Source organism: Ursus americanus, chromosome 2 (genome assembly GCF_024610735.1).
Source record: "Ursus americanus isolate L20-20 chromosome 2, mUrsAme1.1.p, whole genome shotgun sequence".
NCBI lineage: Eukaryota > Metazoa > Chordata > Mammalia > Carnivora > Ursidae > Ursus > Ursus americanus.
The window spans coordinates 51,551,668-51,673,563 of NC_142128.1; the positions used below are offsets into that span (position 1 = coordinate 51,551,668).

The 121,896-nt window shown below is 46.8% G+C and overlaps 2 protein-coding genes, 3 long non-coding RNA genes and 1 pseudogene across 15 annotated transcripts; 2 read left to right on the forward strand and 4 right to left on the reverse strand.

Moving 5' to 3' along the window:
* Positions 1–29,369: 29,369 nt before the first annotated feature.
* On the reverse strand, positions 29,370–29,474 carry LOC123800182 (U6atac minor spliceosomal RNA; annotated as a pseudogene).
* Positions 29,475–30,683: 1,209 nt separating this feature from the next.
* MTARC1 (mitochondrial amidoxime reducing component 1) lies at positions 30,684–69,015 on the reverse strand. Of its 4 annotated transcripts, none has more exons than XM_045809646.2 (8): positions 63,662–69,015; positions 60,085–60,258; positions 52,308–52,470; positions 51,142–51,282; positions 47,327–47,388; positions 47,166–47,237; positions 31,252–31,328; positions 30,684–31,123 (listed from the first exon to the last, which is right to left on the reverse strand). In XM_045809646.2, the coding sequence occupies exons 1-8, from the start codon at positions 63,946–63,948 to the stop codon at positions 31,062–31,064; spliced, it is 1,038 nt and encodes a 345-aa protein (XP_045665602.2). In that variant the 5' UTR covers positions 63,949–69,015; the 3' UTR covers positions 30,684–31,061. The 4 variants fall into 4 exon arrangements, with proteins under 4 accessions (XP_045665602.2, XP_045665601.2, XP_087712321.1 ...); XM_045809645.2 differs by having other exon boundaries at positions 30,684–31,176; XM_087856195.1 differs by lacking the exons at positions 30,684–31,123; positions 31,252–31,328 and adding an exon at positions 31,335–33,144.
* On the forward strand, positions 62,022–63,325 carry LOC148110631 (uncharacterized). Its single transcript, XR_015721874.1, has 2 exons — positions 62,022–62,246; positions 62,861–63,325. It is a non-coding gene; the product is annotated as an uncharacterized LOC148110631 (long non-coding RNA).
* A 138-nt stretch (positions 69,016–69,153) lies between the features above and the next one.
* On the reverse strand, positions 69,154–102,873 carry LOC123800122 (mitochondrial amidoxime reducing component 2). Of its 7 annotated transcripts, none has more exons than XR_015721869.1 (9): positions 102,443–102,868; positions 95,680–95,853; positions 90,386–90,548; positions 89,239–89,379; positions 77,834–77,895; positions 77,676–77,747; positions 75,922–76,052; positions 75,644–75,720; positions 69,154–70,001 (listed from the first exon to the last, which is right to left on the reverse strand). XR_015721869.1 is itself a non-coding variant. In XM_045809643.2 (8 exons), the coding sequence occupies exons 1-7, from the start codon at positions 102,727–102,729 to the stop codon at positions 75,926–75,928; spliced, it is 1,026 nt and encodes a 341-aa protein (XP_045665599.2). In that variant the 5' UTR covers positions 102,730–102,868; the 3' UTR covers positions 69,154–70,001; positions 75,922–75,925. The 7 variants fall into 7 exon arrangements, 2 of the variants coding, with proteins under 2 accessions (XP_045665599.2, XP_045665597.2); XR_015721868.1 differs by having other exon boundaries at positions 69,154–70,004; XR_015721872.1 differs by lacking the exon at positions 77,834–77,895 and having other exon boundaries at positions 69,154–70,004; positions 102,443–102,873.
* LOC148110632 (uncharacterized) lies at positions 96,673–98,450 on the forward strand. The gene is made up of 3 exons (XR_015721875.1): positions 96,673–96,935; positions 97,082–97,365; positions 98,144–98,450. It is a non-coding gene; the product is annotated as an uncharacterized LOC148110632 (long non-coding RNA).
* A 6,759-nt stretch (positions 102,874–109,632) lies between the features above and the next one.
* On the reverse strand, positions 109,633–119,170 carry LOC123800171 (uncharacterized). Of its 2 annotated transcripts, XR_015721876.1 has the most exons (4): positions 118,925–119,170; positions 117,729–117,822; positions 110,556–110,687; positions 109,633–109,883 (listed from the first exon to the last, which is right to left on the reverse strand). It is a non-coding gene; the product is annotated as an uncharacterized LOC123800171 (long non-coding RNA). The 2 variants fall into 2 exon arrangements; XR_006781850.2 differs by lacking the exon at positions 109,633–109,883 and having other exon boundaries at positions 109,890–110,687.
* Positions 119,171–121,896: the final 2,726 nt, after the last annotated feature.

Here is a 121,896-nt window from a genome sequence, read left to right on the forward strand (position 1 = left end):
GAGTGGATTTTAAGAGGCTTCTGCGGGGGCCCAGAAGCAGGCGTCCTGGACAGCAGGGAGGTTCTGCACACACGTGGCCTGGCCGGTGATCCCACTCTGCTGAGAGGTAAAAAGGTTTTAGCTACCCTCTTCTTTCCCTTGCCCTTCTTTCTCCTTCCCTGTAACACATACAATTTAGGCATTAAGGTCCCAGAGACTCTTCTGAAATTTCTTTTAAAAGTTTCCAAACCTATTGCCAACCTCCTTGGTTCAGAGGCTCCTTGTTTCAGGCCCAGAGCGATACTAGTGAGTACGAGGTCCCCACCCTCGGCTAAGCTCTGAACGACATTATCACAGTTGACTTGAAAACAACCCTAGAAAGGAGCTTTCCTTCGTGTTTCCATTTACTCAGAAAAGCAGAGTTTTAAACAGTAACTTGCCTGCAGTCACAGTTAGTAAGTGATTCACGCACATTCGAAACTGCTTTTTTGGCCACTAGGGCCCTGGCTCGTCCTTTTTCCAACGATCCCTTGCTCTTGTTCATTCTTTGAGAAGGAGCCAGAATTTTCTCTCCCAGGCACCATGGCCCCTTGAACAGTAGCACGCCGAGGTCAAGAGTCTGTCTTTTCCAGCCTTTTGCATCTGAGATCCTCCATCTTCATTGACTCAGCCTGATTCCCTCTACTTCATCAAGTCCCTTCTCTGCTTTGCTCCCTCCTGCCTGGCTCTCTGATTTCATTTCCCTTCATTCTCTACCACTCATGGCACATCCGCCTCCCTGGCCTTCTTCCTGTCCCTACAACATACTGAGCTCAGTGGCTTTGCACTCGCTGTTCCTTCTGCTTAGAACACTCTTCCCTGGGGCGCCTGGGTGGCTCAGTCGTTAAGCGTCTGCCTTCGGCTTAGGTCGTGATTCCAGGGTCCTGGGAACAAGCCCCCGCCGGACTCCCTGCTGGGAGCCTGCTTCTTCCTCTCCCACTTTTCCTGCTTGTGTTCCCTCTCTCACTGTGTCTCTCTCTGTCCAATAAATAAATAAAATCTCAAAAAAAAAAAAAAAGAACACTCTTCCCTGAGTCTTGTATGGCTATCTACTTTGGGTCACTCAGCATTCAACTCAAATGTTCTTTTTCAAAAGAGGCCATCCTTGAAACCCACTTGTTACACTCTGTAACACCACCCCATTTTACTTTCTTCGGAGGCTTTCTAGATACCTGGAACTATGGGATTCATCTTTCACACGTGTTTATTGTCTGTCTGTCCCCACCAGACTGGAAAGCCTCTGAGATGAAGCCTTTCTCTGCAGGCTCACCACTGTCTCTCCCATAAACTGCACCAGGCACAGAGTGAATGTTCACTCTTTGTTGGTTTGACGGAGAACCAGAATGCCTCTTAGTGTGTTGTTCCTTTTGTCGTCCCTGCTGAAATAGTTCTGTCCGGCCCAATGCACACCCAGCATTTCTTTCACCATTCAAAGCTCACGTGCGCTGTGAAGGACATCTGGGTGAGTTCCTCCTCGTGATATCTGTTCAGTGTTCCTTTTCTTTTTTAAAAGATTTTATTTATTTATTTGAGAGAGAGAGTGAAGGCAAGAAGAGGGGAGCAGAGGGAGAGAGACAAGCAGACTCTGCAGTAAGATGGACCCGGGGCTCCATCCCAGGACCCTGAGATCATGATCTGAGCCGAAATCAGGAGTTGGACGCCTAACCAACTGAGCCACCCAGGCGCCCCCCTCCCCAGTGTCCCTTTTCTGAAAATCTACAGAAACTCTCTCATTTCACATTTACTACTTTCCTCACGTCTCTGCTTTTCTGATGGCATTCCATATATGCCACTGTTTGTCTCGTGCCTTCCATTGCTGTGCGTGCTCTTTCTCCAACAATCCAGGATGAGTCATCTCAGGTAGTTTAAGAGGAAAAGATCAAGTGTAGTCATCAAAGCAGTTTGTCCACAGCTTTGAATCCAAACTCCAAGAAACACTGTCAGCCTCAGCCCTTTATTTGATAAATGAGAGTGACGTGGTATTAGTTGATCCTAATGGCCCTGCCCTGCCCCCAGTTCCTATTGAGTCTGTGACTCTCAGTCCTTGGTAGAGGATGTTTGGGACATGCCGAAGGCCCCAGTGTCACTGGTCCTGCATTGTAACCAAGGTCAATAGCAGGGAATTCCAAAATCGAAGGGATTAGGTTGAGTTAGTGAAACACTGGGGAGACAGCTGTCCTCCCCTAACCGGTTTTGTTATTTCACCAAGAAAAATTCAACAGTTAAATGAACTCTCAGTACTTCCTGGAGGAAATCTGTAAGTGTCGAGCCGAGAAGGAGGGCTAATTGGGTAAATGGTTATACCGAAACGAGTATCAACAGATACTCAGGCTCGATGTCAACAGAAGACTCAATTTATAGGACTTATCAGTGTACTTCTCAACTTGGTATGGTTATTTCTTAGGCCATAAATATCAACTACTGAAGTCAGACCTGGTTTTCTCCCTATATTAGCCCAGAACCTACTTGAGATTTGCCATGAATCTATGGTGTATCAGTTCTCTCTAAGGAGTAACAAATTACCACAAATTTAGTGGTTTGAAACAAAACATGTCTTATTAGCGTAAAGATGTTTCCCAAGGCCGCTATTTTAACCCTGTATTTGGTTTTGCGTACAATTGATATAGTCACATGGTTTGGGTTGTTTTTAATTCCCTTTATCAAAATTACCTTTGCTTGGTCCTCGCTCATTTCTTTCTGAGGAGATTTTTATGCTTTCCTTCTTATTGGCTATGAACTTTTATATATTGAAGACATATCATGACTTTGGGTCATAGTTCTTTCTTCTTAGCTTGTGGCTTGCCTTGACTTGTTTGGGCTCTGTCCCTAAACTTCCAGGAGAACTTGGGGCCTTGTGATATAGGCCCAGAGGTCCAAGTGCTGCGTCCTCCTTACAGCCATTGCTGGACCCCCTACACTTGGGGGACCGCCCCCTCCCCCCATGTCAGCCTGTCTCCAGTGACGTCTGATTTCCTGTGCTGCCACCAGGAGTCTGAGGTCACAACTTCTGTGTGCAGCAACAGCGGCCATGTCTACTTGCCCACCTAGCTTTCCTGGCAGCTGAGAGGGCTTACTTTCTGTTTCAGCTCCCCTCAGTTAACCCTCTCAAGGCTAAACACACCAAGAATATGAAAAAAGGGGGAGGGGGCAGTGATAACTTAACGTGTACCCAACCAAAAATCTACAGCCAATCCTTTTCTTTTTTTAAAGATTTCATTTATTCATTTGAGACCAAGAGATACAGAGAGAGAGCATGAGCAGGGGGAGGGACAGACGGAGAGGGAGAAGCAGACTCCCCGCTGAGCCAGGAGCCCGACATGGGGCTTGATCCCAGGACCCTGGGATCATGAACTGAGCCGAAGGCAGACACTTAACCATCTGAGCCACCCAGGTGCCCCCAACTAGGACTTTTAAATCTATGTCTAAAAAGAAGGCTGGAAAAGCACGAGGCTTCAGTGAAAATTGTGTGCTCTCAGCTGAGCCAGACAAGCCAGAGTTATGCAACTCTTTATTCAAGTCTTCTAAGAAAGAATTGTTTTCAAATGGCAAATGATTTTTTTTTATTTTTTTAAGATTTTATTTATTTATTTGACGGAGAGAGAGACAGCCAGCGAGAGAGGGAACACAAGCAGGCTCCCAGCAGAGGAACCTGATGCGGGGCTTGATCCCAGGATTCTAGGATCACGCCCTGAGCAAAAGGCAGACGCTCAATGACCGAGCCACCCAGGCACCCCGGCAAATGATTTTTAAACAGCTAATGCAAATTTGGAGTTCCAACGCAACACACTCCTCTATATCCCCTTTAATATTGAAGATACTAAAATAAAAAGTAGCTACTTTAAAGAAATTCAGTCCTTGAGCTCAGATTCCCTATGTCCCAAAGTGTTGAAAAGCATTCAGGTATAATCTTAGATTGTTAAAGATATTTTTGAGAGTGTGTGAGAATTGGGAGAGGTACCAAACCCAAGAGGCAAAAACTAGGCCAAACTGTAAAGGGTTTTTAAACCTCAGACTATTAAGTATGATATTATTCTCTAGAAATCCTGGACTGGAATATTAAGCAGATAATTTGAAGGATTTTTTGGAAAGCATATAGGATTCCTTTGAAGCAAATGGTCTTTTTAAAATTCTTTATTTAAATTCAATTTAGTTCATATATACTGTGTTATTAGTTCAGGGCTAGAATTTAGTGATTCAGCAGGTGCGTATAACACCCAATGTTCATTACATCAAGTGCCCTCCTTAATGCCTATCATCCATTTACCCCAGCCCCCCACCCACTGCCCGCCAGCAACCCTCAGCTTGTTTCCTATAATTGAGTCTCTTATGGTTTGCCTCCCTCTCTATTTTCATCTTATTTTATTTTTCCTTCCCTTCCACTATGTTCATCTGTTTTGTTTCTTAAATTCCACATATGAGTGAAATCATATGGTATTTGTCTTTCTCTAACAACTTATTTTGCTTATCATTATACCCTTTAGTTCCATCCACGTTGTTGCAAATGACAAGATTTGCAAACGGATTTTTAGTTTAAAGAGCAAACTAATGTGTCAAACTAATGACCTTTATCTTCCCTAAGTTGATAAATACTTAATTCAATTCATTCACAAATAGTTATTGAGTTGGATACTATGTATTAGGAACTCTCCTAGACAACTACATAACTTTAGCAGACAACCTAGCAGAACAAAATAGACATGTCCTTGCTTTCTATTTTTTTTAAGATTTTATTTATTTATTTATTTATTTATTTATTTATTTATTTATTTATCACAGAGAGAGCATAAGCTGGGGGAGAAGCAGGCTCCCTGCTGAGCAGGGAGCTGGATGTGGGGCTCCATCCCAGGACCCTGGGATCATGACCTGAGTCAAAGGCCGATGCTTAACCAACTGAGCCACCCAGGCATCCCATGTCCTTGCTTTCTAGAAGCACACATTGTAGAGGTGAAGTCTGCAAAAAGTGAATAAAAGTGACTATGTTAGTGGTGATAAATGCTGTGGAGAAAGATAAAGCAGGATAAAGGGATAATAAATAAGAGGAATAACACTGAAAAACTACATTTTGATATAAGCAGAACATTCAGCAGCAGCTGTGTAATATACTTTAGGACAAGACAGTGAATGTGAATTACTGATGTGATGCTAGTTGATTGAATTTCCCAACGCTGGCATACATAGATACAGACAGTTTGGTTGAGGAATACGCCTCGGACATGCAGTGCAAAAAAAGCTAAAAAGAACAATCAGACAAAACCAGTGGAAAACCAAGAAAGGGCCAAATGTTGGTAAAGCACCTCTGAAAACCCACCTTTTATTTTTTTTTAAAGATTTATTTTATTTATTTTAGAGAGAGAGAGTGCACAAGCAGGGGGAGAGGCAGAGGGAGTGAAAGAATCCTCAAGCAGACTCCCTGCTGAATGGGGAGCCCAACGGGGGGCTCGATCCCAGGACCTGAGATCATGACCTGAGCCAAAATCAGGAGTTGGACACTTCACTGACTGAACCACCCAGCTGCCCCAAAAGCCACCCCTTTATAATAACAAGAACATTGGCAAAAATGGTCAAAATCATTTTTTTTCAGAACTCTAGAAATTAACCAAAACCTCATAACAATTTGAGAAGTATTTATTTGAGAAAACTGACTGAGTCTTGGGTGGAGCTAGAGAGTATTATGCTAAGTGAAATAAGTCAGTCAGGAAAGACAAATACTATATGATATTACTCATATGTGGAATTTAAGAAACAAAACAAATGAGCAAAGGAAAGAAAAAGGAGAGAGAAAAACCAAGAAAACAGACTCTTAACTATAGAGAACAAACTGATGGTCACCAGAGGGGAAACAGGTGGGGGAAATGAGTGAAACAGGTGATGGAGACTAAGGAGTGCATTTGTCGTGATGAACACTGTGTGATGTATGGAATTGTTGAATCACTACATTTTATATCTGAAAGCAGTATAACACTGTACGTTAACTATACTGAAATTAAATTAAAATAAAATAAAATAACTTAAGATAAAATGGCTGAATCTTATTGACAACACTGAGCTTGATGGCACTTTGGCTTGCCCTATTCTGATTTCCCTCTCCTCAGTTATGGAGTAGCCATGAACACCGACAACTTCCTAATTATAGTACCATGAAAACCAGCACTTAGCAATCTTAGAGCAAGTGATTAACTTTGGAGCTCCTTAGAAGTCCCATCCCCAGAGAATTGTCACTATTTGACCTCTCTAGACGTTCACTAGAAACTTCCACTTACAGGGATAACCTTTATTTCACCTGATACAGAGTTTATTCAGTGTAAACAGCCTTTTCCTGGGAGCGTTTATCAAAACAATCAGCAACAATTGTTTAACATCACAGCTACCTGAGTCTGCCATAACAGTCAGGGCCAACGAGAACCCGACCAAAAAATGCTTTAAAAACTCTGGGCAGGGGCACCTGGGTGGCTCAGGGCATGATCCCAGGGTCCTGGGATCAAACCCCACATCAGGCTCGTCCTCTAGGAACCTGCTTCTTCCTCTCCCACTCCCTCTGCTTGTGTTCTCTCTCGCGCTGGCTGTCTCTCTCTCTGTCAAATAAAAATAAATAAATAAATAAATAAATAAATAAATAAATAAATAAATAAATAAATACTAAAAAACAAAAACAAAAAAACTCTGGGGAATGAGATGTTTACAGGGGGCTTTATAGAACTCTGACATATTCTTGAGAATTCGTAAGGTCATGCACCCACGCAAGGGCTGGCACATGCTCAGGAAAATCTGAGGCCCTAATCGCTCATCTCTGGCTGAACCCAAGGATGTGCAAACGCAGGAAATAAAGGCTAAGATATGATTGTGAATTGCCTGCCATGGCATTAGAGATGCACCCCCAATACGTACACAGAATCTCTTGACAAAGGCAGGAAGACTTACTGGTATGAGGCGTGTAAGGAAATCTCTGTCCAATCATTAGCTGACCACTAAGCTAGTCAAGCAGAAACTTCCATAAGGATACATGATGAAGAATAAAGACTTTACATAATTCATCAGGAAAGTCACTAAATACTAACAACTACCACAACAAACATAAAAAAACAACAAAGCTTGTGGAGGAGTGGAATCTGAAATCCAGAGCTGTGTCATGATAGTTTTTTAAATGTCAAGTTAAGGGGCGCCTGGGTGGCACAGCGGTTGGGCATCTGCCTTCGGCTCAGGGCGTGATCCCGGCGTTATGGGATCGAGCCCCACATCAGGCTCCTCCGCTAGGAGCCTGCTTCTTCCTCTCCCACTCCCCCTGCTTGTGTTCCCTCTCTCGCTGGCTGTCTCTATCTCTGTCAAATAAACAAATAAAATCTTTTAAAAAAATGTCAAGTTAAAAAAAATTACAAGACATGTGAAGGAAGAGAAAAGTATGTCTCATATTTGAGCAAAACAAGCCGTCAAGAGAAACTGTCTCAGAGAAGCGTCGTACTTTGGACTTACTAGACAAAGACTCAAAATTTGTTCAAAGAAATAAAGGAAAGCAAGTTTAAAGGACAGAAGGAAAATATGAGATGGGGTGTCACCAAATAAGGAATGTCAATAAAAAAATAGAAATTATTTTAAAGAGTTAAATGGAAATTCTGGAGTTGAAAAATAAAATAACTGACTTTTTTTTTTTTTTAATTCACTACAGAGTTTCATGGGGTCTCTGGGTAGCTCAGTTAGGTAAGCATCTGCTTTTGGCTCAGGTCATGGCGACAGGGTCCTGGAATCAAGCCCCACATCAGGCTCCCTGCTCAGTGGGGAGTCTGCTTCTCCCTCTCTCTCTGTGCATGCTCTCTCTTTCACTCTCTTTCTCTCAAATAAATAAATAAAATCTTAAAAAAAAAAGGACAGAAGCAAAATATGAGAATGGGATGTCACTAAATAAGGAATATCAATAAAAAAATAGAAATTATTTTAAAGAGTTGAATGGAGGGGTGCCTGCACAGCTCAGGTCATGATCTCAGGGTCCTGGGATCAAGCCCCACATCAGGTTCCCTGCTCAGCTTCTCCCTCCTCCCTCTGCTACTCCCCCTGCTTGTGCTCTCTCTCTCTCTCTCTCAAATAAACAAATAAAAACTTTAAAATAAAAAAGAGTTGAATGGAAATTCTGGAGTTGAAAAATAAAGGAACTGACTTTTTTTTTAATTCGCTACAGAGTTTCATAGGACACCTGAGTGGCTCAGTCGGTTAGGTATCCAACTCTTAATTTCAACTCAGGTCATGATCTCAGGGTTGTGGGATTGAGCCCCAACTTGGGCTTCTCGCTGAGCATGAAGCCTGCTTACAATTCTCTCTCCCTCTCCATCTGCCCCGCCCTGCTCACTTGCACTCACTCTCTCTCAAAAAAAAATAATAATAATTAAAATAAATAAATAATAAATAAATAAAATTCACTACAGAGTTTCAACAGTAGATTTGAGTTGCAAAATAAAGAAATAGTGAACTTCACAATAGGTCAATGAGGTTACCTGTCTGAGAAACAGAAACAAAAATGAATGAAGGAAAATGAACAGAAACTCAGAGACTTGTGAAACATCACCAACTGCACCAACATATGCATAATGAGAGTCTGAGAAGAGAAGAGGGAACAGCAGAAAATATATTTGAAGAGATAGTGTCTGGATACTTCCCAAATTTGCTTTAAAAAGACAGACATTTATCTACACACCCCCAAAAGCTCCACCAATTCCAAATAGGGTAAGTGGAAAGACATCTACACCCAGACCAATCATAATGAGACTGTTGAAAGACCAAAAAAACAAAAAAAAAGAAAAGAAAAGAAAAGAAAAGAAAAGAAAAGAAAAGAAAAGAAAAGAAGAAATCTGGAAAGCGGCAAGAGTGAAGCATTCAACACACATAAGGAACTCTCAGGATTAACAACTGATTTCTCAACAGAAATCATGGATACTTTCTTTAATTCGATATTAGACAGTGTCCATTTCAATATATTCACCAGAAGAAATCCCCCCAAAACACAATAGTTTCCTTTTTAGATGGTCAAATATGTATATGCACACTAATACTTTTCTATTTTATTATTTTCTTCTATTATATTTAACTTTGTGATTATTCCCAAGTGGAATACTTCATTTTTTAACCTTTTATCTCCTTAAAGATATACATATTAAAACTCTAAAACTTCCTCAGTATTGCTTTAGCCATAAAATTTTTTTTGGATAACTTTTCTTATCATTTATTCCTAAATAGTTTTGACTTCGTTTTAACCCCAAGAACTTGGAAAAACATTTAAAAATTTCCAAGTGGGAAAAAAATTTCCAAGTGGAAAGATTAATATGTGTGTGCGATGTTCATTTTTGTTCATTTTTATTGTTATTGCATTGCACACAACAAATGCAACCTGTATGATTCCATTTATTTGGGATGTGTTTTCTCTTCCCTGTGGCTCAACATATGATCTCATTTTTGTAATGTTTTGAAAAATAATCTGCGGTTGTCTCTGGTGAATGCCAAGTTTTACACATATCTATTAGGTACATACATGTTGTTCGAAAACTATTATTATATCATTACTTATTTTTGTGTATTTAATCTGACTTTTTGTGTATCTTCGTCAGTTTCTCCTTGCATTTCTATTGGTTTTATTTTATATTTTTTTGAAGTTGTTGTTAGACGTTGAGGTTAACAACTTCTTGGTGGACTGTACTTTTAATCAATATAAATCCACTTCCTTTTCCTTTTAAACTTTGGTCCTGCATTCCATTTCATCTCATAGAAATACTCCAATTTAAATTTAATTTTAAAATTTTATAGTGTAGGGGCATCTGGGTGGCTCGGTCAGTTAAGCATCAAACTCTTGATTTTGGCTCTGATCATGATCTCAGGGTTGTGAGATCGAGCCTCACGTCAATCTCCATGATGGATGAGGTGCTTGCTTAAGATTTTCTCTCTCTCTCTCTCCCCACCCCAGCTCATGCTCCCTCTAAAAAAAGTTTTAAAAAATTTTTAAAAATTGGTAGTCTTATATTCACATATTTCAAACTTGAAAAGAAATAAAAACTTATTCAGAGAAGTTGCATTTTCACTCTGGTTTTCCCCAGCCACAGAGTTTCCCTCCCCAGACACAAGTGTTATCAGTGTACTAAATATATATCCAAATTTGGGAAGGAGGAGAAAAGGCCAACTCGCAAGCTCACACTGCCATCTTGATTCAGTCTCTGCATATCATTCCAGTGTTGTGAATGCAGCCAGAGTATAATCTTGCATCAGCCTAGAATTGCAAATTCTCATATCAGATCCAAAGAAAATTCCTTGTGATCTCTCCACCTCAGGGCTTTCTGGGCACTCTTTCCTTATTCCAGGAGCTAGACTGTTTTTTAATTTGTTGATGGAAGGAGAGAGAGGAAGGGGTAGTGGGTGTGGAAATGGTGACATAGGTTTGAGCCTTGGCTTGATTCATGTTGAAGAAGTTTTCCCATTTTTCTTAAAATGCCCACACATGAGAGACTCTCTGACATTTGAGGACTATGGACTCAATAATTCTGATCAATCAACCACCAGTTTTGACAGATGCTTATGTCTTAAGGTAAATAACCATTATAGACACAAGCTAGTTCCTACCCTTGGAGAGCTTAAAATTTACGTGGAGCTAAAAATATTCATGAAATGAGTAATAACATGGAAAACATAAAACCAGCTCTATGCCTCAGGATTATCCTGTTGGTTTGAGAAAAGTGCTATTGGGATAGTTCACATAACTGATAGATAGATGATAGATGATAGATAGATGATAGATAGATAGATAGATAGATAGATAGATAGATAGATAGATGATAGATAGATGATAGATAATAGATAGATAGATGATAGATAGATAGATAGATAGATAGATAGATAGATAGATAGATGATAGATAGATAGATAGATAGATAGATGATAGATAGATAGATAGATAGATAGATGATAGATAGATGATAGATAATAGATAGATGATAGATAGATAGATAGATAGATAGATAGATAGATAGATGATAGATAGATAGATAGATAGATGATAGATAGATAGATAGATAGATAGATAGATAGATAGATAGATGATAGATGATAGATAGATAGATAGATAGATGATAGATAGATGATAGATAGATAGATAGATAGATAGATAGATAGATAGATAGATGATAGATAGATAGATGATAGATAGATGATAGATAGATAGATAGATAGATAGATAGATAGATAGATAGATGATAGATAGATAGATGATAGATGATAGATAGATGATAGATAGATAGATAGATAGATAGATAGATAGATAGATAGATAATAGATAGATAGATAGATAGATAGATAGATAGATAGATGATAGATAGATGATAGATAGATAGATAGATAGATAGATAGATAGATAGATAGATGATAGATAGATAGATAATAGATAGATAGATAGATAGATAGATAGATAGATAGATAGATGATAGATAGATAATAGATAGATAGATAGATGATAGATAGATGATAGATAGATAGATAGATAGATAGATAGATAGATAGATAGATAGATGATAGATAGATAATAGATAGATAGATAGATAGATGATAGATGATAGATAGATAGATAGATAGATAGATAGATAGATAGATAGATGATAGATAGATGATAGATAGATAGATAGATAGATAGATAGATAGATAGATGATAGAGAGACAGATAGATAGATAGATAGATAGATAGATAGATAGATGATAGATAGATGATAGATAGATAGATAGATAGATAGATAGATAGATAGATAGATAGGCAAACAGATAGAGATATAGTTAGTTACACATGGTTATAGGTACACTCTATTATAATATATATTATATAGTGTTATAGAACTCCTGTGTGTGTGTGTATTTCACAGAACTCCAATATATATCTTTAAATGGAGCATATTTCCTGTTGGGTTCTTGGCACATAGCATTTGAAAAACAGCTCTCCGATTTTTATGGGAATCACACCCAAAGCATGATTTATATTAGCCAACCACATACAGTTGCCGACACTCCGGACCACAGATGGAGAATGAACCCTTCTCGTTCATTTACCACTTTCTTAATTTCCCCCCATTCTTGATCTTGTTCTGTCTTTTCTTTCACTCTCTCCCACTCCTTTTCCTTTCCTTCCCCACTCTCCTTCTCCCACCAGGTCTGATGTATTCCCAGCAAGCACTCTGAACACACCCTGCTCTGTGGGCCTCCCTCCTGAGAAATTAGGTGGCTGGGTCGATGCCTCTGATGCCTATTTTTACACTCATGTTTGTCCGGAGTCTGACGTGGTTTGTCACAGCCTCTCCAAAGGCCCATTGTTCAGCACTTCAAGAAGAATGTTGTTATATTGACTGTTAGTGCGTCAGCCCGGCTCTCTCTAGAGGACCTTTTGGATGAAATTAGATAATTTCCATTAGGAGACCGTGCATTATTAGTCCCCGGTGCCAAACTGGAGAATGAGCCAAGATGACTATTTCTGGCCAGGCTCACCTCAGGAAGGAACCTTCTCGGCTTTAATGGGATTTTGCTATTGTTGGTGGCCTTCTGTTTGACACCAGGCCAGCCCAGGGTTGGAAATTGTTTAGAAAGCTGCATGAAATATAATAGAACCCCAGCCATTTGCTGAGGCACATTCCTGCACAGTGTTTATTTTGAAGAAGGGAAAAAAATATATTGTCCTTGGCAGACAACAATAAAAAAAAAAAAAAAGCTGTAACTTGAATCTCTGACCATATGCTTCTTGTTGCCAGTTGTGTTTAAAAACTCCCTGCTGGTATCAGAGAATTTCACACTGAAGTGATAAATCTCTTGTGATATTTATAAGCATCTTCATTACAGACCCAGAAAGATATTTAAAGTCACCAAGGCCTTCAAGTCTGAATTTGGAATGGGTAGGATGATGAGGACGAGATGGGGCCTGAAAGCCGGATTCTAGACTCACCCTGGTCCTAATCTGGGCACAGATGTCAAGTCCACAGAAGTTCCTCTGCCCTGCTGTTTCAGCAAGACCTTTCTCACCAACTGCAGGACCTGAGCCCTTGTGAGCTGGTTGTGTTCTGAGCAGACTTAATCCCTGAAGCCATGGAGGATGGGATAAACTCCTCTTCAGTCTTGAGGACATTGGAAGGATCTACCTTTGATCAGAATGGTGGGGGTTTTGTTGGGTTTTTGTCTTTGCTTTTGTTCAGTAAAAGCTGGCTCGCTATCAGAGTTGACTTTGGAGCACAAGTTGTCTCCATTTCGGCAGTACTATTGCATGAACTGTCTAAGGATATCAAAGCCTTGGACATTTTTAAATGAGATCGAAATCCCTAAATTGATTTCTTACATATTTGCTTAGTGCCACAGTCTTGGCCTTTTTTCATTGTCCGATCCTTTTACGCTGAGCGTGTATACGTGAAAATGGTAAACAGAACAAAACAAAATAAAACCAAAACAAAACAAACCAACCTTAAGGTGGGTCTCAATAGGCAACGTTTGAAAAGGCAATCCAGTTTCATTTATAAGAGTTCCTTGGTTGAAGAGCAGTTTCCCAAGAGTGTTTAAAGATAAAATCTTCAAGTCTAGAGGCTGATTCCATCAACTGACATTTAGATGTCCTCAGGCATGTTGCTTCCTTTCAATTATTTGGCCTTAGCCTTGGCCTTTTCCTCTTCAGCTCGTTCAATAAATAATATGTACAACTAAGTCTTGACTGTTGACAACAATGGGGGAGAAGGGAAGCAGAGATAATTAAAAGGTAATCACCAAAGCTAATCACCAAATCAATTTTAGACATAAATGTCACCGTTTTCCCACGAAATCTTTCATTGGAAATGCTGACCAATGACCAAAACTGAGTGACAGGTGGTAGGTGAGCCCTGCACGAGAGGAAATGGACACACAGAATTCCAAAGCACATGCAGCTTACCAACAGACTCTGCTCTGGCCCTGCCTACAAAATGGAACGGGGTCCTATTTTAACCTGAAGGAGGCCAACACCTCCACAGGCACCAGGAATGAGTTCCACGAGCCAGGCAGAATTCTAAGATGGCCCCCAAACTTCACTTCCTGCAAGTACATGTCCAATATAAGCCCCTCCCCTTGAGTGTGACAGAACCTGTATGGAGGGTGGGGTATCACTCTTGCAATTAGGGTAATTGTATTAGCAAAGATGAAGAGATTTTGCAAATGTAATTGAGATCTCAAATCAGTCAGTTTCGAGTTAATCAAGAGGGAAATTGTCTTAAATGGATATGACTTATCAAGAGAACGCCTTTTAAAAGGAAGCCTCCTCCTTCCTCAGAAGAGAGATATTCTCCTCCTGGCCTTGAAGAAGCAAAAAGCTATGCTGTGAACTGCCTGTGGAGAGGGCAGCATCTAGGAGCTGAGGAGTCCTACTACAACGAACTGAATTCTGCCAACGATCTAAATGAGCTTGAAAGAGGAGCGAGCCTCAGCTCCGGATGATAATGCAACAGGCCAATACTTTGATTGTAGCCTTGTGAGACCCTAAGCAGAGGACCCAGCTAACCGGTATCCCAACTCCTGACACACAGCAGCTGTGAGATAGAAATGGGTATTTCCTTAAGCCACTAATTTTGTGGTAATTTGTTACACAGCAATAGATGACTAATACAATCGCACTATCGATGACTTGACCAGTTTTTAAATGGTAGAAGCTCTACCTGAAATCTGCTATTGCTACAGTCCTACCAGTGGCAGTTCCTCCATAGAGATGCAGCTACAGTGGGCAGGAGACATGGATGGGCAGGATTTCAGGTCCATGCCTAGATCTTTCGATTGCCTTCAGCAGCACATGACTACCTTCCTGGAGTTCCTGAGGCCCTTAGGGACCATTGGCCAATTTTTTTTTCTCGAGCCAGCATGTGGCCAGTGGGGGGAAAGGGCATATTGTGAGACCACACTTGCCTGGGTTTAAATGCCCCATCTGGTATTTATTAGCCATATAACTTGGTCAAGGCATTTAATCTCATTGAGTCTCAGACTTATAACATGAAGACGATAATATAATTTCCAGGGTTATCATGAGCCATAAATGAATTATCTCTATGAAACACCTGGCCCAGAGACTGGACTCCCACATGTGCTAAATATGTTAATTTTCTCCAAGACTTAGCTCGAGCTTTGTGGACTGCCGGCTTTGATCCTGCCTCTGCTGCCTGCTGGTAAGTCAATTAACTTTCTGCTTCCAAATTATCAGATGCAAAATAAAAATAGCATTAGTACTTATTGTACATGGTTATTGCAAGGATTCAAGAAAATAATCCAAGGAAAGCTCTTATCACTTGCCCAGCACACAGTAAAGCTGGTTTGTGTTCTTGCTATCACTCTTCTACCGGTTCCCAAACTGGAATGCCCCATTTGCTACTCCATGATCTGACGAACCCTGACTGATGGCTAAGCTAGCACTTCTCATATTTGGCAACACATGAAAAATAATAAGTTATATGCATGTCTTTCTCTCCCATTCTACCTTTTGCTTTTTCGAGGACAGGAGCCATGACTAATTCATTTCTGCAATGCACACAAAGCTTTGGCCATAGCCTTCCACATAGCAGCTGATCAAGAAATAGTGATTTGATCGAATTTTCGATCAAATTGAACAGAGCCAGTATCAGATAGGAGCTAATTATGGAACGCAAGAAACAGTGGTGACCTTGTAGGCTCATCTGGTCCTTCCTTCTTGGTAGATTGGGTCAAGCCAAGATCAATGTGTCTCTAGTCTTGGTTGAAAGATCCCTACATAAGTAGGGATCCATACCATTCATTAATCAACCAATCGAGCATTTGTTCCTGGGACTATATACCGAGGAGATGCTGTGATGGTGCAAACCAAGAGGTGGGAGACAGATCCCGGCCCCCAGAAAGCTTCCTGATGTCACAGAGAGCACTTCCGCGTAGACCGGAAACTCTTTCCCTGTCTATGCCTCCCTCCCTGCTGACGCTTTGCTCACATCCTCTCCTCTGAACTCAGGAGAGACTCTCAGGACAGCTGCTCCCCATCCACAGCCACATGACCCTCACATATTTAAGGCCCATTACTGAGTCACTCCTCAACCCTTGCATCACTTAAGCTCTGCTTCCAAAGTGGGGATATTGATGACGACCTGCCTGGTAGGGCGACTCAGAGAAATAACTCATGAAAATGGCTGCGTGGTGCAACACAGAGGCCAGAGAACAAGGCCGAGCCGCTCTCCCCGCACTCCATTCATTTTCAAGGCAAAACAGTTCTGGATCAGAGCTATAAAAAGAATGCTGAAGATAAAGTGCGCCTCTCTCCCCACCTCGAGGTATTTGTTTTCAATGAGGACCCAGGCGCTTGCCCGCCTCCTTTCTGCCTTTATCACAGCACATTCCTCATCTGTTCTTTTATTCATGCTGGCTCATTCTCATTGTCTCCTGCTCAGAAACGTTTGATAAGGATCTGGCCGAGTGGCATTAGGAAAATCCGCTGGTCAACAAAGGAACCTGCCATTGTGCCCCAGGCACTTCAAAGCTCTCACAAGATCTTATTTTTATTATTTCTTCTTTTTTTTTTTCCCAAAAGTATGAACAATGTGTTTTACATCCCAGACCGTCTGTGGGAAAATGTAACTCTCATTAGTTGCATCCTGAGCCGCTATGACTGACAAAACGATATAGTAATTCATGCTAAGATTTGTCAAAAGGTTTTAAATTCTTTTTTCTTCTAGTGTAATGTACAATAACACTGATCAGACCTCTCTACGGGCATTGGTAGAAACCAAGGGCCGGAGGTCGCATGTACATTATTCCAGACTTCATGTTAGAACATCTTTGTTTAATTATTAATTCAGTGTGACTGAGGGTTATGTTTGGTGTGAGGAGAGTGGAAAGAGCCTAGATTCTCCTGGGAAGGGCCTGACGCATCCATCAGACTCTAGAGGAACAATAACGGGGGCCGATGACTGGTCTGGACACAGAGTGCGACGTTCAAGTGGATTTTAGACCCAACTTGGACCTCACAATTCTATAGATCACTCTTAACGTACATGGGGCTGGTTTTACAGATCAAAGTAATCAAAACAAAACTGACGACACACTGTAGACCCCAGGGATTAAGAGGAAATACTGCAGATGGCAAGGAAGCATACATTGAGAAGGAGTGATGAGGTTGGTTCTTGTGGTCCATTCACAGAAGCAGAATGACTAGTGCGCGCTCAGCCAAAAGTGGATAGTATTTCGCCGTAGATCTCGCTCTATTTCTCACGCCAGGCGATAGTATGTGCTAATAAGACCTAGTCATGTTGTTATACATATATACAGATTTTTAATTCTGACCGCCACACTGTATTCCATTATTTGTATCTACCTACCATCTTAGACTTACCTGTTCCCTTAAGAATGGACCGATGACTGCCTTTTGCTCTCCACTATTTTGGTTACTCATACTAAACAACTCTTTCTCCATTGGTTTTGTTGATAATTTCTAATTTTGATATAATTTCAAACTCACAGAAAAATTGAAAAAGGAGCGCAAGGCAGTCCAAGACAGTCTACCCAGATTGACCAGCTATTTACATTTTGCCCCATTTGCTTTATCTATTATCTCTATCTGTGTGGGGTTTTTGAAGCATTTAAGAGTAAGTTCGGAGATGTCATCAGGCCCCTTTATCCCTAAATATTTTAGTGACTTTTTCCTTAAGAGCAATAACATACTCTTAGGGATCACAGTTCTAGGGTCAAAATCAGGATATTAACATTGATATCATGCCGTTATCTAATTCAGAGTGCGTATTCACGTTTCATCAGTTGTCCCACTAATGGCATAGAGCTATCGAGCTTTCCCAATCCAGTACCCAATCCAGGGTGATGCATGTTGTGTCTCTTTAATCTCCTTTAAAAAAAAAAAAAAAGATTTATTTTATTTGGGGCGGGGGGAGAACGTGCATGTGAGTGTGGCGTGGAGGGGCAGAGGGAGAGGGAGAGAAAGTCCCAAGCAGAGTCCACACTATTCGAGGAGCTGGGAAGGCAAGGGGAGCTCAATCCCACTACCCTGAGATCACAGCCCTGAGATCACAACCCAAGCCAAAACCAAAAGCCAGTCACTTAACCGGCTGTGCAACCTAGGCAGCCCACCTTTTTTTTTTTTTTTAAAGTCACGTCTACACCCAATATGGGATCAAACTCAAAAACCACAACATCAAGAATTGCTCGCTCCACCGATGGAGCCAGCCAGGCGCCCCCTCTTTAATCTTTTTTTATTCGGAATATTTCTTCAGCCCTTTTCTCAACCTTCACATTTTTGAAGAGTGCAGACTCTTCAAAAGAAGAGTTACTTTGTAGAATGTTCTTCAATCTGGGCTTGTCTAAGGTTTCTTGATATAAGGTGGCGCCTGCCAGATTTCTCCACTGTAACAGTAGGATTTTTTCCTTCATAAATATTAAGTAATAGTTGGAAGATCCCTTAAGACCATGTAAATATTCTGTTCCTCTCTGAACTTTCACTCGTTAGTTTTAGCATCCATTGAGTGTTTTCTAATTCCATTGTTCCTTCCATTGTAAGAAAGAGCTCGCTCTTTATCCACGTGTATTTATTTGTTTGTTTGTATCAGTATGGGTTGGTGGATTCTCATTTTATTTAATGAGTTCAATCCTTTACTGTTACTCCTTATTTTGACTATAAAATTGTCACAGATTTGGTTAGTGACAACCACTTCAAAAATCAGTATCATTTTGACGTATCCCCATTATTGGGGCTTGAATGTTTCCTGACTTTCTGTCACAATAAAATGCTCTGGACTCATCTCAGTATTTCCTGTCCCAGCCCTGGAACCAGCCTTTCTTTCTGAGAGGCCCTATGTATATCTTTATGTATGAATGATATATGTCTAATACATACATTATTGTTCATTATATAACTGCCAATGATTTGTAATCTAATTATAGAAAACATACTCTGTAAGATTTCCATCGTTTGAAATGTATTCAGACTTTTCATACAGCCCAGCATGTAGTCTACCTTAGCAAATGCTCCGTATGCACTTACGAAGAATGCGTAATCAACAGATGTTGGTTATAATGTTCTATAAATGTCATTTACATCAAGGGGTGTTAATAATATTATTCAGATCTTCCATCTCCTTGAGGATGTTTTTGTATAGTTGTTCTATCAATTTTTGAGAGCGAGGTAAGAGTATCTTTAATTGTGATTGTGGGATTCTTTCTCCCTTTAGTTCAATCAATTCTTGCTCAGTGTACTTTGTAGGTCTGTTCTTACACAAATACATGTTTCTGGTCGTTAGGTTTTCCTGATGAATTCACCATTTTCTGATTATGAAATGCCTCTCTTATCTCTGACACTATGCCTTGCTTTGAAGTCTGTTGCACCTGATATTAATATAGTCATTCAAACTTTCATATGCCTACTGTTTACATTGTATATCACTACCTGTTCTTTTACTTTCAGTCTACCTGTGTTCTTATATTTAAGGTACCTTTCTTGTAGACAGAAGATAGTTCAGTCTTGGGGCACCTGGGTGGCACAGCGGTTAAGCATCTGCCTTCGGCTCAGAGCGTAATCCCAGCATTAAGGGATCGAGCCCCACATCAGGCTCTTCTGCTATGAGCCTGTTTCTTCCTTTCCCACTCCCCCTACTTGTGTTCCCTCTCTCACTGGCTGTCTCTATCTCTATTGAATAAATAAATAAAATCTTTAAAAAAAAAAAAGAAGATAGTTCAGTCTTGCTTTTTTATCCATTCCTATAAACCCTGCCTATGAAATTGATCCATTTACATTCAGTTTAATTATTGATGTCTTGGATCCAGGTCTACCATTTGCTCTTTGTTTTTTATTCCTCCCATTTGTTTTTTATTTCTCTGGGTTTTTTTTTTTTTCTGTCTTCTTTTTGGTTGATTGAAATTTTTTTAGCATTCCGTTCCTTTACTGCTCTTAAACGTTGCCCCCTTGCATTTGTTTTTTTGTTCAGTGGTTGTTTTTAGAGATCCTTAACTCCTCACTTAGAGTTAATATGAAAATATAAGTTAATATGAAATATAACGTGAAATATAAGAACAGCATAACTGTAGGTTCCATGTACCTATCCCCAGCCTTTGTGCTATTGTTATATACATATTACATCCTATATATTATAAACCCCCAAATACAATACTATAATTTTCGCTTTATACAGTCATATGTTTTCATGAAATTAAGAGGGAAAAAGAGTACTTTCATCTTAACCACTGAGTTCTTTATTTCAACTATTATTATTTTCACATTCAGTATTGCCAAATGGAAATATGGCTCATATTCATAAGTTCTTATTTCTTTTTTTTTTTAAGATTTTTTATTTATTTATTCGACAGAGATAGAGACAGCCAGCGAGAGAGGGAACACAAGCAGGGGGAGTGGGAGAGGAAGAAGCAGGCTCATAGCGGAGGAGCCTGACGTGGGGCTCGATCCCATAACGCCGGGATCACGCCCTGAGCCGAAGGCAGATGCTTAACCGCTGTGCCACCCAGCTTCATGTGTTCAATATTCTTCATTAGGGCTTTGAAGATATTCATTAAGTTTATTTTACATTCCTATTCTTCCCAGTTCATTAATTCTGCTTCCTCTGGTATATGTTGTTCAGTCCAGGGCCTTTCCCTAGAGGTCTCATTTTTTTTCTTCTGAATTTAAATCCATTGGGCACTCCTAAAGCCCTAGATTTCATGACTTCCAAGTGAGTTGGGAGAAGGAGAATCTCTCCAGGCACTTCAGAATGATGTTGCAATTTCACTATAATCACTACCTATGTAACCACCCTCAAGGAAATGCCTAGAACCTCTACCCCGGCACTTCTCTTTTTCAGAGATAATCTTTCTCTGTGGTAATCACCAAACCCAAAGCATCAGCAGGAATGTTTTGGTGAGGGAGTACTCAGAGGAGGATAGCTAGCCTCCACTTACCATCCTGGGCAAAATCGAGGATCATGTTCTTCTGCCTCTGGGATGCACAATTTTTTTGTTTTTCTATAAGGTCCATGTGGTGGATGTGATTCATCTAAGTAAATACGAAAGAGAGAAAAGAATCCAACTGGAAAGCACTTTCCTGTGACTTAGGTATCTCCAGGTAAACAGAACCAATAGGAGATAGATCCATTGATCAATTGATAGATTATAAGGAATTGGCTCATGCAATTATGGAAGCTAATATGTCCCAAGACCTATAGCCAACAAGATGGGGATCCAGGAGAGCCATATGTCAATCTAGCCCAAGTCTGAAGGCCTGAGAACCAGGAGAGCTAATGGTGGAAGTTTCAGTCCAAAGTGGACAGGCTTGAGACCTGCGGAGCTGTATTTCGGCTCAAGTCTGAGGGCCAAAAAAGACTAATGTCCCAGCTCAGCAGAAAGGCAGAAGGGGTGTGCTCTAATTCAGACTTTTTTGTTCTGTTCAGGTCTTTGTTTGATTGGGGCCCATTCAACTAGGGAGGGCAACCTGCTTTAATCAGTCTACAGATTCAGATATTAATCTCATCCAGACACCCTCACAGACACACTCAGAACAATGTTTGACCAAATGTCTGGACACCCCATGGCCCAGTCCAGTTGACCCCCAAAGGCAATCGTCATGCCCTGTCTGTGACACTTGGCCCCCTTCCCACTGTGCATTCCCGTCTCCCACCGTCACCACAATCCCTAGAGTTTTTCTCTTAGGTTCCAGAATCCAGCAACTCCCTCTCACTTCTCCACGGTTGGGCTCTGGGAGGAAGCCAGCACCTTGTGCTAGTTTACCATCTTCTGTGGAACAGGAAGCTCTCAAAGTGTTTAATTTCCACCTTATTTAGAAAACCCCTGATTGTGGGTCTGCTCTAAGGCATTTCTTTTAAAAAGGTGTGAAAGCCTCAAGAGCAACTTTCTTAACACTTTTCTGATGTTTAAGAAACTTGCTCTTAACCAAGTTTTGTTTGGCTGGGTTTCTGTGCTTTGTTTTTACCGAGTGCTGATCGTTGAAATTCAATATACTAGCCATGTAAGAAATAAGACAGGTCAGGGGCCAAAAGAAGTCAGCTATAGGAAGTGGAATTTCTGAATAAGGCAGTAAATGAGATTCGCTGACTGATAAATGTAATACATCTAGCGAGCTTTTAATCCCAGAGGAAGATGATTTTATAGACTCAACCTTATTGACAGTGCCAGATTTCCCTTTCCCCCAAGGAAGCATTTCCTGGCTCTTCATCCAAACCTCCCGTTGGTCCCCCATGCTCCTTTTCCCAGTGGATCTCTCCAAAGCCCCAATTAGAGAACACTTTGCTGCTGGGTGAATGGAGAGGTGCAGAGCTTTGGCCTAAAAAACCTGAAATCCAAATAAATATGCCAAGTATCAGAGTGCTGTTAAAACCTTGACCTGAACTCTGGTGTGGTCTGTATTTTATGCTGCATTTCAATACGCTTTTAACCAGTCTCTTAGTTCTTGAGGAAGAGGGGAGGACGTGAGATTTCCACTGCCCCATCCCTCCTTCTGTCCTTTGCAGAGCAAGGCTCTGGCCACTCTCATAGAGCGAGATCTCTTAGGTTTGCTCATATTTCTTTTTTTTTCTTTTGTTTTCTTCTTCTTTTTTTTTTTTTTTAGAGAGAGAGAGAGAGTGGGGGAGGGGCAGAGGGAGAGGGAGAATCTCCAGCAGTTTCCACGCCTAGCGCAGAGCCCAATGTGGGGCTTGATCTCTCAACCGTGAGATCATGACCTGAGCCAAAATAGAGTCAGGCACTTAGACCAACTGAGCCACCCCCCCCCCCCCGCTCATATTTCTTTATGTTTTCTGTCCACTAAGTTGCCAGACTCAGGTCAGAAAGAACTCTGGAAATCCTCTCATCACCTCTCATTTAACCCAGGGATGGGGGAGGTGGGAGGGTGGGGGGCATGGGAGGGGAGCAACCGAGGCCAGATGCAGTCAGTAGTATGCTCAAGACCTCACGGTCGCAGCGGTGGGCTGGAGGCCAGGCGACCTGACTCCTAACCAATGGTTTTCCCACTAATACTGATTGTTTTTTTTTTTAAGATTTTATTTATTTATTCGACAGAGATAGAGACAGCCAGTGAGAGAGGGAACACAAACAGGGGGAGTGGGAGAGGAAGAAGCAGGCTCATAGCAGAGGAGCCTGATGTGGGGCTCGATCCCATAACACCGGGATCACGCCCTGAGCCAAAGGCAGACGCTTAACCGCTGTGCCACCCAGGCACCCCAACCACTAATACTGATTGTTAAAATCTGCCCTTTAAAGCTCTCATCTGTTAAATGGTTAAGTTTCTCATCCTGAATGAATGAATGCCCTTGGCTTTCAGAGATTAAACTTTTATTCTTATTTGTTTCTATGGTTTTGCTTCCTCATTTTGGGGGGTGGGTACAGGGTAGAAATAAAGTGACCTGATTTAAAACAATTTGATTAACCTTTTTTTTTTTTTTTGGACAAAAGTGTTTCTTAAGCCGAGGTTGAGAGAGAGAGGTAGGGTACAAGGTACTTCCCTTGCTTTCATAGCCCTGAGTGACATAAAATCAGTGGGCTAGCTTCAGCCCAGCTCAAGTCCAAGGTCACACTAGCATTCCTAATTTCAGTGTGTTGCATTTCAGTTCCCTATGTTCCTACATACAACCAGCTCATGGTAGGTGGCAAATATTTATTACACGGATGAAGGCACAGATAAGTATTACAGGTTTTGTAAATAACGGGTAGAATAGGTAAGGACCCAATACTGTGTCCACACACACAGGTAGCAAACCAGCAGCCACAGGTTAAATCTGATCCATAGACTTTTGTCTTTGGCCTGTGTCATGATTTTTAGAAATTGAGCCACTTTTGACTTAAAAATACCAATTCTCTTGAAAGATCGGCAGAATATCTGGCAACGCTGCCCACTTATTCCAGAATGATGCCAACTGGTCAGAGCTAAGTGGAACTTAGATCCCCTTCAATTGAGCGTGAGACCAGAGGTGGTCATGTCCCCACCTGTTATAATGTATGGCCTTGTGCACCTCACCCAGACATCTTGTCTCATTTGTGTTCCAGACCGGGGTCCTGGAGGCATTTAATTCTTGGTCTGGACAGTCTCAGGGGTGGAGATCCATGTGGGGAACAGTAGGGGTAGCTGAGAAAACTAAGGATTTCCGGAGTTCCAAAGGCCTGTAGAAGTGTAGACAGACGGAGGTGGGGACAAGGCGAGCTGGAGAGAGGGCAGCTGGCCTGGACGAGAGGAAACCCTACTTACGTTGGCTCCACCAGGGTCATCTTGGAAGACGAGGAAGGCCTTGCCTCCAGTTTCCATCCTGAGAAAGGAGATCTTCAGTTGATGCTGGCTTTTCAATATGGGGCTTGGAGCTGCTGGATGAAGAGTGCCTCTCTGTTGAGGTTCCCCAAGAGAAACAAGGAATGTTAGGGTTCCGAGTCCTAGGATCCATCCCCGTATTTGAAGAAGCTGAGGTTGAGACCGGGGAAGTGGGTTGTCCAAAGTCACATGGCAAGGTCAAGAGCCAAGACTGAAACCAGCTTTTCTATTTCGCTTATTACCACACCAGAGAAATAAAGAAAGAGGGAAGGAGAGGGAAGAGGCACGTATGGGGGGACATGAAACAAGTGCTCTGCTTCTAGGATAATTGACTTTGAATTCAGATTTTTTTCTTTTCTTTTAAGAAAGAACTGTACTGGGGCGCCTGGGTGGCACAGCGGTTAAGCGTCTGCCTTCAGCTCAGGGCGTGATCCCGGCGTTATGGGATCGAGCCCCACATCAGGCTCCTCCGCTGTGAGCCTGCTTCTTCCTCTCCCACTCCCCCTGCTTGTGTTCCCTCTCTCGCTGGCTGTCTCTATCTCTGTCGAATAAATAAATAAAATCTTTAAAAAAAAGAAAAGAAAGAACTGTGCTTCTAGAATCTTACTTCAATGGCTGGTGGGAAAAAAAAGCCCTTCAAGTCCCCAAGGAATGTTAGAAAAAACTCCATTAAATTCTAGTCTTCAAATGTCTGAGTCATAATAACTATAATAAACTCTGGGAGTGTGTGTTTTCTTCGGGTTTCTCTTTTGGTCAGTTATGTAAGGGGCAGGGACGGGGCAGCAAAGAGGAATAGGCAAGTTTTACGCCTATAATATGAAAATGTACAAATTGGGATGGTTTTCGTAACTAAGCATAGCCTCTCTGTGTCTAGTCAAGGAACGACGTTTGCCGAGTTGCAGAGTGTTGAGATGAGAGGCTGGGAGGGGCCGGGGATCAGCAGACTATATATGGCATTGAGCCCCTTCTCATGGAGGAGTATGTACGTCTATAAGTTCTCTTTGCTGGGAAGGCTCTACCCACTTCTGACCCTCATCACCACTACACCCTTCACTAGGCTGAGGCCATTATTCTTCAGGGCTCAACTGAAACATTCCCTTGGCACCCCGCCCTTCCCCTTTGGAGTACTCATCACACTTGCAATTAATTATTTGTGTCATTAGTTGTGTAACGCCAGGCGCCCCTACTGCACGGTAAGCTCCATTAATGACTGTAGGTGCGTGTCTGTTTTGCTCATGATGAAGGGTGCCTCGCCCATACTAGGTGCTCCGTAATATTTAGTGAATAGCTTTAAGATCTCTTCCCTGCCTCTAGGACTTCACAGTCCTTATGGAGAACATTCAGAGGATAGCGAAGCAGTACATAGACTTTCAACATGGCGGCTCCTGGCCTCCTCTCCCTCTCAACCCAACCCTGGCACATCCTATCTCCAAACCGAGGAGTGTGCTTGAGGAGGCAGGCCTAGCAGAGGGGAGTCCATTGGCCTGGGCTTAAACAAGCAATGTAGGAAAACTTCTAAAAGTTCTACTGCACTTTACTGCAGTAGAAGTGAGTTCAGAGCAGGGATCCCCTCCCTGGAGTGGAGGTGAGGTGAGCAGGATAGAAATGGCCTGGAGGCGGACTGAGAAAACAGTGATTTGAGATGTGAGTCCAAAGTGCCATCCCAAGGCCAGTTCCACAGAATTACATGACTTGCTTTTCCATTGAACTGTTCCTCTCTTGGGTCACTAGACAGCATGGGCTCTTGGCGAGGGGTAGGGCTTAACTGATTTAATTGGAATCATGATTCTCCCTTAAAGATTCTGTGAAGTAAAAGTTAACCATTTGCAAACTGGAGTTCTTTGAGTTCTGGCCACAACTCACTCTCCACATGCCTCATAGCATGCTGCCCGACAGCCCCTGCCAGAGAGCCAACATTTAGGCACTCCGCAGTTTGCAAAGTGCTTTTCACATACGTGTTATCAGATCCTTACGGATTTGTGAGGTATTATCATCATCTGACGTATGCTGTGTCATCATCGTCATACCTATACTACGGATGTCCGAACACAGGTTGGCAAAGCCCTGGTCATACCGTCAGTGGAACCAGAGAGGTGGACAGGCATGGACAGGCTGCTCTCCCAGCCCCTTCCCCTTTCCCTTTTGCCCATCACGTGAGGTCCAAAGCTTTTCCAAGGGAACCAGGTGATGTTGATGTTGGAACCGGAGCATTGCTTTCCAGCAAGCGGGCAGACCTGGACCTTAGCGCTTTAGCGTGGGGCCAATCTGACCACTTCCGGTTGTGCTCCCACAGAAAAGAAATCTCTCCACAGGCCGTCAGCATTGTTATTAAGCTCTCTTGACCTGGCTACCTCATAGTGACCCCAGCATTTGGTCTTTCTGGTGTGGGGGAGTGCTGAGGGGGTCCGGCTGGCTGTGTAGCCGTGTGTCCTTTGCCCTTCATAGGTGAGGACCGGGGTCTGAGCTTGTGGTGGACACCCTGCTGGGGGGGGAGGGGCTCTGGGAAGCCCGTCCAGCCAATGGTGTTGAAGTTCACTGCAGTGGGGCGGGCACAGGGCAAGGAGGGAGGGGCCAGGCCTGGTTTTTCAAAATCAGTTGCCAGGCTGTCGTCCCCAGAAAAGGAGATCCAGGGGAGACCACAGTCCCCACAAAATAAAAGAGTCATAAGGGAGGAAGCAAATGAAGTTGCTTATCTCATTTATTTATTTTCCCTTCCCTGTGTCTGCATATGCTCCTCCAACCCATGTCCCCCGGCCTCTCCCGGCCGCTATCTGGCTAACGAGCTCCCCCATTAGCATTCCCAGCCCCTCTGGTCCCTGTCATCTCTTCTCCAGGCTTCGCTGAGGGTGGAATTTACCAGCACACAGGATTTCCGTAGGTGATAACTGCAGCCAGGGTCTGCTCACTCCAGAGCGGTCCCTCCTGTCCTTGCAAGCGACTCTTTACAGCAGGAGAAGAATTCTTTTTAAAAAGATTTTTTTATTTAAATTTAATTTAATTAACATATACTGTAGTATTCGTTTCAGGGGTAGAATTTAGTGATTCACCAGTTGCACGCAACACTCCGTGCTCATTACATCACGAGCCCTCCTGCATGCCCATCACCCAGTTACCCCAGCCCCCCCCACCCACCTCCCCTCCTGCAACCCTCAGGTTGTCTCCTCGAGTTAAGAGTCTCTTATGCTCTGTCTCCCTCTCTGTTTTCATTTTATTTTCTTTTTCCTTCCCTTCCCCTATGTTCATCTGTTTTGTTTCTTAAATTCCACAAATGAGTGAAATCATATGGCATTTGTCTTTCTCTGATTGACTTATTTCACTTAGCATCATACCCTCTAGTTCCATCCACGTCGTAGCAAATGGCCAGACTTCATTCCTTTGGACGGCCGAGTAAGCCGCGGAGACACTCCAGGCTCCCACAGGGCTGGGACTGTCCTTAGCGAACTCACCTCCACCAACAGCCGAGCCGGCCTCTCGGTAAGCAGCACGTCACTCTTGACACCCTCCTCCCTGGTCTCTGAGCGTGGGGGTGCCCCAGATGGAGAGACAAGAGATAAGGTACGAAAGCGAATTTTCTGAGGTGGGTCACACACGATCTGTCCCCAGACAGATCACTAATCTGGGGAAGGACCTCCCACGGCCCCTCGGCCCGGGCCTCCGTGACCTGCCGGGCCAGTCCGGGCCCCGTAAGGAAGGGGATACAGCGTCCTCTGGTAGGTGTGCTCACGGAACGTGTGCCCGCCCCTCCGCGTTCACTCATTCCAGAACTGCCAGCTTTCCACTCAAAAAAGCATGCACCTCACAGGATGGGTTGGGTTTTTTGGGTTTTTTAAACTTTTTATTGATGTGTAAAGAGCATTCAGAAAAGTACAGAAGTCACAAGCTCAACCGAGTTTCACCAAATGGATACACCAAGATCATCAGCCACCAGGTCGGTACCAGAGTATTGCCCGCAGCCCTTTCGGAGGCCCCAAACCAGCCCCCACCCCCCCCACCTCCTCCCGACCCCGAGCCCCCCAACTGAGCTGTCCTGACTTCCAACACCACCCATCAGTTTGCCTTGTGGGGTTTACTTTGAAGAAGCTGGATGCCAACGATGTGCAGAAAAGATGTTCTTTTTTCTTTTTTTTTTAAAAGATTTTATTTATTTATTTAACAGAGAGAGAGACAGCCAACAAGAGAGGGAACACAAGCAGGGGGAGTGGAGAGGAAGAAGCAGGCTCATAGCGGAGGAGCCTGATGTGGGGCTCGATCCCATAAGGCCGGGATCACGTCCTGAGCTGAAGGCAGACGCTTAATGACTGCACCACCCAGGCGCCCCAGATTTTATTTTTTCTTAATCAGCAGTATCTGGGAGGTGGAGGGGCTTGTCGAACCTGATGTGGGTGTCCTATTTTATTTCCAGCGCTCGAGATTCCTGACTCCTTAACACCACGTAAACGGGGAGGAATTTTAGGGAAAGAGCAATCTTCGTGAGCAACCTGGCGGCAGGCAGAAGGCCACGCGGGGAGGACGGTGGGATGAGAGAAGAGGAAGGCTTTAGAAGAGATGGGGGCCCGGGGAGAAAAGTGTTCCGACCTCTCCCGCCACACTTCCAACTTTTCTCTCTGTTTCTAGAGACACTGTTTTCAGCAAAGGCACACCCCCCTCCTCTTTACTTTAAACACGGAATGAAAACAGAAGTATAACGTGAGCTGCATATGCAATTTTTGAAAAGATTTATTTATTTATTTATTACTTGAGAAAGAGAGAGAGAGCATGAGCCAGGGGAGGGGCAGAGGGAGAGAGAGAGAGAGAATCTCAAGCAGACTCCATGCTGAGCATGGAAACCGATGACGGGCTCCATCTCACAACCCTGAGATCGTGACCTGAGCCAAAATCAAGAATGGGACCCTCAACTGACTGAGCCACCCGGGCCCCCCCGCAATTTTTTTATGGTGGTAAGAGACACATAACATAAAATTTGTCGTCAGTGACATGTCGCACATTCACAATATTCTGCCGCTGTCACCACTGTCTACCCAGAACAGTTTCATTCCCCCAAGGGGATACCTTGTACCCATCCAGCAGTCAGTCTCCTTCCTCGAAACAATGTTTAGATGCCACCAAGTAGGTGACAATGCTGTACAGGCCTGACAGCCTCTTCTGTCCTTGTCTGGGGAAAGCTAACCTTCTCTCCTTCAGACAGCATCCACGTAATGTAATTTTAAATTTTCTAGTAGCAGGGAGCCTGGCTGGCTCAGTCAGTAGAGCATTCAACTCTTGATCTTGGGGTTGTGAGTTCAAGCCCCATGTTGGGCATAAAGATGACGTAAAGAAACAAAAATTAATTAATTTATTAATTTTCTAGTAGCCACATTAAAAAGAAGCAGATGAAATTAATTCTAATAATTTACTTAACCCTGTTTATCCAAATTGTTATCATTTCAACACGTAATCATAAGAATGACTGCAGCCATACTTTACAACCTTTCATTTTTACTAAGTCTTTAAGATCTCGTAGGTGTTTCACACGTATCTGCATTTGGACCAGCCACATGTCAATAACCCCTAAATGGCTACCATTTCGGACAGTGCAGCTCTAAATAATTGTAGAACGCTATTAATACCCTAATTCATCTTTGTAAAAGGCAATTATTAAATACACAGTATTCTGAGGCTATAGTTTTATTTTTAATAGAAATGTATTATCCTAATGATAAAAAATAATATATTGGGAAACGATAGAAAGAAAAAGTGCCCGTAAGTGCCGACAAAAGAAAAACTGTAATCACTTTTTAACACTTCCTCTATTGCCCTCTTTGTGGCTCTTTGCTCGCGATTCTATACACCATCCAGAGGCATTATCACTCCTTTGAGGGGGAAAATGAAGCCAACCTGACCACTGTCCAGAGGCAAACGTGAAGCTTTCCCCAGGGCTGTGATTATCTGTCATTGCCCAGGGCTGGGGGTGACCCCCCAAGGACAGCGGCAGGCTAGTCACGTGACTGACAACCCTCCTGTTCTTCTGACCAAGCCAGAGGCCACAGAGGCTTAACCTAGAAACTTGGACTTGAATTTCAAAATTCCTCCCCACCTCCAGATTTGTATGGCTTTCTCTCTCCCACACACTTGAACCAAAGTTTGAAAATATGACCTGGGCAATGAGGAGGTTGGTGAACGAATTGTGTCTAAGAGCCCTTCCAACCCAAACATGCCAGGGTACTCGGACGCCATTCGTCATCCCCACTGGACAGGCACACACGGACACACACACACACATACACACACACACACACACACACACACACACACACACACACACGGCCTGGGTCACCAGTTCCACCCCAGAGAACAGTCTGCAAAGAAGTAAGAACACCTCTCCTCAACCTCGCTAACTCACTGGGAAAACACAGAGATCTAAACAGAAGCACTTTTATTTAACATCCATGCTCAGAAAGAAGAAAACCGAGCAGAAACCAGTCTCAGGATCCAAGAATGTAAAAACATTTTTTTTTAGATTCCCAGAAGCTTCATGCCACAATGCCCCAAGTTGGGAAAAAAATGTGCTATTTCATATGTTTATAACAACATCTGATTTAATATTATACAGTTTTGCTTAGTCACAAACCAGAACAAATACTTTCAGATTTATTGCATCCTTCTATTCAGAGACTTAAGTAATCATAGTTAATAATGCAGCCATTCCTCAGCCCGAGGAAAAGCTTTATAATTTGGGGGGACCAAAGATTCCCGAGCGGCAGGTTATTTTCAAGAAGGATTTAAGGTTTTAGAGCTCTCAAGGAAGCTTGAAATTCATCTTTTCCAGTTCACGTGGAAAGAGTTTCTTCTGAAGCTTGGCTGGGCAGCAGAAAGAGAGAAAAACCAGTAGGCTCGCAACAACTCCCTGAGCCCTAAGAGAATGTAGCGATTACTCCTCAGCATTCCTAATCCCTACCTTGCCTTTAAATATTTTTTTTAAACCATACCGTCGGCTCCCGTACGCTTCGCGCTGTTAACGTTGTATTTGGGACCTCCTTCTTGTTTGTTGATTCGTTGAAAGGCACTGATTCATTAAAACAAGAAGCAAATACTTTACAAAACATTCTTTCTCATTTATCCCCCCCCCCAACACACACACACGTGCACAATGCTTAAGCCCCAGGCATTGCCCCTTCCTGGAGAATTATTTCAGGATTAGTTAGTGACGTGGCCGTTAACTCAGTCGTTTGGAGGCTCAGGTGGTAGGTTTTGAGCCTTCAGAGCTCCGCGGTCTGTCAGGACCACTGCATCCAGCAGGGGGCACTGTGGTCCCCTGAGGGCTGCCGGGGCCTCTATGGGTTTGCATCAGTGTAACCCCATCATCCAAAACGTGTGCATCCATGGTTCACCATGATGTATTTCCAAGTTCCCTTTTTCAAAGAAAGCCAGGATTTGTCCCTCTTTACCCACCACGAAGGAGCATGCCTATATTATTTTTTTTTCTTTTTCTTTCTTTTATTCTTTTTTTTTATTATATTATGTTAGTCACCATACAGCAAGCATGTCCACGTTAAAACGGAGTGAGGATTGTGAGGACTTGGTCTACACAAAATCAGGGAAGGGTTTAGAGCAGTTGGGTTTTTATAAAAATGAGAATCCCTAACCCCACCTCAGTCCCCCATCGGCAGAGCTGGGTGCCGGATACAGGAATATCCACTCTACTCAAGGTTCCCACGTGAGTCACATACGCACTAGAGCTTACGGACACCGAGCTTAAAGGTCCCTTTGTGAAGTCATAAGCAGATGTTTCAAAACAAGACTGTAGGATTAAACCAGTTTCCAGTTGAAGATACTACCACTCTTTGAGATAACTCTTGCTAACGCATTCTTTAGGAGCACGTGACCCAAAGCCAGAAGCCTCGAGTTCTCATTCTAGCCCATCACCTACAACACAGGCACGTGAGTTAATCTCTTCAAACCTCACCGACGGGGCTTCGGCGATTAGGGGTAAGTGTGATTGTAGCACTGCAGCCTCGTACAAAAAGCTTTCCCATCCATCCGAGCTCACAGGATTGCCAGGTCAACCAGCGTGTGCGGGCAACCGTGCTTTGCAGACTGCATGACATGCGACCGACGTGAAGGCATAATGAGTATGTGGACGTGGTTTTCGATCAAAGAAAAATCCTCTTGTTTTAGATCAAAATAGCTATTTTATTACTGATGAAAGTTAGCTTGGAGGATGTGGTTTAGAAACATAGAAGCGATGGAATTTCTCATGCTGAATCCCAGTGCTGAATTTATCCACCCAGCCTTGGGCAGCACAACACGAAACTGCAGGCTTCTCCCAACAAGGGCAGGGTTTTTCTGCCAAGCTCGCCACTCGGCTCAAAGAGACCTGGGATCCTGCAGCTGGAGGATGAGCAGAGCCCAAGAAGAAAGGTGGAGGAGGAGGGGCAGAGCTCAGTTGCTGCCTCTAAATTTACCAGTCAGGTCTCCCCTGAGGAGAGGAGTGTGAGGAGGCAGAGAGGACCCTAGACTAATTAACATCTCTTCATGTGGGTACATTGGGATATGTGCCATCTTAATCCTGAAGCGGTCTATTGCAGGGAAATTACCATCTCTGCCCCCAAATTCCTCCATTTTTGTTGTTGTTGTTGTTCTTTGGACCCATTGTGTTTACCCGTTATGCCTGTAGTCAGCCAGAAGTGGGACAGTATCTTCGACACCCCTAACACCAGCCACAGTTCCATTAGGGATCTTCCTGGGCAGGAAGTGTGAATTTTTGCCCCAGAAGTTTCTGAGATGGGTCAGTACAGTACATTATGTTCTTCAAGGCCTTTCTGTAGTCAAGATAGAAAATGTAGATTCTCTTCTATTTTCCATCTCAGTCTGTCTCCAGCCTGATCGACCAACATAACCTATTAGAAATTAGGCAGCGAGACCCAATGACACCATAGAGGCGCCCCCACAATAAAAGGTCAACAGTGAGGTGTTCTACATTGGAACTTCACTCCTCTCAAAATATCAAGTTACCAGGGACTCCAAAGCTCAAAATCCCCTTGCAAGTTAAGGTCCAGGGGCACCTGGGTGGCTCAGTTGGTTAAGCGTCCAACTCTTGATTTCCGATCAGGTCATGATTTTGGGGTCATGAGATCGAGCCCCGCCTTGGGCTCTGTGCTCTGTGGAGAATCTGCTTGAGATTCTTTCTCCCCCTCTCCCTCTGCCCCCCTCGCTGCTTGCACTCTCTCTCTCTCTCTCTCTCTAAAATAAATAAAATCTTTAAAAACAAAACAAGTAAAGGTCCAAAGAAGTTAAAACAAGAAATTAAAGTCTAAAGTTAAATTATCTCACCCTTGATCAAGGTTAAGTTAAAAGCCATTACATTTCACTTTCTTATTCTCTTTAGTCTCAACAAGAGGAGTTGTTGGTGTTCTGGATGGGGGTAAGGTTATCTCTGGGGCTAGAGTCAGGCTGTTTCCAGAAAAGGGGCTTTGAAGTTTGGATTAAGTCAACTCCAAATCTCCGATGTGCCCCTCTTTTTTTTTCTTTTTTATTACTAGTTTTTAATTGTGGCAAAATACGCATCACTTAAAATTTACTCTCTTAGCCACTTTGAAGTGTACAGTTCAGTGGTAATTTATTTAAGATTTTATTTATTTGTCAGACAGGGGAGGGGGAGAGAGACAGCACAAGCAGGGGGAGCAGCAGGCAGAGGGAGAAGCAGGCTCCCCGCCAAGCCAGAAGCCCAACACGGGGCTCAATCCCAGGACCCTGGGGTCATCAGGGTTTAATTATGGCACCATGTTTGCCGTATTCAGGGGAGACAAACTCACCCTGTAAACGGTCTACTCTCTCAGAGAGTGGCATTTGGGACATTACTGCCTTAAACACATTTTCATGGTTCAAACGAAGAACACGATTAAAAAAGGATTCTAAACAAGGATTTATTTTCTGCCTGAGAAGCTTAAAATGTGGACACCAGCAACGGCCAACACTTCCGAGCTGCGGCGTAACGGAGAGGAAGGCAAAGCGTTCCACCCAGCCCGTGCCCGGCATATAGACGGAAAATGTCAGCCGTGCATCTGTGGAAAAGGGGCTCCTCCCACAGGAAGCAAGATGGTGGGGCAGGGGGCACTAACAAAATTAAAACTTCAAGGCACCACGTAAAACAGGAAAATGTGGTTGAGCAACACATTGCTAAGTCTTGAAATCTTTATTTTGTTTCTTTTCAGAAGCACTGTGAGCATGATGAAAAGAATACAGCTTTAAGAACTACGCTTCACCCCACCAGGCATTAACAGAGTCCAGAAACTATGTGAACAATCTTACTTGACATCCCCAAGACGTTTATATCTGTCCAACGAAAAACCAGAGGGGGAAACATGTTAATTTTCTCAGCCTTTTGATAGCACGTATACAAGATCTCTTAGCCCCACAAAAAGCTCCAAATATTCTCTAGAACTTCAACTGCCTTAAAATATAGACTTACATTTATCTTGGCCACATTAACGAGATCTGTTTGACCAATACATTTATATTTATGATGACTAAGGGCAGATTATGGTTGTTAAAATTTGTCCTTGGGACATGAAAACACTCCTCTGTCATTAATACATTTTGTAATATAAACTATGATGTCAGGTCAACGTAAAGGGTAAAAACGTTCCCAAAGTATGCACACATCATTTTTTAAAGCAATTGAGCCTAATGGAATAACAAAGGTCATCATAACAAACCATTACAGCCTTGGTCTTGGCAACTCTGGCCACAGAAGAATCTCCAAGAAACGATCATCATTCCTCCAATGTTATGGCATCCAGACGACAGGGATGGCTCGCAAATGAGTCATACAGGCTCAGATCCTCAGTAGCTATGTGAGCGCTGGACGATCAATTATTCATGTGTTTACAAAGAGCTTTCCCGGTTGATGTTAACCAGAGCTGCTTGCAAAGAGAGCTCTCCAGCTGTCCTCGGCCATCCCGGGCCTCCAACTAACAAGCGGCTTTAATTGCTGGGCAAGTCATCTGGAAGGTGCCCCTCCCCTAAACAGTGTAAACACCATCCCTTTGAAACTTTACTAGGTGTAAAAATATTAATCAGAAATAATTATGACAATACTTTATTTACAATAGTCCCAGCAAATCCCAAAGAGAGGGAGAGAAGTTAGCCTTGACTTATATCCCACAGGCCTCCACCAGGACTGGAGTCCGGACCACTGAAGGTATAGGTCAGGGATTGGTAGAGGGCCTAGAGCAGGAAATGAAGGGAAAGAATCAGGGGCCGTGGGCCTCAGTAGGGAAGTAGGAGGAAGCGCAGTCTAGAATGCTCTGTGAAGGTAAGGGAGCACGACTGAGGACCACCAAGAGTGAAAAGATTAGGTTGGTCAATAGCCAAACGTGAGTGAACTTGACCCACCCATCAAAATCAGCCTTGGAAGAAGTTAGATGAGAAGACACTTCTCAGCCCCTTTTGTTACTACAGCCTGTCCAGGAAGACTAATCATGTGATGAGGGCAACAACTCCTCTTTCGGAGCTAGGCCAAAGAGGATGCGACCAGATGGCCCCACCAGTCCCCTATCAGCTATGTTTTGAGGGAGAACAGGATCAGAGTCAAAGCTGTTGCCTGGGCCTCTTCCTTCAAGACAGTGCAGCCAAAGCAGACAAGGATACCTCAGGTACACTTCTATTATCTCAATTCCAAGTGCGTTTGTTGAATCCTTCAACCAGATTCTTCCCCTTGCTTGAAATTGGGCAACTTCAGACCCTGTCATAATTCACTCATCCATCTCTAAGAAGGTGGTAGAAGCAAACAATGTTCTTGCAGGTGTAAGATCATGGGATCCAGTGAGTATATATGTATGGCTGGGGCAGTAGGACCCCTGGGGTAGTTCTGCTTCAGGTAGAGAGAGGCAACTCTAGTTGCAAGTGGCGAGGGAAAGGGAAAGCTAACAGCTGGGAAGATAGGGCCCCGCCCTGGCGCATAAACGCCCCGGAGAACGGATGCGGCATTGTAAGGCCAAGACGAGAGTCTGTGCCACCCCTCAACCCCGATCCACCCTATCCGTCCGTGAATGCAGGTTTGGAAAACGAGTCCAAAGAAAAGGAATGCATCTCCCCAAGCTCCATAATGGGAAAGCTGGTCTAAGACGCTCTCTCTACACCTCCTTTAACCTTTCAAGCCTCAGTCCAGGGACGAGGGGGAAGACAGGAGGAAGCATCCAAGAGACGCCTCCTCATGTGGTTGGGGGCTCTTTTAACTTCCTCAGCCCTCTCATGAGTGCACCACTCTTGCTAATCGTGATTCCCTGCCCCTGGCTGGAGCTCCCTTGAGAGCTCTGGAGGTCAGCACAGGTTTCTCAGGCAGGGTCAGATAGGAGTTTGGAGGAGGGCAGCGTTCAACAGAATTCTTCGATGCAGGTCCCAAGCCTCCAATGAGTTGCTAGGCCTCTGAAGAAACCCTAAAGGGAGGCACGCAGGACTTCCCAGAGTGCAATTCTTTTTTAGAAGCAACCCTCAAGGCCAAGTCCCAGAATTTCATGGACCAAGAAAACCTGGGGAAGTGTCATGTTAGGACACAGCCCCAACGCCCTGGTTAGACCTACAGTCAAAGCCTGGTGTGAGAGCCGCCCCAGCGCCTTTGAGTGACTCTTGACCTTCTGCTCTCTGCCATCATGGACCGCTCCAATCTGTCACACTACCCGAGTTCTGGAGACACAGGCCAGGAGCTCTGGCTTGCCATCGCTGTTGGTGACAGCCTCATAGATAATTTCCCAAAGTGACAAGCCGGCCTGGCCTCCACCAAATGGGCAGCCCCCAACAAGCACACCTCCTCACCCTGCCCCCACAACCCTAAGGGCAGAAAGACAGGAGGAGGATCTCTCATTGCCAGACAACTGCCCGATTCCCACTAGGCCTACCCTGATTCTTTTCTGCCCTTGTGAGTCTAAGTCGCTGCTCTGTCTCCCGGTTGCAAAGCCCCAACTTCTTCTCTGGAACGGCCATGAAAGTGAGCCTTCGAGCAGTCTGCCCAGTGGAGCCTTTCCCACACTCCTCACTTCTGGATCTCCAGCCCTTGCTTGGTAACTCTCTGCTGTGATTACAGCACAAAGTCGCCACCCAGAATGAAACACAACACCCACCAAGAGTGGATATTTTGGCCTGACCTCGAATGTCCATCACCCACAGCTGTAAGACCTTTCTGAGGGTCTGTGATCGTCTATATTCCCGATCCTATATTTCAAGTGGAATTGTGTGCAAATGTTCGGTATCCAAAATAAACGAGACAGCAGCCCGGCCTTTGGCATGAACCAACTCATTAAATATAAAATAAACACAAGTAAATGGCTTTTAAATCTCCCTGACAGAAAGCTTGGCAACTACTCTGAGATTCTAGAGGTCATTGGAACTTCTCTCTCCAGACAGGAATCTTCCTCACACTCCGAGGGGCAGAAGGGGACTGCCGACAAATGATGGTGTCCGGGAACCCCCTCCCCCATTTGAGGATGGCTCTGCACTGCGGACAGTGATAGGGTCTGCAGGAAGGATGGCCTTTGACACAGAATGGGTCACTGGGGAATCGGATGTTACTATTTACAAAGGGTTAGAAATTCAGATCGAAGGCATTCAGCTTGCCACTGATTACAAATCTCTAGAACAGCCACAAACCAACCTGGAGTGTCTCACCGGTGCCTAACTCTTGGCTACCCTTTTAGTCCATATTCACCTGGTTTCTTAAATCCTGTGTGAATTCTGTCACGGGCTCCCAAGGTCCCATTAGGAACGTGACTTGCTGAACTCTTATTTTTGCTTCAGTCTCTCTGTAGTTTCAGCATACGGTGGATTTATCGGGGAAGGTGATGGGCCAGATTACCTGATGGATTGTTTTCATTCTCCACTTCACGCCGAGTGTGCGGGACACAAATGGCAAGAATTCGCCAACCAGAAAACATACACGTGTGCACCTGTTCACTTCTAACATTACCTCAGAGCTAGGCTAGATTCCAATGATTACTAACCTCTTGTATAAAACCGACGTGGAAAATGCAGAGCTTTTGGTAAAAAGCATGTTCGCTTGACAGCCCGTCAAAGATGGGTGTTCGCCTGGGGAAGGCGTGTGTGAGCAGGTCCATTTGTAAGAGACCCGGTTCTGGTCAGGCGGCAGGATTATTGGCTTTGCCCATTCACATCAGTCAGCTTCAGAGTCTGATTTCTGTGCCAAGAAGTTAGTAAGATCTGACACCAGTCAAAGTCGCTTCCATTTACTTACAGTTGGAGAACATTTTTTCATGGTTTGGTCAGCTCCTAAGGACAAAATGCCAGTGAAAGAAATGGTTCATCAACTTAGTGTTAAAAGTCATTGGATCGGTAGAAAGATTGGATATTGGTTTTTAATGAACTAGAACATGCTTTCTTTTTCTCCTTTGAAAGTTTTCCAGTGGTTTATTTCAAATCACAAAATCACATTTCTTCTCATCCATGGACTCCAGAACTTTCTCACTCTGAATTTGAGGAAGCGTACCCACTCACGAGTAAGGAGGCATTCCCTGTCATGAGTTGATGGGAACAGCAAGGATCTCGGAGGGCTTTGTGGCAGCACAGCCACCCTTCTGAGAGCTTTTAGGAAATGAAATACCTACAGCCAAGAAGCAGAGAGCACCTGGAGGGTACCCCCACTTCCTTAAAGGAAAAAAAAAGTTCAAGGATGGAAAATTAAAACCCATCCACCGGTATTTTTTCAATCTTTTCCACAGCATTGGCTGAGCTACCATTCAACACCACTAGGTGGCATCCTCTCCTTTTCCCTTCTTTTTGCTCTTCTGCGAAGACAGGATACTATCATTTCCCTGATCAACACTGAACAACAGCCTCTCAGACAACATCAAACTAGGGGTCTTCCCCTCTCTAGTGCTACTGCCCACTCTCCTATGTTGGGAAAACTTTGGGATTCCTAATGAGATGTATTTGATATTTTCAAGTGTCAAGGCGAGGAAGTTTTTGTCTTGCTTTTCACACGTTCCACATCAGAGTCTGACAGCAATGCTGCTCTCATGAGTTGACTTTTACCCGGACGTGTCAGTGGTTCTCCAGACCAGAGACACTGCATGCTATGAAGGATCCATCAAACCCTCATGGATGTTGTCTGAGGAGGAACAGTGCCAAGTCCAAGATGACCTATGGAAAATTAACATCTCAAGTGTTTCCTGAAGGTCAGGCTCTTTATACTTTCTCAAAACTTAGTCTAGGGCCTGAGGAGAAAAATGATGTGACACTCCAGACTTATTTGGAGAGCTGGTTCATCTCCATAGCATTCTTCCAGAACATTCTTCTCACTTGCCCACTCTTCCTCTTGCTCTTCTCTTCTCTTTCCCTACAGAGTGGTAATAAGATGATGGAGGTTAGCCCTCTGGGTAGGTAAATGGAAAAGAAGGAACACGAATCCCACCGTCACAGTTACACAAGGGGTTTTCAGAATTCTGTCTTGTCATCCAAATGACTTACTGAGTTCCTCTTAAGTTATCAAGACTGTATTTCTTCACCTTGTGCAAAGACACTGGGGAGCACTGAGGCACCAGGAAGTCCAAAAGACAAAAAGCTTGGAAGTCACAGACCTAAAGAAAATGCTGAGGTATCAGTTCCAGAACTGTGTTCCCAGTATTGGCGTTTTTGAGGACATTTTTTCAAAGGTATCTGACATTGCAGGACATGATTCCTACTAGTGGCCCAGCAGGTACACAGGGTCTCCCACTTTGATGGTCCCTGTGCTTTCCAGAACAAAATACTGCCCGAAGAGAGGTGATTTTCCATACGGCTTCTGCTCAGAAGGGTCACACAGACGATAACTGCAATAGGAGAAAGATCACAAGGAGTCATAGCAGAAGCAAGAGTGCAAACAGCCTATGATTCCTTCTCGGCTAAAGTCAATGTCCAACCCCTCCACAGGGCCACCAGGGGGCACCATTCCCACCGAAGTCTAACAGAACAGCGCCTCCCGGAGTTGTGTGGTGAGCAGCCTGCCCCTGGCACAAACTACAGAAGAGCCCCCGATGGCCAGACGCCACATCTTTCCTCCATGGAACGTTCCCGTTTGTGGCATTAAATGGTGAGGTTCTTGAGATGTGTAGACATACGTTACCACCTTCCTTTCCCTGGGCATCTAGAACCACCATCCTCCCAGTGCCTCAGGCTTGGAGCCCTGGAGGTCTCCAGGACCCCCTTCCCCTTACCCCCCCCCCCTACTTGTCCGTAGTCACCAAGTCCTGAGGTTCTTCCTGCCCCACATCACTGGATTTGCTCGAGGTTTCTCCCACGGCCACCACCTTGCTTCCAGCACGCTCAGACCATTGTGACAACTTCTTAACCAAACTCTTTTCCTCATTCTCCGCTCCCTGGCTCCCAATTCGTTGTTGGTGGGACACTATATTTCTTAATTTTGCTCTGGCCTTAACCATGCCTAGGCTCAGACACTGTCAATGGCTCCCCAGTGCTTGCAGAACAACATTCCAACTCTTCAGTGGGGCGTGCAAGGCTCTCCACCTGGCCCCAGCAGCTTTTTCAAACCTGTCACCCCCTGCCCCTTCCCTGCCCCTGTGTAGCTCTCCACGGGATCCCTCAATGTCCTTTTATCTTGCTTTGCACTTCACTGGCTCCGAGACTCCTGTGGGATGTCCCTCTTCTGATTCCCCATGCGTTAAAATTCTACCTTCCCCTCAAGGCCCAACTCAAATGCCCCACCTGCCAGGAACGAAGCCCAGGAGACCCCTGCCAGGAGTAATTTTCCCATCCTCAGTGTTTCCCTAACTGCCCCTGGAACACTCCCATGCCCTGTCCTGTAGTCGGGGTACATGTCTGTCTGTCTGCAAGACAGAGGGTCCCTGACAGCAGCAGCTGTGACAGACTCCCTAGTACAGCTCACACCCAGCGCTGGGCCCCCCAGGTGCCCAGTGACCCACACAATCCTTCGCCGAATGGATGAATGTGTGGGTGACTGAAAGCCTCTATTAGGATCAGGATGAACATCTTTGCCTGGCGGAAAACACGAGCAGCCCCAGGCAGAGTGTGTGGAACAACATGGCGACATTCTCCCCGCTTTCCCCTCCACTGGGAGAAAGCTTTCCCTCAGTTTCTCACCAAAGCTAGCTCCAATTTTATATCATCTTTCTATTTCAAACACTTTTATAGAAAGTCTTCATTTCATTCTACAGTGTTTTAAAAAGGAAAAAAAAAACCACTTTTGTGGCAACCTGGCCCTTATTTTGTTCTTCACATCAGACATGGCGGATCAAATCCAGAGGCGCCTTCAGGGCCCCGCGGCTCCGGGCAGACTGCAGGCGCCCGGCCTGTCCCGTTCCCTGCGGGATCGCTGCGGCCTCTCCAACGAGGTTGGCCGAGCAAACAAATGAGCAATCAGCGAGTGGATGAAGGCCATGAGCCGCTGCTCCAGGCTGCCCTGCCTCCCCCCCACCCCCAGCACCCCCCAGCTTGGCCGTCAGGTCCCCGCAATGACCTTGGACCCCGGGAGCCCAGGTGCCTCTCCTCACCTGCCTCTCCCTCCCGTCAGCATGCAATACCAGGGACATTTTAGGATCTGTGTCTATCAGAGGACGGCCTCTTCAGGATCGGAGTTCTGTAGCCTGGGTCCTCCACTCGGATTATCTTGGGGGGCGGGGGGGGGGGTATTGAAAGTTCTAAAGAACTTCTCACACAGCAATCTCTTAATGCTTACAACAAGCCTAGGTGAGAATGTGGGTTCTCCCCACTTGACAGGTGAGTCTCAGAGGAGTAACCAGCATGCCCCGGAGCACAGATCTCAGTGGTCAGGCGGGGTCTGGCCACTCCGCCCACAGTCACCACGCTCCCTACCCAGATGTGGTTGATCCCTGGTCATCTACGTACCAGCTGGGTACACGCACAGACCTGAGAAAAACTGAGCGGGTTAGTATTAATTCTTGCACACAAAGGTTTGGCCGCTCGTGGGTTCTACCCGCTTGTTCCCACCAGCCACTCACATGGGCACTCACGCCCCCACCAGGTAAATGAGAGGGGAGGGTCCCTTCCAGCCCCGCCCCTTCAACCGTGCAGGGTGGGGCAAGAAAGTTGCTTTGTGCGAGCGCAGGTTCGGTCACCTGGTTCGCAGGTGGCAGTCCATTTCGTCGTCTAGGACTAGAAACGGGAAGCGCTGTGGCATTTGGAGAGCTGGCTGTCCGCGGGGCCCAGCCTTCCAGGACTTCCCTACAACCCTCCCCAACTCTCCGCCCCACCTGAAGCTCCCCTTAACACCGCCCCTGCAGGGACGCGGGAAACCCCCGTAACCGAGATCATGGGCGACCCCTTGTGGGGATGAGCGGGTACTGCGAGCGGTCTGCGAACCGTGTGCACACCAAGCTTTGTTCAACAGATTGCAAACAGAGCTGTATCTTCCTGGGATCATCTATGATTTTGTTCAAAGATATATTTGGGGGGGGGGATTGATAAATTACAAACTCATTTAAAAGCTCCTTTTATTAATGCATTTTCTTTTTCAACGACTAGGAAACCTACAACTACTCTAATGAGCAGTTTCAAGACACTTTGTTTAGTTTAAACAGAGGTGTCCAAACTGGAAGGGTGTGAGTGGAAACACTGTTACCTGTAAAGTCCTCTGCACCGTGAGGGCTGCTCATTATTTACCCTGCCTGGTCTGCTTGGTTACTGGTCAATGCCCAGGCCATGACCGCAAGCAGGGTCTCTGGTCATGGCTGGGTCCCCAACCTGCAGGCATGGGCCACTTCTGAGGCCCCAAGACCCACTAACCCGATGGCCAGGCTAAGAATGAAACAGTACTGTGAAGGCAGCTCAGAGGAGGCGAGTCCTAGAGGCTGAGCCGATCTGGGTTGGGTTTTATTTAATATAGCTTCAGAGGAGAGAGAGAAGCGTCTTCAGGCTTCTCCCTCTCCCAGAAGCGTCAAGTTCATAGACTGAGACTATCAACAACCAGAGCTTACATGGTCATTGTGTACAATATTTTATCATCTATTTTTTTAAATCATATTTATTGCCTTATTCAGATCAACCAGGAGCAGTATTATTAGTCCAGTGTTTACCAACAAGGAAACTGAAGCATCGAGAAGCTAAGTGACTTGCGGAAGTCACATGATCGGTGATAGAGCCAGATGGGGCTGGGGGTGTCTGTCTCCCCCTACAGTATTACTACTATATCTTTCTGTCTTTAGCTCAACACAGCCTAACACAAGTGGCCAATGTCCTTAATGCCAAAGTATTCGTGTGTCCGGTGAAACTTTTGCATCTACTAGGCAAACGTGCTTTCCTCTTTCTAGTAGGCTCCAGATGTTCTGGAAGCAACAATGACGGACTCCCACCACTCCTTAAGCTCTGGGGATCAGTGTGAAAGTCAGTCTCCCTTAAGAAAGAAAAGAGTAGGGGGCGCCTGGGTGGCTCAGTCGGTTGAGCGTCCAACTCTTGGTTTGGGCTCAGGTCATGATCTCAGGGTCCTGGGATCAAGTCCCATGTCAGGCTCCACACTCAGAGCAGAATCTGCTTGGGATTTGTCTCTCCCTGTCCCTTTATCTCCCCCTCTTGAAAATAAAATAAATAAATAAAATCTTGAGAGAAAGGAAGAAAGGAAGGGAGGGAGAGAGGGAAGAAGGAAGGAAGGAAGAGAGGGAGAAAGAAAAGAGTAATTCCGTCTTCCTACTTTCCCGCTAGGCATCAGGCCTCCTCTGTGCCGCCACTGCGGGGATTTTACAGACAGAGGCTCCCCTGGGCCTCCCGCTCGCACACGAGCAGCAGTGCCAGACCTGTTTCTTTTCCTCTCATTGCTCTGCCACCCCTCGCTCTGCCTGTGGGCAACAGGCTTCGGTGGGTAAGGCTGGTAGAGGTCTCCCTTGCATTCTCGAAGCAACACAGCCCCTGGGCACCTGAGGACCCAGGACAAGGGACAGCAGTCTGGCTCTGAGCAACCCGCCTGAGAGCGGAGAAGGTGCTCTGGACCCACTGTTTGCTGTGCTTCCCATGATCCATGTTGCGAGGCCCGGCCTTTCTCTTCTGGATTTATGGCCACCTGTCCTGGGGATGGCATGGATTACCCCATCTACGGCAATTTCCATCTCCGTAAGAGTTAGGGGAAGATACCTAGACTGGCTGCTCTGTCTCCTGGGGGATTAGGAGCCATCAGGGTGTGACCGCTGGGGAGCAGAAAGCCTGCGGAGGGTCAGGGGGTGGGGGGTGCTGGCTCCCTGTGACCCCTGCCTGCTTGCCCTTGCTCTGCGTTTGGGTCAATTATCCTCGTTCTATCAACACAGCTTCCCCATGGAGGCGGGCACGAGAGATTCAGAGGATGGGCCTAAACACCCGAGTGCTTTCAGGGGCTTCTGCCTGCAGAGACACTAAGTCTAGAGTAACCAAGTAACATGTTGGGGGGACACCAAGTAACATGTTGGGGGGAAAGACGGGACAAGATGTACACAAAAGGGTGACAATCATTTCCCAAAATCACTCAGCAGGTTTGCACATACACTCACCCAGATCTGTCCTACCCGGCTCGTTTCAGAGGCAAGAACACCCTGGCCTGCGTGAGAGGGGGCACGGCTGATGAGTACAGGGCTCCTGACTCCCAGGACGGGGCTCTCCTCCCCCACCTGCCCTTCTCCCCACAGCTCCTCTGCGGCCACCGGAAGTAGACCAGATTCTGCTTTGTTCTGACAGTAAGTGCATTTTGAGGAATAGCTAGTCTGTCATCGCTGCTTCTCAAAACCCCGCTCCCCTTACTAATGTTCCAACACACGTAGGATTATTACAATCCCCAGACATGCAAACCAGTTAAAAGAATTTTAGAGCAAACGCCCATTGACCAATGACCTGGACTCTACCCATAACACTTTACGACACTTCCTTGATCACATTTTTATCCATCCATCAACTCATTATAATTTTTTGGCATTTTCAAGTAACTCACACACATCAGTGGACTTCAGCTCTGAACAATTCAACTGGCACATCATGCCCTAGAGTTAAATTTTTCTTCACTTTTTTGGGGGGGGGATGTACATGGAGTGAAATATATAAATCTCAAGTGTTTTATCATATTAAGTTCTTAATATTAAGTAATAATTATTAAGTGAAAACGAGAAAGTGAATTAACGTTGTTTTGTGCATTGAGAAATACATCTCCAAATGATGAGATTTGCCTGAGGCTGGTCTGAACCCTCTCTTGGAATGTTCTCGCAAATCCACGCTCAGTGGTGGGGACCCAGATGGAAAATAGCCATTTGCTCTTCACTTTAAGAATGCTTCTCCTTAACCCCCTCAACCCAGCTCGTCTGACTTCACTCTGACCGACCTCTCTGCCATGCGGCCTGGCCCTCATGAAGGACACCTGTCTTCCCAGGCTATGGGTGATGGCCACCGAGGGCAGGCCCAGAGCCATGTGCCTGGGGGTGATTTGCTGGCTGGGACAAGAGCCCTCTACCCCAGGAACGGCCAGATAGTAGCTGCTGAAACAGCAAGATCGGCAGAGAAGACTGGTGTTGATCAAAGGAAGCTAAAGAGTTGGCCCAAAGAAGGCCACGAGGTTTGTGAGAGAGGGCAGGACGGGAGGCAGCAGGACTCACATTCCAGGGCAGTGAGTCTGGTCGCACGAACCCCTCACTGTGCTCTCCCACGACGGTTTTGGAGCCAGATGGCACCAGCTACGTTCCTGCCCCAAGTCTCCTGCGGCTTGGCCCGAAGCAGCAGTCACGGCGCTCCATGCCTTCCCCTCCCCCTCTGTTAGAGACACCCTGGGGCACAAGTCGGGATCCAAGCTGAGGGGCTCAGGAGCTGCAGGGATGAGACCTGACAGCCCCTCTCGGACCCCACACTGGGCAGATGACACCACTGACGTGCTCGGTCCTGAACTGTCATTTTAGCAAAAGTAAGGCTGCATGATCACAGAAAGTTTAAAGTCTACATATAAGAATATATATATATCTATATATTTGCCCATAATTGCATTACCACAAGAACACCTGCATTAATAAACTTTCAGCCCTTTATTACTCATGTGCATTTCTATGTTTTAAAATGTAAAATCAGGGGCGTCTGGGTGACTCTTGGTTTAGGCTCAGGTCATGATCTCAGGGTCATGGGATCGACCCCCGAGTCTGGCCCCATGCTGGGCGTGGAGCCTGCTTGAGATTCTCTCTCCCTCTCCCTCTGCCCTGCCCTCTGCTTTCTCTCTCAAATAAATAAAAAATATTTAATAAAATAAAAAAAATATTAAGTAAAATCAAATAAAAAATAAATACTATTTAGGCTATTTTACAATCAGCTTTTAAAAATCCATGTTATTTTAACTATCTTTCTATGCAATTTAAACTTATTCTCTGTATCTTTCACTTAAATTTTTTAAATTTTTTTATTATGAATATTTCAGAATAAACGTAAAAGTAGAAATGCTACAATGAATAAGTATATGGGGAACATACTTATCACCAGATTCTATTAATCAAGGTTTTGACACATTTTTCCACATGACCTTTTTTTTTTTTTTTTTTTGCTAAAATAATAATACAGCACATCCCAGACATGGTGCCAATTCCCCTCCTTACTTCAGCACCCTTCCCAAAATATATGGGGAAATTCTTCCATCACAATGCCATAATGACACTTAATAAATTTTCGGTATCATCTAATACTCCATAGTATAATTTGCCGAAATACCTAAACAGTGCATTTCTTAAGTTGGTTTGTTTGAATCGTGAACTTTCAATGAGAAATTAAATTATTTGTGCAAGCAGGCATTCTGGGAACCGCCAGGAATGACTGCCCAATGGCCGCCAGGAATACTGCCCAAGGGACCCAGCCACTGGGACCCCCGGCGGCTCTAAGACTGTACGTTCACTGGTGTTTTCACTGCTTCTAGAGAGATCAAGCTGCCTCGTCCTACCTCTTGAGGGTCTCCAGCGGCTCCTTCCTGTTCATGATGCCGGTGTCTGGGTCCACCGTGGTTAAGACGCACCTGAGTACACACATAGCATCATACAAGGGACAAAGCCGACTGACTTGGCTCTCCCCTCCCTCTCCCTGCCAGGGGTAGAGGAGCCTTACCTGGAACAAGCCATTATTCTTTTCAGTATCACGTCACCAATAAGCAGCTCATCCCACGAATCCTAGAGGACAAAGCACAAAATTCCTATGAGTCCATCCAAGCCTGAGCCCTGCACACCTGTGTAAGGACTTCACACATGGTGTTGCCTAACGGAGCCACTTACACCCGAGATGGCAGACGTTTGGGTCAGCCCTCAGCAGCCACACACCCTCCTGTCCCCTCTCTGCCTGGACATGTCTGCTCATGTCCCTGAATGCCCCTTCCGGATGCCACTGGGCTCGAGGAGGTGGGGAATGGAAGGCTTGGGGCCCCCAGGGGGCGTGGGGGACAGAGAAAAGGGGTAGGGAGGGGCATCCCTCTAAATTGTGCATGCCTTGGGTGCATTCAGACCCTGAGGCATTGGTAGAGTTAGCTCGCATCTCCCCCGGCGAATCCGAACAGATGGAGAAGAGGCCAAGGCCCTTATCTCCGCACCTCCACAGGCGTGTGAACAAAGGGCTCCAGCCCAGCGGGCTCCTCGGGTATTTGTCCACAGCCTGGGTCAGTGGGGCCTCCTTTTCAGGGCAAACCAAATCAATGGACTTGGCGCCCCCTCGAATCCAGCAGGGGAGACAGGAAAAGGTAAACGATCGATTTCTCTTTTAAAGTTCCAGAGAATTGGAGAGAAAGCATTGTAAGGTGGTACACTGTGTGTGGGTCCACCCACACAGGCAAGAACGGATCTGGAAGCTCAGAGGAACAAAGCCTCAGGTTGCTGTGGTCAGGGGAAGTTTCACAGAAAAGAGAGGATTTGAACGGAACCTTCCAGAGCAGAGACTTTGGAAGTCACAGAAGAAGGGTGAGGAGCCTCAGGGAATGATTAGAAGGAAGACACTGAGGAGACGAAGGACATCTGATCATAGTCCTGAACTTCTTACCCTGGGAGACAAGTGCCAGCTGCCTGAGGGCTGAAGACAGAATTTCTTGAGTCAAAACCAACCTGCCCAGTTCTTTGTTGGTCACAAGCCAGAGAGAGACCTGCAGACTCAGAATTTTAATTCTGAGCGTGTGTATCATTCTTGCTATAAGTATTGCAGTTTTTAATCATAAAGTGGGTCTTTTAACTGCAGGTATCACAAGGGTCCAAAAAAGCTGAGCACCCGATTAGAGCAGCCCCAGCCTGTTCTGTGTGTGTCTTCCCACCAGGGGGCACTGTGGTCATAAAAAACATACAAGATCCAAAAGGAGAAATGTGGGTTCTGGGTAGGAAATTAATTTATTATTCATTAAAGAAGTATTTCCAGAGCCCCTTTTAGGTACACTAGAACCTGTTGGGGGTTGAGCCACAGATAAATAAGGTAGAAAATTCCACCATAAGGAAAGCCAGGGATGTAAACGGGTGCAAGGCCTGAGCCTTGGGATGCTCTGTGCCTGAGCAGACCCTGGGGGGGCCGTCACCTCCCATCCAGTCTGGGTCAGTAACACCCCCGGGGACACCTAACAGCCTGCAGTCACCACCCTCCTGGCCTGTCTCGCTGGCCTATTCACAGTCTGATCACCTGGGACTGTGATCTCCTTGGAAGAAGCAGCCATTCGTCTTCAATCCTGTTTTCCTCCTGTCATCCACAGTGCATGGGACACAGAGGCACCAACTCAGTGTGATGAGTGACACGCCATGGCAAAATGAGCTCAGCCGGTGTCGTATTACCATCCGACTTAAAATATGAAATGTTCCCAGTTAGGGAGCGCTCAGAGGTAGAGGGAAAGGAAGGCTTCCAGAACTAGATTCGGTTCAAACAAATTTAAATCTGAGCTCCTACTCTGAGCCATCTCCTCTGTACTCAAGTTCACCTGCATCTGACCATCTCAGAATTTGGGGGTAGGAAACGTCGTCAACAAGACCCAGGGCTCAAGGATCGCAGGAGGAAGGAAGCTTAAGTCGGTCACAGCTGGGAATGCCTGAGCCAGGCCCCTTCACTCTGATTGTAGGACAGAAACCCTCCCCCACCTCCCTGTGACACTTTCTATGTCTAAGAGCTTTTCCGCAGATTTATCAACCTTGATTCTGACAGCTGCCATCAGGGGAGGGGCTGGCTGAAATCATCTGAGTTTTACAACTGCAGGAAGCAGGGGCCTCGAGAGGTGAAGGACCTGTCCAGGGTCACACCGCCACTTAGTGAAGCAGGTGGATTCAAATTCAGTGTCCCAACCTCATGCACACCCCTTACAATGCTCAGAGTTCCTGTGGCCCATGGTACAGTCTGGGTTCAAGACCCAGCCCCTCCACTTCTTGCTATGGGGTAGCCTGAGTAAGTCAGGTCACCCCTCCCACACACACCAGCCCTCTCCTTTCCCCCTTATAAAATGGGAATGATGACTTTCATCTCCCTGGGCTGCAAAGCACAATGTGAGAATTAAATGGAAACCCTCCCTCTCCTTTCTCTTTTCCCGAGAAGGAAAACCCTCCAGAGAAACTGTTTTCCTGGCCACAACTGGTGAGAGACGAATATCAATGAGATGGTCAAAGGCAACCCACATGGATTTTTCCCTCTTGTCTGAGTCCGGCTGAACTGTGCCAGGTGTGATCGAGGGCAGACGAGCTCCCTCGTCACAGTGGAACACGGAGAGACGGCCCAGTCCAGGCTCTCGGGGATAGGGCACATTTCCCACCTCACACTAGCAGCTGACCTGCCATCTTTGGAAGACATGATATGCTCGGGGCGTTTCACATAAAATGGCAGAGGTGGATTTGGGGGTACATCTGTTGCCTTCCACTGACTGACGCTGCATTTATACTTTTCATAAGGCACCTTAGCCAAACTGATCCTTTAACAAACCTATAAGGTAATCCCAAGCAGAAAAGATCATCCCATTCTCCAGGCAGGTAAAGGAGCCTTAGAGGGAGTGCACAGGGTCCTAGAGAGGCCAGTGAGGAAGCTGGCAGCTGACCTCAGAGCCTCGGGTTTGAGTGTGGGCCTCAAATTCCTAGACTGCTTCTTTCAGCACACATAGCTGCCTCCTCACAGCCTGACAGAAAGGCAGAAACCGTTCCCTTGAATATAAGGGATTAGAACTCAGTCACGTGGATTCAGTTCTGCCGCCTGCCCTCCACCTCCACTTGCCATCTAGAAATATGCGCCGCCGGAACTCCAGAATTCCCATCTGAGGGCTAGTGCCTCCGTCAAGTACCCACAGCTGGGTGGTCATCAGTCACCAAATGCCCAAGGCCACCAACATCTACCATCGTGTTTGACGAGGAAGAGAACCAAACGAAATATCCAAAGACAATGACAAAGGTAAATCTGCCACTAGAATCATGGTGCCCTCATGCTAAGCCACAGCACAGACATCTGAGCACAGATAGAAGGTGGCACTGGGAAAATTTTAGGGCAGTGCCGTCCAGCTTGGGGACTTCACTCGCACGCCCCAGCAGCCATACTATAGATGCCTGTCTTCTCCTGGGGCCATCGATGGAACAGGAAGGCCAACCTCAACAAGACATGAGCCCATGCTGACTTTGAGCCATGGTCCACACACAGCATGTATTTTATGCTACATACATTTGACTCGAAAACTACGCTACATACCGGAACTCTCCTTAGAAGTCTCAGACCCAGAACTGCCCCCCAGACACCAGCACGTCATGTATATTTGCGCCTTCTGTGCAGAAGTCTGCACTGATAAGATGCTCAAGAAATTGAAACTCTGAATTGTCTAGCACACAACCGATAATTAATGAATTCTTTAGAATAATCTAATGCAATGTCAGAGACTCTTATACCTTAAAAAAAAAAAGTTAAATCCAAGGAAAGGGACAAGGAAGGCATTGTGTTACCTCTGCGTAGACACCACACCCTGAAATTACGATATTGGGCCTGAAGTTAGTCACTTTAACTTTCTTCTCCAGCCTGGAGTTGAGATCTGCCAACGATGCCTCAGAAAGAATCAAGAATGGGCTGGCATCTGAGTACGCAACCTGGGAAGGAAATAGAAATGGTTAGAAGGTGGTACACAGAGGTCATATGTGTCTAGTTCCTGGAACCCTCTCTTCCCCAGCCCCTACACCCGTGTATACGTGCACGCATGCACACACACACACACACACGCACACACATGCACACACACACGCACACACACACATACATACACAATATTTCTAAGTATTTCTTTAGTTCTTTATATAGAAAAGTCACAGTGGTTCAGGATTCCTAAATAGCCTTGCAGATAACTGGAATTATATGAGGGAATGAAGAGAACATGGGCTTGGGATGGAGAGCTGCCACTGGCCAAGTGCCCTTAAGGAAGTCACTCCACCTTTCCAAGCCTCAACTTCCCCAATGCGATGGGCTTGATGACCTTAATATGGGTGATAAAAATATTCACTGATTCTCTGGATACCTATTTTTTTATGCAATCTGCAAATCAACATCAAGTCTGTTTCCTGACCATTTATATAATTTTTTAATGGCCATAATAATTGTGCTACCATAGTGTTGTGTTACCAACCCTCCCTTTATGATGAATCCTTACAGCCTTATTCCCGAGAGGGCTAACCTGGTCCCTTGAAGCCTGTGGCTCTCCTTACCCTCACACCATTTGCCCAAGTGTGATCATCTGACAATTGCAATCACCCCGTACAAAGGTTGGACTCCACATTCAGCTACAGAACAGCGTGGAAAAAGTCCTGACATAGAACAGTTTTGAAACCCTGTTGGCACTGGAAGGCTTGCATAAGTAGGAAAGTAGATGCCCATGGGAAAAAGGCAAGAGTCCCCCAAATCAAGAAATACAGATGAAGCTTCCAAAGGAAGGGCTTTATTTTTGCCTACTGTTTATAATCCCCAGCTGCCGCTCAGGCCAAGCTGCCTGGGGGCTGCCTCGCAAAATGACCGAGCGGAGCTCAGCACACAGGCTGCCCTGCCTGATGGGCTCTGTACCCCTGAGGAGGCCAGCCTTCCCCAGGACACACCAAAGGCCAAAGCCAAGGGATGCTCCTCTGACCTGGTCGGTAGGCCGGAAAGCGTCCAATATTTGGTGAGAATTTCTCGGTCGCAGGTGAGGCTCGAAGTGCACCAGGCGGTAGGGCTGTGTCTTCAGGAAGCTGGTTATCCACTGGGCAGCAGCGTCCCCACAGTCCCTGCCCTCGATCTCCAGGCCGTGCACTCTGCAGGGGGTGGCAAGAGCAAAGAATGGCCGTGGGCTTTGAAAATCTGGACACCCTAGCGTGTCCTACACAGATCCGAAAAGCTGGGGTGTCACTGTGATTCCTTAATTATCAAGTAAACACGATTTTAGCCTGGCCCTGCCTCCGAACCCCTGTGTAAGGCTCAGTGAAGTCTGTGGCAAGCCTTGCTCTCCCCACTTGTACAACAGAGTGATACATACCTGTGCTTCCCCATCTGGAAGGAATGCACGGAGAATAAAATAAGAACACAGGTTTGAAAAGGTACGGAGTTCTCCAGAAGAAAACGAATGCATCGGTGTAAAGTAAACGTACAATTACTGCAAAATCTGGTTCACCCAGCTGGACAGCAACCAGAAATCTGTACTTAATAGGCCCAGCCACATGTCACCAGTATGATGGTAATGAAAGTAGTCACAGCAATGTATGTGAAAATGTTCTATAAAATCTAAAACACGATAGACAACAAGAATAATCTAATTTGATTTGATTGCTAGCAATCAGTATAGGATTTGAAGTCTCCCCGCCCCCCCCCCCGACATACAGGATGCAGGACTTCGTGGGAGCTGTATGTGTCTCACTGCTGCAGAGAGAAAGAAACAGTATAGTATGTTTTCTGGATGGTTCTCCAGAACGATCGCATGGTATTTCCCATGCGTAGGACCATTACTATCGTGGGTATTCAAGATAAGACTGGTACTTGGGAACAACAGGAAAGAGTGGTGAATTGCACAGACAGAACATGATTCCGTTCAGTTCATGACAGTAAGGCTTTAATTCTAGCAACACGTGGTAATCATCTCTTTTTAAAAAGAAAGAACAGACCTCAGGTCCAGAGACCTCTGCAGGGAGTATTTCTAGTAGGTTACATTCCATTTATAGCACATATTTTTTTAAAGATTTTACCTATCCATTTGAGATACAGAAAGAGAGAGATCACAAGCAGGGGGAGAGGTAGGCAGAGGGAGAAGAGCCTAACGTGGGGCTCGATCCCAAGACCCTGGGATGATGACCTGAGCCGAAGGCAGACGCTTCACCGACTGAGCCACCAGGTGTCCCGAGACATACATTTCTCACGGAATTAAAATACTTTGATATTTTACTACTGAAGATGTATGTAAAAAAGTCACTACACATCTGGTACAATAAAAAAAATACTAAGAATAAGTAATAAAATTAATTAATTAATTAAATGCCTTTAAGGTCTTTTTTAAAAGCTGAATCAATTTGAAGGAAAACATTCAATAAATACAGTTGACTGTTGAACCACACAGGGGTTAGGGGCGTCAACCCTCCATGCAGTGGAAAATCCACATATAAGTGTTGACTCCCCAAAAATTTAACTACAAGAGCCTACTGTTGACCAGAAGCCTTATGGATAACATAAACAGGTGATGAACACATATTTTGTAGGCTACATGTATTACCTACCGTATTCTTACAATAAAGCTAAAGAAAAGAAAATGTTATTAAGAGAATCGTAAAGAAGAGGAAATAAATTTACAGGACTGCACTGTATTTATTGAAAAACATCTGCATGTTCGAATCCACAGAGCTCAAACCTGTGTTGCTCCGGGCTCAACCGTATGCCCGAGAGTCAGCATAACGCACGGCTGTGCAAATGCCTGAAGTTTGGGAAAGAGGAGAGCGTCAGGTAGACCTACTGGGGAGTGCGCCCTGTTCCCACAAAGGACTAGCTCGGTGACCTTGGGGATATTTCTCACTTTGTGCCTTAGCTTTCTCATCTATAGAATGGGGATAAAATCACAACCTTCTTACGAGCATCAGGGATCATCTATATGAGGTCCCCAGAACGATTCTCAGGTTTCGGATGTTCTCAGTAGATGGTAGTAAGTACTCTAGTTTTGTTTTGGGTTTTTTTCCCCCAGTTATTTCAAGTGAGTTTTCTTCACAGCAGTCTCTTATAATCCTTTGTATTTCTGTGCTATCAGCTTTAATGTCTCCTCTTCCGTTTCTGATTTTATCTGAGTCTGCTCTCATTGCTCTTAATGCCCCTAGCTAAAAGTTTGTCAATTGTATCTTTTCAGAAAACCAGCTCTTACGTGCGCCAACCATCCCCAAATTTTTTAAAAATAAAAATAAATAAACCAGCTCTTCGCTTTGTTGGTCTTTTTTTTTTTTTAAAGATTTTATCTATTTATTCGACAGAGATAGAGACAGCCAGCGAGAGAGGGAACACGAGCAGGGGGAGTGGGAGAGAAAGAAGCAGGCTCACAGCAGAGGAGCCTGATGTGGGACTCGATCCCATAACGCCGGGATCACGGCCTGAGCCGAAGGCAGACGCTTAACCGCTGTGCCACCCAGGCGCCCCCTTGTTGGTCTTTTCTATTATTGTTCTAGCCTCTCATTTATTTCTGCTCTGATCTTTGTTACTTCCCTCCTTATGTTAACTTCAGGCTTAGCGTGTTTTCTAACTCCTTGAGGTATAAAATTAGGCTATTTCTTTGTGATCTTTTTTTTTTTTAATGTCAGCATTAAAAAAACCTGGGAACTGCTTTTGCGGCATCCCACAGATTTTGGTAAGTTGTGTTTCCATTTTTCTTTGTTTCAAGACTTTTTTTTTTTTTAATTTCCCTTTCGATTTCTTCTTTGACTCACTGGTTGTTCAGAAGTGTATTGTTCAATTTCTGTATGTTTGTAAACTTTTCAGCTTGCGTCCTATTTTGGTTTCCGGTTTCATGCCATTGTGGTTGTAAATATATCTGATATGATTTCAGTCTTCCAGGTTTGCTGACTTGTTTTGTGACCTATCCCAGGACCTATGCTGGTGAAGACTCGTTGTCTGCTTGAGCAGACGGTGTATTCTGCTGCTGTTGGAGAAAATGTTCTGTAAATGTCTGTTAGGTCCACTTGGTGTGAAGTATGGTTCAAGGCCAACGTTTCAGTAGTGATTTTTCTCTCCACACGATCTATCCATCGTCGAAAGTGGGATACCAAGGTCCCGACTATTGCTGTTTTGCCCATTTTTGTTAGTATTTACTTAATATATTTAGGAACTCCAAGGTGGGGGGCATATATATTTACAATTGGTACATTTTCTTGATGCATTTATCCCTTTTCAGGGCGCCTGGGTGGCTCAGTTGGTTGAGCGTCTGTCTTCAGCTCGGGTCACGATCTCAGGATCCTGGGATTGAGCCCCCATCAGGCTCCCTGGTCAGTGGGGAGTATGCTTCCCCCTCCCCACCCACCCCCCTCCCCCCGGCTTGTGCTCTCTCTCTTTCTCTCTCTCTCTGGCTCTCAAATAGATAAAATCTTAAAAAAAAAAAAAAAGAATATCCCTTTTCATTATATAATGACCTTCTTTGTCTCATTACAATCTTTGACTGAAAATCTATTTTGTTTGATTAAATATACCAACCCTGGCTCTCTTTTGGTTTTTGGTTTCCATGTGTGTAGAATATCTTTCCTTAACCCTTCACCCAGAGCCTATGTGTGTCCCTAAATTTGAAGTGAGTCTCGCAGAGGCAGCATAGCTGTGGGTCTTGTTTATCCATCCAGCCTCTGTGCCTTTGATGGGAGAATTTAATCCATTTCCATAAATTATTGATAACTAGGGGCTTCTGGGTGGCCCAGTCGGTTAGGCATCCAGCTCTCGCTTTCAGCTCAGGTCGTGATCACAGGGTCGTGAGACTGAACCCCACATCGGGCTCTGCACTGGGCGTGGAGCCTGCTTAAGATTCTCTCTCGTCCTCTCCCTCTGCCGCCCCCCCCAAGCTGTTGTGTGCATGCATGCACTCTCTCTAAAAAAAAAAGTACTGATAACTAAGGACCAATTAATGCCACCTTATTATTTTCTAGCTGTTTGTAATTCCCTTGTTCCTTTCTTCCTCTTTTTCTATCTTCCTTTGTAAATTGATGATTTTCCATAGTGGAATGCTTCGGTTCCCTTCCCTTTATCTTTTGATTCCAATGGCCAGTTTTTTGCTTTGTGGTTACCATAAGGTTTAATTGAAACATTTATATATATATATATATATATATATAACAGTCTATTTTAGGCTGATAATTTAATTTTGATCTCTTATAAAAACCCTGCTCTTTTACTTCCCACTCCCTTTTATGTTTCTGATGTCACAATTCACCTGTTTTTATACTGCATATTTATTAACAAATTATTGTAGCTATAGTCCTAATACTCTTGTCCTTTAACTATTATGCTAAAGTGACGAACGCACCACATATGTCAGTATTAGAGTATTCCGAATTTGATGCTCTGTTTATTATATATTTATTTATCTCTTTTAGTCATCTACACCCAACGTGAGGCTCAAACTCATGACCCCAAGATCAAGGGTCACGTGTCTACCAACTGAGCCAGCCATGTGTCCCAATTCTGTGCTTACCTTTATCCGTGTGTTGTACATTTTCATATGCTCTCATTTGACTAATTAGCATCTTTTCCTTTCAGCTTGAAGCACTTCTTCTAGCATTTCTTGTAAGGCAGATGTAGTGGTGATGAACTCCCTCCGCTTGTGTTTGGGAAAGTCCTTATCTGTCCTTCATTTCTAAAGGCTAACTTTGCCAGAGAGGGTATTCTTGGTTGGCAATACTGTTCATCCTCCCAGTCTCTCCTAGCCTGTAAGGTTTCTGCTGAGAAGTCGGCTGATACGTTTATGGGGGATCCCTTGTAAGTTACAAGCTTCTTGTCTCTTGCTGCTTTTAAGATTCTTTTTCTTTGATTCTTTTATTGTTTTATTATCATGTCTGAGAGAGCCTCTATTTAAGTTGAATTTATTTGGTGACCTATAAGCTTCATGAAATTGGAGATGCAAAGGTCTCCCAGGTTTAGGAAGTTCTCAGCCATTACTTCTTTATGTAAGTTTTCTGCCCCTTCCACTTTTCTTCTTCTTCTGGAACTCCAATAATTCACCAGTTGTTTCTTTTAATGGTAATCCATAGAGCACATCGGCTTTTTTCACTCTTCATTCTCTTTAATTTGTTCTCCTCTGACCGGACAATTTCAAAGATCTGCTCTTAATCCCACAGATTCCCCTGTTTGCTGGACCCACTCTGCTCTTGGTAACATTCTATTGCATTTTTCATTTCATTCATTGTATTCTTCAGCTCCAGAATTTCTCTTTGGTTCATTTTTTTTTTAATCATTTCTATCTCTTTAACTTCTCACTTTGTCCATATTTATTATTTTCCTGTTTTCACTGAATTGTCTATGCTTTCTTGTATCTCATGGAAATTCCTCAAAACGGCTATCTGAATGCTTTATTGGGTAAATCACACATCTCTGTGTCTTCAAAATAGGTTACTTGGTTCCTATGCTCTCTCAGTGATGTCATGTTTCATTGACTTTTCATGTTCCTCGGGGTTTTGTGTTGCTGTTGTCATATTTGACTAGGAGTTATCTCCTCAGTCTTTACTAACTGCCTTCAGTAGACAAGATTCATAAATTTCCACAATATGAGGCCCTTAAATTAGCACAATTTGTTCTCTGCCTTCTTCTGTTCTCTTCCCACATTTCTCCTATGTTCTGAGCAGCCTCAGCTGTGCCATGGGGTCCAACGTTCCACTGACACACTGTCCCAAAAAAATCCAAGCCAAAAAAAATCCAAATGTTTCTAAAACCTTTGACAAAGATAATATAGGCATGGTTTGAGGCTGTTTGCCTGAAATCCATATAATGGCCCTAATTCTCTGCATCCCGCTAGTGGCTAGCATGGCTTATAAGAAAATCAAGCAACAACCTCAACAGTAAAAAACAGGTGTACTGGCTATGATTGTGACCTTTTGAAATTGACCCCAGGGCCCCAAGATTCATCAGAAATCTTTGGGAGACTGAGGGCTGAAGTTACAACTCCTTCACAAGAGAATGGCCCTGGCTCCCAAAGGAAACCCAGGTCCAAAAGGTCCCTGACATCTTCGCCCTAAGAGTCTGTGAACTATTGGAACATGTCTAAACCTTCTCATTTTGCAATTTCCAAACATGCTCTTGTTTAGTCTTTGAGTGTGGACCAAAGATTCTGTATGGGGCCATGAAAAAAGTTTCCACCTAATTCCAAATGAATCAATAATTTAGTGGGAAAAATAACCATAAGTAAGTATGGGTAGATACCTAGTGATGGCAAACAAAGAGGAATGAGGAGCAAATATATAATCCAAATTGCAATAGACATAGTAAAAACTTTCCCTCAGGGGCACCTGGCTGGCTCAGTCGGTGAAGGATGCAACTCTTTGATCGTGGGGTTGTGAGTTCAAGGCCCATGTTGGGTGTAGAGCCTACTTTAAAAAAAAAAAAAGGTAAAAATAAAAAGTTTTTCTCAGACAATAAATACAATGCAAATTAAAGCAACAAGAAATGGCCACCTTTTTCCTATAAGAATGCCCAAATGTTTTTACAGTAGTGGTCAGAATGCAATTAGACAGAGATGCCCATAAAATACTGGTAGCCACACAGTTGGTGTAACAGGTCTGCAAAACTATTTAGCAACATGTATCAAAAGTCTACCGTTCCTTGTTTCTAGCAAAACCACTGCTAAACATTCTTCCCTAAGGAAATAATTAGCATTTTGACAAAGATTTACACCAAGGTATTTGTCACATTCTTCTTCACACCTGGAAAAAATGGAAAACAATCCAAATATTTAATCATGGGAACATGTTAAAATGCATTACAGGACACGCACTTAGAATAAAATATTAGGCCAACGTGATAATTGTTATTTCTGAAGATTTTTAACAATATGAAAAGCTACTCAACATATCAAGTATATGGCAATATTCAAGGCTCTGATTTTTCTATTATTTCTTTTAAAATATTAACTACAAAGACAGAAAAAACATCAGAATACTACTTACAGTTATCTCACAGGTTTTTGTTTGCTCCTTTTCGTATTTTCCATTTTTTCAACTATGAATATGCATTACATTTATAATTTTAAAAACATCAAATTAAAATAAGAACATATTATGCCTGAAACTCTAAAATATTACAGAAATTAGATGGGTATTGCATCTTATAAACTTTTTGGGGTCTTTAGATATTTTTCAGCTAACTCGGATCTGCATTTTTTGATGTGATGTTATTTTCTGTGATAGGTTACGGACTCCATTCCGCGTTCACAATGCATTAATTCAAGATGTAGAAACAATGACAAGAGTATAATTAAACCAAATTCTAATTTCCCCTTAATGGAATAAAAAAATCACCTTGAGATATGAGTTCTCAGAAGCAAAGCTAGTTTTCCTAGACTGAATTTTCCTTGCAGCCCTTCTAATGTTGGGGAAAGAGCCTCTGCCCAAGCCCTTCCTGGCTGAAATCTCCACCCTCACTACCGTGCGGACAGACCCCCGGGCACGGGAAGGACAGATCCCTCTCCTGGGTGCACCTGTCTTTTCTACCTTAGAACTTCCCTTCGTTGGTACTAACTATCACAGTTCACCAAAACATTTGCGACTCCCTTCCTAACTCAGATTTGGAAGGTTCCCAGTCTCTCCAGGCGTACTAGGACAAGTGATGGTAATGCGTACATCTCATCCCACCCCTTCCCACTGTCCACTGTCACTCCCACCCCATCTTTGTCCTTCCTCCTCTGGTGGTGTGATTTGTCTCGACCCCTTCCTTACCTACACTTGTACACCGCGTTCGTGGCAGGTGTCTTGAGCGGCAACTGCAGATCCTTCGTGTAGGCCGCACTGAGGGTCAGGGCATCGCCCTCACAAGTCAGGGAAATCAGGACCAGACGAGGCTCCTGCCGAGCCGTAACCATGTTCCCCTTCTCGTTGATCACAAGCCAAAACCTGCCATGTTCAAAACACAAGATACGCGGGGCCCACCGTGACGGATGGCCAGTCTCTGTGGGAGCTTCTCCCATACACTGTCCTCTTTGATTTTGTCCCCTGTCAGCCTGGTGTGTGTGAGTCTGTGTGTCTATGTGTGTGTCTATCTGTCCATCCCAAACATCAACTCAGCAGCACAGCAAGACTGAGTCTGTTAATTTCAAAGGGTTGAGGAACCAGTCAAGCATCCCGTGAGTGTGTGTGTGTGTGTGTGTGTGTATAATCTTCAGAATATTTTGAGCTCCTAGATGACACAGAAATCAAAGATGTTATTATGTTTTCATCTCAACGGCCAGGAATTCTGACCACCTTCATTAAACATGCCCCAAAGAGATGACAAGAAACTATTTCCCAGAAAGACGTTAAGGGCACAAGGAAGCACCGTGCCTGGCACACAGTAGGCCCTGGGCTCCGGCAGTGAAATAACAAGACTGTCGCTCTGTTGTGCTCAGAGCACGGAGTTCAGTGGCGCGGCATACGATGCCACTTACACCTTGCCAAATCCACCCCTGCCTTTTTAAAAAATTAAGGTTTCAATATTCAGGGCAGTGAATGCTGCAATTTGCTCAAAGGTCTCGTTACTAGGGCCAAAATTTTTTCTGGTGCAATACTCTGACGCAGAGGCACTTCCCAGAAAAAAAGATAAATGGAGAAATAAGAGACTAGAAAACTGGTCAGGGGTGGGAGGTGGGGAGTAACTGGTATGGGCTATTTCTCAGCTACTGAGGAAGGGAAACATACTGACATGTTGGTAATTTCAATTCACCCTGGATCAAGTGATTACAGTTCTAGAAGTGAGCTTGTGCTGTTGGGGTCCATCAACATAACATGCTGGTAATCGTGGGCGGCTGTGAAATAGCTCCCTTGTATGACCTCCGGCGGGTCATCGTGGTCGAGATGTTTCAGCTGCACTAGAAAAACAAGGTTAGTGGAAGCCCCTTTCCTGAACTGCCCGTTTATCGGTCCTCCTCCTGGACCCAGACAGAGCTCTGCCCTGCTCCAAATCCTTCCTACAGGCACAGGAATATTCTTCTTCGTGTAACAGTTCTTCCAGGTATTGATGGCAGTCGGATCTTTCTTTTGTTTTTAATATTTTAAAGTCATCTCCATGCCCAATGGGGGGGCTCGAACTTACGACCCCAAGATCGAAGTCACAGGCTCCTCCCACTGAGCCAGCTGGGCACCCTGGCAGTCTCATCTTTCAAAACCACCAACCTAATCATGTCACCCCCTCATGAAAAATCCCTCCCTGGTTCCTGCTTTCAGGATAAAACCCTAACTCTTCGGCAAAGCATAACCCAGCTGCCCTCCCAGCCACTCACAACTCCCTGGGCCCTCACGCAGGCCAGCCTTTTTCAATTGTTCTATTGTGGTAAAATATCTACAACATAAGATGCCTGGCACGCTCTTAGGTATATCCAAAAGGACTGAAAACAGGGCCTCACACAGACACTTGGACCCTGATGTTCACAGCACGTTATTCACAACGCCAAAAGGTGGAAACCAACCAAGTTGTCCATCAACAGAGAACGGATATTTTTTTGTTATGTGTTTTTAATCATTTTAGGTGCACAATTCAGTGGCAGTAAGTATCTCCACAACGTTATGCAACCACCACCACTAGCAATTTCCAAAACTCTTCCATCATCGCAAATAGAAACTTTGAACCCATTAAGCAATAACTCCCCCTCCCCCCTCCCCCCTGAGCCCCTGGTAAACTCGAATCCACTTCCTGTCTGTGAATTTGCCTACTACAGCTATTTCATATAATAAGGATCATATATCTGTCCTTTTGTGTCTGGCTTATTTCACTTTACATAATGCTTTCAAGATTTATCTATGTATCAGAACTCCGTTCCTTTTTGTGGCCCAACAACAGTCCATCGTGTGGAAATGTTTGTCGTTCATCTGCGGGTGGATGTTGGGGTTGATTCCACCTTTCGGCCACTGTGAGTAGCGCCGCACGGGACACTGGTGTAGACATACCTGCCTGGTTTCAGTTCCTTCCGGTCATTCCCTAAGAGAGCACTCACCTTTCCCCCAGCATTCCTTCCCTCCGGGTGTTTACCCAGCTCTCTCTAGAATGTTCCTCTCCCCATTGACTTGCCCGGAAAGTTCATAATTACTTTTCAATATTCAGTTCAAGCTATGAGGTCCTTCCCGCCCACCCCCCGCGGTTTCTGGTGCTCCTTCCTTGTGCTCCCTGGCACTTGTCACACTGAGTCCCGTGAGCCTTTGTCTGCTCCCGATGACACTTCGTGGAAGTGGGTGGACGAAGATCGTGTCTGATTGTTATTTATTAATATATGAGCTCAGTAAATAGTCCCAGTCCATACAGTAAAATGATAAGGCCCTTTGCCTCTGGGGCCGACAAAACGAATTCGATAAATTCGACCATCTTGCCGAGTTAGTGACTCCGTACAAACCATGAAATATCTGGGACTCTTGGCTGCCTTCCTGAAGCAGAGGCAGAGCTCACCCCTCACTATGCTGTGAGTTGCTCTGTGCCGGGAGCTGCAAGGCGGGAAAACCTCAGCCCCCCTCCCTTCTGTGTTCCCTGCAGGAGCCGTGAGGGCCCGTGTGGGAGGAAAGAGCTCGAAGCACAGCCTTACAATGAGGCTCCGGGCTGGCCTGACGCCAGACCCGGAGGAGAACAAAGCCGCTCGCTCCGGGCCTCTGCCGCCCTCCCTGAACCCCAAGCATTCGCGAGGATCGCGACTACCCAGACCCGGCCTTAATAACAGGCCTCTCCACGCAGCACCCGCGTGCGGAAGAAAACAAGGGTCCGGGTTCCCCCGCTGGGGGGCGCGGGACTCGGTTTCCCCGTCCACGCACGGCGGCTTGCGAGAATGAGGGGAAGGAGCACGGGCACTAGCCCTTTCCCAGCTGCGAGAAGCTTCAGCCGCAACAGCTGTCCTTAGGATTCTGCGCTCCGCCTTGGTGCGCTCCTTGAGGGGTAGGCTCCGAGGCCCCAAGTTGCCCCAAGTTCTGCAGAGACAGTTAATAAAGCTAATGTGGCGGTGACCAATCCCCGGACGCTCGTCGCCTCCTCTAGATGGAGTTAAAGGAGCCCGTTTGCGCACTGGCGGACACCTGGGCGCCAAAAGCACTCCTGGGCAGGAGCGCAGGGGTGAAAGCGCCCGTGGGAGGTGGAAATACAGCTGTCTCCGGGAATTGGGTCGCGACACAGAGGCCCAGGGTCCCGGGCCCCTGGGGTCCTCTGTCGGGAGGTAATAGCCCCCCGTTTTCTTTGTCCTTGCCCCTTTGTAAGGGCAGGAAGGACCCGCCGGCGGACTCTGCAGCCCGCCCCGCTCCCGCCCGCGGCCGGAGCCCACCCCGCGCACCCCGCCCGGCCCGGCCCTACCTGTCCCGCAGGTGGCCGCTGCGCAGCCCCAAGGCCGTGCACTCGGCCGCGCTCACCGGCACCCCCTTGCACGACTTGACCGGGTAGATCCAGAGCTGCGCCACGGTGCCCACCTGCTGCAGCCGCCGGCGCCGCCTGGACCGCGCGCGGCGCCAGGCGACCGTCCCCAGCGCCACGGCGCCCAGTCCCAGTGCCGCCACTCCGAGCCAGGCGGGCCGGGACGGCGCGGGGAGGCGCGGCGCGGGGAGGCCGAGGCGGCCTAGAGCCGACGAGGCGGCTGTGCCCATAGCCGAGCGGGCCGGGAGCGGGCGGCGGCGGCTGCAGCGGGGCCCTCCACGGACGCCCAGCGGTCATCCGTCACCCGGCCGGAGCGCGGCAGCCGCTGGGGCCGGGGGGGAGGTGCGACCCTTGGCCCGGAGCCCAAAGGGCAGGCCGCTCCCGAACCCCTTCCGGGCCGCTCCGAGTACCGCGGCCTTTCCCTGAGGGGTGGCCCCTGGGGCGCCGGCGGTGGGAGGTGGTGGCTCCGCTTCGGCCGGGCGCTTGCCCCACAGCCTCCTCCGCCTTCCGCGGCCTGCGACTGCAAGGCCGTGCGCCCTCCCCCACGCTCGCTACGAGTGACCTCTTTCTTTACGTATGTGTGGGTTTTTATTAAACCTAAAGCGGTCACAGATACCACAGTTGCAGGACAAAGCGTGATTTCTATCTAAATTAGAAATCGGGCGGCCAGGAGATCCCCGCCTTGGGGATAATGGGGCGCCGGTGGGCACAACGTGGCTGGCACGGAGCCTCCCGCTGCCCTCCGCCATCCTCCCCGCCTGCCACGCGGGACGAGGGAGTTTGCGGGAGTGGGAATCAGGGCGGACGGATGAGGCCAGGCGCCCAGGGCCCGCGAACCGAGGCTGGCGAGGAGCTGTCGGTAGTTCGGGCTCTCCCAGCCGCAGGTCGGAGCAGCACTGGGCGGCGGAAAGCGCCCTCTACAGGGCTTAGGGCGCGGTGCGCTCCTGGCAGCATTGCCGGGGTCATAGTTTGGAAGGCGGGTACTGGCCCAAGATCCCCAGGCTGCTTCAGGGCAGATGGGAATGTCCACCGACGGGGCAGGCACTGACCTTAGTCACTTGTTTCTTTCAAATCAGGTCAGTCTCAAACAACAAGGTCAGCCATCAGGATCAGGGTTAGAGTCTTAGGCTCCTGTTTGATGTGCCAGACTGTTAAATAATTACTCTGACACTTGCTAAGACATAAGGAAGACTTCTTTCCAGACTTTTGCTCATCTAAGATCAGGAACAAGACAAAGATGTCCACTCTTCTCACTTTATTCAACAGAGTACTGGAAGTCCTAGCAGAGCAATTAGGAAAGGAAAAAATGAAAGGCATCCAAATCAGAAAGGAAGAAGGAAATCTGTTTGTGTTGCAGATAACATGATCACATATATAGAAAACCCAAAACACACCACCAAAAACTATTAGAATAACTGAATTCAGTAAAAAACAATATACAAAGGGGCGCCTGGGTGGCACAGTGGTTAAGCCTCAGGGCGTGATCCTGGCGTTATGGGATCGAGCCCCACATCAGGCTCCTCCGCTATGAGCCTGCTTCTTCCTCTCCCACTCCCCCTGCTTGTGTTCCCTCTCTCACTGGCTGTCTCTATCTCTGTCAAATAAATAAATAAAATCTTTAAAAAAAAAACAATATACAAAAACCAGTTGCATTTCTATACATAACAACAAACCATCAGAAAGAGAAATTAAGAAAAATAATCCCATTTATATCAAAAAGAATAAAATATCTAGGAATAAATTTAACCAAGGAGGTAAAGGATCTATACACTGAAAATTATAAAACATTAATCAAAGGAATTAAAGATGACAGAAATAAATGCTAAATTGTTCTGTGCTCATGGATTGGAAGAATTAATATTGTTGAAATATCCATAGAACGCAAAGCAAGTTACAGAGTCAATGTAATTTCTACCAAAATTCCAGTGGCATTTTTCAAAGAAATAGGGGGGGAAAAACAATCTTAGGGTGCCTGACTGGCTCAGTCAGTGGAGCGTGCGACTCTTGATTTTGGGGTTGTGAGTTCAAGCCCATGTTGGGTGTGGAGATCACTTGAAAACAAAATCGAAGAAGAAAAAGAAGGAGGAGGAGGAGGAGGAGGAGGAGGAGGAGGAGGAGGAGGAGGAGGAGGAGAAGGAGAAAGAAGGAGAAGAAGGGCACCTGGGTGGCTCACTCTGTTAGGCATCTGCCTTCTGCCCGGGTCATGATCCCAGGGTCCTGGGATTGGGCCCCTCATTGGGCTCTGGACTCAGCCTGCTTCTCCCTCTCCTGCTCCCCTGCTTGTGTGTGCTCTCTGCCCAATAAATAAATAAGATCTTTTTTAAAAAGAAGAAAAGAAAAGAAAAATGAGAAAAAAACAATCCTAAAATTTGCATGGAACCACAAAAGACCCTGAAGAGTCGAAGTAATCTTGAGAAAAAAGAATGAAGCTGAAGGCATCATACTTCTTGTTTTCAAACTATATTACAAAGCCAGAGTGATCACAACAATATAGTATCAACATAAAAACAGACACATGGATCAATGGAACAGAATAGAGAAAAGAAATAAACTCATGCATATATGGTCAATTAATTTATGACAAAGAAGCCAAGAATATACAAAGGGGAAAGGATGGTCTCCTCAATAAATGGCAGGGGCAAAACTGTCACATGCAAAAGAATGAACTGGACCCTATCTTACACCGTACAGAAGAGTCAACTCAGGGCGCCTGGGTGGCTCAGTCGGTTAAGTGTCTGCCTTCGGCTCAGGTCATGATCCCAGGGTCCTGGGATGGAGTCCTGCCTCAGGCTCCCTGCTAGGAGAGGAGCTTGCTTCTCCCTCTGCCTGCTGCTCCCCCAGCTTGTGCGTGCTCTCTCTCTCTCTGACAAGTAAAATCTTTAAAAATAAATAAAAATGAAAATGAGCAGCATAACCAAGCAGACATATTTCCATAGAAGATATACAATGGCCGAGAGTTACGTGAAAACGTGCTCACCATCACTCATCATCAGGGAAACGCAAATCAAAACCACAGCGAGCTACCACCTTACAGGTTAGAACGGCTAGTATCAAGAAGAGATAACAAGTGTTGGGGAGGATGTGGAGAAAACCCTTGTGCACTGTTGGTGGGAATGTAAATTGGTGTAGCCGTTGTGGAAAACAGTATGAAGTTTCCTCAAAAATTTAAAAACAGATCTGCCATAGGATCCAGCGATTCCATTTCTAGGTACTTATCCAAAGAAAGAGAAAACACTCACTTGAAAAGATGTACGCGCCCCCATGTTCATTGCAGCATTATTTCCAATAGCCAAGACATGGAAACAACCTAAGTGTCCACAGGACAGATGAACAAATAAAGAAAATGTGGTGTATACCTACAATGGAATATTATTCAGCCTTATTAAAAAAAAATGAAATCCTGCTATTCAGGACAAAGTAGATAGACTTTGACAGCATTATGCTAAGTGAAATAAGTCAGATAGAGAAAGACGAATATCATATGATCTCATTTATATGTTTATCTAAAACAAAAACAACAATAAAAACAACTCATGGATACAGAGAGGAGACTGGTGATTGCCAAGGGCAGGGGGTGGGTGGTGTGCGAAATAAATGAAGGTTGTCAAAAGACCCAAACTTCCGGTTGTGAGAGGAACAGGTTCTGGGGACGTAATGCTCAGCATGTTGACTATAGTTAACCACGCTGTGTTGTGGGGGCGCCTGGGTGACTCAGTTGGTTAAGTGTCTACCTTCAGCTCAGGTCATGATCCAGGGTCCTGGGCTTGAGTCCCGAATCGAGTCCCACATCCTTGCTTGGTGGGGAGCCTGCTTCTCCCTCTGCCTGCCATTCCCCTTGCCTGCTCTCTCTCTCTGACAAATAAATAAAATCTTTAAAAAAAACAAAACAATGTTGTGTTGTGAATTTAAAAGTGGCTAAGAGGTTTCATCTTAAAAGTTCTCATCCCAAGAAAAAAATTACAACTGTGTGAGGTAATGGATGTTAACTAGACTTCTTGTGATCATTTCATGATATATACATACATACACCAAATCATAACATCATATGCCTTAAACTAATACAATGTTATAGGTCAAGAAAAAAATAAGACAATTGCAATAGAGATATTATAATAGGGCTGAACTCTGAACACAGCAAAGACAAGTGCGGATTTATAGACAAGATGCAGAGAGACGGGGTCTGTGGATGGAAAATTACTTCGGGGGAAACATCAAGAGTAGGAGGACTCTTGTTAAACTGACTCAGCAGATTCTTGCTGAAGGCAGGCCAAGGTCTTACATGTAGAAGGTGGAGATGAGGAACTCAATCCACTAATACGAGTGATCAGGTATCACGGGTGAGGACGCTCTCAAACTGATTCAGCAGGATTCTTGCTAAACTGAGCTAGGCAAGGCCTAGTGGAGAAGGGGCTTCAGAGGAGCCTAACTAGTTTGGTCAAGGAGAGAGGCTCTGTCAGCCTAGAACAGTACAATTCTAGACCCCGCCAGAATTGTCTGCACAAATGGAGAATGTCTTACGTCAGTAAAGGGAGAGTCTCCAAAGCACAGCAAATCCTTTTTCCCCAAGTGGCAACACCGCTGGGCCTTTAGTGCTCAGGGAAGATCTGTTTTTGAACGTTCTTCCTCACCATAGATATTTAGGCCTAAACAGAGTATATCTGTCCTAGTCTCTGGTCCAACCCCAGGTCTCCCTCTCCCTGCCCCACTCCTGTGAAAGCCAGGAACTGTCTTCAGAGCACAGGGGGCAAGGTTACTTCCACTGTTACGGTACATCAATGACCGCCTCTTCCAGGAATGAGCTGGAAAAAGAAGGGGTAAACCTAGCTTCCCACAGAGAATTGTTGGTGGATGGTGATGTGTGCCATCGGGAGATAGCGAGAACAACACACCTTAGCAGGGCACAGGACTCCAGCTCCATATTCTCCACGTTCTCCACAGAAAGACAGCTCAGGGGCGCTCAATTTTGTGCATTTCTGTTTATCTCCCTCTCTAGCTTCTCTTCAGAAATTTAGTTTAGTTTAGTTTTTATTTATTCACTTAAATCATCTCGACACCCAACTTGGGGCTTGAACTCACAATCCCAAGTTCAGGAGCCACGTGCTCTTCTGACTGAGCCAGCCAGGCGCTGCTCTCTTCAGAAATTCAAAAGGAAAAAATCTGCTTCTCTATTTCAATGGCTGACTTCAAAGTCTCCTTTGACAGTCTCCTCATGGTCACTGGCCATCCTGCCTCAGTGGGCCGCCGGTAGTTCATGATACCCTCCCATCCCCCACCCACCACGGGAGGTAATGTTTGCAGCATCCACTCCTATCTCTGGAGGCAAGCCCTCTGCTAGGCTACTAGAAAAGAGTAAAGAAAAATGAAAGCCAGTGACCAAAGTTCTAATATCAAATGAGAGAAGCCCTAAAGCAGACTTATAAACACCAAAGAAAAAATACAACTGAGATTCACATTTATTAATATTAAAGGAACTACAAAATTATAAGTGGGTTCATTCATCCACAGATTTCTTCAGTGAGGGTTTTTATTTAGTCATACCAAAATAGTTCACTTCTCTTTGTTCCAAAAAAAATTATTTAAATGTGCTCATGCTTTCCTCCTCCTCCCTCCCGCTCTCAAAATTCCATTCTTTTAAAAATCCCATCTTTTCTTCATCATACTGGGAATTCCAGGCGCTGTATCTGGCAGTTACACACAGATTACTTCCATATGGCTTCACAGAGGCTAGTCGAATACCAAACCAAGATCTATAAATTAACTTCCATACTCACGTACAACCTGATTCCAAAACCCATGAGCAAAAAGGTGACAGGATTCAACAGCCATGTAAAGACCAACAACAGGAATTGGTGTTAACATGTAAAACACACATCAGAAAACAGTGATCTCATTTCCCCTTCCTCCTAAAACACGAATGATAGGTAGTAAAATGTCAACGCTTAGAAAAATATTTTGCAGCTTTTTAACTGATTCTTTAAGCTTTCTTTACTCATCAGCATTAACGTCAGGGATTGGGAAGTGTAATCGCTCTAGTAACATTCGAAACAATTTCATAGACAGTTTTATCTATTTCAAAAGTCCTCACTACCTAAAATCTGTTGATCTTCTTATTTCTGAATTGCCTCTAATATTTTTCCTGCAAGAATTTGGAACATGCATAACTTCAAAAAGTGAAAAATGGAGATTCATTTCCAGGGTGAAGACGGCCACAGGCTGGTTAGCAAGGGTGCGCCGAGGTCATGGTGTTGCTGCGGTCGGTAGAATCCTAAAGAAAGCCTCCCGGCTGCTGAAATAAACGACAAGGACCTCTGATTATTTGGTTATTTCTCCTACAGGTCATAAATACCGCAAACACTCACAAAACAGTCCCTCAATGAGGTTAAAATGCAGGAAACATAAGCTATGTCCTGCGCCAAATTACCTTCATGGGAAAAAGCAGCCTGTTAAGACGGAGAAGCCCACCCAGGTCTGGCAAGAGCCCAGAGCCAGGATCTGCCCCACGGGGCACGAGGGGGCGCACAGGGGAAGAGCGCTTTTGAAAGCCATTGGTCAGAATGTATATACATGTATTCGTATGCCTGTATCCCGCACGTCAATAATTCCACATTAGCAACCTAACTTACAGAAAAACACTCAATTGTAAAATGGCCCTGGGGGCACCTGGGTGGCTCAACTGGTTAAATGTCTGACTTCAGGGGCGCCTGGGTGGCACAGTCGTTAAGCATCTGCCTTCGGCTCACGGCGTGATCCCAGCATTCTGGGATCGAGCCCCACATCAGGCTCCTTTGCTAGGAGCCTGCTTCTTCCTCTCCCACTCCCCCTGCTTGTGTTCCCTCTCTCGCTGGCTGTCTATCTCTGTCAAATAAATAAATAAAATCTTAAAAAAAAAAAAGAATTAAGAAATCAGCCCCCTTTTTTTTTAGAGAGAGAGAGAGAGAACGTGTGCTCACAACCAGGGCGGGTGCAGAGGGAGAGGGAGAGAATCTTAAGCAAGCCCCACACTCAGCATGGAGCCGGACGCGGGGCTCGATCTCACAGCCCTGAGATCATGACCTGAGCAAAATCAAGAGTCGGAGGCTTAACTGACTGAGCCACCCAGGCGCCCCGGAAATTAGCCTCGTTTACATTCATTCCTAACTAGGGAAACAGGGACCTGTCAAAAGGAGTGAATCCTGGACTACGAAACCCCACTGCTAGGTCCCTTTTAACTCAACAATGTAAGTTTAGCCTTAGCAGTGGCCTGCGAGATGGAATGTTATCTTCCCAAGCTAAGGCCAGAGTAAAGGAACGGAAAAGAAGGAGAAGGGTTTTATGTTCAAAGTAGGAAGTCAAGATCTTGGTCTTGGGTGGAGGAAGTCGACTGCCATATCAATGATTTCTCTTCTGCATTAATTTAATTTCTAGGTCTTCAGGGTCTGTATAGGACAGGTGTCATGGAGAGCCTCCTGCTTTGTGACATGTCCCCAGGATGTAACACCTTCTAGACTGGCAGCAGTGTCAGTGGTCAGGAGCACCAGGAGAGGTCTCTCTTAGTGGAGCTAGAAGGGCTGTCTTCCTCTGATGATGCTTCCAGAATACCTAGTCACCAGGCTCTAAACTATGACCAAGAGGATCCTTCAAACTGGGATCTGGGAAGCTTCTTCGACCTCATGATGATCAGAAGATGGTCGCTTCATTCCACGCTGCTAGAATTCTACAAATTCTGCAAGGTTATGGTTAAGGCTCATACGCTCTGTCTAGTGACGTGGGTGCTTGATCACCGGAAGTCATGGAAGGTAGACCCCAAGCGGAAAACACACTTTTTAACAGGTTTTTGCTACCATGAGGGCATCAGCCTTGCAGTAGGGAAACGCTTCAGCCCCTCCGGAAAATACGCATACAATAAAAAGAACATATTGATAAGCCCTACTAACTGGCCTCTGAATGAAGTCCGGGTGCAGGTGTTCGAAGGGTCTAGAGAGAGGGAGGTCTGAGGCCTCTGGGAATCAAAACAGTTTCATTTTGTTTTGTTTTGTTTCAGGATTATGGGCCCGACAGGTCAGGCATTGCTGGCAGACTGTTTTTGCAATCTCTCCACCACTGTCTGTTTGTAACTGGAGTCATCTTAAACGTACTACGGTGGGTGAAAGAATGCAAAACCTGAAAAATGGGGCTTGCCAGGGAGCCAAGGAGAACCAAGTGGCCTTCTTGGGGTTCCTATAACCCCGACTGTTCACTTCATTTCCAGGCATTGTTTACCTACCTGCATGTTGGTAAGTCAGGAGCAGAGTGTGGCCACATTGTAAGGACACTGGTATGGCAAAAGCCTGGCAGTGAGCACCTCTTTTTCTCCCCCCCTCAGAAGAAGAATGGACTTACTCCACTTGCCACAATTTTACAATGCAACATGAAGAAGGTTTAGTATTACCTCTTATTTGACAATGCTTCTCATGTAATTTGATATATCAAATAAGCCTAATTAGTTGAGCAAATCTGTTGGAATGTTCCAGGTCAAAAAGACTTAAGCAGATGAAAAGTCCAGAAAAAACAAAACAAAACAAAAAACACTTTGTCTTTTTTTTTTTAATTTGTTTTAAAGCTTTTATTTATTTATTTGTCAGAGAGGGAGAGAGAGAGAGAGAGCAGAAGCAGGAAGAGTGGCAGGCAGAGGGAGAAGCAAGCTCCCCGCTGAGCAAGGAGCCCAATGTGGGACTCGATCCCAAGACCCTGGGATCATGACCTGAGCCGCAGGCAGACCCTTAACCAACTGAGCCACCCAGGTGTCCCAAACACTTTGTCTTTTTAATAGAGAAATCCAAATTGTAATTTTGCACCAGCTTACTTGTGATATTAAAACTTATTTTTAGGGGCACCTGGGTGTAATCCCGGGGTCCTGGGATCAAGCCCTACTTCGGGCTCCCTGCTCAGAGGGGAGTCTGCTTCTCCCTCTCCTCCCCGCATGTACTCTCTCTCTCTAGCTCTCACCCTCTCAAATAAATAAATAAAATCTTTTAAAAAATTTATTTTTAAAATCTATTCATGTTAAACTTAGCCAGCTTGACCAAATATTAAAATTCCTTTTCAAGGATTCCTTTTCCACAAACCTGCTACAACTTTATTATTATTTTTTAAAGATTTTATTTATTTACTTGAGAGAGAGAAAGCAAGCAAGAGAGAGAGATCATGAGCGGGGAGGAGGCACAGATAGAGAGAGAGAGGCAGACTTCCCACTGAGCAGGGAGCCCGATGCGGGGCTCCATCCCAGGACCCCGGGATCATGACCTGAGCTGAAGGCAGATGCTTAACCCACTGAGCCACCCAGGCGCCCTAAACCAACAAACTTAAATTAGCTTTAATACCAAACATTGTCTCAGATCTCATGAAGCTGGAAAACATTTGGGTTAGTTTCTATCTTTTTCAGAGTTCCAGAATATCCAAGCCTTATAAATGCTTGTCTTCCAACCAACTAAATAGAGCTCTTTCACACATTACTTGGAGCAATACCATCCAGAAGTAGAAAAATGCCTCACATTTATAACAAACACAGAATTACACAGATATACAAACCTTACAATCTTGCTGGAGAAGATTTTTAAGACTTATATTTGCCTCTGGAATTAAGGAGGCTTGCCGGAGTTTGAGCACAAGTGCCGTTACAAATAGTTTGTATTTTCAAAAAGGCCTCTTTTCCTTTTTCTTTTTTCCCCTTAGTCTCAGATACCTGATTGCGAGCTGTGTTTAAATTTCAAAGACATGGTAAGATGTATAACTAAGGGTCACCGAAGGAATGGAAATTCCTCCAAAAAGGACTTTTGTTTCCTAAAGCAAATAGTTTTCAAGCCTTTTGAGACAGATAAGGGAAGTTTGGGGACTGGTAAAGGAACAGGTGAATTTTGAATTGCCTCTAGAGCTGACTTTCGTTTTGCAAAAGATCTGTCAGAAAAGGACAGTTGTTCTTAATTCTTTAGAATTTGGATTGTAACTTAAGTGACATTATGGCTCGATTCACCCATCTAACCTGCATTACCCTCAATTTGCTTCTTTCCCTCCTGGTAGATAGTTCAAATTTTAAATATTTCTTTTTTTTAAGGATTTTATTTCTTTATTTTAGTTTAGAGAGAGAAAGCATGAGCGGGAGCAGAGGGGGAGAGAATCTCAAGCTGACTCCACGCTCAGTGCAGAGCTCGGTCAGGGGCTCAGTCCCAGGACCCTGAGATCATGACCTGAGCCAAAATCAACCATCAGACGCTCAACCAACTGAGCCACCCAGGCTTCCCAGATTTTAAATATTTTTTGCAGTATTGAATAACCTCCCCTTGGGTATAAGACAGGTCCTCGATGAGGGTACAAAGAATATTAAGTTCCCCAAAGCTGGAGTCAGTCCCAAAGACGGCCAAAAGAAAGAACCAGCAACCTGCAAGTTCCAGACAGGCAGAAAGCCAAGCCCAGTTACGCAAAACGAGACAAGCAGAGGCAATAGCTCCCTCTGGGAGAGAAAGGATCCGTCAACAATGCGTTTGGATTTGGAAAGGAAGGGACAACGTGAACTTTTATTTTTCTCTCAACTGGGCCCTACAGCCAGAGACTCCCAAGAGCTGATTCTGGTAAGAATGTTTAACCTTTGCTGGCTTCCGCCAGTGTTCCAAGGAGCCTCTCTGCAATGACAACAATAAAAATCATGGCTGATATTTATTGAGCATTTTCTGTGCTTGTTGTAGAAGTTGCTGCAGGCAACAGGCTTGAGCTATGGAAGCTTGAGCAAGGCAAAAGGGCCCACGGCGACCAGAGAGCTGAGTGCGAACGGGCTCATTAACTCATAGGCCCTACCTAACCAATGGACTACTTACACCAGGCACAGTTCCTAATATCACCAAAAATGGGAAAATCCCCTATGTCCCCATACCCCCTCACTCTGCCCTATAACTATAGCCCCTCACCACCACCTCCTAGCAGACAGTCTCTCTTTTCTGTCCTGCCTGCTGCTCCCCTGCAGTGTATTCGATAAACTCCCTCCTCTGCTCTGCCCTGGGTGAATTCTTTCACTGCCCGTGCTTCCCGCCCCCACCCAATTGGGACACCTGACATTGCTGTGGCAGTGCTGCAACCTTCTATAAAATCATCCTTGAAATGACTGCAATTATTTTGTTGAGTGCTGCTACAGTCCCACTTTGCAGATAACGGTACTAAGGCTGATAGGTTAAATAACTCAACCAAGTTAGGAAAAGGAGCTGCTAGGATTATGAACCCAAGTCTATCTGATCTGGATCTAGACAGTCTGGACCAGTATCCCATGGTGTCCTCAAGGCTGGTCAAGCGAGAAGGTGAGAAGGTCAGGCCAGAATTAGAAACAAGGATGGTCAAGAGTTACAGACATGAGGTGACTTTCAGAACTGGGTTATAGATTTTATGGGAAGAGTTGCTTAAAAACTCAATTCGAAGTCTTCCAAATGATTTTATTTCTGTAATTTGGGGGGTCGGTGTTATGCTCCAGGCATCAGGGTTGTATTTGGCCTGATAGAATCAGTGTGAGAGCATTATTTTCTACTTTAGGATTCAGAATCCAGGCACCTTGATGCACTAATATTTTTCAAACTTTAAATCATATTTTAAAAATAATTTTTGTGGGGCACCTGGGTGGCACAGTAGTTAAGCATCTGCCTTCGGCTCAGGGAGTGATCCTGGCGTTATGGGATCGAGCCCCACATCAGGCTCCTCTGCTATGAGCCTGCTTCTTCCTCTCCCACTCCCCCTGCTTGTGTTCCCTCTCTCGCTGGCTGTCTCTATCTCTGTCGAATAAATAAATAAAATCTTTAAAAATAAATAAATAATTTTTGTAAAAAGTATTTAATGTTTTTCTCAAGTTGATTTTGAATAATTTAAACATTTCCCCTCACTTTTCTATCGGAGACAGAAAAAGTCAATCTAGAACTCATGAGACCTGCTCACCTTATTTTCCTTATTCCTTAATGAACTGAGAACATCTGCCTGTCTTTTGCCGGGGCTCCTGCATCAGCATTTTGTAACTGAAAGGGAAGTGGGAGAGAAGCCTAAGCAACGGAGGGAAGAAAAATAAAAGGCATTTTCCAACTCCAAAGAGCAGAACACAAACTGCTCATTCTCCTAAGAGTTAAAGCAGCAAAATGTAAAAACATCTCAACACAAGAAAATGTGGCAATGGCCCTGAGGCAATGAATTGCAACAGCAAAGCTGGCCTTTCACCGTACCGTGTCACTCAACCATCCGATACACAGGGTCACCAACTTTCAGGCTGCCAATTTTCTCCACTGAATAATAGATCCCAAAAAGTGGGGACGACTTGTATATTTTCTTCTCGGAAGGATCACACAGGCGGTAGCTGAAAGAGGCAAAAATTCATCATCAGGCACAAAAGGGAGGTAAGAATCTAAGTGCTCCCAAGAGAATTCAAGTTTTCACTGTCAGATGACCTACCTATAAATAGCAAACCTCTTCTACAATGTGGACAGAGAAGTCTGTGGGCAAGTAGGCAAACCACACGTAATCCTAGTTCTTCTAGAAGCATCCTGAGAGTCTATACGGTTTTTCCATGGTTTCAGTTTGAAAAAACTTTAAGTGTTACTCAAAATAAGTGGTATGTTAAAAAAATATAAAAATAAGTGGTATGTTTAAAAAAAAAACAGTAAGTGGTATGTTTGCATGTATACCTCTAACTTCACAACTCCCTGAAACAGATGCTCATACAATCTCGAAATGGAAATGCCTGAACTCTCCAAGTTCTTTTTTTTTTAATTAATTTATTTATTTATTTATTTGGTGGGGGGAGAAGCAGACTCCCTGCTGAGCGCAGAGCCTGATGCAGGATTCAGTCCCAGGACCCTGAGATGGTGACCTGAGCTGAAATCAAGTCAGTTGCTTAACTCGCTGAGCAACCCAGGCGCCCTTCAAACTTTCTGTTCAATGCACGTAAGTAGTAAGTAATGTGCTTTCCACCTCCCAGCCCCCAACCCCCCCAGTTTACAAGCCCGAAGCTGAGGCTCTTTGGTAAACAAAAATGAAGATACAGATGCAGGTGGCATGGGGCTCGACTACTGATGAGGGTAATCTTTTCCAAGAGGCCTGTCTCCAGAGAAAAAAAATTAACTTCACTGCATCTCAAAAACCAAAAAAACAAAACAGAACTGCATGTCTGAAGGCTTCAAGAAATAACCTCTTCCCTAACTCAAAACCATTAGAAACAAATAACAAAACAGAGAAAAGGAAAATAAAATAGAATATTATCTCCCGAAAGTGTTGACTTCGTTTTAAAAGCACACTCTCGGGGCGCCTGGGTGGCTCAGTCGTTGGGCGTCTGCCTTCTGCTCAGGGCGTGATCCCGGCGTTCTGGGATCGAGCCCCACGTCGGGCTCCTCCGCTGGGAGCCTGCTTCTTCCTCTCCCACTCCCCCTGCTTGTGTTCCCTCTCTCGCTGGCTGTCTCTCTCTCTCTCTCTGTCGAATGAATGAATGAAATCTTAAAAAAAAAAAAAAAACACACATTCTCGATTGATAATGAAAGTCAGCTGATAGCACAAGGAGACACCCGGTGCAAAAGCAGCTCCTGAAAAAACAAGCTCTCACAACTCGTCCCATTTCCATTTTTCTAATATTTCATTACGCAACTTCCATTAGTCTCATAATCCTCGATGTTGAGTCTAATAAAGAAATCTGAGCTGCAATAACAATAATTACAGTATTTGAGGTCTTAATGTGGAAATACACACGTGAAGCTTATTAAAAATTCTTGTGAGAGATATGAAAATTTTAAAACACAGTATTAGACAATGAAAAAATCTGTCAAAAGCAGTTGAGGATCTGTCCTTAAAAAAAGAGGAAGCAACTTAACCAACAGACACGTGCCAACCAGATGGCAGAGTGAAAGGTGCTTGGACAGGGCACCTACCCCCACAGGTAGCTCTGGGTTGGGGATAATATTAAAAACACAGCAGACACATTGCTGTTTACCTCTTCAGGGTTTCCAGTGGCTCCTTCCTGTCTATCACTCCGGTGTCTGGGTCCACAGTGGTCAAAATGCACCTGTCGTTCAAGAACCAACGATTAGGTGGCGGTTAGGAACCCATGAACGCGCCACCCCCAGAGGGTGACTCTCAGAGAACCCTTACCTGGGGCAAGACAAAACCTTCTTCATTTCGACATTGCCAATCAGGAGTTCATCCCAAGTGTCCTAGGAGGAAAGGAAAACTTATCTTTTAGAATCACTAGGCTTCCCTAGTCTTGAAAGCAGTTTATTCTCTGGCTGGTGCTAACTACGGAGCTAGCAGAAGAAACCAAAGCCGGACACCAAGAGGTACGTCCCAAAGGGACACAAGGGGAGACAGCACATGGGTGAGTCCAGGATCCGTCCACCTCCGGACTCACTGTCTCAGGAAGCCGAGTCTGTCAGCACAGCATGAACCCTCCTTCTCTGGGGGGCAGTTTGCCATGAGAATCATCCATCAGCTACAAGGCCGATTTACTGATACATAATGTATCAGTACAGAAACGTACAGCTTGCAAGGCAAGCCCAATAGCTAAGCTACAACGGAAGCCAAGTTGAAATCTGATACAGTTCTTTGATGAAGGGGACATCACCCACGGGGAGTCAGGTAGGAGTCACACATTCACCACTCCCACCTCCACAGACAGGCAGACTGCCCCGGGGGCGGGGGGGGGGGGGCGGCATTATGGCCACTGGCCCTGCTTTGCTTTCCCACCCTCGAAAGGTGGGCACTGCCAACATCCGCCTTGGGGCTTCAATAAATCCCCCAAGTTCGAAGAAGGTACTATTATGATCCCCGTTTCATACAAAGAAACCAAGACCTGGAGAGATTATGAGATTTTCTCAGGGTCACAGCAGCTAGGTTTGAAAACTTCAGATTCTGAAAGGCAGGACTTCTAACCACCCAGCTTTTAAATTTATCTCTGTCTCTATCTGTCTACACACACACGTATATACCTGTACACACACATATGGAGATTATACAGATGACATATGCCTAGGTATACATATTTACACACCTGTGCACGCAGACATGCACACACATAACAAGGGCATGTTACAGGATTCTCTTGCTAATAGGGAAGCCATCTGTGGGATTTGCATTTCCCTGGACAACCCTCCATCCAGGCCTCAGGGGAGGGGCCTCACTCCAGGCTCCAGAAACTGACAACAGTATCTATAATCAGATGCAATAAAAATGTCCCTTGAAACATTGTTTCCTGATCTCAACCCAAACGAGGTTTGGAGGCCGTGGGTCTAAGGGATTTGGTGAGAAGTCAGTCCCCAAGTGAGGAAATGAGGCATCTCTTCCTCTCACCTGGTCCTTGACTCCCCCCCCCCACCCTCCAGGAGTGACTGGGCCTGTTTCTGCAGGAGGCAAGGAAGAGCAGGGGGAGGGACTCACGCATAATGCTGCCCCTTCCGCCACTGATGACCAGGCTCCCGTCATGCTCTGCTTCTCTTCCAGGGGTACATGAAGCCCCCAGGGCCTACAGGGGTGATTTAGCCAACACAGGAAAGGTACTCCAGTCCCTAACTGGCTCTTCCCAGCTCACAAATCTCTTACGGAATAGGAGCACAGCCGCAGGAGAGGTCTCTGTGGATGCCCTGGGTTCCCAACCACCATTTTTGAAACCATTGCTGTGTGGAAATAAAATCTATGTTCCCAACAACCAGTTGACGGAGGAACTATGTTGCCCTTGTAAAAGGCAAGGACCCCCATGGAACAAATGGAATTTCTATATCCCAGCCAGGACTTATTACAAGCTCTGTGCAAATGGCAAAAAATATGCAAGACAACCAGAGCAGGTGGCTCAGCTGGGGGTATGTGACCTCTCCCGAGTGACCAGTAATAGGGCTCCTGCACCGGGAAGTGATGGGTCGCCTGCAGTCTTGGCCTGGGGGCGGCGGAAAAGACTGGATACATTTTGCCACACGAGGGCGCTGCGGCCACAGGAATGTGAACCCATCAGCGCGGCGACCCGCTCCCCCCAACACGCCTGGCTCTTCAACTACCTTCCTTTCAATGTCTTTGCACAAATGATGAGGAATTTCATATTTCAAAGCCACAGAACTGTGGAAACTCTGCCTTGTGACTGTGGCATGAAGTCGGAAAGCCTGAAAAGTTCGATTAGGTATCCTAGCTTAATATAAGAGATTTAATCTGCACTTTCGCTCTTAGAAAGCGGCAGTACCCAGTTCAGAGCAACAAATTGCATTCATAGAAATTGTCTGAAGCTCCCCAAATACCAGCTCTCATGACCTTCAAAAATATTAATCACTTTATATAATAACGTCGCTCACCTTAATCTGATCAAGACTGGCATTCTGGTGCAGAGCATTATTTGCAGTAAAAAACACTAAGCGAACTAAGTTTAAATGTAATTATTAATTCAGTTATTAGAGGAAAATAACAAAACACCGTAGATTATTAAAAGTTAATTTGAATTAAGAACGCATGAAATTAAATTTTCCATTAGGTTCCTAGACACTCCCGAGGTTCCAGGGCCTTCCCTAAACACAGGAAACTACTGGAAGAGCTGACTGCTCCCCCTGCTGGCGAGCTGCCTCTCTGCAGTCTGGCAAAATCCAGGCCCCTAAGACATTTATTTAGGTGAAGGGATAAAACCATGGAGCTTTTGAGGTGCGAGAAGAAAGGAAAGGAAGAGAGAAAGGCAGTGAGAAAGGACAGAGCGCTGTACGCCATGGGCTCAGCTCTGTGGAATCAGCCTAGGAATTTACTATGTATTTGCCGTTCACATTGGTAAACACTAAATTAAGATTACATGGTTTCCTGTGACAAGTAGCACAAAGAAAGACATAAATTAAGGTTCTGGGGCAATTATTATGGAGCACACGGAACAGTGCAGATGAGGGTGTTTGCTTCTTTGAGGCCTTCACTAGAGTCCTGATAGGCACCTGCCAAGCAATAAGTTAAATGTATGACAGGAGATTCTCCCCTCTCTTTCTGGGTCTCTCTCTCCCCCTCCCTTTCCCTCTTTGTACACACATACAGCACACACACACATATGGCTATACACATACATTTAAAGAGAGAGAATAGATGAAATACATCTATCTTCGTCCATATATTCTATATATGTTGTATATAGAATGTGTATGTGTGAATATAATTTGTGCATATAATATGTATACACTACATATTATATATGTAAATGCATGTACGTATGCATGCATATACATAACATGTATATGTGTATAATATCTATATTTTATACACACACACACACGGGGGGGAGCACCAGATGAGAAGGGAGACCAAGGTACACTCTTACTCTTTTTTTTCTTTTTTTTAAGATTTTATTTATTTATTTGACAGAGAGAGACAGCCAGCGAGAGAGGGAACACAAGCAGGGGGAGTGGGAGAGGAAGAAGCAGGCTTATAGCAGAGGAGCCTGATGTGGGGCTCGATCCTAGAATGCTGGGATCACGCCCTGAGCCGAAGGCAGACGCTTAACGACTGCGCTACCCAGGCGCCCCCCCCAAGGTGCACTCTTAAACACCCATGTGCCACAGACGAACAAGACATCTGCGGGTAAGACAGAAAGACAGAAGGCAAAAGCTGGAGCGCTCTGCTGTTGCCATGGGCCATCAAAGGAATTATCCTGAAGAACACGGATTGGATCAGCAGTTCTACCCGACCACAGCTACAGAGCTTCTGGGCACCTATACCTCAGGTCGGGGTCTCCCGCCATCCCTGGAGCCCTTCAGTCCCAAGATTGGTGCCTCCCCGTACCCTGCTCCAAATTCTCTAATTGCTACTCATAAGTTTAACAGATTATGTCACACATTCAATGATTAGAAGCAATTTTAAGCCATGTTGGAATAAACGGAGGGACTGAATAAGTAACTAAACGAATTTGTTGTTTAGAAATCCTCGGGGCGCCTGGGTGGCACAGCGGTTAAGCGTCTGCCTTCGGCTCAGGGCGTGATACTGGCGTTGTGGGATTGAGCCCCACATCAGGCTCTTCCTCTATGAGCCTGCTTCTTCCTCTCCCACTCCCCCTGCTTGTGTTCCCTCTCTCGCTGGCTGTCTCTATCTCTGTCAAATAAATAAATAAAATCTTGAAAAAAAAAAAAATCCTTCGCTATTTTTCTGGTTTGGTATGCATGATGCCACAAGATTACAGTGAGCTTGGGAAGCCATGAACCGGGGCTGGCTAACTACATGCTGCCCATATAGAGAGCGATTACTGTTGGGGCAGCAGAAAGGATAGGAGACTTATATTTATCAACTGAATCATGTTCAAGATGTTGCTGAGTGAAGAAAGCACATCTATATATATACTATATGTAGGATAAGTCTGCTTATGTAAAAAAAACCAACCTGTATACACAGCTATGTGTATATTTATAGCAATATATTTGGTATTTGGAAGGCTCCTCAAGTTTAAACAGTATTTTTATAATAATTTTTTTTTTTTGGTTTCCTTTTTTTGTGTTATTTTTTTTTTATCAGAAGCATTATCATCCCAACAACACATTTTTAAAATTATTTTGGTCTAGGAAGTTTCTCAGATTCTTTCCAACGCCAAACACATGGTGTCTTTTCCAACACCAGTTCTGCAATTCCCTGACACCAAGTGCTGTCCTATGACTTAACCCCGTTCTGATGCTAACCATCTGAAGTTAGCACAGACCCTACAGGTTAAGGGCTCAGTCCCACAGACTTCCCTTCGCCCCTCACTTCAGAGGCCAAGCGTACAGCTCTCCCGTACTTCTGGTCAACCAGCTATAAATCGAGGATTCCCAGGACGCCCTCATCAGGTTGGATATCTTGCCAGGAGAGCTCACAGAACTCAGAAAAGTGCTTTACTATTACCAGTTCATTATAAAGGATACAACTCAAGGGTAGTCAGATGGAAGAGATGTGGGGGACAAGGTACTGGGGAAGGAACACAGAGCTTCCAAGCCACAGTCCCAGCACCCAGCACCTCGGTGTCTTCACCAACCCGGGAATGTTCCAAAACCAGTCCTTTAAGGGTTTTTATGGAGGTTTTATTACTTAGGCATGAAGATCACCTCACTGTCTATTTGCAATTGAATTCAACCTCCAGCCCCTCTGCCCTCCCTGGAGGCCTGGGGGCGGGGCTGAAAGTTCCAAATTCCGGTCAAGGCTTGGTCTTGCTGGTGACATACCTCCAACCTGAAGCTACCTACCCCCACCCCCACCCCCACCACTCACCTCATTAGCATAACTCATTATTATTAAAAATGAAAAGTGCTCGTATTCCCTCCCATCACTCAGGACATTCCAAGGGTTTTAGGGGCTGTATCAGGGGACAAGCGCCAAATACATATTTCCCATTACACCACACAGTTCAACTATCCCAAACCCAAAAACTGTTCTTCTATTTTTAAGATATACATGCAAAACAATATTCTTTAATGTCCTATTCCAAAATTTAAATCCTCTCCCTTTCAAGAAACCCTGTGGCATTCTTCCCACAAACACACACATACCCTGTGCTAAGCGTTCCTTCCCCTGGGCTCCCGCGAGTGAAGTTAGGTCCCTCACCCCTCCAGCTACCGAGCCCTGGATCCTGCTTCATCCTGAGACCCTTGCAGGCAAACACAGTGAGTTCATTTCTGTAACTTTTGCGTCTGTCTCAGAGATTAGCATCCAGCAAACTCAATAAACACCTGTTGCAAGCATGAGTGTTCCAGGACCTTGGCCAATGTATAATTGTATCATTATGTTTCCTTTTGTTGTATATGTATAATGTTATAATTAATGTTTAATTAATGTATAATTAAGTTTCCTTAGCTGAAGTAAAACCCTGCCTCATGGCCAAGCTCCTTCACAGACTGACTAACACAAGATTCCTTACACTAAGAATTCCCAATTTACAGGAGACACGACTTTTCGCTTATCGGATTTAGTAAAGATTAGAGGCATCGGCGCTGGCCGGGGTACAAGACAAAGGGCGGGTTTCTGCTCAACTCAGGGGAACATAAGTTGGTATGAGGTTTCTGCAAATCCACTTGGCAATATATATGAAAAGCCCTGAAAATTGCCTTCGCAATTCTTAAGATTAAGTTGAGAAATGTGGATAAAGACTGTTTTACAAAGCTGTTCATTATTTATGTAAGGGAATCTGGAAAACAGCCTACATGCTCAATGACAAGTAAGTTACGGCACAGTTCAAAGATGGACCGCTCCGGAACCACAAAAACTATGCTAACGAACAATTTGTAAAGCCAGAGCTGTGTGCCATCTACCATTAAGTGAAAACGGGGGAATTCAATACTCCCTGTACAATATCACATAAATAATGGTGGAAACACAAGAAAATGTTACCATAGGCTACTTTTTGATGGTAGGATGGAGAAAGATTTGTATTCCTCCAGGTTTTTCTTTAGGTACTTTAAAAAATGACTTTCAGGGGTGCCTGGGTGGCTCAGTCAGTGAAGCATCTGCCTTCGGCTCAGGTCATGATGCCAGGGTCCCGGGACGGAGCCCCGCGTTGGGCTCCCTGCTCAGCGGGGAGCCTGCTTCTCCCTCTGCCTCTTCCCCCCACACACCCCCAGCTTGTGCTCTCTCCCTCCATCACTCTGTCTCTTTCAAATAAATAAATGAAATCTTTTTTAAAAAATTACTTTTATAATAAAAAAATTAAGTTTATCTGAAAGATTCTTGAATTGAATCATTAGAAAGCCTGCCGCACCCCTGCAGCCCGGTCCCAGATTCTCTCCCGAGTCTTTCTCCTTGAACAACACTGTGTAGAGACGCGGTATACTTGATCTGTAAAGCGTGAGTCTCCTCCCGTTACACAGTGGCTGGTGCCTGTTCCTACAGAATCACGAGAGACACGTTTCTGTAAATCTAAGTGCATAATAAATGTGCCAGGAGGAATTTGTTGTTTGGGGAAAATCCAGGCAGCAGGGAAGGACAGAAGCCTCAGGTTTTCTGCAAAGCTGCTTCAGGTCCCTGGAGGCCACCTGCTGTGAGGAACGCCAGAAACAGGCTACAAAAAGGGAAAAAAGAGACCTTGAACTGTTTCTCGTATTTCTCCATCTCTGATGTGTATTCATGGAGTTGGATACGTTGCGGGGCTGAGGTGACTGAATTTCTCCCAGGCTCCTCTCAGGGAGGTTAGAGCCATGAGGAGTCCAGTGCCTAGTGAACATGGAGATCCCAGTCTCCCCTGGGGTTCAGCTCCTGACCGGGATGCGAAGGGGTCCCACAGCCACCAACAGCAGAGTCTGGGAGAAGCAGCCACCGATTCAATTCCCAAAGGCAGCTGTCTAGGCTGCTCTGGGCTGCTCTTCGGCACCCTTGGTTGAGAACCACAGTCCTCCAGAACACAATAAGAGAGATGGATTGGGGGGTGGGGGTGTCTCCCACACAACTCCTGTCTCCGCTACTCTTCCATCATGACTTCAACATCTATATATGATGGGCCAACCTCTAGGGTAGCTTTGTAAAGCAAATGGCCACTCTTCAAAGAGGTGGGAAAAAAGGAACACTCGTGCACCATTGGTGGGAAAGCAAATTGGTGCCGTCACTATGGAAAGCAATATGGAGATTCCTTAAAAAGTGAAAAATAGAATTACCATATGATCCAGTAATCACACTCCTGGGTATTTACCCAAAGAATACGAAGACACTAATCAAAAAGACGCAAGTACCCCCATGTTTGTTGCAGCATTATTTACAACAGCCAAGATACGGAAGCAGCCCAAATGCCCAACCACAGACGAATGGATAAAGAAGATGGGGTGTACGTACACAACGGAATACTACTCAGTCGGAAAAAAGAATGCAATCTTGCCATTTGCCACAACATGGATGGACCTAGAGGGTATTATGCTAAGCGAGATAAGTCAGAGAAAGACAAATACATAGGATTTTACTTATATGTGGAATCTAAAAAAACAAAATAAATGAACAAACAAAAAAACCACCAGACTCTTGAATACAGAGAACTGGTAGTTGCCAGAAGGGAGGTGGAGGAGGGGATGGGTGAAATAGTTGAAGGCAAGAGGTACAAACTCCAGTTATGAAATAACGAAGTCACAGAGATGACCAGTACAGCATAGGGAATACAGTCAGTAAGATGGTCACAGTGAGGGTGCCTGGGGGGGCTCAGTGGGTGAAGCGTCTACCTTCGGCTCAGGTCATGATCCCAGAGTCCTGAGATCGAGCCCCATGTCGGGCTCCCTGCTCAGCGGGGAGTCTGCTTCTCCCTCACCCTCTGCCTCCCCCCTGCTCATACTCTTTCTCTCTCTCTCTCTCAAATAAATAAAATATTAAAAAAAAAAAAAGATGGTCATAATGCTGTATGGTGACAGATGGTGACTACACTTAACGGTGACACGGAGGACGCACAGAACCAGGGCAGCCAGGAGCCCACAGAGCAAGTCTTAACCTGATTACATACAGTTTACTCTGATACCTTTTATTCTATTCTAGTCTTTTTTGGTTTTGTTTTTGTTTTTAGAGCTGGTCAGGATCCATAGAACTGAAATTCTAACACCATAATGGGTTATGACCTGCAGTTTGGAAAGGGTAAGAAGGATGAAGTCAGATCCTGCACAGAAATGCCTGGCACAGGGCCTGGGACATACTGTGCATTCGTGGCTGTTACTGTTACTTTGTTATTGTTTTATGTGCTGTTGCTGACATTGCTTCTTCAGAAATCCCTGCAGCCCGGCAGAGATGATGTTCTTACCCCAGGACAGAGACTTGTAATGTACGCACCCAAGTAAAATCCTAACTCGTCCCCACTCTGATTTGGGGGACTGAGAGTTGGGTGATAATGGTTTGCAAAAACCTTGTTTCTCAACAGCTGCAAAGGATAGGACTGAGAGGACCCAGTTCATGCAGCCAGTGAGTGATGGGCCTGGGAGTCCAACCACAGCTGCCTGGCTTCAAGATCTACCCTTTCTAGAAACTTCTTGAAGAATCACTTCCTGAGTGACAGATAGCACACCCAAGGTTTTCTGCAAGCTTCTCCACAGTTCTTTCATACCGTGGAATGAGAAATGATACAAACAAGATACTCAAAAAAAAAAAAAAAAAAAGTCAAGTCCTGCGTACCAGGAAAGTGAGCAAAGTTCGGGAAACACCTGGTCCCTGACTCCTGCCATGGCCAAGCACACAGACAAGAAGCATTGGTCAACTGTATTATTTTTAAACTCCATTGCTCTGCATTCCCCGAACTCACACATTCCACACTGGCCCAAGGGAAGCCACCTTTTAAAACTTGCTTACCATTCTGAGTTACATGGAAAAAGTACCAAGTACTTTGGGTCACAAAGAGCAAATGTTGCAAAAATGCATTCTACTATTGCTCTGTATTTTTCCAATAAAAAAGTGGCCTGACCCTTTGCACCATGCTTAGATTTGCTATTTTTTTATTACTAGTTGGTCTATTAAACATTTACGTACATTAGCATTTTACATCAATATTTAATAGAGTCCCACTAACTGAAAAGGTTATAGTTGTGCAACAATGCTGGGGAGACAGGTTAATGCATCAGGCCCCTAACCATTGGCCTTCCTAATTCAGGGAGAAAAATTGGCAACATTGGCATCATTTTATACGAAGGATTTTTTTTTTTTTTTTGAATGTATACAACCAGAGGACTTTTCTAGAAAAATAAGAGTACTCTGGTTTACTTACGTTACTATTCCAGTAAATCCATCATGATGCAGGAATTAGAACAGAGCTCAAGGTGACTGAACGTTTTTTTAATTAAAAAACCAAACAACACTCCACCCACTCAAATTGCCTAAGAGAACACGATTAGGCTCACATTAGGCCTCGGTTCGCTTAGACAAGTTACAGGAGAGCAAAAACTCTTAGTTGGCCAATTCCAGGAAAGCAAAAATTCTTTAGCCAGGAATCTGGCTAAGAAGTAGCTTTTCTTCTTATTCCTCTTGGCTCAAGATCTTACTAAAATTAGGACCTTCAATGGAGACAAATCAAGAAAAATTGTATTCCCGAAAAGAAAATTTCCCGGAAAATAATGGAGCAATTACAGGATTCCTGGGAAGGCGTTTTGCTTCGTGGCCTAATTTCTAATCCAAATCTCAGCCACTTGCACCAACAACACCGAGCACCAAATTCATTTGTGTTCAGCAAGGACCCCACGCTTACGCGCACTAGTAGACCCCGGCGGGGGGCGGGAGGCGGGGGGCACTGGACCCCTTCTAGGCCCCGCACCTAACTACGTTATTGTCTTTTCTGAAGGAGCCCCCCCTACATTGTATAAACGTTAAGTCCCACCAAATCTGCATTTATTCCTGGGAAGAAAAATCACGTCTCTTCCCTTAAGGCGCTGACTGCCCGAGAATGTTGGGGCCCCTTCCTACGCTGCCCCCTCCGTAGCCAGTGCTCCCGCAGGCACCGCCAGCATGCGGGGCTCAATTCCACCACCCCAAGATCACGACCTGAGCTGAAACCAAGAGCCCGATGCTTCACAGACTGAGCCACCCCGGCGCCCCTGCAAAGGTTTATTCTAAAGGACGACACTTATCAGCAAATAGGGGCACATTTTACTCACACAAAAGGAAAGGTGGCCACCCAAGGGAACAAAGAATGGAGAGCCTCTCCCTTCCGACTTAGCTACTTGGGATTTCTAAATTGGAAGCATGACCTCACCCCCTCAGAAGCTAGAGGTGCAAGTGTGAGGTTCTAATCCCAGAACCGCGAGTCACACGTCCAACAAGGGTGTAAGGGCCCCCAGCTTCAATCTCCTTATCAAAAGGAGACAGTAATACAGACTTCCCAGGGTTGCCATTGGGATCAAATAGAATAATCTGTGTGAAGTAATACGTGCGTTCGGTGCCTGGTGTCCAGCAAACACGCAGTCAATGGATTTGCTGTGGTCGCTTCCCGGGCTCGTGAAGTTTAGCCCCCAATGTTTAACAGGACTGTCGATGTTTCTTAGCACAAAGCAACGCCCAGTTACGTATCTCTGTACGTACCTCAGAACACCTGGGTTTTGATGTGGGTGAACCGTTAGGGCTACGAGGGGCTGTGGCTGAGAGGGTGGAAATTCCTGCCATCAGCCACACAGGGGAGCATGTGGGTCCTACGGGACAGAACTCGGCCACGGCGCGGACCGTCTCAGGGGCCCTGTTCACAGGCACATCTCCTGTACCCTCTCGGCCTCCACTTTATGGTCTGGGCCTGCCCGGAGCCTCAAATCCTGAAGCACTCCTGGCTCTCTCTTCATCTTCATTTCCTTTTAATTATCTCTGAGCCTTAAGGCTACTTTCTCCCTCGGTGCAGACTTGCTACAGCTTGGAGCTCTGACTGCTTGCTTTGGGGCCCACGCATGAAAGGGTGAGTGGCGCCCTCCGGAGGCCAGCGAGGTGCCGGTGACAGCAATAAGTGGACAGCTCCACCAGGTTAAGGTGACTCTTGGGGGAGGAGAGTCCCCCTCCCAGCTGACCGTGGAGGGTCTGTGCTGGGGCTGGGAAAGGGGGACGGCCGTTCTGTAAGAGTCTTGAACAGCATATCTGAGCTTCTTGCACAAAAGCGGTGAGCCTCTTACCTCCTCGAAAGCATCGCAGCCTGTCACCACGATATTGGGTCTGAACTGGTCCATTTTCACTTTCTTCTCCAGCCTGGTATTCAGATCCGCCAGGGAGGCTTCCGAGAGGATCATGATTGGGCAGCAGTCCGGGTAGGCCACCTGCGCCAGGAACATGGCACCCTCAGGCCTCCTGCCCCGTGAAATGCCCCAGCCCAGCTGAAAGCGAGGCAAAGGCCAGAAGGGCCGTGCGGAGGGTACACGGCGCAGGGAGGGCCAGTGGCGTTCGGGGAGGGGGGTGGACACTGCGGTCTTGGAACCAGCCAAGTCAGGGCCAGGCCGGTTCGAGCCACTGGGCCTCGCAGGGGCTCCCCCACCCCACGGAAGGCAGCGGCCAGGGCTGAGGGCCAATGTCCCCTCCCGGGACTCACCCTGTTCCTCACTCCAGCGCCCAGCCCTGACCCCCTTCCCACAACATCATTGTCACACAGGGGAAGGATCTGCTGCCGATCAGCTATGCCCTGGTCCCAATTTCTTCGGATGGCACCCATTCACTCTATTTATGACGCACTTCCTGTGTACCAGGCACTGTTCTAGGCAGGCAAACAGCGGTGTAAAAATCCCTGCCTTCAAACAGCTTGTGGTTCAGGGAGGACGGGAGAGCTGCCTGAGGTGCCTGCGTTTTGATCCCTAGCTCACTGCAGAACCGAAGGCTTTGGGCTTTGGGCTGTAGCTGGCCCACAGGGTGGTCTTCCTCCAAAGGTGCCTTTCCGGTGCCTGAAATAACCAAACCAGACGGATGGCCAAGGCAGCCCCAGGAGGAAGTCGGCTTTGGTAATTTTAGGAACCTTGGTTCAGTCCCAAATGAACTTCTCATTTCACCTTTCCAACGGGAGTGTCTCCTGAGTCCCCATCTCCCTGGGGGTCACCCTGGCCTCTCCCTCCACAGTACCGGACACGATCCAGCCTCCACGCATGCTGGACAGCCTGCTCCGCTTGGAGCTGCTTCCCTCTCCATTCCCGATACCTGCCTGGACCCACCTTCAGACCCCCTCACGTGGGCCATCGCTACACTTTCCTAACTGGGGACCCCCTTTGTGGATCAAGAAGGAAGTCAGACACAGAGGGGTGACTGGCAGAAGCGAAGGGCAGCCCTCTGTAAGCTCACCTGGTAATTTGGTACCACGGTAGAGAAAATTTCCCGCGATGGTCTTCCCTTCATGTGCTTCTCAAACTGAACCAGCCTAAAAGCCTCTGTTTTCAAGAAGCTGGTGAACCACTGAGCTGCCTGGTCGCCACAGTCCCTGCCCTTGATGTCCATACCAAAGATCCTGGAAGGGTCACAAGAGAGCGCCAACGTTACTGTCCTGCCTCAACACGCTGAGAGACGGCATCAAAGATGGGACCGCTGGACCGCTGGGACCTGACTATCCCAGAGCGTGAGGAAGTGGTCTTCAGGCCAAGGGCCAAAGCTGGACAGAAACAGGAGGGGAGGCCACAGAACGTGCTCCAGGGAAGAGCCCCTCAAATGCTAACATGCCTGCAAATCACTGAGATCGGGTTAAAATGCAGACTCTGCTTCAGAAGGTCTGGTTGGAGCCTGACAGGCTGCCCGCCTGACAAGCTTCAGGAGGCCTACGCTGCTGGTCCGCAGACCACACTTTGAGTAGCAAGGATTCACGCTACTTTCAGAAGAGGACAGGGACAAATGTGTGGTCGATGCAGCCTAAGCTTGGAGTCTGGCAGAACTGGTTCAAAGTGGAACTCCACCATTCTCCAGACTGGGACCTTATACGAACCACTGAACTCCCCTGACCTTGTGTGGCCAGCTGTGAACCGGAGACGCTAATACGGTACCTACCGGCCAGGCAGGCACACAATTAGATGACACAGCGGTCTTCGTGCTTGAGTACCACTAAAAAAATGTTTAAAAGCCATGTACCCGGGCTAGGGGGCGCCTGGGTAGCGCAGTCGTTAAGCGTCTGCCTTCGGCTCAGGGCGTGATCCCGGCGTTCCGGGATCGAGTCCCACATCGGGCTCCTCTGCTGGGAGCCTGCTTCTTCCTCTCCCACTCCCCTGCTTGTGTTCCCTCTCTCACTGGCTGTCTCTCTGTCACATAAATAAATAAAATCTTTAAAAAAAAAAAAAAAAAAAAAAAAAAAAAAAAGCCATGTACCCGGGGCGCCTGGGTGGCACAGCAGTTGGGCGTCTGCCTTCAGCTCAGGGCGTGATCCCGGCGTTATGGGATCGAGCCCCACATCGGGCTCCTCCGCTATGAGCCTGCTTCTTCCTCTCCCACTCCCCCTGCTTGTGTTCCCTCTCTCGCTGGCTGTCTCTATCTCTGTCGAATAAATAAATAAAATCTTTAAAAAAAATAAAATAAAATAAAAAATAAATAAATAAAAGCCATGTACCCCTCGCAGAATGGCAAGCTGACATATATAAGTTTAATTCATTGTAGAAAATATCATTTCCATTGAATTATAAATATTAACATTTAAATATGATTATAAAGCATATTATGCACGTTAACATACAAAGCTATAAAATTATGTTTTTGAAAGTATGCAACAGAATCTAAATGCCACTGTGGTTTGATACCCACTCCTATCCATTTTCTAAAATATATGGTTAAGGGCCGCCTGGGTGACTCAGTTGGTTAAGTGTCCAACTCTTGGTCTCAGGGTCTTGATCTCAGGGTCATGAGTTCAGGCCCTGCATTGGGCTCCGTGCCTCACATGGAGCCCACTGTTTTAAAAAAAGTATTACGAGCAATAATTTGATTAGCATAAAAAATAAAATTTTGTTTAAAATTAATTTCTTTTTTTTGAAGATTTTATTTATTTATTTGACAGAGAGAGACGGCGAGAGAGGGAACACAAGCAAGGGGAGTGTGAGAGGGAGAAGCAGACTTCCTGCCGAGCAGGGAGCCTGATGCGGGGCTCGATCCCAGGACCCCGGGATCATGACCTGAGCCAAAGGCAGACGCTTAGCAACTGAGCCACCCAGGCGTCCCTAAAACTAATTTCTTAATAACTCCTGTCGTACACCCACGTATCTGTGTATGACCCTTATTGCTGGGATAAGATAAGGCTCAGCATCAGCTTTATTCCTTGTGAGCAACAACTGGATTACTGGCTCCTTCATTTTAGTGTAAGACAAAGACATGGCACCACCAACTTGTAACGATTTTCCCTGTCATCAGAGTCATTCTCTTTATCAACACCAACATTTCCCATTATTTGGGCCCATAGGTTTTTCCCTCCCAGAGCAATGCTCCCCATTAAGACGTGGGGTGGGTAAGACTTTCGTGAATACAGAGGGGAGGTGGGAGAGGAGAAGGTGCCCACTGTGGGTGCAATTCGGATTGTCGTCTATGGGATTTAAGGATCTGGAAACCTACTCCCTTAAAGCATCCCCTGCCCTCACGGACCCTCATATACCACGAGAAGTGTCTGCACCTCCACCTGTGACCGTTACCCAGGTTTGAGGCCTCCTGGGATAATGCATGGGAAAGAATCGGTGCACATACAACATGCTCCAGACCGGAACGAGCCCTGTGCTCCCCGACGCCCCCAGTCCCGCTCTGACCCTTAGACCCACCTTGTTTTGGGACAGCTTCTCCCATCGCCTGTCAAATCTCCCTGCTGTTCCCAAGTTTCTTGGGCCTTTCTCTTCTCTCCACACCCTCTTCGTGGCGCCCCTGCTTGACCTCCGATTAATTCCTGGCTTGTCCCAGAGCCTTCTCATGGTCCTCTCCTGGCCTTCAGCCTTTCCCCTAGAAGTCTCCTCAAACAACAAACTACTCGGAACAGCCTTGACCCCACTGCTCATGAGTTCCTGAAACACCTGCTCCCGGGTCCAGCATGTCCCTCAACCCCTCACACCAGCCCCCGTGGAAGGGCACACACTTCTGCCCCTCAGCTTCCATCTGCCAGGTGAACCTAGTGTTGGCACTTTGAAAAGTAGAAAGCAGCCAGTGGGTAAGGGAATGGTAACTATGCAGTGCCCTTCCCACTCCTGAACACCACCCCCCAACTAGTCCTTACTCCTCGTCCCTGTGGCAGGTGCAACCTACCCCTGCACCATCCCGGCTTCTTCCATTCTACCAGAATGTTATGCAAAACTCTTCTTCCACATTTTTGTAAAGATTTTATTTTATTTATTTGATAGAGAGAGAGAGCACAAGCAGGGGGAGTGGCAGAGGGAGAGGGAGAAGCAGGATCCCTGCGGAGCCAGGAGCCCGATGTGGGGCTCGATCCCCGGACCCTGAGATCATGACCTGAGCTGAAGGCAGACCTGAACTGACTGAGTCACCCAGGGCCCTACCTTCTTCCACATTTTGACACAAAATATTCCATCATCTATACCCTACAGAGAAAGACTGATCCTTCCTATGTGAGCACAACAGAACTTCATTCGTTAGCGATCCACTAATTCACAGAGCAAAACTACGAAAAAGTAGTTAAGACATAAAGCCTTGAATGGATTTTTTAAAGAGATTTATTTATTTATTTATTTATTTATTTATTTGAGAAAGAGAAAGAGAGGCAGAAGGAGAGGGAGAGAAGCAGACTCCTGCTGAGCACTCAGCCTGATGCGACCCTGAGATCACGACCTGAGCCGAAACCAAGAGTCCCAAGCTTACCTGACTGAGCCACCCGGGCGTCCCTGTGAATGGATTTTTACAAAGAAAATCCAGTTTTACCGGAAAGTTCTCCCAATGATCAAGGAATAACACTAACCAAATCCTATACAGCAAAGCTTTTCCCTTCCCTGTGCACAGGCATGAAGAGCAAACACTAGGAGGCAGGTGGGTTCAAATCCCAGCTCTGCCCTGCATGACAGCGATGCGAGTCCTGTTCCCTCGTGTGAGGCGGAATTAATGATCTCCACCTCACGAGCTTGTGGAGATGATTAGCTAAAATATCATATTCAATGAATTATTACTTCAGGCTTTTGAAATTTCAGAACGTTGAATGATGGTTTTCAGCTCAGATGCTCTGCTTGGAAAAGCATACAGTCAGGGCCCTGGGAGCAATCTGTGGTCTTCCTCTGAGTCTTGGGACTATTGGACAACCCCGTCTCCACAGGCTGAAAAAGCTCAGGTGTTACAAAGGGATCCAGAGCACCCCATGACAGATACCCAAGCCTCTAGGACTTTCCAGTAGCACAGGACAAGACCCCCAGGAACCATGAAATTTGACCACCCTACAGGGGTCCTACAGACTGAAAGGAAGCCCAGGCCTGAAGCATATCTAGGCCAGGGATGGGAATCTCCTACCTCTGACTTGTGCCAGAGACCTGAGAGGCCACGGTGACCGTGACAAGCTCTGGCGCCCTTCTCACCCAACCCTGAGTTAATGGTCGTCTCCACTAACTGCCTTGTCTGCTTGGGGGGGGGGTGTGCTGCCAATGCCGAAGAAAAGTCCATCCAGCTTGAATAAACAGAGAAGAACTCTAAAGACTGGCCCTTGGCACCCCTTCTCTATGCGTAGTAATCACGCTTTTGTGTTTCCTATATTCTTGATGCACTGGCATCCTGGGGCCTTGCTGATGTGGAAGGAATCGCCCCTCCCAGGGCTGGAAGATTCCCACAGGCAGGAGACCACTCACCTTTCGCGTGCATGCCAACCAATCTGGAGGCCCCACCCCAACCACCTCCTCTCTGGGCTCTTTCACACGAGGCCACTGTCCCCCGGCCCTAATCACCCAGGGCCAGGTACCAGGCACCCAGAGACAGCCTCTATGCCCAGAGCCCATTGAAATTGCTCAAACCAGCCAATCCTGAAGTTGTTTACCCTGCCTGGTCTGGTACTTTCTATAGAAACCACAATAAAGGCTCTCGTAGGGGCACCTGTGTGGCTCAGTCGGTTAAGCATTAGCCTTTGGCTCAGGTCATGATCTTGGGGTCCTGGGATCGAGCCCCGTATCAGGCTCCCCCCAACCTCAACTCAGTGGAGAGTCTGCCTCTCCCTCTCCTTCTGCCCCTTCCCACCGCTCATGCTCTCTCTCTCTCTCTGCTCACTCTCTCTCAAATAAATAAATAAACAGAATCTTAAAAAAAAAAAAAAAAAGGTCTCTTCCTCCCATCCCCCCACCCCCTAGCATAGCCCACGTCCTGACCAACCCTGCTGCTTCTCTGTGCGGCCCTGCAGGACACGCCAAGCCTCCTGTTCCCAGGGATCTGTGAGCATAGAAAACTTCTTTCTTCCTCACGGTCACTGGCACCTCCACACCCATTACCATACCTGAGTAAAGCACATCCCAGGACCCTTAAAACGGTTCTCTGCCTCGCCCACTCACCTCTGACCACTCGACTGATCCCAGCCCCAGCCAGACTTCTCTTAAATATTTCCTTCCCCGAACTCATCACCGACTATACACACTGAAGCAGGACAGGTGCAGGGAGGAGCCTACGGGAAAATCCCGTCCGGTCCCCAGGGGCCCCGAGCAGAGCACCTGCAATCATGCAGCTTGTTTGAGAAAGGCAGCTTGCTGGGCAAAGCCAGCTGGTCCATGCCCGGAGCCTCGAGGATCAGGCGGTCGCCCTCACAGGTGATGGATACCAGCACGAGGCGAGGCTCCTGCCGGGCGGTGACCATGTGCCCATCTTCCTTGATCACCAGCCAAAACCTGCCGAGGAACAAACACGAACATGCTCAGAAAAGCCTCTTTGACCCTCTCAGAGACTTTCCTCTAGCTTTTATTTCATCAAACCCCCTCCCCGCCCAGACTCAGGATCCAGCAATTTTTTTCCAGACAATTACCCCGATCTGATCAAATTCTTTGACTCCAAAAGTTGGTGCCCTGAAAAGCAGCTTCTTTGGAAGAAACAGCCCTGGGAGAGAACATGTGGCCAATGTATGAAAATCCCCAGTTCCAAAAATGCAGAAATTTCCCTTACTGGGAATCCTGGTGCTTAGTTTGGGGCTTTGTTTTGGTCAGAAATTTCCAGGCGCTTATTAAACTCTCCCGGTCGTTGCAAGATGTCTTCCAGGTCTCTTTGCTGTGGAACAAGCTGAGGCCCAAACTACTGGCTCAAGTGAACTAGAACTCTAGACAGGGTCTTGCACTGTTCAGGACGCCAAAGGATGCAAACATGCCTGCGCTCGGTTTGACCTGCTGAGCCTCGCAGGTCTGACATCAGGAGACCCCCAAACAGCCTCCCCTCTTCCCGTGCATGTTCTGACTGCGAGAACGAGATGCCCGCAAACCATGAGTTAGATCGGAACTCCACTTCCTTCTGGAGAGCCCGCTGTTCTAGGCTGTTTGCACACTGCATCATATCTAGGGGGAGAACGGCTGGGCTTTCCTGGAAAGGGGAAGGGAGGCTGGCCCGGGCAGGTCGGCTACGCTTTTATCTACAGCACAGCGTATGTCTGGGGTTACACCACACAAACGATCTGATTACTAAAAGATATTTAAAAAGCGTTCTGCCCCCTGGAGAAAGTAAGTTTCGATGGCACCATCCCAGCTGGAAGCTCGGGCTTTCTAACCGTGGGCAGGATGAGAGGGACAGCCCCGACCAGAATGTCTCTAGGGGAGACACTACCAAACACGACTGGAACCAAATGGGAATGCCTGCCTAACCTGATGAGGATCTCTGATTTCAGAGTGCAGGCGGCTCCGTCTTGGCCCTCGCCTGACCCCAGGGGGTGTCCCTTCCCTGCCACCACCCAGCACTCTGGCCGGCACCTGTGCTCCGCTAGCGACAGGTACGTGTTGGTGTCGGGGTGTGGCAGCGGATGAATGACAGTGCAGACGCATCTCGGGAACTGTCTTGGCTATTCCCATCCCAGAGCTGGTGATGCGGGCAGCAGCAGGCCCCCATCCCTCTGAGAAGCCATCTTTTTCCTTCCAGGCGTCTTTGGCTCCCAGGGGTGTCTGGCCCGCTCGCCTACGGGGTTCTGCGACCAAGGGCTTTCCTGCTACCTTGTTACGGCTCCATTCCCTTGGGGCTGGGCCCTGTTCCTATTTCCAGCCTCATCCCTGGGTGCGGAGTCCTGGATGACCGTGCTCTGGTTAGTTCTACCCAAGGCTGCACCCGAAACGTCCATCATGTCCTGGCCCCCAACAGGACTCCCTCCGAGAGTTGCACCCAGCCAGACGCACGTCCCAACTGGAGTCTGCACGTTACTTCTGACGGTGAGTCCCTTCCGAGGCTGAGTCCCTGTCCAGCCTGCTGTTTAACAGCACAGGGGTTAACCCCTGGCGTCAACAGTGAGAAGGGGGGCTGGACATTTTGTGCTAGCTGCTGCAAATGGAAAGTCAGCTGGCAGCCTGCAGGGAGTCTACCACCGGGATCAGACAGAGACACCAATAAAAGATAAGAAGTTGCTGCCCGTAACAGACCCTGACCACTCTCACTACCCTGTCCGTTGGGGTCATGGCATTTGTCAGTGAATAACTCTCTCTGTTCTGCCAGATCTGAAAGAAAGTAAGTCTGGGGGCGCCTGGGTGGCTCATTCGGTGAAGTGTCTGCCTTCAGCTCAGGTCATGATCCCAGGGTCCCTGGATCAAGCCCCGCATTGAGCCCTGGATTGAGCATCCGGCTCGGCGGGGAGTCTGCTTCTCCCTCTGCCCCTCACCCTACTCATGCTCTCTCTCTCTCTCAGATAAATAAAATCTTAAAAAAAAAAAAAAAAAGAGTAGGGGCGCCTGCGTGGCGCAGTCATTAAGCGTCTGCCTTAGGCTCAGGGCGTGATCCCAGCGTTATGGGATTGAGCCCCACATCAGGCTCCTCCGCTGGGAGCCTGCTTCTTCCTCTCCCACTCCCCCTGCTTGTGTTCCCTCTCTCGCTGGCTGTCTGTGTCAAATAAATAAATAAAATCTTTAAAAAAAAAAAAAAAGAGTAAGTCTGGAGTGTGGATTTTTCATGACCAAGTTATCCCCAAACTAACACCTTCTTTTACACCTAAAACAGGAGTGTGCGGTGTGAGGATCGGTCCAGAAGCCAGAGCTCAGTCTCCAAAGGAACAACGGTGCCCAGAGTGACCATGGGTGTGGGGGACCAGAGCCCAGGACAGCTGGAAAACCTCATGTCTGAACTAGAAATTGGTCTGGGGGTGCGCCTGGGTGGCACAGCAGTTAAGCGCCTGCCTTCAGCTCAGGGCGTGATCCTGGCATTATGGGATCGAGCCCCACATCAGGCTCTTCCGCTATGAGCCTGCTTCTTCCTCTCCCACTCCCCCTGCTTGTGTTCCCTCTCTCACTGGCTGTCTCTATCTCTGTCGAATAAATAAATAAAATCTTTAAAAAAAAAAAAAAGAAAAAGAAATTGGTCTGGGAAGCAGAAGTGCCTAAAGGGCGGGGGTGGGGGGGCAGGGACCCCACCACAGATAGAAGGAGGGTAGTGACACTCAGTATGATAAACTTAGAGAACTCGTTTCTCCCGGAGACCACGGTCTGTGCAGAAAACATCAAGGGCTGGCTTCCGAAGGGTTAGGGCAGATTTAGGACTGATTGAGTCCTATATACCCGCCAAGGAGAGTGGGATTTACAAGGTCAAGGAGGGAGGCCAACCCTCCCACCTTCTGCGCCAATCAGGCAACGCAGCGTTCTGCTAGGCGGACTCTGAACCAGCCCAGAGTCCAGGGTGCCCAAGCCAAACACTCACAAATTTGTTAAGAGCTTTGAACAAAATAGTTCTAGAAGTTGGAGGACAGAGCCCCTATGGAGGAAGAGCCCAGATTCTCAGAATGGTTCCAAAGAACGGTTCAAAATGGAATGAAATCCAAGAGGCCTTTTCCTGCATTCCAGGCTGTTGGTAGTTTCATTATTATTAAGTTGAGAGAACAGCACTCATTCAGCAGAGTTCTTTCTAGCTTGCTTCTGAGTTTCCGTTATCCTTTAATAAATAAATCCCAGATGAAATAGGGTCTTTGAGATCATCAAGTCCGACCCCTTTCTTTTGTAAATGAAAAAAAGGAGGCTCAGAAAGTTTAGACGACCGTGCGCGGGTCTCCTGGTCCTCCGTGCAATCCTCACTCTTCTAAATCACACTGGGTTCATGAAAAGCGCGTGACTGCGGTACTCACAGAGATCAGAGTTCACATCCCTCCAGCACAGAAGTGCTTTGGGTGAGACGCTCCTCCTTTCTGATCCTGCCGTTTTTATTTGCAGAGTGGAGATAACGTCTAGCCCACCGGACTGTGCTGAGGCTTGTGTAAGGTCATCTACGTGACAGGATTCAGCTCAGTGTCCGAGGCACGTGAGGCACGAATCTATGTTCATCCACTGCCCTGCCCTGCCTCCTCCCAGTCTCCGCGCCCCAGCACCCATCCCAAGCATTTATGGTTCAAAACAAGGGGAAGTGGATACAGTCCTATTGATTTTGAGATACCCATGGGAGCAGAAAAGCAAGGGACAAATCCTTTCCACAAGAGCAATAATCACAGCCAAGGAGTGACAATAAGTGGGAAAAGAGTCATTCAGATGACCAGAAGAGACACAGATAAGAACGGGAAATCTCTCTCTGAACAATGACTTCAGTCCTTCAAGTGGGGACGGAAGGAGCACAGACGACTTTCTCTAGATGTGCGCCATGAGAATTTGCTCCTCCCAGTTTCTGGAGGGTGTCCAGGACCCCTGTGCCTGGAGTTTTCCCAGCAGTAGGAAGGCTCGTCTAGTCCTGCATACTTGAATAAGCTCTAAACATGCTCTTCTCGTTTTTCACGGCCCCAGATACAGCAGATTCAGCGGGGGGATCTTAACACGACACGAGGGGGCTTCGCTCTGGGTGATTCTGATTCCATAGGTCTGGGATGGGACTCTCAGGAAATTAAAGTTTTAAAAATCTCTCCGGTGGCTCATTAAATGTCATGGTTCCTCTGGTCACTCACTCCTCTCCTGAAATAAGTCACTCAGAGAAAGGCAAATTCCACATGATTTCACTCATATGTGGGATTTAAGAAAACAAAGGAGCAAAGGGAAAAGGAGACAGACAAACCAAGAAACAGACTTATTTTAAGATTTTATTTATTCATTTGACACAGAGAGAGAGAGAGAGAGAGAGAGCATAGGCAGGGGGAGCAGCAGGCAGAGGGAGAGGGAGAAGCAGGCTCCCCGCTGAGCAGGGAGCCCGATGCGGGGCTGGATCCCAGGACCCCAGGATCCTGACCTGAGCTGAAGGCAGACACCTAACTGACCAAGCCACCCAGGCGCCCCCAAGAAACAGACTCTTAACTATAGAGAACAAACTGATGGTCACCAGAGGGGAGGGAGGTGGGAGGATGGGTTAAATAGGTGATGGGGATTAAGGAGGGCACCTGTCGCGATGAGCATGGATGTCCGTAGGGAAGTGTTGAATCACTATATTGTACATCTTAAACTAATATTGCACTGTATGTTAACTGGAATTTAAATAAAAACTTTAAAAAAAAGTTTTGTTGGTAAGTTATGTACCCTTGATATGCTACCAGGAGAATGGAACTTTACTTCTGTGCTCTTCCTCCTAAAACTCCATACTCCCTGTCAACCATAAGGCAAACATCAGACAAACCCAAACTGAAGGACACTCTACAAAATGCCCACTCAGGATTCCTCCAAATTCTCAAGGTCAACAAATAACGATAAAAGCTTGAGAAATTACTACAGTCTAGAGAAGCCCAAGGAGTCACGACATCCAAATGGAATTATAAATGTATCCTGGTTGGGATCTTAGGGTAGAAAAAGAAGGACATTAGTGGAAAACCCAGAAAATGTGAATAAAGTATAGAGATAGATAGATAGATAAGTAAATAATAAAACCCTCTCCAGGATTAGGAGTGCCTGGCTGGCTCCATTATAGAGCATGGCGCTCTTGATGTCAGGGTCCTGAGTTCTAGCCCCACGTTGGGGGTAGAAATTACTGAAAACAAAAACAAAACATAAAAATCTCTCCAGGATGAGAAATCTGGAGTGGAGGAGGACGGAAAACCCCCAAGAGTTATATGGTCTGCATACACAACATTTCTCTAAACAAGTTGAAGTTTTTCAAAGCCGTGAGAGTCCACATTTTTTATTTTTTATTTATTTTTATTTTTATTTATTTATTTATTTGACAGAGATAGAGATAGAGACAGCCAGCGAGAGAGGGAACACAGCAGGGGGAGTGGGAGAGGAAGAAGCAGGCTCATAGTGGAGGAGCCTGATGTGGGGCTCGATCCCATAACGCCGGGATCACGCCCTGAGCCGAAGGCAGACGCTTAACCGCTGTGCCACCCAGGCGCCCCAGAGTCCACATTTTTTAAAGAAGACAGCTGAGAAGAGTGAATACACGTATCCTGGAGCAAACTCAGAGCAGCAGATAGTCTCTGCTAGAAGATTCTTTGAATGACCAACTTGCAAACGTCCAGAGGACCACAACAAAACCACCCCAGCCTGATAGGAAGGCATTTTAACCCTAACGAACCAAAGAAGGGGATTCTGCCCTTCCTTGTTCACTCTTTCTAGAGTGTTGCATTGTTCACCATCAAGTGAACCTTCCAGATATCCAGCTGCATGATTCTTAAGAGTGAGCAGGTGTCTGTGGCCTCACCTTTGGGATGAGTTAAATGACAGAACACCTTTTCTTTTCTTTTCTTTTCTTTTTTTTCTTTTCTTTTCTTAGGGAGTGGAATTTCCATATGCCAGGCCTTACGTGGGTAGATCCTTTACCCTGAGTTCTTCTTCATTAAGGACCACTTTGCCTCTGGGGAGACGGGACACACTATTCTCTTAACGGCAAATATTACAACACAAAACTTCACTCTGTTCATTACTTATGAAAGTGGATCAAGTCTCTCCACCTCCTGGGTCTCCCAGGCACCTGCTCCAGGAATGACGACATGGGAGGAGCAAACTCCAGCAAGACCAAAGCCAGTGTCCTTGAACAGAGTCTTGGTTTCAGCGTTGCCGCTGTCTGCCCACGTGTGCTCACAGCATTTTATTTTCTACTACTGTACAGTGGACTAAGAATCAGAAAGTTTAGAACTAGCAGGAGACTTGGGAGATGACCAGGTCAGACCCCATCCTTCTACAGAGGAACTTCTCATCTAGAGAGGGGCAGGGGTCTGCCCCTACGTACCTTTCCAAATCGGAACCAGACATGAATTGACCTTCCCAGCTAAAGGATCAAAGGCAAAGCGTCCGACCAGCAGCCCAGGAAACGCAAGAGGCAAACCTGGGGGCTCCTTCCCGCGAGCGGCCCCCACCCCACCCCGTCCCCGGCAGGTGCCGCGCACCCCGCCCGGCCCGGCCCTACCTGTCCCGCAGGTGGCCGCTGCGCAGCCCCAAGGCCGTGCACTCGGCCGCGCTCACCGGCACCCCCTTGCACGACTTGACCGGGTAGATCCAGAGCTGCGCCACGGTGCCCACCTGCTGCAGCCGCCGGCGCCGCCTGGACCGCGCGCGGCGCCAGGCGACCGTCCCCAGCGCCACGGCGGCCAGTCCCAGCGCGGCCACCCCGAGCCAGGCGGGCCGGGACGCCGCGGGGAGGCGCGGCGCGGGGAGGCCGAGGCGGCCCAGAGCCGACGAGGCGGCGGTGCCCATGGCCGAGTCGGCGGGGAGCGGGCGGCGGCGACTGCGGCCGGGGCGGCTGGGGGCGCGGGGGCGCTTAAGGCTCGCGGCGGGCGGGAAGAGGCGCGGCGGCTCGTGGCGGCCCTGCGCTCCCTGCAGCCCGGCCCCCCCCCCGCCGCAGCCCTGCCCTCCCTGCCGCGCACGCGCGGATCGCCGTCGGCCGCGCGTAACCGGATGTGGGGCGAAGAGGCCCGGGCCCGCCGCCCCCTCGCCGCCCACTTTCTCCGGATAGGTCAGCAGCACCGCGCCGGCGCCCCCTGCCTGCGCGGCCACAGTGCCCCATGCGGAAGCAGGAGCACCCCTCCGCCGCCCACACCCCCCGCTCTCCCTATGCCCCGATTCCGACGCGGCCCCGCGGCTGCCGGCTCGGGCGCTCCGAACGGAACCGGGAAGCGGATCGCGGGCGGCGGAATGGGAGGTGTCACGAGGGTTAGTACCTACCTGCTCTGGCAGATCCCTCTCAGAAGAAACGTCTACACTAAGAGAAGACCCAAGGCCGGCGTGGCTTCTGGCCAGGTCCCCGGGAGGACCCGAGTCCCCTCCCCCAGTAAAACACCCGCCTGGGAGCTCGCTGCTGACCCTTCACTGCTTGCTCCACACCATGTGGGGATAGGGCCCTGACCTCCTTCTAGAGCGTGTGCTCAGCAGAGCTCACAATTACGGATCCTTCCTCTGGCCCTCTGAGATGTGTATGCTCTTCTGCAACTCCGAATTGTCCAGGAGGGCCAGGGCTTGTCTCCCCGTCTCTGCGGGAGGATGGAATCCTAGCTTCAGTGAGTGCCGGCTAGCAGGCACAGCGGGCCTGACCACGTTGCTACCGACCAACCAACCGTTTTGTCTTTTGTCGTTTTTCACTCACTCCCCACCCGCACACCATTGTCCCTTTCACCGGCCCAGTCACCTCTGCAGGAATGGCCTGGAGCTCAGCTCTTTTCCCCTCCTGTCACTAGTTGCTGAATAAAATTTGTTTTCACTGCTTTAATGTTCATCTTTACCAGCTCCATTCACGCGGCTATCCGGTGAACAGGGGATTTTCTTAGGCACGTTCAGGTTTGAGGTTGTTTATTTCTCCAAAAACCCTTCCTTAAATCGTGGCACTGTTCTGGGAACGCTTAAGAAGGCAACCAGTGGGCCACCTCCCAAATCTGAATGAATGAGCCACCCTCTGGAGAAGAGGGCCACCCTCCAGGGTGAGAAGAGGCTGGAGGAAGGAGCCAGAGAGGCCAGCTCCCTTCCACTGCTCCTTGTGAAAAGCGAAAGTCAAAACCACCTGAGCTCCCACCCCCCAAACAGCCCCTGTTTGAAATCCCAGACCAGTGGAATTAGCCTGTTCAGTAACCGCCCATTCTCGGCCAAGCCTTGCATTTCTTTTTCCAGCATGGTGCTGTGAATGAGGAGTACCTGATTCCTTTTCCTCTCCAGACTCTTGAAGAGGGAGGGTCAGAGCCCCCCCCCCCCGGGCCCCCAGCCAAGAGCCTGCTGTCAGATGGAGGTTGTCTGTAAGTCCATCCTCCTCCCTGGAGGGGAGCTCCCAGACAGGGAAAATGTTCCTTATTAAATGATCTGTTCCTTCAACAGACATGTATTGATCATTTGCCCTAGACTGGCACCGGCCATTTAAAGTTTCGAAGCTGCCCCGCCATCCAGGAGCTTAGGGAGCCCCTGGCAGACTGAGGAGGACATCGGAGAGGAGGCGTGGACAAGATGCAGTGGACAGCTGTGTCTCAGGACAGTGGTGTCTTCAGAGGAGGGAGCTTTTGAGCTGAGCCTGAACACATGGAGGGTTGGGAGAGGGGGCAGAAGAGGGGATTCGGGACCAAAGGCGCACACAACGCTTGGAGGAACGGAAGGGACGTGAAGATGCGGCGACTGCCAGCTGTTGAGCTTCACGAGCGAGCGTCCCTACCGGCCAGCGAGCGTCCCTACCGGCCAGCGCAGCAGGCGGCAGGAGCTGAGGCAGGACAGCTGGGCGGGGCCCAGTCCAGATGCTCCTTGTCCCAACTTCGTGTGGAGACACATCGGAACTCTGAACGGTGTGAGACATGGCCGGACGTGGTTGTTGGAAGGCAACACCGACCGGTCCGAGAAGGAGTAACCCCAAGGGTGGGTCGATGAGAAGCCGATGCTCTGGTTTGGGCCGAAGTGATCCTGAATCAGGGGAAGTAACAGTGGGGATGAGATGGGGATGTGGACAGGAGAGACAGTGGGGAGACACTTAGCAAGACGTGGTGACAGACGGAACACTGAGGTTGAGGGAGAGAAGGAGTCTGCCATGACTCCCAGTTCTCCTGCCTGGCTGTCTGGGTACAGGTGGGGCATGTCATTCCCTGAGATTAAAAAAAAAAATCAAGAGAAGCCGATCTGGGGAGAAAGATGATGAGGTCTGTTGTAGACATGGAGTGTGAGTTATTTGTGGGACTTCAAGTAAGGAAGAGTTACTGGACAGGTAACTTGACCTGTGTGTGTGCGTGTGTGTGTGTGTAAGATTTTTTTTTATCTATTTGAGAGAGAGAGAGCACAGGCACATGCAGGGGAAGAGACAGAGAGAGAGAGAGAGAGAGACCAGCAGACTCCCCCCTGTGCAGGGAGCCCAATGCAGGCAGATCCCAGGACCCTGACATGATGACCTTAGGCAGACGCTTAACTGACTGAGCCACCCAGAATCTCTCTTTTTAATGAATAACACATCACTCTCTGCCTAAAGGCACTGGTATATTCAAATAAAACACAACTGATCAGAGTACCAACCCAGGAAGCTGAGAAAAAAAAGAATTTAAAAGGCAAATATTGGGGCGCCTGGGTGGCTCAGTCGTTAGGTGTCTGCCTTCGGCTTGGGGTGTGATCCCAGGGTCCTGGGATCGAGCCCCATGTCAGCTCCCTGCTCTGCTGGGAGCCTGCTTCTTCCTCTCCTACTCCCCCTGCTTGTGTTCCCTCTCTCGCTGGCTGTCTCTCTGTCTGTCAAATAAATGAATAAAATCTTAAAAAAAAAAAAAAGAAAGAAAAAAGAAAACTAAGCCTGGATTCTATTCATGTTTCTCAGACAGGAGCATATTTAAAAATAAAATAAAATAAAATAAAATAAAATAAATAAAATAAAATAAAATAAAATAAAAGGCAAATATTGCCCTTGCCCAGCCAGGCCCTCATCAGGATGATGGGTCCCCAGCAGCCAACAGAAATATTAATTAGGGCCACCCAGCAGTACCTCTCTCCTGGGGAGATGTGCAAATTATCAGAGTGTGATGATAATCGACCTTGAACTTCTGTAACAAATCGTATGGGTCAGATAGGCTAACATAGTGTAGCAACCTCAAAATCTCAACAGTCTAACAAAGTACAAGTTTATTTCTCACTTAGATTCCAGTTCAGTGCAAGCCGACAACGGAGCCCCGACCATCCAGGCATTCCAGGACCCGGGCTCCTTCTGGGTTGTTGCTCTCTGCTCACCTAGACACCAGAGGACTTCTCCATCCAGTCAGTGAAAGGAGCAAAAAAGCGAGGCTCTTGTGGGGGAGGTTTTATACTGGGTGGTCCTGGAAGTGTGCACAGCCCTTCGACTTACATCCATTACCAGAGGCCAGCCGCACAGCCACATCTGCCAAGGGCTTGAGAGGCTCGAAGGTGTGCAAGCTGCTCACGTTGGAGGTTCTGTAGCTGCAGAAGAGAGGGAGGAGGGGATACGAAATCCCGTCTATCTGTTCCCAGCAAGGGCAGGAGGGTCTGGAACTGATAATGCTAGCAATCGCTTCCCTGCTGGCACCACACCCAGAACCCCTTTCTGCAAAAAGCCCCCTCAGGGTTGTTCCTGTACAAATGTGCTATCATACTCCTGGGTTGAGTGAGTCCATCTTTATACTACCCTTGGCCCTGAAACCAGAAGTAACAACAAGGAAACCAACCATCTCTGAAGTGACTTGATCCAAAGTCTTATTAAATAAGAAAAATCCATATGGGAGGGGCACCTGAGTGGCTCAGTCCGTTAGGCGTCTGCCTTCGGCTCAGGTCATGATCCCAGGGTCCCGGGATCGAGCCCCACATCGGGCTCCTTCCTCAGCGGGAAGCCGGCTTCTCCCTTTCCCCTCTGCCTGCCGCTCCCCTGGCTTGTGCTCCCTCTCTCTTTCTCTGTGTGTCAAATAAATAAATAAAATCTTTAAAAAATAATAAAATAAAATACTATCATTTCCACATTTATTACTGGCATGTTCTCACATAGTGGGGTGTCCATCTATAAAGTCCCCACTGAGAGGATCCATCAAGGCAAATTCATCCTGGTTCAGAATCTGCCTTTTGGCCTTTTAAAGTAGAAAGTCTAGCTTTTCAGTGTCTGTGGGCTGACTGGGCTCAGGGACACTAACCTCTGCTACTAAGATTCACAGGAGACTGATAACGAAAACATCCACGCTGTTTTACTCATTCATAATAAGAAATATCGCGCCATGCCCACAAGCGTGCACAGCAGTGTGACCAACAGTGCCCAGTGAGGGTGGAAGGGGGGATCGACTAGCTCCTGGGGTAACTCGTGTGTGAGCTGGGTGCCTCCTACAGGCTGCCGGGAGGAGACACGTCCACATTGTTGGAGGTGGGGTTTGGCACGGATACCAGGGAGGTGATGCCTCAGTTGCCAAAGGCCAGTCCCAGAACTTCCTGAGGCTCAGAGCTCAGGAGTTTTCGAGAATGAGGACAATGGCCGATTGTCGTCCGGGAGACAGCAACTTTCATTCCAGCCCTGCTGTGTGTTAGCCTCTGGTCCTTAGTCTTTAATAATGACTAGGGAGTGTCGGGCCTCCAGGAGCCAGGAGCATGCTAGGAACACACATCAGGAACAACGGGGCAATCAGGAGAACCGGGGGTGGGAACGGGTGGGGGCTCCTGGAGCCTCTGGACAGCGGGTCCCTGCTGCGACAGAGAAGCTGAGGCCAGGCTGACCAGAGACATTCTGCTAACTGACGAAAGGGCAGTGAGAGAGGGTGACAGAGAACAGGGCTTTCTGAGGAGCTAAATTTAGTACAGGCTGGAAAGGAGAGGGCAAAGGCCAAGCGTGGGGAGAGGGCTGGGAAGACAAGCCCAGGTGTAGAAGGATTTCACTGTGTAAAAGAATGTGAGCTTCATCCAGAGGGTATTTAAAACTGAGTAACTAGTCACTGATAAGAAGAGAAACTGAGTGGCTGGAAACAAGGGAGAGACGGAAATTTCACGTGTATGTACATTTATACCCTTTCGCACTCTGAACCATGAAAATCCATACTTATTCCAAAAAATTCCAAAAATTCGAAAATAAGAGTATTTTTACAGTATGTTCTTAAATTATCCTAGTTACAGGAGTCTGGCTGTGTACCAAGCTCTGGGGGAGCAAAACAGACCGCAAACCTACCCTACCAGCTTCTAACCCGTAACGCGTTCTCAAAGTTTATGCCTCATCAGACACAGCACGCCTCTGGGTAGATTCCCACTGTCAAAAGACGTATGAGGTGTTGATCCATCTCTGCTTCCGAAGGCTTGCAGAGACTCCTGTAATCTGGGTTTGGGTGGAGGCAACATGTAATCTGGGTTTTGAAGAATACATAGGAGCTTTAAAACATAGAAAAGAGAGGAAGACCTCAAAAAAAAAAAAAAAATAGAACTTCCCCCAAAGCCCTGGAATGGTTTTGGAGGAAAATCCTTTGGTATGAGGATCACAGCGGCCCAGGAAGGAGCGGGAGGTGAAGCTACCAGGTGGGATGAGGCCAAATGGTGCAAGTTGTGCATGTTATATGAATTTCTTTCCTAAAAAGTTCAAATAAACCCACACGGACATTGGTATTCTGGAAGCTTCAGGATGTACCTTTAGGATGAATTATTTTTCCCCCCAAGTAGCAAGAAAAAAATAACTTATGAAAATAATTTTTTCTATTTTGTATTTTTCCTCCCATAATTTTTACTGAAACCTCCCAGTTTCTGTTCGTTCATATAAGAAGTAAAAAAAAAATATCGGTGTAACGAGCAAGTATATAGGAAAATTCAGGAGCAAGTCAATAAGTTTGGTTTTTTTTCCTCATCAAATATGTTCATAGTGGAGATTTTTATATTTTATCGAAAATATTTCTATTACCAAGATTGTTCTTCATTTATGTTTTGGAATGAACTGTTATCAATGTTTGGTCTCTTCCCCCAAAAGTCAAGCTTTCCTGTTGGTTTGCAGCCCAAACTCTCCCACTGCTTGTTTTCTTTGGCTTAAACAGTTGGTTTTCGGTTTTGGTTTTAGTTTTTCAATAGGGCAGTTTCTAGCTTGTCTTGAAACATCAAAATATCAGGAAATGCGAAGTCTGTGTTCTGCATGACAGCAGTCAGCGGCACCTGACTGGAGCCTGTCCCTTTAGGCATCATCCCCGGGTCCCTGCCCTCTCTATTCCATCCCACCCCTCTGGGTCTTTGGGGTTGCTCTGGGTCGGCCACCGGGGCAGGGGGCTGGGCCTCCACCAGGGGGCGCTGTGATCAGGGTTTTGGAGAGCAGGGCGGGGAGGAAGCGGCTGGAGCAGCTTCTGCAGGCAGTGGAAGGAGGCCCTCCTTTCCTTCCTGCAGAGTAAGTCCGAAGGCACAACTCCCTTGGCCCAACACATGGAAGGCTCGGGACCAAGAGCCAGTTGCAGGCCAAGTATTTTGAAATAGAAAGGGAGCAGCAGACCCAACTCTGTATTACCCCTGACATGTGAATAATGCTTTGCAGTCAATAAACCTGAATCAGAGACAGAATTATTTGGTCCTCACTGTGCTCCTGGGTCAAAAATAGGAAAAGGTGTCTATTCCTGCATTAGCCAAGACACTCAGAGTCCCTTGTCTCCCTCCCCTAAGGACACCCACCCAGCAAGAAAGAGGCAGGACCCCCCAGTGGTGGTTTCCTCACACTTTCCTTCCTGGAGAGGAAGAGGAGGAGAGAGAAAAGCCCCACATGAAGACAGGGTGCCAAGAACATATGGGTAGAAAAGGGAGCAAGGAATGGTGGGGCCACGAGAAAGACGTTGAGATGTCTGTCACCGCAAACGTCCTTCCGATGTTCTGGAACACAGGTGAGGTTTGGTGGGGGGTCCAGAGCCAAGAAAGAATTCTTGAGACATCTAGATGGTGGTTTTATTAAGGCACGGGGACAGGACCTGTGGGCAGAAAAAGCTGCTGCTGCCTTCTGCTCCCTGCTGCTCCCCCCTGTCCCGGAATTGTGAGGGGCAACTGATTATATGGGGGGGGGGGAGTAAAGATAAGGGAAGTTCCAAAAGGATTTTCATCTGCTGAAGAAAACTCACTGGATATAGGAGGCCGTGCTATTGTCAAACTAAGGTTGCTTTTCCCTCTAGCAAAGGCATTAACTTGAAGATACCTGGGAGCTCTCTGGAGGAACATTATACTCTGCCTGCCTCGAGGGCTTGTCCCTGGGCTGCAGGTTAAACGGACATCGAATTTTATCCACATTTCCTTCTGCCTGTTTCCCACATCACTCCTGGTGAGGTGGCCTTCCACCGGCTGGGACTTGGGGGTCCATCTGTGTATCTCAGGCACAGCGAAATCTCAGTGTATCTTTTATAAATAAAGAGATGACCCGCGGAGTTCGTTGGCCTCTGCCTGTATACGGGAAGGATACCGATGTCCCTTTGATAGCAAGAGCAAAGCTGTGGGGTTGGGCCGCTGACACTGAGGACCAGGGCCCTCCTCACATCTGGCCAGTCTGGTCCTGGGTGTCCCCCAGCTCCCCCAGGACCCCAGTGGCCACGGCCGCGTGTCTTTGTGGCTTGGATTCTGTGGATGTTATCAGCCAGGATGCAGAGTCCTACCTCCTCTCTGTTTTCGGTTGCTTTTTCTCTGGGTTTGTTTTCTTTGGCTGCAGTAGGAAGATTTGCTTTTCATCTGAGCAGCATGCTCCCTGGTCAGAGTGAAGGATGAAGGCTCCAACAGGATACAGCCATCTGGGAAGGGAAGAGAATCTCCTTGCTTGGGCTTCCTTTCCAAACGCAATCCCAGCCCCTAGAAAGCCATTGCCCTCCAACCTCGCTCTCTCCACTCCCTGCTCCAAGAAAAGATTAGGCAAAGCACCTCCTCACCCGTGGTTAGCCCCAAAACAACCTCTCTTTCCCAGGATGCCTTTCATTCCATGTATTTATTATTGCACGACTGCGAAAGTCTTGAACATCTTGGTAAATACGACCAGAAAATAGTGGCACAGGTGTGATCGATGCTACAACTCTTGGGTTGCAAGCACAGTCGTGTTCTTTTTTTAATTAAGATGCAACTCAATAGCATAAAGCTCGCCATTTTGAATTGTGCAGCCCAGTGGGTTTTAGTATCTTTGCTGTATTGTGCAATCGTTACCTCTACCTCATTCCAGAACATTTCCATCACCACAAAAGAAGTCCCATACCTCCCCCCTCTCCATTCCCTGGCAACCACTAGTCTGCTTTCTGTCTTCATGGATTTGGCTATTCTGGACATCCTGGTTTTGGGTTGTTCTTCATTGTTTTGTTTTGTTTTTGACATCCTCTATTAATGGAATCATACAACGCGTGCTTCTGGGTTTGGTTTTCTTCATTTAGCAGAAGGTTTTCAGGGTCCATGTCCGTTGTCATGTGTGTTACTCCTTCCTTCCCTCCTGGGAGGAATAATATTCCGTTGTACGGATAGACGACATTTTGTCCATAAATCATGCTGCTATAAATCACTTGCTATCAACATTTGTGTATACATTTTGGGAGAACATATGTTTTCAATTCTCTTGCATATGTACATGCTGGAGTGGAATCTGGTGGGTCCTATGGTCACTCTACATTTAACTGTCCTGAGGAACCGTCTAGGTGTTGCCCACAACAGCTGCCCCCTTTTACATTTCCCACCAGCAATGTGTACCTTCCCTCCCATTTATCCCCAGTTCTATTAAGATATAACTGACATACAAGATTGAACTCATTTACGGTATACAACATGATGATTTATGTATGTATTGTGAAAAATCACAATAAGTTAGGTTACCATCAACCACCTCAGATTAAAAAACAACCACCTCGTATAGTCACAACTTTTTTCCTTCTTGTGATGAACACCTTTAAGATGTACTCTCCGAGCACCTTTCAAATACACGATACGGTCGTGTTGACTACAGTCGCCATGCTGTACATGACATCCCCACAACCTATCTACCACAACATGGAGGTTTCTACCCTTTGACCCCCTTCCATTCTATACCCAAGCAATCAAGGGATTGTTTGGATGGTCTTAGCTGAACTTACACTGCTAAAGATGTTAGACGAAATCGGACACCGAGGGACACTGGTAAGGACAGATTTTGGTCAGTAACAACTATTGCAACAGGGAAAGGAGTCGGGCATGACTGACCTCAACTTCAGTTTGCACAGAGGTGAGTGGGAGTGTTAAGGAGAGAATGCCAGAGCGCTGGTCAGAGAAGTGAAAAATCACAACAGAGTGGGAAAGGGGCTTGATCCCTAGGAAACCCACTGAGTTCACTACCTGGAGCTTATCAAGTTAGGCTCCCATGGGCCCACAAATGCGGAGGCGTGCCAGGGGCTCTGTCTTCAGGTGCTGGCTGGAACATACAGCAAATTCTTTTGGCCGCCTTGAGTTTCCTCAAGCAGGCACTTAAAGGGGAGCGAGGGTCATCCCAGAGCCGTAGCTCTGACCTGTTACAAACTCTGCTGCCGCTTGTTCAAGTCCTGATGGGCCAAGGTTGAGGCTCGTCAAGTCAGAGGAACCTGGGGGCACTTGGCTCAGAGAGAATGAGGCAATGGGGGGGGGGCATCTTTCTCTAGAACTTTCCTTATTTCATGTTCTTGTCAAAGTAGACAATGAAGCAGAACGCTGATAGCATCGACTAATTTATCAAAAAGACTGGGTTCACCACATCCTGCTATAGAAATCCCATCCACGTCGCAGAGACCTCGCACCCGGCACTCTGTCTGTTGAAATGCAGCCAGAGCCGTCTGTTTTCACGGATCCTGCGGAGGGACCCGGAACTCAACCCTTTATACACACAGAAAGGAACGCTGGGGGTCAACCTGAGACCTTCTGGGCCCATCCTTGACCCTCCTGCGAAACACAACAGGAAACAACTTCATCTGGATGGTGTGCTGAAAGAGCTGTTGACATTAACAGAAGGAATCCTGGCTGATTTTAGATTTAAACTTCTAACAAAGCAGCTCTGAGGAAGGAATGCTCTTGGGTGGAAAACACTACTTCATAACCAAACTCCACAATTGCTATTATTTGAAATTTTTCACGACAAATGGAAAACCAAATAAACTCTCTTGCTTTGTTTTGTTTTATTTATTTATTTATTTGAGAGGGAGAGTGAGCGTAAACCAGGGGGAGCAGCAGGCAGAGGGAGAAGCAGGCTCCCCGCTGAGCAGGGAGCCTGCCGACGATTCGATCCCAGGACCCTGAGATCATGTGCCTCACCAACTGAGCCACCCAGGTGCCCTAAACCCTCCTATTTTGGATAAACCACTGGGACCTTTGACAGTGTGAAAACGTTTTCCTTTCTGTCTCTCCTTCAATAACCAGAATGGGGGACAAGCAGATTTAGTAATGCCCGGCCCCACCCTACGCCTCTCGATCTTCCCTGCACTTAGGTTTCTAGTCGTGCCTGCCCCCCACAAACTGAGTAATCCTGACACGTATGAATTATGACAGAGCATTATTACGTGCAAGACTCCCTACGTTGACAAAACAAACCCGGAGGTTCCCCCCCCTAGAACTTACAATCTGGTTGGTAGAATATACATATGGTTAAAAACCAAAATGTAACCTAGTAAATTTGAAGATCTAATTGCCTTTATTAGGCGATTCAAGAACGGGGCAGCACATTAGTCTGGAAGCTGTACAAAACAGTAGGACTTTAAAGGCGGAAGCAGAACAGGCCAATTAGCAAAAGAAAGGAGGGCCTCAGGCAAAGTCACCTTCCCTCAGGGGAACAGCAGGGGGTTTCGTAGGTAGATTACCTTCTCTTCCTGGGGTGGGGATGGCAATGGAGAGAACCCAAGGGACACGTTATAGATGGGTGCTCACCAGAAAATTTCTGACTAAGACTACATTTCTGGAAAAGGTTAAAACTGCGAAGAGGTTAGGTACAAAGGCTCCGGGTGGTGACTTGGCCTGGCATAAGTGACTCCATCTTGGGCCTATGGGATTGTTTGGGGTTTTTTGTTTTTGTTTGCTTTTTTACAGTATAAATAAATCTACAAGTAAATAAATATAAGGTGAAAAGTGAATAAGGCCCTGTGGGAAGTTGACGTAGTCTAGTGATACGGAGATTCAAAGAAAGGAGAAATAACTTTTGCCTGGAGTCAAAAGAAAGATTCCTTCCTTGTTGAGAAAGGCCCCCAAAAACCATACTTCTGAATGGGGAGCTCACCGTGGTACCAGGAGAGCTACTGAGAACTGTGTAAGCAGGAAATGCCCCAACAGATTTGGGGTAATCTCTGTTAGATACCCAGTTGGAGAAGAGAGGGTTTTTACCTATGCCACATCTAGACCTTGTTTCCTTCCTTTTGCTGGATGAAGAATTATTTTTTTAAGGCTTGAAAGCCCATCTTCTGTCTAGTTCCCCTAATGAAAAGCCGTCATGATGACACTCCGTCTCACATCCTGCTTTTTTCTCCTAATCCAAAAACACTGCTTCTAGGTATTTCCTTCCAGTTCAGAGTTCTTGCAATTTGTTTTAATGTTTAAGAACAAGGAGAAAAGGACCCACTTTCCCCATTCATATTTACAGCGATGTATGTACCTCAGGATTTTAATATTCTATGGGGAAAGCCTTGTGGATTCCAAGTGTCCTACTGGGAGCCCATAAGTCTAGAGCCTGGGACTTTTCTAGCCGATTATTAGCGATAAGGAGAACAAAGCAAGAGAAATGTAGATAAAATTAAATTTCCTTTCAACTTGCAGCCCGTGGATAAATACCTGAGACGTGCAGTGCGACATTCCTCAAGGAACTCATAGCTGTCTTAATGTGAATGCTTGCTTTGCTAGAAACTAAAAGCAACCTTAGCTCGACAATAGCCAGACGCCCAGGATCCTGCCTTCTTTGACATACAGAAATACCTTTAGAGACTTCTATTCTCTCTACCACCCAACTTCAAAATATATAATCAGTCCCACCTCACAATCACAGTACAGCTCTCTCTGCCCATGCGTCCTGTCCCCGCGCAATAATAAAAGGACTTTTCTGCACCATAAAACGTCTCAAGAATTCTTTCTTGACCCTTGTGCTCAACAACCCTGCATCATTAGGACTATTAATGAGAACATTCTAGGGATGCCTGGGTGGCTCAGTCGGTGAAGCGTCTGCCTTTGGCTCAGGTCATGATCCTGGAGTCTTGGGATGGGGCCTTGTGTTGGGCTCCCTGCTCAGTGGGGAGCCTGCTTCTCCCTCTGCCCTTGCCATCCCCCACCCCCTCGCCCCCTTGTCTTATGCATGCACGCTCTCTCTCTCTGTCAAATAAATAATCTTTTTTAAAAAATGAGAATATTCTAAAAACCCATAAGGATGCAGAAGAGAAACGTCAAAATCGACCCCTCTTCTCTTCCCCTTTATCCATTTTCCAACATTAGTTACTAAGGGATTAAGGTTAACAAGAATATTTTCGCCAATCATCAAACTTACGCACATACTCTATGAGTAGACCACAAGGCGGAAATTTTAAAACATATTGGAGCAAACATTAAGTGACTTCCATGAGTGGAATGTTTTTCTAACCATTATCTCTTTGAGTTCTCATGAAACCCATAGTAGATTTTATAAGCCTTAATTTATAAACAAGATTCTAAGAGTTAAAGTAAAACAAGTAGAAATTCCTCCGCTGTCCTTTGTAAAAAAACAAAATTCAACAAATAAATTTTCACATCTAGTTGGCTCTATTAAGCAATTCATGAATCGGGCAGCCTCCCATCTAGCAAGTTGGGAGGTGGGGGAGGTCTGAGGAGGCGTACAAAATGGAAAGTTTTTGTTTTTCTTTTTTTCTTTCCAATTTTTATTTAAATTCTAGTTAAGTTAACATGTAGTGTAATATAGGTTTTAGGAGTAGAATTTAGTGATTCATCACTTACGTACAACACCCAGTGCTCATCCTATCAAGTGCCCTCCTTAATACCCATCACCCATCTAGCCCACCCCCCATCAACCCTCCTTTTGTTCCCTATAGTTAAGAGTCTCTTGGGACACCTGGGTGGCTCAGTCAGTTGAGCATCCAACCTATGGTTTCAGCTGAGGTCATGACCTCAGGGTCATGGGATCAAGGCCCATGTAGGGCTGTGGGCTCAGCAAGGAGTTGCTTGAGATTCTCTCTCTCTCTCTGTCCCTCCCTTCACTCTCTCTCTCTCTAAATAAATCTTTAAAAAAAAGAAATTGGGGGATGCCTGGGTGGCTTGGTCAGTTGGGCATCTCCCTCATCTCAGGTCATCATCCCAGGGTCCTGGGATGAGTCCCACACTGGGCTCCTTGCTCAGCAGGGAGCCTGCTTCTCCCCCCCCCCTGCTGCTTTCCCTGTTGTGCTTTCCCTCTCTCCCTCTCTGATAAATAAAATCTTTTAAAAAATAAAAAAATAATAAAAATTTGTAAAGCCTCTTATGGTTTGCCTCTCCCTCTCTCTTCTCTTTTTTTCCCCTTCCCACACATTCGTTTTGTTTCCTAAAGTCCACATATGAGTGAGATCATATGATAATTGTCTTTCTCTGAGTTATTTCACTTCGCAAAATACCCTCTAGTTCCATCCATGTCGTTGCAAATGGCAAGATTTCATTCTTTGGACGGCTGAGTAATATTCCATTGTGTATTTACGTACCACCTCCAAAATGGAAGGTTTTTATAGGAATCGCAGAGGGCGGGACAAGGAGTTATATTAAGAAAAAGGTCTACCCCAGGCAATATCAAGACCACCTTCCCACGGGGAAAGGGCAGGGGGTCTTGTCACTCAGACTACTTCCTCTTCCTTTGGGAGACAGAGAAGACCCGTGTGACAGATTCCCTTTGGCACTGATCAGGAAATTCCGAACTGAGTGTTAAGACTTACATGTCTGGGGAAGGTTGAAACTGCAATTAGATTGGTTAGTAAGCCCTGGTTTGGTGACTTGGCCCATTCGGGGCCTGTGGCTCTCTTGTTTCAGTGATCTGCCCCCTTCCCTTGAATGAGAGCCCCCACTTGACTGAGAGATGTGGTCAAAGTGTAAGCACCAGAGCACTCGTAGCCATGCGTGGTAGTGCTCCCAGCTTTTACGGACTCTCTGCCTGATACTCAGAGGCTGTGATGTTTTTTGTTGATCCCCTGTGATATTCACAGGCCACAACGTCAGGCCCACAAACCTTAAGTCAGCTGTTCCCTTCACTTCTCCTCCAACATTCCGGAATACCAGCAGGGAGAGTGTGTACAATGAGTCCCTGCCTGCCCCAGGAGGCCAAGGTCAGGGACTGGGCAGGTCACATGACTCCCCGGGTCCCAGTGTAGAAATGACAACAACGTTGCGGGAAATGCCCGGGCTGCTGCAGAAAACCCTGGGGCCTGGCCTTGCACATTGTATTTTCTGGCTCAGCAAAGAGGCATTGTAGCAACTAAACAAATAAACAGCGGTCTTGGCCTTGAACTCCAAAGACTTTTGGCATTCTTATGCTTCTCCCCCCAGCCGGTGCCTTCCCTGTTGTTCAGGCCAGAATCTGAGAGAATTCATTGATTCCTCTCTTTCCCTCACCCCTACCCCGACCTTGGCAAGTCCAGTCCCTCTTGCTTTCTCAGCTGGGAGCCCTCTCCCTCTCATGGCCCACACTATAGGCTCTGCCTCCCCTCCTCACTTCAGCAATGCCCACCCCAGGCCTACCCTGTCCCCACTGCCGCTCAGGGAGACTTTTCACCGTGGAACGGACCCCAACACCTCTCCCTCACCCTGTATGAAGAACCCATCCGAAGTTTCCCCTTCATTCACCCTCTCCCCAAGTCCATAGGGTCAGGCACCTCAATGTCGGTCACCAGCGGGCCATCCCAGCCCAGTGTCAGGCACAGAATAATGCTCGGGGCACACCTGCTGGACAGCTGTGAGTGACTGAGCCTGTGAAAGAAGGAAGACATTGATAAATGAAAGATAGCACACAGCCAAGCGCCCTCTCTGACTCTCCAAGAAATATGCCTTGGTGGGGTAGGGAGAGGTGCCACGCAGAGCCCCACATATGTGACCTCAGGCTGGCTTCGCATCCCAGGAATTCCCCAGGAAACCCCGAGTGCTGAGCCTTCCAGAGTCATCACCCAGCACACCTGCTCGCGCCCTCTGGGATGTCTGACCGCTCATCCACAAAAGTTCCCTGAACTCCTGCTACATTATAGGCGTCGCATAAGGCACCGCACAGTTCCTGCTGTCGTGGAGCCTACGTTCCAGGGGTGGGAGTGAGGCCTCACGCAAGCAAGCAGCCAGGACATGGACACGTAACTGCGGGGTGGGATGGCGGGGAGCGGGGCCGCTAGGATGGGGAGTCACGTTCCCTAGTGCTGTGAGTGGGGGTTGGGATCCTCACCTTCTCTGCTTCAGCCTCATCAGCGGAATGGGCTGATGACAGTCCCTCCCCATGGGGCACTGCTAACACAGAAGTCAGTCCTGCCCGTGACTGCTCAAAACGGAGGGCGATGCCTCATATCTCTCTGAAGGAGAGCCCCGTCATGGAGCCCAAGGCCTGCATGATGGCCCGTCCACAGCTCCATGCCTCCAGCTCCCTGAACTCATCCCCTCGCACTCTACCCCCAACTCCCTCCGGCCATCCGGCAGCACACGGGCCAAACTCCATTCACTTTGAGATCAGACCTAGGGTAGCCCCATGGCCAGACCCCTGAACTGTCTGGTCAGCGTCCCGCCCTCCCTGCCCCCACACTTTCTATACACTCAGGACAAGGGGCTGCTGAGCGCCTTCCGTTCCCAGTGACCTTTCTAGCGCTGTCACCGATTACACAGGGAGACCTTGTTAACAGCTTTCTTCCTTGTTCCTGGTGAAGCAGGCTGCCTGAGAGAACTGTCTGGGCCCATGCACGCTCCAGAGATCTTTGTTTTGTGATTTTTCTTGGACATAAAACAATAAATTGGGACCAGTTCTGCTCTAGATGCACCGCGAAGCTTCCTACAGAGAGTCGAGCTGCTTCTTTTCTGCCCCCTCCCCAATACTTACCCAGCGCCTACTCTACGCAAACATCATCGGGAATCACGTGTTAACAACCAATTCTAATACAGGACGGAATACAATGGAGGCTAAGGCTCCGGACAGGCGGGAGGCTGCCGCGTCCAGAAGAACCAATTCATTCCAGAGGCCAAGATCAGGGAATGTTCCATGGAGGAGGAGGCCTCGCGCTGAGCCTTCTGACAGACGCAGAGCTCCAAGAGCGAGAAGAGTGCTGGGACGCAGCTGAGAGAAGGGCTGGGGCAAAGGGCTGGGGCAAAGGCCAGGGCTTGGCCTCTGTGGGCCTGCGGTGGGGAAGCCTGGTCACGAGGGAGGGCAGCCCATGGGTGTGGTGGGTTTGGGGAGAACAGCAGCAGCCAGAAAACAACTCGATGCCCCTCTGGACATGGGACCGAGGCTGCTGGGGAAGTGATTCCTATTGTTTCTGTTTCCTTCTCAGGGGGCTGTGGAGAGGAGGCGGCAGGCCCTGATTGTCACAGTGGCCTTGAGAGCTCCTCAAGAGGTCAAGAGGGAGGAAGAATAGGAAATGGCCCCTTGAAGAAAGAAAAGATAAGCAAGATCAAAGTACAAAGCAAACGAGCCAGGATTTTGTCAGAGGGAAGCTGCAGAAAATCCCTCAGACTCAGGGAACCAGAGGTACGGGGTCCTGATAATGTACCCGCCTCTGCCCAAACGGGTCCAGAAGGAAGGGGACTGGTGTGAAGCCACACAGCTGGCTGCCTTCCTGACTCAGATCACTCCTGCGGCTGAGAGCCAGTGCGAAGGCAGACCCAGATCCCTCCTCCCTCCCAAGCTCCGTGTTAGCAGAGGACGGTTCCCAGTTCCCAGCCAGGCAGGACGTCCCTTGCCCACGTGCCCAGGAAGACCTCAGGGCCCAGGGCCTTCTGGCCTTGGAGGTCAAGGCACTTTTCTGCCCAACAGCCTTCGCCTCCAAGGCCTAGGACCCCCCACCCCTACCCCCACCCCTGCCTGGTTCCAGCCCCAGGCAACCAGGAGAAAAGGGCAAGCCGTGCTTACGGTGGAAGCCACCTGGAAAGGGCTCCCTTCGCCAAGGTGGGTGTTCAAGACTCGGGCGGGGGCTGCTGCCTTCTCCCCACCACCCCCTGGACGCCCTTGTCCAGGCACACCGTCACTCACTTTTCTCTCCCCTTTGGACCTTTGCACAGGTTACTCCATTGCCTGAAACCCTCTTTCCTCCCCTCCCCTTCTTCCCCCTGCCTGGATAGCTCCTGCTTATCACGCAGGTCCCAGCTCTGATGTCCCCCGCCTTGTGGGGAGCCTTCCCAAGATAGGGTCAGGGGCCGCTCCTAAGGGGCTCCTCGATCTCCTCACGCATGCACTCTTCAGGCTGGATTATAATTGTCTGAAACTATATGATTGAATAGAAGTTCCCTCAAGGCCAGACCTTACTTTTTTTATTATTTCCAGAAACAATGACATACTGAGCTCTTTCTATGGGTTTCACTATTGTGAGAATGAATATCCTTCTGATAACTCTGCAAAGTGGGTACGGTTATCAAACTCCCTCTTGTCTGATGGGCAAACTATGATTCAGAGAAGCTGAGCCTCTTGCCCAAGGTCACACAGGGGGCGAGCTGTGGCGTCAGAGTTCAGAGCCAGCGCAGTGGACACTCAGATATGCTACCCAGATCCGCCTTCCAGGAAAGACTCGGCCCCACCTGCTGGGAATGTCTGTGGACGGAGACGACTTTTAAGACTGGAGAGCCACCTTGTCCGGAGGGCAGCCCAGATCCATGGACTGATCAGCATGGGGTATAAGGGCCTGGCCATCTCGGAGCAAGTCAGGTCAACCCTGTAAGGCCACACTAGCATCAGAGTTCCCGGGGGTGGGCAGAGGCCATGGCTGGGCCTCCACTAACTGCTGGGCGCCTTCAGCCCAGTCCTGCCTCCTTCTCTGTCGTGAGCGTGCTCTGAAGGCCACACCCAAGCTGGGTCTTTCCACAACGTCAGCTCCCTTCAGTCATAAAGCAAGGTTAACATAATTATAAAGCGGGTTCAGGATTCCAAACTCAATGACATTGCACCACGTGATTGACTTGGCTTTGTAGAGAGTGCACAGAGCAGAACAGAAGATAGTCACACAACAAACAAGATAACAGAGCGGTTACCCGAAGTTACTGAACCAACCGTGCAGACCATCTGTAGGCGTGCAGCTGAGATAAAGCCTTGTCTCGTCCGGTCGGCTCTGGGCACTTACTGCCTATTGAGTTCAAGCAGGGAAGGATTTCCCGCTCCTGTCTGAGGAGTCTGACAGTTTACTGCAAGTCTTCCCTTTTTGGAGGGACTGAACCAGTCTTGGGCCCCCGCAGACCCCCTCTGCTTCTGTTCGTCGTCAGCTCTGGGGCGTGGTCAGCAGGTGCTGGTCTCGGCGATGTCTCCCGGCTACAGTACACTTTGCTCCTTGGGTCATTGCTTCACACAGGCCCCTGCTTGACACAAGTGACTCCATCTTGCTCTCTACAACCTCCTAACAACCTCCTGCACACGACCCTGCAACCCGGGGCAGCGTGATAGCCAGACACACAGCCACAACCACCTGTCCTGTTGCCTCCCAGTGGAGCCGCCCAGCCGTCCTGCATGCTGCAGGGACATGACAGGTGCACACAGCTTCCTTTGCTGAACACGTGAGCGGACACAAATGAAGAGGTTCCCTGGGTGATTAATGAGAGTGTGTATTGGCTCTCCCGGTCCTCAGAGTTGTTATTACTGAGTTTGTAGGGCCCCTGCGTGTCTGCCATGAGCCACGACGGTGACCTCCTGCCACCCTCCTGAGAGCCCCGAGCTTTCCCAGTGGTCCTCAGGCGGCCCGTTTGTCCTTTGAACACTGTGCCCAAAGAAGTTGACAGGACTTCTTCTGCACCCCCATGTCACAAACAGGACCAGTCTGGGTGTTGGGAAACAAGGCCCGCGGCAAACCTAACCCAGTTCAGGGTGAAAGTGCA

Coding starts and splice junctions, on each gene's coding strand:
- LOC123800122 (XM_045809643.2), bottom strand. CDS start 102,729: ATGGGCACCGCCGCCTCGTCGGCTCTGGGCCGCCTCGGCCTCCCCGCG. Junction 77,748..77,833: donor AAGGTTTTGTCTTGCCCCAG/GTAAGGGTTCTC, acceptor CTTGAACGACAG/GTGCATTTTGACCACTGTGG. Junction 76,053..77,675: donor CCACTGGAAACCCTGAAGAG/GTAAACAGCAAT, acceptor TGCCTCTTTCAG/CTACCGCCTGTGTGATCCTT.
- MTARC1 (XM_045809645.2), bottom strand. CDS start 63,948: ATGGGCACAGCCGCCTCGTCGGCTCTAGGCCGCCTCGGCCTCCCCGCG. Junction 52,471..60,084: donor AACGCGGTGTACAAGTGTAG/GTAAGGAAGGGG, acceptor CACCCCCTGCAG/AGTGCACGGCCTGGAGATCG. Junction 51,283..52,307: donor CTTTCCGGCCTACCGACCAG/GTCAGAGGAGCA, acceptor TTTCCTTCCCAG/GTTGCGTACTCAGATGCCAG.